This window comes from Saccopteryx bilineata, chromosome 4 (genome assembly GCF_036850765.1).
Source record: "Saccopteryx bilineata isolate mSacBil1 chromosome 4, mSacBil1_pri_phased_curated, whole genome shotgun sequence".
In the NCBI taxonomy this organism is placed as follows: Eukaryota; Metazoa; Chordata; class Mammalia; order Chiroptera; family Emballonuridae; genus Saccopteryx; species Saccopteryx bilineata.
The window spans coordinates 130,446,079-130,559,663 of NC_089493.1; the positions used below are offsets into that span (position 1 = coordinate 130,446,079).

Here is a 113,585-nt window from a genome sequence, read left to right on the forward strand (position 1 = left end):
CTATGGCTTTCAGGGGACCCCATGTTCCACCACTGTCCTGGGCCCACGCTGCAAACCGCAGCTATACTGAGCTGTTTACAGCTTCCAAAGCCACCAAGCTCTCTTGGTCTCTCCCTGCCTTTGTCCACACCATGCCACCAACACCTCTGCATGGAGTCCCAGCTCTATGAAATCTCCCTCCCCCTTTTTTTCTGCTTTCTTGTGGACCTGATACTCCACCTCCTCAGTACTATCCATTATTTCTCTGTGCTTGTCTGCTAGGCCATCCCGTCTTATTACTGAGATCTTCCTGACTGTCGTGAAGGGGTCCCACTGGTAGGCTCCATAGCGGGCTGTCACATCGCCAGCTCCATTGAATGTCTGGAAAGGTAAGAGTGAATGCTAACTGCTGCGACGGAGGCTCCCTCTGCACCCGCAGGTCAGAAAGGGGCCCCGGCCCAACTCAGTAGCTTCTACATCGGGGAGCTGCACCCAGAGGAGGCTGCAGGTGGCTCCCAGGCCGGACCCTCCTGAACCCGCAGCGCAGGCGGGCTGGTGGGGGCAGGGCGCGGACACACACACCCCTCAAGTGCGCCCCGGCGCCCGGCAGGGGGCGCCGACCGGCCAGCTCACGCCTCTGGCCCACGCCCCGCTGCACGCCCAGCAGGCCCCTCGCGCAGGCGCGCGCTGCCGCGGGCGGAGGATCCGGGCCGCGCTTCCTCCAGCCAGGCCTGCGAGCTTCCTCCCCGCGGAGCCCCAGGCGAGACGAGCTTAACCGCCGCCGCCCGCCCCGCGAGCTGCCCGGGGTCCAGCCGGGGTGGGGTCCCCGCGGGACGACTGCTTTCCGCGCCGCCGTCGGGGCCGTCCCCGTCCGGGGGTACCCCCGCCCAGCCAGTGCGCGGCCGCCGGGGCGTGGAGCGCGGGAGCCCGCCTCCCCGATCCGGCGTCCCTGTCGGTCCCCGGCAGCCGGCGCGGCGTCCCAGAGCCGGATCTTGGCGGCGGCAATCGGAAGCGGAACTCTGCCGGGGCCGCGCCGGCTACATTGTTTCCCCCCCCTGCTCCCTCCTTCCCTCCCTCCCGCCTCCCTGCCCCCGCCTTTCTTTCCCCCTGACCCCGGCCGCGCGCTGGCCCCTGCCTCCACCGGCCGCCCTCCTTCCCTCTGTGTACACCTACACCTCTTTGTACCGCACGCCTGGGGACCCCGCGCCCCTGCCCGCTCCCGTGGCTGCATGGACCTCCCCGCAGGCCGCTGATGCTCTCAGCGAGAGGGCTCGGACCGCAGTTTCCCGAGAGAGGTGAGTGCCCGGCAGGCCTGGAGGAGGTGGTGTCCGAGTGCTACCCCGGGGGAGGCGGGTAGAAGTCTCCCATTCTGCTTCTGTTGCAGCTGCCGTTGCGTCCGCTCCCATCCCCCACCTCCCTTTCCCCCTCCTTCTCGGGTTCGAATTCTCCTGGGAGTCACTGTCAGCCCGGCTGGGAGGGGAGCACAGGAGGGATACTGCCCTATAAGTTCCACAGACTGTTCTAGAGCCACCCAGAGTCTGTCCTCTTATTTCCCCCCATGTGGGGAAGCTGGCTGGAGCCCAGAGGTTGGCGGTCAGCCTGGGCCAGGGCCTCTCCGCAGGTTCTTTGACCTGCCAGGTCCTGACCCCTCCCTCATTCCCCCACTGAGGCCCTGCCTTCTCCAGGAAGCCCAGGCCCAGAGGTTGAGCTTGTCACCCTCAGCCTCCCAGAATATCAGGATTAAACCAAGGGACCTCTGGCCCCTGGGTGGGGACACTGGGCAGAGCCTCTGACCTAGGTGGAGGTAACACTGGGCACTAGGACTATGCCCCCACCTCCTGACAGTCTGGTCAGCCCATTCTCCAAGGTTTCTCAGGGTCCAGGCTAGGTGTCAGGAAAGGGCATGTCCAGCCACCAGATTCTTGAAGCTTAAGTAAGGGTTCACCTCCGCTCCCATTTTTGTACACCAGGGAACTGAGGCTCAAAGGGAGAAGTTGCTACCCCAGGCCTCTGACAGAGTTTTGCTGGCTATCCTTCCACCTTCCTATCCTATCCACTCCCCACCCTCTACAGGTGGAGGGCTTCTGTAGGTGACAGGCATCCAGGCTGCCACCTTCACCCACTAGGAACAGAGGCTTCTACCTGTCCCAAGAGACCCTGTGCTGTGAGCAAATGCTCCCCTACCCAGGGCTGGGGAGGAGGGAAAAGACTTCCGGCCCTAGGTCTACTGAGTATGGGTTCAGACAGTGTTTGCACTGCCTGTGGGTTTTCCCCCTGGTGCCTAAGGCTAGGTCCTACTGAAGGGGATGTCGTGAATGTGTGGGGGTTTGTCCTGTGTGGCCCTAGGCCGAGCTGAAATAGTCTGATGGTCAGTCTCGACCTAGCCCTCCCACACCTTTGTCTCAGCTAACATGGGAGTGGTCAAGTTCAGAATGTGAATGGGACCCAAATGGAGAAGGTAAGGTGAGAGCCGGTTTCCACAGGGAGCGCCCTACAGCCTTGGTATGGGAGCATTGCCAGGGGCCTGTTCCAAGCTCCCCACATTGGGGGGGTTCTAGTGTATTTCTTGGTGAGACCTCAGCAGGGACAGGGCAAAAGCAACAGAAGCGCAGGGTTCTTTTGCACATGAAAGGGGGCAGAGTCCTTTTCATCTGAAAGGGTACATGGTTCTCTGGAGGATGCCAAGTTATGTCTGGGGCCCTGCTCAGGCCTCTGCTCTTGATTTAAAGTTTCTTTCTGGTCACCCTGACACGTACAGTGGAGAGGATCTAGATATGGCGGGCCTGTGAGTCTCGCCTCACCTAGCCCTATAACTTCCTTTGCACCTGAGGGGCTGGGCTGGTGCCTCACATGGTTGAGCACTTCTATACCAACCAACTGTGACCTATACTGGTGAGGCCAGGGTCCTGACGCCTGAAGCGTAGGAAAGGGCCTGGCTACAGGCCAGCACGTGTGCGGGGATGTGTTTCTTTCCTGATGAGTATGGTGCCTTCCTCCCTCTCAGAAATGGCTCATTTTTATCTCTGCGTTGGGTCAGGGGTCAGGAGGGACCAGAAAATGGTCCCCAGCATCACTGCAGGGGACTCCAGATCCCAAGCAGTTGAGCCACTATAGTGTAGCCAAGAGTACAGGCAGGGGGGAGGGGCGATGCCCAGGATACACAGTGGTACTTGGCCACCCCAACAAACTGCCAGGTGGCCTGATCAGGTCTGGTTCTGGGTTTCATCTTTTGAAGCATTTCAAAGCCTTGACACGTAATCCCCAAAGAACAGAGGTGTTTGTCCTGGGAAAGATGCAGTCGGGAAAGACCTTAACGTGTCTAAGGGGCTGCCTCATAACGGAAAGGCCATCCAGTAGTAGAAGATGTCCCAGACACAAGGACCAGAGCTGGGGTAGAGGGCAGGTGGGGCCCAGGAAAGCAAGTCAGAACTCATTGTGAGAAAACTGTGTGTATTAGTTTCTTAATTTAGAAAGTAACAAAACAGCACTACAGGAAATTTAGAAAACAAAACAAAATCACCCACTATTTCTTTCCCAACACAGTGACACAGTGACTAGCATTTTGGAGTTCCCTGCCAGTCTTTCCTGGTTTTTATTCCCTTCAGTGCTGTTGTCATTTGAATGTGCAAGCCATGACACCTTTTTTCTTTTTTTTTCTTTCTTTTAATTGGATTTAAAGATAAGAGAGAAAGAGGGGAGATGCTGGAAGCATCAACTCAGTAGTAGTTGCTTCTCATATGTGCTTTGACTGGGCAAGCCTGGGGTTTTGAACCAGTGATCTCAGTGTTCCAGGTCAACACTTTATCCACTGCGCCACCACAGGTCAGGTACCTTTTGTCATATAATACTGTGTCTGTGGGCATTTTCTCATGTTGCTATACAGTCTGTGTAACTTTGCCTCTAAAAAGCTATAGAATTTTCTAACTAGATGCCCGAGCATTCTCACCCAGACCTTCTTACTAAGTATGTTGCACTGTTGTTGCCCAAATGTTGCTGTAGTGGTAGTTGGTACAGGCCCCGGAAGAAGCCAGGAGTATTGGAGAGAGAGCAGGCCACTTGGCACCCAGTTGACATGGGTTCCAGGCCCCGGTAGAGGGACCTTGAACAAGTCACTCTCTGAGCCAGAGTTCCTTTATGTACACACCAGGGATGATATGTGCTTCAGAGGGTAGTGTGTGGACAGTGTGAACTAACCAAGGTGCCAGAAAGTGCCTGGCACAGCCCCTGGTCCCCATAGGCACCCTGTCAGGAGAGGTTGGCTCTGTGATGGAGTGCCCATCACAGGATACCTCGACAGGTGGGGAAGACATCTGGGGCAGCTTTGGCTGATGGCTCACCTAGACAAGGGCATTGAGGAGCCTTCTGAAGCTCTCTGTCCCCGAGGGTTTGGACTTCCCTGGCCAGTGTCCACTCCTGCCTCCCTTAGCTTCCCCTCTCCATCTCCCTGTGGTTGGCCGTCCCAGATCATGGCCTGGCTCCGGCTGGTTTCTGGAACCTGACCCTACCTGTTCTTCTCTCCTGCCAGCACAGAGCTGAGTGGATGAGGCCTCTCCTGTGAGGCGCAGCTGCTTCCTAGGCTCGCCCTGTGCTTCCCAGTGGAGATGGAGGCCCACTTTCCCTGGGAAAATTGAGATTTGGGCAAGGAACCCAGGCATTCTGAGCCCCAACCCAGGGACAGGCATGCCAGCCTCATCTTCCCACTCTCTCTCCCAGTGGCCAGGGGAGGGAAGAAAGCTGTAGGGGAGGCAGGGATTCTTGAGCCTCCTGGCAGGGCTTGAAAAGGGAACCTAGATGGTCCACAAACCCCCGGGAAAGTCTTGTGCGTTAGTGCCCTACTCCTCGGCAGGCCTAACCGGAGTGTGTGCTGATGTTATGTTGCTTCCTTTTGTTCTGCTCTTGTAAGGACTGGAGAATTGGGAGTGCCCTCTTGGAGCCACCCTGTGGGCAGTGGGAAGAAATGAGATTCAGCTTGTCACTCCTGGGCCTAGGAGACCATCACCCCAGATGACCCTAGAATGGCCCAGGGCTATAACCTAAGCAGAGGGTCCTCCCCGAGGTGGTCTGTTCAATGCCAAGGTTCCCCAGGCATGTGGCCTTGGACTCTGGCTGCCAGACTTCTGCCTGTGCAGTGTCTCCCTCCTCCCTGGTCTGGGTGCAGGGAAAGTGGGAACTACAACTACCCTCCTGTCCCAAGCTTGGGCTGGGATGAGGTCACAGGGTGGGGTCCTCTCCAAGATGCTGGTCCAGCTGGGGTAAGCCCTTTAGGTGATTCTCAGTCTCTCCCTCCTTGGTTGGGCAGGATGGGTAGAGGAGTAGGCCACCCCACACACAGCAGGCAGGGAGCACTGCCTCCTCCCCTCTCCTCCTCTCCCTCTCTCCTCCACCTCCTCTCCCTCTCCACTCCTCCTCTCTGTCCCTCTATCCAAGGGCTAGAAATAGAATCTGCTAAGTAATGATTAAAGTCAAATTCAGACCTAAAAATAACGAGCTGGTGAAGGGAGAGCTAGCGTGCTCCCTATGTGGCTAGGGATAAACGGGGTGAGGTGAGGCTGACTTTGGGGGCCAAGCCCCTGCTTCCTGGAGGAGGGGGTGTCATGACTGTTCCACCAAGTGTAGGTCTCTTATCAAGCAGGGTGAGCCTGCACCACCTGGGGAAGACAGAAAGGACCAGGGAAGGAATCCCGTTCTTCCGTTGGAAAGGAAACTGAGGGCAAAGTTGTATGTCCAGCAGCCTTCCAGGAGCTCCTGTTGGCATGCCCCCAGGGACCCAAGGACCACACGCAGCCCATCTCACCCTTTCTGCTGCCAGTTTCTCTTCCTGGTTTTGAGGCACTGTGATGAGAGCAGCTTTTCTCATCACACTCGCTGTGTACGCCTCAGTGGGGCTGGGCCTCAGACCGCAGCTTCCCTCCGCCTCCCCTATCCCCACCCCCACCCTTTCCGTGGTCTGGACCCAGAGCTGCAGGAGCAAGCAGAAGAGGCTGCCTGATGCCTCCTCTGCCTGTCCTGCCCTCTGCACAGTCGGGAGCCTTGCTGGTGGGTGAAAACCTGGGGGTCATTCCCATGCCTACTCACCCTGGCCGTTGCTTCTCAGTCCTGTCCAGCATCTATCTGGTCCTCACCTCATACCCAGGCATCTGTGGCCTGTGCTGTCCATGCTTCAGGGAGACTGGAGGGAAGAGGGAAAAGGAACCCTGAGAGCTCCCCTGCTGGCCAGTAGGAGAGGCTCGAGTCAGAGAGGAGTCAATTAGGGGAGGCCTGTGGTTCCAACTTCCTGGCAGAACTGGGGGGAGCTCAGAAGCTGGGGATCTTCGTAGGCTGAAACAGCGGAGGGCTTCCTTAAGTGGAAGGGCGTGAAAATCAAGAAGCACTTGTGGAAGAGGCAGGGTTGGAACAGAGGTCCTTGCTGGGAGCCTGTGCCATCCCTGGGCTGCTGGCTTCTCTCATTGCACTATGACCTCTCTGTGCAAGGCAGAGTGTGGCAGATGGGCAAGAAGTGGGCACAGATGTCACTTATGCTCTCCAGAGTTGGGAGCCACACTCTGGGCAGACCTCCCCTTAACCGCCCTCCTCACCTGTCTGTCCATTTTCAGTGGATCATCTGTCCTGCCCAAGGAAAGGTGGGAGGCTTACCCCCCACACACCAAATTCAGGCAGATCCGAGCTCAACTGCCTTCTCTACGCGTCGGAACCCTGGGTGACCCTGCCCAGAGGTGGTCCTTCCTCTGTCAGACAGATCAGTGGTCCAGTCTCACGGGGTTCTTGGAGGATTAAGTGACTAACTCAAGGTGGGTTGGTAGGTTCTGTGCTTTCATTGTTACAGCCCATCTGGCTGGGGAAGGGCATCAAAACCCATTCCCCCTCACAAGAGCAGTAAGGCCGCCGTGTGCCCTGTGTCAGCCCCCATTGCTCTCCCTTCTGAGCTGTGTGTCCTGTGGGTCCCATCCTGAGATGTGGAGACCAGGCATCTGGAGCCAAAGTTCCAGAAAGCTCATGGGCCTCTGGGCCTCAGTCTCCCACCTGTAACATGACTAAGAGACTTTGAGTGAGGAATGAGGACATGCCATGATTGTTCAGGGCTTAGTGGAGGTCAGTGCTGAGAGGGTTGTAGGTAAGTACAGGCAAATAAAGATGCAAACACCATGACCACGCCCATACTGGGAAGGGCCTTGGGGAGGCCTGGTCCCTGCTGCCCAATGCATGTAGGTAATTAGGCCCCTGAATGGTAATTAGAAACCTTTCTGGGCCAGGAGTATCAGTCTCCAGCTTCAGGGGGCCTGGGGGATTGGCCTCCTCAATCCCAAACCGCTAGAGGAGACTCCCAGTCCCACTGAGCCAGCTGTTGGGGGCAGGAAAAAAAGCCTGTAAGTTACTGTAATTTTGTTTTTTAACATTTTTCAGCCATTAAACAGGTACCTCCCCTTAGGGAAGAGGCACTGAAGGCTGAGGGAGTCTGCGGTAGGGGTCAGGCAGTGCACACTAGAGCCATGGTGGGGCATACTTCCAGCTCTTCCCTGATCCCTGGTGAAGTGTAGGCATCTCTAAGGGTCTTGTGCCCAGTTCTGCTGCCCAGTCCTGAGACATCTGTGCAGTGGGGATGCTGAGGGCTCTGAGACCATTTGCCTGGTTCAGCCAAAACCTCTCATCCCCTTGGTCTGGTGTCTGGCTAGGGGTGCCCCAGTGCCCACAGCCTGGGTGTACTTGGCAGAACCAGGGGTAGGGTTGATTTGACTGCTGCCAAACCAGCCCGACTGCTGGCAGGGACCCACCCTCCTCAGGTGCACTGCCCTTTTAGAGGGGTGTGCCCACATAGAAATTTGGTTCTGCTGTGCCTGTCCCATGACCTGTCAGAAACCTCTGGGCTGGTTCCAGAGACTGTGCGCCCCCACCTGGAGCCTTCTCCAGCCTGATGAACTCCCTGTGGACCACAATTTGGAGTCTGAAGCCTGGCCCAATCTAGCACACCCTTTCCAGTCGCTAGTACCTACGGGCCTCCCTGTTCCAGTTCCCCTCCCCTTCTGAAACCCTTCCCAGGTTGCCCATGTCTATCCTGTCTGTTGAGGCACAGAGCACACCTGGCCATGACTGACCATCAGCAAAACAGGAGCAGGTCTGCACACTATTAGGGCGTTGAGTGGAGTTGTTAGGGCCCCAAGGGCTAGACCTCCTGAGCCCTTTCCTCTTCCTGCCCATTCCAACACAGCGAGCACAGGGTGGGCCAGTGCACAGAGAGGCTCCTGAAAAACTGACTCAAAGAATGAGAAGGCAAGGCAGGCCTGCCTGATGCTTCCAGTGGCTGCCAGGCCCCACCTCCCAGGCTCCAGCTGGGTCCTGTGGCAGAACCAGAGTCTCTGGGGCTGTGGCCCCCGAGTTCCCCCAGGTCTCTAGTGCACTTCCCCTTTCAGCGGGTATTTTTAGCTGGATATAAACAGTTACTGAAGGCTCCTATGCCCCATTAGGCAGTAGAGTTTTGGGGAGGGGGTAGGGGAGGAGCCCTTTCACCTACCCTGGCCCTCAGCACATGGTTGACTGTAGGGGTCTAAAACCACCCCCAGAGGAGGAAAATGGCAGCCCAGGAGTTTCTGGGCTCCCACCCCCACAGGCCTGGGCTCCCAAGAAAGGCCTGCCTTAGGCTGTGGCCACTGACCTCAGTACTTGGGCACAATGCCCAGCCTGTTCCCAGGACCCCAGCATAGGGACTGCTGGGAGCAGGGTTTGGGGCAGGAAGTCAGGGTGAAGTGTTTACTTCACAAAGTTACAGAGTTTCTTGTCCCCTCGTCCTGTGGGGGTGGGGGTGACAGCTGCTGTCTTTTGGGGTTAAATATAGTCCCTTGGGTTATGGGACTCCAGTGTAGTACAGATGGCCTAGCTTCCCCCTTCCCTCCCTTGGTTTGTCCATTCATTCATTCAGCACTCTGGGCCCAGCCTCCTCTCCTGAGAACTCCCAGGCCAGGACTAGTGAGGCCCTTACTGGAGCCCGGGATGCAGAGGCTGTGGAGGTCCTGGCCAGCCGGCACAGCTGGGGACCCTGGTAAGCCTCCAGCAGAGGTGGCTTTCAGAAAGTTATCTATTTTCACTCTTAATTTTTAGGGGGAAGGTGATAGATGCATATAGTTTTTTTTTTTTCATTTTTCTGAAGCTGGAAACAGGGAGAGACAGTCAGACAGACTCCCGCATGCGCCCGACGGGGATCCACCCGGCACACCCACCAGGGGCGAAGCTCTGCACACCAGGGGGCGATGCTCTGCCCATCCTGGGCGTCGCCATATTGCGACCAGAGCCACTCTAGCGCCTGAGGCAGAGGCCACAGAGCCATCCCCAGCACCCGGGCCACCTTTGCTCCAATGGAGCCTTGGCTGCGGGAGGGGAAGAGAGAGACAGAGAGGAAAGTGTGGCGGAGGGGTGGAGAAGCAAATGGGCGCTTCTCCTATGTGCCCTGGCCGGGAATCGAACTCGGGTCCTCCGCACGCTAGGCCGACGCTCTACCGCTGAGCCAACCGGCCAGGGCCCATATAGTTTTTTTAAAAAAAAGTCAAGGACAAAATAGCAAATATACAGTGAAAAGTAAATTTCCCTTGAACTTAGTCCTCACTACCCCTCTTCATCTCAGAAGCAGTTTATCTTACCAGTTTCTTCTATCTGTCAGAGATAATCTGCATATCTGAGTCTAGGGAGGAACTGTGTCACCTTGAAAAACCAGTTGTAATATACCATGGATGAAGTCCAGCACCTGGCTCTTCTTTTTATGACTTTGGAGTACTTCAGACTTCCAAAAAGCTGAACTCGCCTGACCAGGCAGTGGCGCAGTGGATAGAGCATTGGACTGGGATGTGGAAGGACCTAGGTTCGAGACCCCAAGGTTGCCAGCTTGAGTGCGGGCTCATCTGACTTGAGCAAAAGTTCACCAGCTTGGACCCAGGGTCACTGACTGGGGTTACTCGGTCTGCTGAAGGCCCGCAGTCAAGGCACATATGAGAAAGCAATCAATGAACAGCTAAGAAGTCGCAACGCACAGTGAAAAACTAATGATTGATGCTTTTCATGTGTCTCCATTCCTGTCTGTCTGTTCCTGTCTATCCCTCTCTCTGACTCTGTAAAAAATAAATAAATAAAAATTTAAAAAGTAAAAACTTTATTAAAAAAAAAAAGCTGAACTCATAGCATAACAAGTACATGTATACCTTTTTTACACAAACGTGTCTACGTATGTATTTGCTGATAGATTTCAGTATGAGTTGCAGGCATCCTACCTTCTACTCCTGAGTACTTTAGCGTGGATCTCTTACTTAATCAGAGGACTGTGGTCACACTTAATGTTATCCAGCAGTTCCATTTCCCCAACTGTCCCCAAATGATTTTTTATTTTTTATTATTTTTTATTTTTTTTTGTATCTTTCTGAAGCTGGAAAAAGGGAGGCAGTCAGACTCCCGCATGCGCCCGACCGGGATCCACCCAGCATGCCCACCAGGGGGTGATGCTCTGCCCCTCTGGAGCGTCTCTCTGTTGCAACCAGAGCCATTCTAGCGCCTGAGGCAGAGGCCACCGAGCCATTCTCAGCGCCCGGGCCAACTTTGCTCCAATGGAGCTTTGGCTGTGGGAGGGAAGAGAGAGACAGAGAGGAAAGAGAGGGGGAGGGGTGGAGAAGCAGATGGGCACTTCTCCTGTGTGCCCTGGCCGGGAATCGAACCCAGGACTCCCACATGCCAGTCTGACGCTCTACCACTGAGCCAACCGGCCAAGGCCTCCCAAATGATTTTTATAGTTAATTTTTTTCCCTCTGATCCAGAATCCAATTTAGAATCACCCACTAAATTTTATTGTCATGTCTCTTTTTTTCACCTCAGCTTTATCAACATGTAATTGCTGTGTAACAGTGTAAGTTTAAGATGTACAATGTAATGATTTGCTACTTGTACATATTACAAAAAAATTACCACAGCAGAGTCAGCTGGCATATCTATCACCTCAGATAATTATCATTTTGTTGTTGTGTTATATTTGTTTTTCCAGAGACCAGAGAGACAGGAAGGGAGACAGGTGAGAAGCATCCACTCATAGTTGCAGCACCTTAGTTGTTCACTGATTGCTTCTCATATGTGCCTTGCCTGGGGGCTCCAGCCAAGCTAATAACCCCGTGCTTAGCCTGTGACCCCACACTCAAGTTAGTGAACCTGTGCTCAAGCCAGCAACCTAGCAGTCTCAAGCCAGGGACCTCAGCGTCCCGGGTCGATGCTCTATCCAGTCAGGCATATTGTGTCATGTTTCTTTCATCTTAAGTAATCTAGAATGTTCCCCAGCCTTTGATTTGTTTATTTGTCTTTTATGACATTGGCCTGAAGAGTCTAGGCCAGTTGTTGGGCTCCATCTGGTTGTGCCTTCCTGAGAGAGTCAGGTTCAACAGCTCTGTGGAATGCCACACGAGAATCTGTGTCCTCCTCAGGGCATCATAGCAGAAGGCACTCGGTGTCCTCTTGTTGTTGGTGATGCTTAATCTGACCATTTGGTTAACGAGGTGTCTGCCACGTCTTTCTAATGGGAAGCTTTTTCCTCTTCTGATTAATCGGTAGGCAGCTGCTTGGAATCCTTTCTAGCAGCTTCTCCATCAGTGGTTTGAGCTGGCTTTTGCCGTTTCTTCTAACTCTGTCAGGAAGACTGTGTGCACCGTCGGCTAGAGATCTGTTCTGGCCCCATCAGCTAGAGTATGTGTTCCTTTTAATGATGGATATCTGGTCATTTATTTTCTTGGCCCCTTATTACTAGACACAAAGCCTGTCTCCAGTTTCACTGTTGCAGACAGCCCTGCATGGACTGTCCCCTGCATGTTTAGGCTCATGTTCAGCACTAGCATTTCTTCCATGTTGCCCTGGAGGTTGAGTGGAATTTCCTTGGATAGAGTGGGGGGGGGATGCCAAGGTGACAGGGGAGCAGCAGGTGGACAACAGGTGGAGCTGAGGTACTAGACAGCCACAGCCGGCCAGTCCTGGAGGCACTGGGTCCCCAAGCTGCAGCCCACAGAGCAAAGGGGAGAAGTTTGCTTCTCACTCTATAAGCCCAGCCCCCTGAGGAAACCCACCCAGGTGACTGCTGCCTGGGCTCTCCCCTTTCTCTGATCATCCTTGCTTCTTTCTCTGAGGCCAATGTGGTCCTGGCATGGGGGGGAGGGCAGGGAGACCCAGAGGTAGGTGACACCTGAGGGCTCAGGTGTCCGCAGTGCAAGATGGTCACTCAAAGTGTGACCTCAGGCAAGGTCCTGTGCCTTTTGACCTTGGCTTGGGGTTCCTATCTGTAAAATGGGGTTGCCTCTCTCAGTGGTGAGAGGACTTGAGCTGTAATGCACCAGAGACTGGGACTGGCACAGAGTAAGTACTCAGGAGATAGGGCCTGTTATTATTTTTATTATTATCATCAAGGTGGGCAGGCGGTGGCAGCTGCAGGCTGGGAAGGGAGTGTTTACAAACTGACACCTGGAAGGGTGACTAATGGTGCCACAACCTCCAGCCCCACAGCAGGGGCTCGTTGTGGGGGGCAGGGCAGCATGGGATGTGAAGTACAAGCAGGAGAAGACTGGAGGCCCCAGTTCAAGGTCTGGGCTGTCAACCTCACTAGCTGTGTGACCACAGACAAGTTGTTCAACCTTGTGAGCCTCAGTTTCTGCTTCCATAAAATGGGGGTAAGGAACTCACAGCTTCCTCAGTGCAAACCACGAGAGCCTGAGAGGTGGTTTCTGTACTCGAGGTGGCTCAGTTGTATAGATGGGGGGGGAGGACAAGGGTCATTCTTCTTGGCTTCAGTCTTCCTGTCAGATGGCAGAGGTTCATGGGCTAGCCTTAAGGGAAGGAAGTGGAGGTTTATACCAGACACTTCCAAGTACAGGGCCTCATCCCACTTCCCCCACAGCCAGCTTGCTGGGAAGCTTGTCCTTGACTTTCACGGTGAGGGGTCTGAGGCTTAGAGGGTTGAGTCATTCACCCACATTGCACACTCAATGGAGTCAGGTCTGCCCGAGTCTAGAACCAGAAGTGAGGCCTAGAAGTGGTGGTGGTCCACCCGGCTCCTGGTCTCCAAGACTACACGTCCTGCTGCTCAGGCCTCAGGCCCCATGACCCTCAGAAGTAAACCCCAGTTCCTGACATTGGCGTTTGAAGCCCCTGCACCCTGCAAGGTTGATGCCAGGCCCAGCTCCATGAGTTGCCATGGTGTGAGCCCACTCCTGAATGGGCTCAGACAGTCGCTTAAGCAGCACTCAGAAGCCCCCAGGTGCTCCCTCCTATCACTGCCTCCTCTCAGGGCAGTCGTTATTCTGCACTGCGGATGAGCCCGATTCTGAACTTTATACTCAAGGAATGGCATGGCACATGCTTGTCTGGGTCTGGCTTCTCAGGCAGCATCAGGTTTAGAAGTGTGTCACCACTGTGGCTTGTTGGCATGCACCGTGATAGTGACCCATGTGGTGGATGTACTAGTTTATCCATCTGGCCCTTGGGAGGCATCTGGGCAGCTTCCAGTATGAGGTTGATTGTGAGCCATGTTACAACAGCTACTCCTGTGCCTGCCTCAGTGGACGTCTGCCCTGATTTCTCTCAGATGTACACCCAGAAGTGGGAGAGCCAGGCCTCAGGGTCTGTATGCCATGACTGGGCAAGTTTTTATAGGCAAAGAAACAAAGAGGCCCATTAGGACAGTTGACTCTCCCAAGTCACACACCACCTTTCCCAGGTTCACAGAATGCCCTGCGCCCTCCTCCCCCAGGCACCAGTCAGCTAGCATCAGGCTTGGGGCTAGTGAGGCAGGTGGCACTGGTGTTGCTGGTGTTGTTCAACCCCTGACCCTTCTTTACCTCTAGGTTTGTAAGGCCTCCTGTGGGTTTAGGGTCAGTGCTCCTCTGTCCCTGGTGGTCCTCAGTGCCCTCATGCTCCTGCCACTCCCCGCATCAGTGCCTTCAGTCTGCCAAGTCTGGACGAGCTGTCCTCACTGCCATCCCCAGCCCTGGACTCCTCGGCACCTCTTCACATTGCTGTGGAGAAGGGGTGGGATCTCAGTGAGTGGGTGGAGCCATCTCCTCACACTCATCCTCAACCGTCCTTTCCTCTCCACAGCTCTCATGGTACCAAGTGACACGTCGGCCTTCCTGTGACACGGGAACGCCAGATCTTCTGAGAAGATGTCAGCAATACAGGTACCGTGGGGACAGGGTCTGGCGTGGTTGAGCATCCCCACCTCTCCTGTGGGGATGTGGAGCAGAAGAGAAGGCTCAGGTGAATTCTCTCCCTTTTTCCTAGTCCTGGCTTTCAACAAGTAGGATCCCAGGGTGCCCTGTCACACGGGGCCCTCAGAAAGGGAGCGCAGGTCTGGGGCGGTGGGGGAATGTCAGTCCGAAGGAACCCAAAGTTCTTGTGGGAGGTGGCACCTCACCAGGCTTGTGGTGGCCAGCCAAGAGCTGTGACCTCAAGGGTTTGTGGGCAGGTGGGTGGAGAGGGGCCCCCAGTGGCATCCACCCACTTGTTGCCTGTCCTGCAGGCTACCTGGCCTTCCGGTACAGAATGTATTGCCAAGTACAACTTCCATGGCACCGCTGAGCAGGACCTCCCGTTCTGCAAGGGAGACGTGCTCACCATTGTGGCTGTCACCAAGGTAATCAGAAATCTCACACATCCACCCCCACCCTCTCCCAGGCATTCCCTCTGGGTCCTGGCTCCTTGCCAGGGAGGATGGGCCTGAGAATGTGTCTGGGCCGCCCTCTCCCCAGGACCCCAACTGGTACAAAGCCAAGAATAAGGTGGGCCGTGAAGGCATCATCCCAGCCAACTATGTGCAGAAGCGGGAGGGTGTGAAGGCTGGCACCAAACTCAGCCTCATGCCGTGAGTACCATTAAGGGGTCCTCCCAGTTTGGGGGAGAGGGAGGATGAGGAGTCCTTGTTCCCTCAGAAGAGAGTCAGTCTGTTGAGACCAGAGGAAAGGGCTGAAATGTCCTAGGGCTTCTCGAGATAAGGGGAAGGGCGTGGGTGTCAGACTGAAGAGGAAGAGTGGGAGCAGAAGGAGGGCTTTCAGAAAGTGGAGCCTGGCAGATGTAGGACAAGGCTGGCAGGGGCATGAGGCTCCACATGCTTGGGCTACTGTGACCCCTGGCCTGATGTCCCCTAGCTGGTTCCATGGCAAGATCACACGGGAGCAGGCAGAGCGGCTCCTGTGCCCACCGGAGACGGGCCTGTTCCTGGTGCGGGAGAGCACCAACTACCCTGGTGACTATACACTGTGCGTGAGCTGCGATGGCAAGGTGGAGCACTACCGCATCATGTATCATGCCAGCAAGCTCAGCATCGACGAGGAGGTGTACTTCGAGAACCTCATGCAGTTGGTGGAGGTGAGCCCACTGCTCCCGACCATCCCATCTGGGGACTGGCACACAGCCTTGATGGCACCTCTTGTGTGCCAGGAGGATCTCTGATTCCACAGTGCCACTGCGCCACGAGGAGGATGGCTCTATCCCCATTTCATAGGACAGGAAACAAAAATTCAGAGCTGTTCCGAGGTTTGCCTGAGGTCACACAGCTGTAAATTGGAGATACCAGGACTTAAATTAATCTGAATCTGTATGACGCTGAAACTAGCTTCCTTCCTGCCACTGACAGAACTGCATGCCCAAGTGTGTGTATGTAAGCACGTCCTCCTGAGCTACACCTTCATGGCCAGGGTCCCCTGGGCTCCTGCTCCTGCAAGGATGTTCCTACGTGTCCCTGCAGTTCCTGAGGCCATCTCTGTCAGCCCTGGCTTGGCCTCTGGCAGGTGTAGGAGGGTCCTGGGCATGCCTGGCACCAGGCAGATATCTGGACTGAGTCCAGGCTTGCCTTCTGCCTGGGAATGCTGGTGAGGACTAGAGTGGCAGCAACAATGGGGGATCTGTCCAGCAACTGGGTGTGGAGTGGCCCTCCCTAACCCAAGCCTGGCCAGAAATAAGGAGCCCTCCCCATCCAAAGCTACTCCAGGCTGGGTGGGATGAGCCTCTGCCACCCTCTGGTGGTCAGATCTGGGCATTACATGTGAGTGGTGGTGATGGCCTGCCCTGTCCCTTGCAGCACTACACCTCTGATGCAGATGGACTCTGCACTCGCCTCATCAAGCCAAAGGTCATGGAGGGCACAGTGGCCGCCCAGGATGAGTTCTTCCGCAGTGAGTGCCATTCTCTCCCAGATGTTACTTTCCTACTTGCCTCCTGCTGCCCAGATTTCTTGGCATTGCCTTGTCCTACAGGGCCTCCAGAGGTTCCAGGGGACCCCCCACACTGTAGTCCATTCAGCCTCTGTCACCGCTGCTCTGAGCTTTGCTCTGGCCCCAACATTCCTCACTGGACCCCCTTTCCTTCCACCAGGCGGCTGGGCACTGAACATGAAGGACCTGAAGCTGCTGCAGACCATTGGGAAGGGAGAGTTTGGAGGTGAGCAAGAGGGGCTGGGAGTCCCCTGTGCTGGCAAGGGACCATGGGGAGTCTGGGAACAACCCCCAACTCTGTCCCCCCAGATGTGATGCTGGGCGATTACCGAGGGAACAAAGTCGCTGTCAAGTGCATTAAGAACGACGCCACTGCGCAGGCCTTCCTGGCTGAAGCCTCAGTCATGACGTGAGCTGGACCGGGGCTGGGTGGAGAAGTGACACCTCACGGGGACGGGAGGAGGGGGCCAGGCAGGCTCTGATCACTGCGTCCCGCCCCAGGCAACTTCGGCACAGCAACCTGGTACAGCTGCTGGGGGTGATCGTAGAGGAGAAAGGCGGGCTCTACATCGTCACCGAGTACATGGCCAAGGTGTGCGCCAGCCCAAGACCGGCCCTGTGCTAGAACTGAACACAGGGCTGTCCGCCCCGCTCTCAGCCCTTACCCTCTGGCTGGGCTTTCAAGTCCCTGGGGCATGGCTTTTGTCCCAGCTCACCGTTCATTAACTGTGACCTTGGACAAGTTGTATCACCTCCCTGAGCCTCAGTTTCCTCATTTGTGAAATGGAAACCCTAATAAGTTTACGTCACAGATGGTGCATGACAGTGGCTGAGCAGTCAGTGTCTAGCACGTAGAACCTAGTACCCATGCCACCTTCTCCATGCTCCTTCCTGTGCCTCACACCTCCCTAGGGTGCTACCTTTCACCCAGCCCCAGGTCCACTGTCCCCAAGGGCTGGAGGGCAAGTCTGACTTTTGGGCCATGATCTGTCTCTCCTGTCCCAGGGCAGCCTGGTGGACTACCTGCGGTCACGGGGTCGGTCAGTGCTGGGCGGAGACTGTCTTCTCAAGTTCTCCCTGTGAGTGAAGCAGCCTCTGGGGGGGGGGGCTCACCCACCACCCCACTCTGGGAGGCCCGTCTGACTGGACGTGTGGCTGGCTCACCCCCAGAGACGTCTGCGAGGCTATGGAGTACCTGGAAGGCAACAACTTTGTGCATCGGGACCTGGCCGCCCGGAACGTGCTGGTGTCGGAGGACAACGTGGCCAAGGTCAGCGACTTTGGCCTCACTAAGGAGGCCTCCAGCACCCAGGACACAGGCAAGCTGCCAGTCAAGTGGACGGCCCCTGAGGCCCTGAGAGAAAAGGTGGGTGGGCCTCTCTTTCCCCTGGTCCTGAGCAGCAGTGGACAGGGGTCCTGGGTCACCCCACACCCAAATTTCCAGGAGCTGACACAGCTTTTTCTGTCCACATGGTAGAAATTCTCCACAAAGTCTGATGTGTGGAGTTTCGGAATCCTTCTCTGGGAAATCTACTCCTTTGGGCGAGTGCCTTATCCAAGAATTGTGAGTGCGGGCCCAGGGTGGAGCGGTGCTGTGGCCATGGGAAGGGTGGGCAGGGTGGGGCCTCCCTGAGCCCTGCCTCCCTGGCCTGAGGCCCAGAGGCTTCAGGGGTGCTCCCAGGACCTACCCAGCTATGCCTTGGCCTGGATCTGAGCTGAAGGGGACCCCTAAAGAGGGTGCTGAGTTAGGGTCCCCTCCAGAGGTCAGGTCCTGCACAGACTCATACTGCACATCTGCCCACAGCCCCTGAAGGATGTCATCCCTCGGGTGGAGAAGGGCTACAAGATGGATGCCCCCGACAGCTGCCCGTCCGCGGTCTACGAGGTCATGAAGAACTGCTGGCAGCTGGATGCCGCCACACGGCCCTCCTTCCTACAGCTGCGTGAACAGCTCGAGCACATCAAAGCCCATGAGCTGCACCTGTGACGGCCGGCTCACCGGGCCCTGGGCTCGGGGACTGAATGTACAAGGACTGTGGGCCTCGCGCCCCACTCGCTGGGCCCAAATCCAAACTGAGCCCAGTGGGCCTCTTCCCTCTGTCCCAGTCTGTACTCCCTCCAGCTCCCCCTGGGACCCTACCTAGGCCTGGCACCTCTCTCATGGACCCACTGCTGGGGCTTGGGGAGCCCACTGAGAGGCCAAGAAGGGAGCAGGCTAAGGAGCAGGAGACGGATTCCCCACCACAGTCAGGCTTCCCTGGCCTCCCATCTCTCACCTTCCTAGAGTTTTATTCCTTTCCTTTTTTTGAGGTTTTTTTTCTATGTGCTTATTTTTTATTGTTTTTCAAGATAAGGAGAAAGAAAGTACCCAACAAATGGGCATTTTACAAGAAGTACGAATCTTACTTTTCCTGTCCTGCCCACAAGGGTTGGGGACACCAGGCCCCTCTCCAGGGACCCCTCACCCCAACCTTGTTACCCGTTTTGTGTTCCATGTCCCATGTCGCCTCGGTCGCCCCGTGTTTGCGCTTGACCATGTTGCACTGTTTGCATGCGCCCGAGGCAGATGTCTGTCAGGGGCTTGGAGCTTGTGTGTGCTGCCGCCGCCTGCCTTGTGAGATGGAATCGTAATAAAACCACTCCCTGAGGACAACGCTGCTCCGCCTCGGCGCTTACTCTGCCGAGCCTGCCTGTCCCCCATCCCCTGTCTCCTGTCCCCATGCCATCCTGTCCAAGTCCATCCTCTTGTCTCTGTGAGTGGGGCTGTGCTTGCCCTGTGAGTGGAGCGGGCAGGGAGCACGGCCGGAAGAGGTGGCTGCCGCTTTGTGTCAGCTGCACCAGCGAGAGTCCTGTGTCTGCCGTGGGCTCTCTCTCCACCTGCCCTCCCCTGCCATTCTGCTGTAGCCCAGGTTTGCCCTGAGACGTCTGGGCTCTGGGGCCCTGTCCACAGGATAGTGCCTGGGGTCCTGGCTACTTCTGGTAAGAAGCAAAATAGAGAAGATGCTGACCCTGGAGGGAGAGGAAGAGAGGCTCTGAGATGATGGTGGTCCTCACGGTTCCCCTGAGATGTAAGAGCACCTGCCCCGTCCCCACCCCAGCTGTGTGCCCACCCTGTATCTGAGGATGCAGACATGGCTGCCTCTGGGGGGCACAGGGAGAATAAGGACCAGTCATGGCATTTTCTTCCCCTCAGGTTTCTGGAGGGCAGCTGTCAGTGCAGAGGGTCGGGGGTTAGGGGAAGGCTCCCTTCCTTCACTGAGACAAGCAGCCGGAGGTCCCGTTGTCCACTAGGGCTGCAATCAGCAGGAGGTTGTGACTGCAGTGTGCCCTGTGCCGGTACTGAGGTCCCCCAGTATTTCCCACCCCCACCCTGGTTTCACATGGCTGCCTCCTTACCTCCCCCAACCTGTCCTGCACACTGCCGGAGTCATTTTTTCTAAAACTAGTTTATTCAACAACAAATACTTGAAAACCTGCCGTGAGCTAAGACTAGGGTTCAGCTGTGAACAAAGTAGACCCTGCAGAGCTCACAGGAAGACAGTCACCAAGACAGTTAACGGCAGAACCAGTCTGCTATAAAAGGAACATATACCCTGGGAATCAGATCTCGTCTTTGATTAGGAGGAAGAAGGTGGCAATCTTCCAGGAAGCGGCAGCTTGTAAACTGGGATAGGAAGAATGAGGAAGTGTGGAGAGCAGGTAGCATTCCAGGAAGAGATGCTGAGACTGGACTTGGGGCAGTTTGTTCCAGGCTCTGAGAAGATGGGTGATGGTGTTCAATGAGCCCAAAAAGTTTTCAGTGAAGCTGTGGTGAGGGCTTGGCTTCTTATCCCACTGAGAGCCATGGGGAGCCAGCAACAGGTTCTGAGCAGGATGGTGACTTATTAGATGTATATTTTTGAAACAATCACTCTCACTGCTGGTGAGGGTCTGAAGGAAGCACAGTAAGGACTAGTCCATGGGGGAGAACAGTGAGAAGTCACACTCCCCAAGTTTGGCGATGGACTTGGTGCAAGGGTGAAGGAGAAAAGAGCCAAGACCATGCCAATCCCAGCAAGATGGCGGTGGGAGGCAGGTGCACCTCTGCACCAGGGAACATCTTAAGTTCTCTTGAAGGCATGTTGAGGTTTGAGCATGCCTTTGAAACTGCTAAGAGGTGTTTGAGTAAGCTGGAACCTGGAGGGAGGCTGGGAAGTATGAGTGGTCAGCTCTGGCCGGAACCTGCATGAAGCATGGAGAAGAGGACAGCAGAAGAGAAGAGGTTCCAGGGCCCAGCCTGGGGCGCTGTCAACACCCAAAGGTCAAGAAGAGGAGGCAGACCAGGCCAGGCAGAGGTGACAAGAGAGTGCCCTGTCATAGAAGCCAGGGGAAGAGTTCATAGGAAGGAGCCAGCAGGTCCCTACTTCCTAGAAGATGTAGAAAGAAACAGTGCCCCTTGGAGGTCACTGGTAACCTCTGTAAGACCTGAGTTTGGTGGGAACAGACTCTATAAATTAAAATGGCTGGAGGAGAGTTTGGGCCATGGGGGACGGTGACCATCTTGAGAGATCTAACTGCAGTGGGTAGGATGAGAGGGAGAGGCTTTTTAAGATGGCAGAAGCTTGAGCAAATTTGACTGCCAAAGGCAAGAACAATGACCTTCAAGCCTGCTTGCTGAGAGGGAAGATGGCAGTGATGGAGGATGGGGCCTTCCTTAGAGCAAGGAAGGGTGAGCAGGTGCTGTGAGAGAAGAGAGACTGTCCTGAGAGGGAGTCATGCAGTTGGCACGGTGCTAAATGGGGAACTGATTACAGCTGCTGATACAGTGGTCCACTCCTCACTTCACTGAAGGCAGGGTTGGGGGAATTTTGACAATGGGACTTCACCAGCTATTCACCCCAGCTTGGTTTAGAAACAAACAGTGGTGCTAGTGGCCATGGGTCCTGAGAGGGGCCAGGCAGGCACCCTAACACGACTGGACCAGGTGTGACAGGAATGAGAGTCCCACGGTGGCCCTGTAGGGAGTGTAGCTGCAGGCAGTCCAGATGCTCCTAGTCTTTCCACCCTTTGGGTGGCGTGTGAGCTTCATTACTCCCCCCCTTCTCTCCCTTGGTTTATAGTTTCTTGTTTTCCGCTTTCTTTCCCTCTCATCCTTCCCTTTTGCTCTGTGCTGGCCACCGGCTTATCATGGATGAGCAAGATAGTTCTTACCCTCCAGGAGCTCATGATCTGCTGGGGACCCACTCAAGTCTCAGCTTAGGGTTCAGCACCTAGTGGGAGTTTCCTGCAGCCCATACCCACCATGAGATAGAGGAGGTGGGACAGGGGTGTGGGGCAGCTTCTCAGACCCTTGGAGGACAAGCAGGGACGCAGAACAAGAACCATCTGGCACAAGAAGGGCACTGTCTAGGGTGGTGATGTGCTCAAGTGTGGCTGGGGCAAAGGTGCGGGGGTGGGGGTGTTGGGAGCGAGAAAGGCTGAAGAAAGAGCAGAGCCCAGACCCAACTGGCTTTGCAGGCCCCACAAAGAGTTTACCTTTATGCCGAGATGACCAGGAGCAATTAAGGGGCTTAGGACAGAGGAGTGCCATGGTTAGATCTGCATTGTAGAATGATCCCTCTTATTGCAATCTAGCTTGGGGGGGGGGGGGTCCATGTACTGAGTGGAGGCAGGGAGATGGTGAGGATGTTGTGGTCAGCCAGACAGGTGATTGACAGTGTCCTGGGCTGGGAAAGCCCATTGGAGGAGGAGAGGAACATGAATACGGCTGGTATTTCACTGCCCTGAGCGTTGACTGTCTGCCAGGCCCCGCTCTTAGCACAGTGGGTAGGTGTACTGTACCACATGTGACCCTACAAACAACTCTCAGAGATAGACGCTATTATTATCTCTGTTTGCAAGTTAGGAATGTAGGCTCAGGGAGACTTGGGGAGAGTCGTGTGAGAGGGCCAAGACAGACGGGAGGGCTTGCTGGCAAATGCTGATGGAGGAAGCAGAGGGATCTGGGGGGTTCCAGCCCCGCGGCTCCACAAGGAGAGTACCCGCCACCCATAAGAAGATCATAGCCCTGGGAGAGGATGAGCTGGGGGTTGGAGGAGAGAAGTTTGGTTTGAACATGTCATCCAGGGGCTTATGTGACATCCAAGCAGGGCTGTCCTCTGCAGAGATGGATATTCATTTGGGCCTGTGGCTCCGGGGAGAAGATGAGCAGCAAACAGGGATGTGAGGGTCAGAGTCCAGCTTGGGCAGAGATGAGCTTGGCCAGGGAGCAGGTGGTAAGTGAGAGGGATGCCCCAGTAGAGCTGGGGAGACAGAGCAGGGGCAAAAGAAGCTCTTGGGCAGCCAGAGGGCTGGGGAGAGGCAAGCGGCCCTGGTAGGGGGGAGTGTGTCTCAGAACAGGGGGCCGGGTGGGGGTGGGGGATGGACAGCCATATAATTTCACACTGCAGGGACTGGATTGCAAAAGCACCCACTAGGCATGGAGAACAGGGGTCACCCACTGGAAGGCCCTGCTGGAGCAGTTTTTACCCAGCGGGAGGTGGGGTAGGAGCAGACCTAGGGCAGGATCCCCTTCCATGGTTCTGCTGGCCCTGAAAGTGTCCTAAAATGTTCCATGGACAGCCTTGATTGTAATTAATTTTCAGAGCTTCAGTAGCTGAATCCTACCAAGAACTTACAAAGTAGTCAAATCCATGACCCAGAGTTCTTGTCCAATGAGCTGCTCTGGAAAACTGACATTTATTTGAATGAAAATACTTGAAATATAGGATTACCTATTTTATTTATTTTTTATTTTTTTATTTTTTTTTAATTTTTTACAGAGACAGAGAGTGAGTCAGAGAGAGGGATAGACAGAAACAGACAGACAGGAATGGAGAGAAATGAGAAGCATCAATCACTAGTTTTTTGTTTGTTTGTTTGTTTTCTTCATTTTTCTGAAGCTGGAAACAGGGAGAGACAGTCAGACAGACTCCCACATGTGCCCGACCGGGATCCGCCCGGCACGCCCACCAGGGGGCGATGCTCTGCCCACCAGGGGGCGATGCTCTGCCCCTCCGGGGCGTCGCTCTGTTGCGACCAGAGCCACTCTAGCGCCTGGGGCAGAGGCCACAGAGCCATCCCCAGCACCTGGGCCATCTTTGCTCCAATGGAGCCTTGGCTGCAGGAGGGGAAGAGAGAGACAGAGAGGAAAGCCCGGCGGAGGGGTGGAGAAGCAAATGGGCGCTTCTCCTATGTGCCCTGGCCGGAATCGAATCACTAGTTTTTCATTGCGCGTTGCGACACCTTAGTTGTTCATTGATTGCTTTCTCACATGTGCCTTGACCGCGGGCCTTCAGCAGACCGAGTAGCCCCTTGCTGGAGTCAGCGACCTTGGGTTCAAGCTGGTGAGCTTTGCTCAAACCAGATGAGCCCGCGCTTAAGCTGGCGACCTAGGGGTCTCGAACCTGGGTCCTCCGCATCCCAGTCCGATGCTCTATCCACTGCGCCACCGCCTGATCAGGCGGATTACCTACTTAAAAAAAATGTTGCTTATTATGGAAATTATCAAACATATAAAAAGTAAAGGGAAGAACATGATGAATCCACCTTCCAACCTGAACAGTCATCAGTTCAAGGCCAAGTGCTGTGCTGCCCATGCCCATGGAGCTCAGGGGTGTTTGGAAGCAGATCCTAGACATTATATTGATTTCTCCAGAGAGCATTAGTACGTTTCTCCAAAAGACAAAAGGCTTCTTTATTATTATTATTTTTTAAGATTTTATTTATTGCCTGCCCGGTGGTGATGCAGTGGATAGTGTTGACCTGGGACACTAAGGTCCCAGGTTCAAAACCCCAAGGTTGCCTGACCTGTGGTGGTGCAGTGGATAAAGCGTTGACTTGGAATGCTGAGGTCACCGGTTCAAAACCCTGGGCTTGCCTGGTCAAGGCACATATGGGAGTTGATGCTTCCTTCTCCTCCCCCCTTTCTCTCTCTCTCACTCTAACTCTCCTCTCTAAAATGAATAAATAAATAAAAATTTAAAAAAAACCCCAAGGTTAACAGCTTGAGTGCGAGCTCATCTGGCTTGAGCACAGGCTTGCCAGCTTGAGCGTGCGATCATCAACATGACCCCATGGTCGCTGGCTTGAGCCCAAAAGTCGCTGGCTTGCCTGACCAGGTGGTGGCTCAGTGGATAAAGTGTTGGACTGGGACACGGAGGACCCAGGTTTGAAACCCCGAGGTTGCCAGCTTGAGTGCGGGCTCATCTGGCTTGAGCAAGGCTCACCAGCTTGAGCCCAAGGTTGCTGGCTTGAGCAAGGAGTCACTTGGTCTGCTGTAGCCCTACGGTCAAGGCACATATGAGAAAGCAATCAATGAACAACTAAGGTGCTGCAACAAAGAATTGATGCTTCTCATCTCTCTCTGTCTTCCTCTCTCTGTGTTTCTATCTGTCCCTCTCTCTGTCTCTCTCTGTCCCTGTCACCAAAAAAAAAAAAAAGTCGCTGGCTTGAGCCTAAGGTTGATGGCTTGAGCAAGGGGTCTCTGGCTAAGCTAGAGCCCTCAATCAAGACACATAAGAGAAACAGTCAATGAATAACTAAAGTGCTGCACCTACGAGTTGATGCTTCTCATCTTTCTCCCTTCCTATCTCTTCCTGTTTGTCTCTGTCTCTCTCTCTCCATTGCTAAAATATATTTTTTTTTTAAAGATTTTTTTTTCTTCTTAAAGACTTTATTCATTTTAGAGAGGAGAGAAAGAAAAAGAAGGGGAGGAGCAGGAAGCATCAACTCCCATATGTGCCTTGACCAGGCAAGCCCAGGGTTTTGAACCAGCAACCTCAGCGTTCCAGGTCGATGCTTTATTCACTGTGCCACCACAGGTCAGGCAAGCAAAAAAAAAATAAAAAATAAAAAAATTATTGATTAATTGTACAGAGAGAGGAGAGGGGGATGGAGCAAGAAGTATCAACTCCTGGTTGCTTTATCTTAGTTGTTCATTGCTTGCTTGTCGTATGTGCCTTTACCAGGCAAGCCCAGGGTTTTGAACTGGTGACCTCAGCATTCCAGGTCAAGGCTCTAGCTACTGTACCACCACAGGTCAGGTAAGACAAAGGACTTCTTAAAAATATAATCACAATATTGTTATTACTCCAGAAAAATTTTAACAATAATCCTTTAATTTAATTAACTGCTGTTTCATCCCCTGCACCCTAGTTGGCTGGTTAAAATGAGGCTTCAAACATGGCTGATGTGTAGCATGTGTTTTCTGTGTCTCTGTATCTTTTTCACCTAGTTCACCTGCTGGGGACACCTGGCTGCTCGGAGACAGGAGCCTTTGGGTAGAGAGCGGAGAATGGACCATGGAGAGCATAGGACAGGGAAGGCTGGAGTGTGGATGCTGGCCACGGGGTCAGGACAGCCATCTGCAGGTAGGAGGTCCCTCCTGAGCCAAGGAGAGAAACCAGGGTTACTGAAAGGTGGGCTTATCCCTATGATCCCTGAGGTCTCTCAGCTGAAGGAGCAGAGGGAAGGGGGAAAGATGGCCTGAACTCAGGAGCTAGGGCAGAGCTCAGACTGGCCAAGAGACAGAGGTCAGATGCTTCCTGTCAGACTGAGGTCAGGCCCAGAAGGAACAGAAAGTCTGTGTGGGGAGGGAGGGAGAGTACAGTACCCAAAATCAGCCACCAGCTAGTACCTGGCTTCTTCCCATTGGCTTGGCTCAGACCCTCTATGGCCTCCCAGCTAGGCATCCACTCTGGGCCCTGATGCCAGGTCTTTTTACAATGCCTATGGTCAGTGGCCCTGACCCCACATTCTGCCTTCTCCTCCTCCTGCTTCTGACCCCCCACAGCCCTGAGGTGGAGGCCACTCTCCTCAGCTAAATTTTGAGTACAAGCGCAGCTTCAAAGGACCTAGACTGGCATTGCCTGGGTCTGGACTACCATCCTGTGGCCATCCTGGAGGTGAGGACTTGGGTAGGGACCAGCCATGCTCAGGGCTCCTCTGAGTGCTGAAGTGGCTGATGGCTGATGATGTGGGGTGGCTGTGAGCTGGTGAGGAATAGGCCTGCCAGTACCAGCCTCTGCCTGAGATGGTCCTAAGCCTAGGGCAGGCAGTGCCAGGGGCCCAGGAACCCCCACCCCTCAGGCTTGTGTTCTGTTCCACCCACCACCCTATACCCCTGTCCACCAGCCTCAGTTTCTCCACTCTGCCTCTTTCCTTCTCTGCTCTAGAGCTTCTATCTTCTACCCCTTCTGCCTCTGCTTGAAGGATACTCCCCTGCCCCCACCCCTGCCTCTTAGACCCATGAACATGCACATGCACATGCTCACATGCTGAGTCCCAGACACAGAGATGCAAGGCAACTTGGACCAGCACAAATGTCTACTCTCCTGGCTCCATGTGGTCAGGCCTGTGGCCATGCCTTAGAACCGGGAGGGGGGGTGCTACCTGGAGAAGGCACCCTCATAGCCAGCTGTGCGGCCAGAGAGACACCAGCTGTATCTGCATGTGTGCTGGGTAGAAGCAGGAGAGGGTCTTGGTCCACAGGTCTGTGTTCAGGGCCTTCCAAACCCGGATCTACGAAGAGTCTGTCTTCTACCTCATCTTCTCCAAAGAGATGTTTGAGGATTTACAAGAACCTCTGCAATAAAAAGGAGCTTACATTAGAAGTGAGCAAGGCCTGACCAGGCAGTGACGCAGTGGATAGAGCATCGGACTGGGATGCAGAGGACCCAGGTTTGAAACGCGAGGTCACCAGCTTGAGTGCAGGCTCATCTGGTTTGAGCAAGGCTCACCAGCTTAAGCCTAAGGTCACTGGCTTGAGCAAGGGGTTACTCGGTCTGCTGAAGGCCCACGGTCAAGGCACATATGAGAAAGCAATCAATGAACAACTAAGGAGCCACAATGAAGAATTGATGTTTCTAATTTCTCCCTTCCTATCTGTCCCTTTCTCTGACTCTTTCTGTCTCTGCCACAAAAAGAAAGAAAGAAAGAAAGAAAGAAAGAAAGAAAGAAAGAAAGAAAGAAAGAAAGAAAGAAAGAAAGAAAGAAAGAAAGGAAGAGTCTTAGGGTTGAGGTTGAGGCACAAAATGAGTCCAGAACCATGGTTTGTTTCTAAAACATAGGTCTGCCCAGACCATGCCAAGGCCTGCCTACCCTTCATAGTGGAGCCATGGGTCTGGTGCACAGCCTCCTAGCAGACAAAGCAGACCCCATGCATCCATCTGTCTATGAGATGTAAGTTCTGAGACATGGCATTGTTCCTGAGACCAGACGAACATCCCTTTAAGAGGACAGGCCCTCTCTTGAGATCTTGGCCCAATCCTGCTCGCAGTCAACGAAGGGTTGTTTCTCATAACACCGCGCAAGGCTTGGCCTCAAGGCCAGGGTAACAGGCATACAGCACACTCCCTGCTTTGGAGTGGCTGGGGTGCCACAGACCATGTCAGGGAGCAGAGCGACAAGTGTATGCTTGTTGTCCACTCTTTCACTCATTGATCCTTCTAGCAGACTCCCTCCCCATGTCCTTCCGTGCCCAGCTCCAAGAAAAATGGCTGCATCAGGCTCCAGGGGTCCACAGTCTGGGGCGAGGTCCCATGAACAAGCCACAGGAGGCTGAAGGCATAAGTGTTGTGGACATTGGGCAGTCCTTGCCTCCTGCAATCACCTCAGAGGCAGTGCTGGCTTCCAAGGGCCCCCAGGACCTCTGCCCTGGCAGCCTCTGAGTCTCCCCACCCCCAGCCCTGGCCTTCACAGAGCAAACAGTCTCCAGAAAGTTCTAGCAGGGACTGGACCCTGGGCCAGGTTGAAGGCTGGCAGGATGAAGGGGTAAAGAGCCAGTTGGGGTGGGCTTTCTGATCTCCCTTCCCCTGGTTCCTGCCAACCCTGCCTCAGTTTCTCCCTGCTTTCCTCCTTCCTACAAAAGAGGGCTCCTTTGTTTGCCTCACCTCACCAATAATTCTCACACTCACTTTGTCCTCACCCTTTCCTCTCAGTCGCACAGGCTAGAGCCACCTTGGTGGTCACATTTTCCTCACTTTGAAGTGCACTCCCCCATCCCACCCTCCACCAGGAAGCCCCCACCTCATTTGGGCACCCTGCAGTCTTCCATATGGTTTTTTGTTGTTTTTTTTTTACAGAGTAAGAGCAAGAGTCAGAGAGAGGGATAGACAGACAGGAACGCAGAGAGATGAGAAGCATCAGTCATCAGTTTTTTGTTGTGGCACTTTAGTTGTTCATCGATTGCTTTCTCATATGTGCCTTGACCATGGGGCTACAGCAGACTGAGTAACCCCTTGCTCAAGCAAGTGACCTTGGGTCCAAGCTGGTGAGCTTTGCTCAAACCAGATGAGCCTGCAAGCTGGCGACCTTGGGGTCTCGAACCTGGGTCTTCCACATCCCAGTCCGACGCTCTATCCACTGCGCCACCGCCTGGTCAGGTGGTAATTTTTTTTTAAGTGAGACAAGGAGAGAGAGAGAGAGAGAGAGAGAGAGAGAGGGAGGGAGGGAGAGACAAGCTAGACCAAGGGACAGAGAGACAGGAAGGGAGAGAGATGAGAAGCATCAATTCTTCTTTGTAGCACCTTAGTTGTTCATTGATTGCTTTCTCATATGTGCCTTCACTGGGGGGGCTACAGCAGAGTGAGTGACCTTTTGTTCAAACCAATGACCTTGGGCTCAAGCCAGCAAACATGGGGCCATGTTTATAATTCCATGCTCAAACCAGTGACCCCGCGCTCAAGCCAGCGACCTTGGGGTTTCAAACCTGAGTCATCTGCATTCCAGGACAACACTCTATCCACTGCACCACCACCTGGTCAGGCGATGCCCAGCACTCTTGAGAGTCGGGGATTTATTTATTTTTTTATTTTTATTTTTTTTACAGAGACAGAGAGAGAGTCAGGGTGAGGGATAGACAGGGACAGACAGACAGGAACGGAGAGATGAGAAGCATCAATCATTAGTTTCTCGTTGCGCGTTGCGACTTCTTAGTTGTTCATTGATTGCTTTCTCATATGTGCTTTGACCACGGGCCTTCAGCAGACCAAGTGACCCCTTGCTGGAGCCAGCGACCTTGGGTCCAAGCTGGTGAGCTTTTCCTCAAGCCAGATGAGCCCGCGCTCAAGCTGGAGACCTCAGGGTCTCGAACCTGGGTCCTTCCACATCCCAGTCCGTCGCTCTATCCACTGCGCCATCACCTGGTCAGGCAAGAGAGAGTCGGGGATTTATTTGTCCCCAATTACAGGTGACGATGACTTGCCCAAAGGCACACAGTTGTGTACTGGCCTGAGATTTGAGGCCAGAAGTTTCTGTGGAGGGTCCACACCCTCACCCTCCACCAGCTGTCTGACTGCCAGCACCCCTCCCTTTCTCCAGATGACTGGCTTCTCCTCACTCCCCAGCCCACTGCCACCCCAGTAGCTGTGCCAGTTCAGCAGTCTCTCCGCAAACATCCCTCAGCTCATAACAATTAGAATAATTACTGACATTTATGGAGCGGAGCTTCCTATACCGGGAACAGTGCCAAGCACATCACAGTCCTTGTTTTAGTTAACCCTCGTAACAATGTTATGAGATAGTTTCAGTTATTATCCTCAGTTCAAAGATGGGGAAGTGGGAGTTCAGAAATGTGAGGTAACTGGCTCAAGGTCATAGCCAGGAGGCACACGCCAGTGGTGTGGCTGGGAGTTGGCTGCTCCCTGCACTGTGCCACCTCCCTCTGGGCTGAAGAGGGCAGTGATGGGGGCATGCCACTGTGAGCAGTGTCTGTGTCTGTGAGCCTGGAGAAACCCAGGACCTTGCCTAACTTCCCAGAGCCTTCTGCACAGCTCGTCCTTGCCCACTAGGATAGTGGTTCCCAACCTATTTTGGGCCAAGGACCAGTCTAATGTCAGAAAATATTTTCATGGACCAGCCTTTAGGGTGGGACAGATAAATGTATCATGTGACCGAGACAAGCGTCAAGAGTGAGTCTTAGATGAATGTAACAGAGGGAATCTGGTCATTTTTTAAAAATAAAACATCATTCAGATTTAAATATAAATAAAACGGAAATAATGTAAGTTATTTATTCTTTCTCTGCGGACCGGTACCAAATGGCCCACAGACTGGTACCGGTCCGCAGCCCGGGGGTTGGGGACCACTGCGCTAGGACACATCTCATGTTGTCTGTCCTGAGCCTGTCCTGCTCCAGTCCAAGCTTGGCAGAGGAACAGGAAGAACAGGCTTGACCCTGAGACACAGGGGGACTTGGAGTTTAAGGGAAGAGGAAGGAGGGAAGGACAGAGGGAGGAGGTGGTGGGCCTAGGGGATTGGAGGCGGAACCCCACTTTGGGTCCAGCCTCTGTTCCCCTAGGGAAGAGTCAGAAAGACCATCAGCCTCTTCTGTAAACTTGAAGTTCCCACACTCTGCTAGGAAGGGCTTGCTCTCCAGCCCCTCTCTCTTCTGCTAAGGTAGATTCAAGCTAGACCATGGAGACATGTCCTACTGAAGGCCTAGGCAAAATAGCCTCTGAGACCACCTCTACTGTGACCACTGAAAGGTATTGGGTCCTGTGTGGTCCTACTGGACTCCAAGTTCCCACAGAGATGGAGCTAGCTGGGTGCCGGGCTCTTGTTACCAGGACTTTGGGAACCAGCCACATCCCTTTAGAGCACAGACCACTGCTGGGAGCAGAGTATGTCCTACTCACACCTGCGTGCAGTCTCTTTAGCTTTGTGGGTCCTTCAAGTGAGTGGGGTGTGCAGATTACAGGGCTCAGAGCTGCAGAGATGCTGTACAACCTGTTACCCATGGCCTCAACAAACCCACGCCTGTGACACCACATACACAGGCAGCACATACATGAAATTCATGCCCATGACACTGCACACATGGCAGCACATACATGAAACCCACACCTGTGACACTGCACACACGGGTAACACACACATGAAACCCTCCCCCACAGAGAATCCTAATTGACCCAGAGAACACACCTGGGAGGGCTGGCATAGACCAGGTGTGTAGATGCCTCCATGCCACTTTGACACCCTGTGGCTGCTCGCCCCCTCTAGGGCCAGGCAAGCCAGAGACTTCAATTTGGGGACAATTCCCCCTACATGGGGCAGCGGGTGGGGAGCTCCCTCTGCAAGGTGCTCACTCCTTCGTGCCACTGAGATGTCCTTGAACAGCAGCTTCGCTCCCAGAGACCCAGATTTGGTCTGCACTGATGTGGGGCCTCTCCATGCTTTTGGTCCCTGGAAGTTTCTTTGGGGTCTCCACAGCTACCAGAACCTTGGCAAGTGAGGGCCTTCTGGGCAAGTAAGAACCAAGAAATGGCACCTAGTAAATCATCCTGAGCACATCTTCCATTTTTAGGGGAGACAGGTAGGAAGGGAAATGAGAAGCATCAATTCTTTGTTGTGGCACCTTAGTTGTTTATTGATTGCTTTCTCATACATGCCTTGACCAGTGACCCCCTGGCTCAAGCAAGCGACCATGGGGTCATGTCTATAATCCCATGCTCAAACCAGCGACCCCGTGCTCAAACCAGATGAGCCCATACTTAAGCTGGCAACCTTGGGGTTTTGAACCTGGGTCCTCTGTGTCCCAAGCCAATGCTCTATCCACTGCATCACCACCTGGTCAGGTCTGACCACACCTTCTGAGGGACCCTGGGTGTGGAGCCAGTCACTTCCTCCCTCCTGCCTGCCTTGAGAAGCTTTTATTCAAGTATTGGCCCCCTTAGTACTCCTATCTGGGAGCTGTGGGGCACGAGGAAAGGGGACAGCTATGAGGGACATTCAGGGAAAGGGAGCAAGGGGTATAAAGGAGAGTCCGTGGAGAGATCTGCGGTTGGTGCAATCAGTGAGGCTGTGTGATCGCCAAGTCTTCAGTCTTTAGACTCTGGGCACTTGGGGGAGTCATGGAAGGTTTCTGAGGGGAGTGACAGGGTCAGAGGCATGCTGAGGAAGTGGTCACTGTCTGGTCGCTTTTGTCAGTAGCACCCTGGGGACCTGTGGGTGTCGCTCTGCTTGCTTCCATGGCTCTAGCCCAGGATGATCTACTTTTCCTACTCACTGGAAGCCCACCTCTGGCTTGTGGGGGAGAGTCAGCCCTCACAGCCCACCCATCTGCTTGTCTGACCCTCCCACCTTTCTTTTTTTTTCCTTTTTTCTTTTTTTTAAATTTTTATTTTATTTATTCATTTTAGAGAGGAAAGAGAGAGAGAGAGAGAGAGAGAGAGAGAGAGGAGAGAGAGACGGGGGAGGAGCTGGAAGCATCAACTCCCATATGTGCCTTGACCAGGCAAGCCCAGGGTTTCGAACCGGTGACCTCAGCATTTCCAGGTCGACACTTTATCCACTGCGCCACCACAGGTCAGGCAAGCAAGACAAGGGGCAGAGCTGCCTAAGATCGTACAGCTCTCTTGCCCGCCTGAAACGTAACAAAGTGGGTGAGGGGGGGGAGGGCTGTGTGAGTGGGCTGCTGGGGCCAGAGGTCTTCCCTTCCCTTATCTAGCCCTCCTTCCAGACAACCAGGATTTATCTTCCTTCCTGATCTTCAGTCAGAGTCAGCCAGGTCCAAAAGAGATGTCAGACCCAGAAGGAGAGGCAGCCTGGGGACTCCTGCCCTCACCAGATGCTTCTGCTCATGTCATGGTGCCAGCAGACCTGCCATTCTGATCGTGACCTCTACCTGCTTTCTGAGCTTTGCTCAGCCAGGCCTCATGCTGGGCAATGCTGGGAGCAGAGGGGAACCAGAGCCAGGCCTGTCCTCAAGGAACCCCCTGGCTAGATGGAGGCTCTGTGCTCTGTGGAGCACAGAGACGGGGTCCTAAACAGCCAAGAATACTTACCTGAGTGGAGGAGAGGCGCAGACAGAAGCCAGAGAACTGAGGGATCTGCATGGCTCAGGGGCCCAGAAACTGCAGGGCCTAGAGGCTGAACCATGGAATAACCAGGATCTTCCCTGGCTCAGTGAACGTATAGTCAAGGAGGTCATTTGGGTTCATGGGAAGCCCTGCGGGAAGGCTTTCCTTGCCCCAGATCTCCCACTGGTTTCAGGCCCAAGTGTTTGTGTTCTTCCTCCAGGCTCATGACAGACCTTCCTGGAGATGGAGCAGCTCAGCCTGGAGAGGCAGCTGGAAGGGCTACGGGCTAGGCTGGCCCTGGGTACCAGGGCAGACATAGTTCCGAAGCTGAGCCCTGAAGACCAGGAAGAGAGCAGGGGCTCATTTCAGTATTATAGGATCCTCTGCCCTTCAAATCAGAAGTCCTTTACCCAATGGGGAGACGGAGGCTAAAGCTAAGCAGCCCTTGGAGCCCAAGTACTCTCCTGCCCCCACCCCATCCCCTACACACCTCTCCAGGGGAGAGTCTTAGTGGCAGGAGCCATGCCTTTCTGCCCCCTTTCCAAGAAGTCCCCCCATGGAGAGATCTGTTGCCCCATCCCAGCTGGCTGGCTGGCTGTCCCAGCTCTGCACCTGTCCCTGGGGGAAAGAACCTTTGACCTGGAGAACACATTGAACAGACACAACCAAATCCCACGGGGTCTCTCTGAGCAGCTTGGCTCAGGCCAAGAGGCAATGGAAGCAGCAGCTGGGATCCCCAGACCAGGTTGGCTCTGAAGGGCCTGGTCAGTGGCCCCTGGATCATCCATGCAGGCTGGAGAATCTGAGCTCCCTGGGCACTGGGCCCATGGTACCAGGGGGTTCCCTGTGTCCCAAGAGAGAGGAACAAGCACTATAGTTGGGAACTACTGTCCCCCAAAATCTGGAGGGAAAGGAGGGCAGGGGTGAGACACTGCAGGTCACATGATGAAGTGGACCTGCTAGGCAGAGGCTTATATGGGAGGATAGCTGTGCACAAGTGAATGCCTAAGGAGCTCGTAGCTGGGGCTGTGGAGAGGAGGTGCCAGGTACTCAGATGTGGATCTTCAGACAAGCGACAGAAATAGACTGAGTGCTGATTTGTATGTAGTTACACATGTGACTCGATTCACACATGGCTCGTTTTATGCTCAGATGCAGCCAAGTCCTTGTTTCACCTCCTCCACTGTCATCTGGCTTCTCCCCAGGGAGCCATGCCTCATGGCATGCCCAGCCTGAGAGGGGGCCTGAGAGATAAGCTCAGCCAAGATGTTTAGCACTGGGTAGAAGAGGCCGGTGACTCCTGTGGGGTTGCTGGGCTCTGGGAATCTGAGGTTTGAATCTTCAGTCCTCAGGCCAGAGCAACTGAGGCTGGGCTATGGGGGAGAAGGATGAGGGGAGGGGCACCACACTCCAAGGCTAGGCCTCTCAAATCCTACTTCCAACTCAGGGTCCTTCCTTCCAGATTCTATCCACCCCAGAGAGGCTCCCTCACCATGTCACCCAGCAAGACAGGAAGTTGACTGGCACTGGCCACAGCTTGGACTGTGCCCTGGGGGAAGTGGGGAAAAGAGGACTGAATTAGGCCTTGCCTCTTTCAGGGCAGAACCAGTTCTGGAAAGTGGAGGGGGGTTCTTTGGAACCTCAGGAGTAGCCACTGTCTGGGGGGAGGGAGGGACCACCCTCAGAGAGAGGGGTTTGAGAGGAGGGGGTATCCAGGAGCCGAGATGGACGGGGTCAGATACACTCAAAGTGTCTACAATGAGGAGGGCAGGTCATCTGGTAAGGCCTGTAGAAAGAAGAGGGCTGTAGAGCCCGGGGACAGTGGGCTCTGAGAACAGAGGGACTGTGCCCTGGGCCCTGGAGAAGGGGCTTGCTTTCCTGCAGGACTCTGCCCAGGTCAGCACCCTGGTCTGTGGACAGTGGACTCTGCTTGAGACCTGGAATGAGATGAGGTAAGGGCATAGGGCAGGAGGGGACAGGAAGTGGAGGGAAGAGAAGCCCCACTCCACCAACTTGCTTCTCTGCCTGGAGTTCCTCAATCAGCCCTGAGTCCTTCCATCCTTTCCTGAGCCCCCAGCCCTCAGCCCAGCACCTAGGGAGGGGCTGGAGCAGTGTTAGGTTTATCAAGTCAACCTGAATTTAACTGAATCAAGTTTAAAGTTCCGAAAGTCCTAGTTTAAAAGCAACTCTCCCTGGTAGAGCCCTCACCCAACATTCCCACCCTAGTCAGGGTTAGTGAATCTGAGCTCCTGGAAGGAGGGGACATTTTGATGGGGTTCTTGGAGGGGGGGCTGCATTTCTTTTGCCCCCTCCAGTCTCCTACTCTAGGACTGGTCTCTGAAGCTAGCCATAGAGCCCTGGGGGTGGGGGGCAGGGGGTCACCTTGCTGGCAGGGAGGAGGGAGGCTGTAGGCTCAACACTGTGCTGCAGCCCAGCCCTTGTACCCCCATCTAGATTGGGAGTGGGAAATGGGACGAAGGAGAAGAGTTTTCTTGGGGGATAGGGTTGGAAGGCAGAGCCCAGGAAGCCCGGGGTTGAGACAGATAGCTTTAGGGAGATCCTTCTCTGAATTATAGCTGTCTCAGGGTCCAGGAAGAGGGTTTGGGGTAAGAAGGATCCCCAAGATGGGGCCCTATGGATGGTGCCTGTTCCCCAGCCAAGTGCCGCCTCTGGGAATTATGAAACATGGTTAGTCAGTTTGGGTGTGACCAGAAGGGGTAATGAGTCCTCTCCCTTAGTTTTTACTTCCACCAGGGATACACCAACTCACATGGCTTCAAGAGCTCAGGTCTGCTACCTGCCTGTGGGCATCAAGCATCATTTCTTAAAGCTGGCCCAGAGCTTCGGCCTTCTGCAGAAGGACCTCTGGGGCCCAGCAGTAAAGGGGAAGGAAGGGACACCATGGGGGTTTCATCCCTGAGATCAAAGCTCAGCCCCTTCTTCCAATACTTCTGCAGCCCAGGCCCTCCTGTCTTGGCCCTCCGCTCCTGGGATCCTGGGAAGGCACGCCTGTCTTTTTTTTTTTTGTTTTTTTTTTTGTATTTTTCTGAAGCTGGAAACGGGGAGAGACAGTCAGACAGACTCCCGCATGCGCCCGACCGGGATCCAACCGGCACACCCACCAGGGGCGGTGCTCTGCCCACCAGGGGGCGATGCTCTGCCCCTCTGGGGCCTCGCTCTGCCGTAACCAGAGCCACTCTAGCGCCTGGGGCAGAGGCCAAGGAGCCATCCCCAGCAGCGCCCGGGCCATCTTTGCTCCAATGGAGCCTTGGCTGCGGGAGGGGAAGAGAGAGACAGAAAGGAAGGGGGGGGGGGTGGAGAAGTAAATGAGTGCTTCTCCTATGTGCCCTGGCCGGGAATCAAACCCGGGTCCCCCGCACGCCAGGCCAACGCTCTACCGCTGAGTCAACCGGCCAGGGCCGCAGGCCTGTCTTTATATCTGTGTGTGCAGGCACTCGTGCGTGCAAGGACACATCTCGTCTTCTTTCTGCCCTCTCTGCTCTCTGGAGAGTCCCGCAGACTCAGGGCCAGTAAGGCTCTGGAGATCATGTGGTCCAATGCCCTCAATGACTAGAAGAGGAATGTGGGTGAGCTATGCCCAGAATCACTTGGAGCCCATCACTCTGTCTTTTGCTCTCTATTTCTCTCTCTCTTCTTCTCATGTCAACAACTTTTGGCCCCATGATGAACCCAGGCCCCAGGCCTTACCAGCTGTTCCCACAGATGAAGATATAAAAGCTGGAGTGGGGGAGACATTTTGCACTCTGTCCCCTCTCCAAGTGCCCTGGATGGAAACCAGAGCACCCCAAGCCTGAGAGAGGGACATGGAGCCCACAATGGCCTAGGTTACAGGTCCCCTCCCTCCTTCTGGGTAAGAAGCTGATCCAGGACCTTAGAACTTCCCCCTTCAGAGCCACAGCCAAGGACTCCTGCCTGCTTGGCCAGCCCCTAGGGGCCTCCTCATGTCCACAGCCCACCACCTCCCTGTTCTTCCTCCTCATCCAAACTGTAGGTTTCTTCTTCAACATGCCCTTCAGGTAGGCCTTCCCATGGGCAGGACGTTTCACACCTACCTGGCTTGGTTCTGGGGCACAGCCATTTGATTTGAGAGATGGTGCTTTAGACCCAGGTCCACCTGCCTGGTCTACCAACTGGCAGTGAGTGGTGCCCATTTTTTCAATAGGCAACCACTTACCACCTATTTAACCACTGATTCCCCTCTGGATCCCGCAAACACAGAAATCACTCTCAAGTACCCAACAGTCACCCCTGTGTGGTCAGTGCCATGCTGACAGGAAGCTCAGAGGCTATAACAGTACAAGAAAAAGCACTTGACTTGGCTTGGGGAAATCAGGGAATCCACTGAGCAGGGGAATTTGATATGGGTCGTTGAAGTGACTGGTTTTCCAGCCTGACAAATGAAGACATCAATACAGAGGGAATGAGGGGGGGCACCATTTCTGCCTGGTGGGTGTTTGCTGAATGAATGAAACATTTAGGGATGCAAGATGTGCTGAGGAGTTCTGAAATGGGACTGATAGTTCTTGTTGGTGGAGTTTCAAGAAAAGACGAATCAGGGTAGGCACTGGTGGTCCTGGAGGAGCAGTGAAGTGTGCTGAGCTTTAAAAGCAGAGTTGAGGCCTGACCTATGGTGGCGCAGTGGATAAAGCGTCGACCTGGAACACTGAGGTCGCCGGTTCAAAACCTTGGGCTTGCCTGATCAAGGCACATATGGGAATTAATGCTTCCTGCTCCTCCTTCCCCCTTCTCTCTCTCTCTCTTCTCTCTCTCTCTCTCCTCTCTAAAAATTAATAAAAGAAAAAAAAAAGCAGAGTTGAGCCTGACCAGGTGGTAGCACAGTGGATAGAGTGTTGGCATGGGACTCTGAGGATCCAGGTTCAAAACCCCAAGGTTGCTGGCTTGAGCATGGGATTGCCAGCTTGAGTGTGGCATCATAGGCATGACTTCAAGGTCACTGGCTTGAGCCCAAAGGTTGCTGGTTTAAAGCTCAAGGTCACTGGCTCTGCTGGAGCCCCCTGATCAAGGCACATATGAGAAGCAATTAATGAACAACTGAGGTGCCACAACTATGAGTTGATGCTTCTCATGTCTCTCCTTTTTTAAAATTTTTTTTATAAAGATTTTATTTATTCATTATAGAGAGGGGGGAGAGAGAGAGAGAGAGAGAGAGAGAAGGGGGGAGGAGCAGAAAGCATCAACTCCCATATGTGCCTTGACCAGGCAAGCCCAGGGTTTTGAACCAGCAACCTCAGCATTTCCAGTTTGACACTTTATCCACTACGCCACCACAGGTCAGGCATCTCTCTCCTTTCTTGTTTGTCTCTCTCACTTAAAACAAACAAACAAAAACCAGCAGAGTTTAAGCCCTAGCTTGGTTGATTAGAGCACTGTCCTAAAGCACAGGGGTTGCCAGTTCAATTCCCAGTCAGGGCACATACAGGAACAGATTGACGTTTCTGTCTCTCCCTCTCTCTCCTTTCCTTTCTCTAAAATCAATAAAATAAATGAATAAAATAAAAAAGTTTTTTATTTGTTTTTAGTTCTTCATTTTAGAGGGGAGGGAGACAAGGAGAGAGGGTGAGAGAGAAAGAGAGAAGTCAGGGGAGCAGGAAGCATCAACTCCCAAATGTGCCTTGACCAGGTAAGCCCAGGGTTTTGAACCGGCGACATCAGCATTCCAGGTCAACGCTTTATCCACTGCATCACAGGTCAGGCAATAAAAGCAGAGTTGAAGAGGGGACTACCTCTAGGTGAAAACAGCAAAGGTGTGAGGTAGAAGGATGACACGTTTGTGTGTCATGTAGAAGTGCAATGGTGGCCATAGGGCTAGAGCCACCTGGACAGACCTTGAATGCCAGGGGTAAAGTGTGTTCCTGATGGGGCAGGCCAGAGGAGCCATACAAAGTCCCAGAGCAGGGAAGGCTGTGGTGTAGTTGAGTATAATAAGTATAGAAAGCCTGCTCTCAAAAGCCCAAAGGAAGAGGCCCAAGCAACCTCTTCTCCATTCTCTGGCAACAGGCAGGAGCTAGACAAGAGCCTTCAAGATGGTCTGCCCACGGGCAGCCTTCCCCTGGTCCTGCTCCATGCATCCTTAGGGCCCTGGGGGTTCTGAGGAGACAGCCTCCATCACCTAGCATGCCTGCATGGTCTGACTCAGAACCCTGAAGGAGTGTCCACATCTCATCACTGGGAGTGCACAGTATCTGAGGGTGAAGGGCTAGACCAGCATCTCCCCTCGAGATGCTCAGCTCCTACCTACCTCAGCTTCTGGTGAGCACCAACCTTAGGAAAGATGAATTCCTCTCCCTACACTTTGCTTCGCTCATTTATCTTCCAGGTTGCCTTTATCTCTCTGAAGGCTTCCGCATCCTCTGGAGAGGTAGCTGGGAAGGGGCCTCAAGCAGGCAAGGAGGCCAAGGGTCGGCTTGGTCACCAAAAGACTCGCTACCCCACAGACCTTGAGCCTCGGATTATGGAGGCAGAGAAAGTCACCATTGTGTATATTTCTGTCCCCAAATTCACCAGAACAAGGACAGGTATCTCCAGCTGCCCATCCTGGGACAACCCAGACAGCATCAGCATCACCATCGCTCTCCCAACTCCCTTCAGCTCCGGGGGTCAGAGGGGCAGGTGGGTGATTGAGAGATTTGTGAGGTCACCACTGGAGCCATAACTGGGATTCCCTGCTCCCTGGTCTCCCTCCCTCTCTTCCAGGGGGAAGCACTCTGAGCAGCTGCTGGGACAGCAGGTTGGGGAGAATGATGGGGTAGAGCCCAGGGCTGGATATTTGCCCTTCACTGCACTCTCTAGGGCAGGGGTCCCCAAACTTTTTACACAGGGGGCCAGTTCACTGTCCCTCAGACCATTGGAGGGCCGGACTATAAAAAAAACTATGAACAAATCCCTATGCACACTGCACATATCTTATTTTAAAGTAAAAAAACAAAACGGGAACAAATATAACATTTAAAATAAAGAACAAGTAAATTTAAATCAACAAACTGACCAGTATTTCAATGGGAACTATGCTCCTCTCACTGACCACCAATGAAAGAGGTGCCCCTTCCGGAAGTGCGGTGGGGGCCGGATAAATGGCCTCAGGGGGCCGCTTGTGGCCCACAGGCCGTAGTTTGGGGACCCCTGCTCTAGGGTGAGTAGGAAGCAGGGTTCTGGGGCACGTATCTGCACAGCCCATTCCCCCTGGGAGGGACCCCACCTCTCAAGGCCCTAATCCGTTGTCAGCAGTGCCTGGCAGAGCTTGGTATTGAAGGAAGCACGTGGGAGAGGCGGGAGTGCAGCGCGGGCACGTGGTTCAGCCTCCTCAGCCCCGTGCGTGCCCCCCGCCCCGGGTGAGGAAGGGTTCGCGAGATGGGGGCGGGGCCGGCCGGGCTGTAGAAGGGGGGATGGAGAGCGGGCGGCCGGCGGCGGGAGCTGTCCACAAGCCCCAGTGCTGAAACAGGCGCGGACGTGCCCAGTGCCCGCTGCCGGCGCGCGGTCCTCGGCGCCCAGTGCCCGCGCCAGAGAAGACCATGGCGTTCATGGTAAAGACCATGGTGGGCGGCCAGCTGAAGAATCTCACCGGGAGTCTGCGGGGCGGCGAAGACAAGGAGGATGGGGACAAGTCGGCGTCCGAAGCACAGGACATGAGCCGAGAGGAGTACGAGGAGTATCAGAAGCAACTGGTGGAAGAAAAGTGAGTGAGACCCCTTCCGGCTCCAAAGACCCTCTCCCCGACTCCAGCCCCCAGCCACCCGGCCCACTCCTGGAGCAGTCTCAGACCCCTTATACACACACGTACACACACACACACTTTTCTAGACTGCTAAGAGGCTGGCATGTGCACCTCTAAGCTGCCCCCCCCCCCGCACCTCCCTAACCCAACCACAACATTTAGACTAGAATCTGGGACCCTGCCACAGATTCTCATTGGTCCCAGAGGAAGTGGGGGCAGGGGAGATAGAGGCCTGGGACCCGTGAGGGCACGTGCATACCTGACGAAACAAATAATCCTTTAATCCGATCTGCGTCTTCCAAATGGAGCTCCTCTGAGCCTGAGGCTCTAAGAAACACCATGTTGGTGCCGCTCAGAGGGGCTCGGAGTCAGGGAGACAGGTCCTGAGATGGGGCACTCATAGATATTGAGGCCACTGGTATGAGGACAGTGCTGGGACAAAGAGGTAGCTGGAGTGGAGTTAAGGGCTGGACTCCCAGAGTGGCTTGGGTCAGATCTTGGCTTTGCTTCTTTTTAGCTGGGTGATTTTAGGCAAGTTACTTAACCTTTCTGGCCTTGTTTTTCTTTTTCTTCTTGTTTGTTGATTGAATTTTAGAGAGAGAAGAAAGGAGAATTTTAAAGAGAAAGACACTGATTTTTGGTTTCACTTATGTATGCACTCATTGATTCTTTTTTTTTTAACAATTATTATTTTTATTTTATTTATTCATTTTTAGAGAGGACAGAGAGAGAGAGAGAGAGAGAGAGAGAGAAGGGGGGAGGAGCTGGAAGCATCAACTCCCATATGTGCCTTGACCAGGCAAGCCCAGGGTTTCAAACCGGCAACCTCAGCATTTCCAGTTCGATGCTCCAACCACTGCACCACCACAGGTCAGGCCATTGGTTGATTCTTGTATGTGCCCTGTATGGAGATCAAACTCTCAACCATGGCGTATTGGGATGACACTCTAACCAATTGAACTACCCGGACAGATCTCTGTGCCTTGATTTCTCCTTCTGTAAAATAGGGATGGTAATGGTATAACATGCCTTCTACATTTATAAGGATTAAATTAGTTAATGCAAGTAAACTACTTAGCACAAGTAAACACTTTACCACACATGGTAAATCATTAAATGTTAGCTATAATTATTTCACTTCACTGATAACAGTTTTGTGAGTTGCAAAATCTTATTCCCAGTCTACAAAAGAGGAAGGTAAGTGACTTACTTACTCAAAGACACACCAAAAGTGGTAATGGAGCTGAACGGGAACACAAATCTGTTTTGAATGCCCCCTCCCATACACACACACTCCAAAACAACCTGTCAGGAATGAAAAGGACAGACCAAGTCAGAGGTACATATATTAGGGAGGCCAGACAGACTGACTCACTCCCCATAGCTCTGTCCAGATTTGGGTGTGAAGACTAGAATGAGTGCTGTGATGGAGGGACAGGCGGCGAAGACCAATGACAATTGCCAGGTCCCAGTACCCTCTTGACATACAGGCCCACAGGCACCTCTCCCCTTAGCTGGCAATGACTCCGCCCCTGGTGCCCCACCCCCCACCCTGCAGGATGGAGCGAGATGCACAGTTCACACAGAGGAAGGCAGAACGGGCCACGCTGCGGAGCCACTTCCGAGACAAATACCGGCTGCCCAAGGTAAGCTTGGAGCCAGGACTGCAAGCAACATCTGCCCTGGAACTCCTTTGCCTCACCCCCCAGAGGGACTTGTGACACTCAGCTCCTAACAGCTCCTAAGGCTCACACAGAACTTGGTCACAGTTAACTGGAGCCTGCCTAGGACTAGGGCTTGGTGAGGAAGGGCAGCCCAGTCCCCTGGAGAATGACAAGTTTGTGTTTTTGGACCCACTCTGGGCCCTTTCTGTCCTCCAACCCACACTCCCCCAGAAGAGTCGTGCCCAGGCAGATGAAGAGTTGGAAAGCAACACATTTTACCCTGGGGTGAGGAGGGCCATTGGGGCTTCAGAACACCAAGGGAGGGCGGGATGGGGAAGAGAAGGCAGCACCCTCTGTATGCCAGGCACCTGACCCTCACATCCTTGCCTAACCCTTCTGTAATTCTGCCAGGTAACTATCACCCACATCTATAAATAAGAAAAAGGATATTCAGATAGATTAAGGGGCTTGGCTGAGATCATTCAGCCAGTGAGTGATGGAGCTCAAGCTTGTGAGAGCTGAGCCTGCCCTAGGGCCCTGGGCTGATTTCCAGGGTTTGAGTCTGTCTGCAGAGAGCAAAGCATCTCCTTGGTTGGCCAAGCAACCAGAAGGACTGTCTCCCTAGCACTGCACCACTAGTGAGCTGTCAGTGCTCTTACTCCTGTCGTCTAAGGAGAGGACTGAGGCAGAAGCCACTCTTAGTGCCCCAGCTATGCTAGACTCTGAGGAGAAACAGAAATACAGTGCAATAGTATACTGCCCTTAACCTTCCACTTAAATTGGAAGATCAGATATGTGACTGTCACACCCATTCATTCAATAAATATTTCCTGAGCTCCTGGCTGCCCTGATACCCCATAAGGCACCATTTTTTTGTTTTGTTATTTATTTATTTTTTTATTGATTATAAAGAAAGAGGAAGGGAGAGAGAGAAGAGAGGGACAGAAACATCAATCTGTTCCTGTATGTACCCTGACCTGGACGTAGAACTGGCAACTTTTGTGTATCTGCACAATGCTCTAAACAACGGAGCTATCTGGCCAGGGTGGGGCACCAGTCTTTTGTCATCTCTCAGAGGGAGAACAGGTCCAGAAAGCTTGCCCTTTTGGGCAGTAACTGGGTTAAACACAGCTAGGAATGGAGTCATCCCTCGAACGCCTGTGTTAACATGAGACACAACTCCTGCCATCAGGGAATGCTGCGTCCAGTGGAAGAGGGAAGATTTGGCTGTAACTGAGGAGGACATAAAGTGGAAAGACCGAGGGTCCCCAAAGGGATAGGGAAATGCGATGACCATCAGGTGCCTTGCAAAGAGAGCACGAGTGTTGGTATCAGTGACATAGGTTTAAATCTAGCTCTCCCACTTCCAGGTTGTATGATTGTGGGCATATTATTTACTGAAATGATCTGAACCTGTTTCCTTATTTGTCAAATTGAGAAAACACCACCTACCTCACAGGGTCACTGTGAGAATTAGAAGCACTCAGCTTAATAATGTTTTAATAGGTGTTTGACGGATAGTACCCATCACTATTATTGGTAATGTCCTTCTGTGTAGTTAACAACAGTCAACTATGACAGACTAGAATGGGTTGACTCCTAGGTATTCCCATTTTATCCTTACTCACTATGCTAATGTCATACCTTCAGTATCTCAGACTGAAGTAAGGTGGTATAAAAGTCCAAGTGTCCAAAGCTTGATCCTGGGATGTGGTGGTGGGGGCTAAACTTACTGGAATTTGGGGTTGAAGATTCTAGGAGCCTGGAACCCTATCCAGGCCTCTTCCATACCCCATCGCCTTGGGGTCCCCACCTCCAACGCCCCTTCTCTTCAGAACGAGACAGATGAGAGCCAGATCCAGATGGCAGGTGGAGAAGTGGAGCTACCCCGGGACCTGGCCAAGATGATCGAGGAAGACACAGAGGAGGAGGAGGAGAGGGCTTCGGTTCTTGGGCAGCTGGCCAGCCTTCCTGGTTTAGACCTTGGTTCACTCAAGGACAAAGCCCAGGCCACACTGGGGGACCTGAAGCAATCAGCTGAGAAGTGCCATGTCATGTGACTAATTCCCCTGAAGTTGACCCCTGGGTGACCAGAGGGCTGGGCCCACATGAGTACTAAGCATGTTCCAACTTCCACGTACCCACACCCCAGCTTGGCTTTGCTTCCCCTTTACCAAGCTAGCCCCAGGACCTTTCTCTGCCCCAGCCTTCCTTCTGGTCTCTCTACCTCTCCTCTGGGAGCAAAGTCCCCATTCCTCCCCCTCCCCTCAGGATTCACCCTCTCTACTCAGCCTAGGAAAGCCTCCCAAGACTATAGGAATAGGCCCAACCTCCTCCAGCCATGGCCCCCCAAGTCTTGCACACAAGTGCATGCAGAGAGACAGAGGGACACAGAGACCTTGGCATATGCAGAGGCACACGCCAGATGCATCCTGGTACACACACAGAAGTCGGGCCCCTGGTGCCTAGCCCCTCTAGACACCAGCACTCAGCTATGCTTAGCGGGGGCTTTAGGCAGACACCCTCAGCAGACAGGAGGCCTGAGCTTGATTGAGTCTCTACATTTATTCTTGAAATCAACTGGTCTTTCTGGGCCTCATTTCACCACCTATAAAATGGGGATGAACTGGGTGTTTTTTAAGGTTCTTTTTAGGTTGACCTCTTGGGCCCCACATAATCACCCCACCTCTCCTTGGGCAGGGTGGCAGCTGAGCTGCAGTGTCACTGTGGGCTCTAGCTCCCAGTTGCTGATGCTGCGTGAAACACCAAGAGCCAAGGATGGAGCTGGTGTTGCCCCATGGCCTGGCAGCTCCAGGCCTCCCCTGAGCCAGGCCCAGGCCCAGCCAATTCTTGTTCTGTCCCTGCTACTATCTCTGGTTCCGTAGCTGGATTTCCTCTCTCAGTTTGAAAAAAATGAAAAATTCCAAATGACCTGCCAATCTTCCCACACTTCCCACTGACTTCAAAGGGTCTTGGGGTTCATAGGTCACTCAACCCCACCCTGGAGGGGTATCTTCTACCTCTGCACCACAGTTTCATAGGAGTTTCAGTCCCCATACAATGTTCATACTATATCCTCTCAGGGCCATGGGCAAGTGCAGGGTCACCCCACATTGACCCAGCACTGAGCTCAGCCTCAGGGTTTTGAGAAAGATGTAGCAGACAGCTGGATGGGCAGGGCCTCTGGGGCATTATCTGAAACCGTAAGAGGGGCCACAGTTCAACCACAGCTCTCTCTGGCTCCATGCCTCTCTGACTCCCTCCTCACCTTGGAGATGGAAAGTGTGATAAAAAGAAAGCAGGGCACTTGCATTCTGGCCCTGGCATTGTTGTGTGACTTTGAACAGGTCCCTTTCCCTCTCTGAGCCTGTTTTCTCCCCCGTGGGATGAAGAGCCTCTCATCAGAAAATACATGTTCTCAAAGGGTGACTGTTTGTAAAGCACTTGGCACATGATAGGCTGTATCAATAAATGGTAACTCTCCTCCTGCTTACCTGTGGGGTGTCCAGGGGACCAGCTGGGAGGCTCCACAAGTAGGTAATCCCAGGGGCCAGAGCAGGAGCAAGGTATCATTGCCACCCCTCAGCCCACCCTGGCACTGGCTTGTGGAGGTTTACAGGCAGCACGGCTATCTGAATGTTTGATTTCAAGGGCAAAGTTTCCATCAGGCCCTCTTTGCAAAAGAACAAGGAACATACAGCCTGTTCAGTAGGTGATGTTGTGTGTGTGGGGGGAGGTGGACAAGGGAAGAGAGGATGAGAGTTTGGGAGGGTGAGGGCAGGAAAGGACATAGGCCAAGACGGAGGCAGTACCACTGTGGCTGTCACGTTGGTCCTTCTTGAGCATCTCCTAGGCTATCCCCAGGGTGTCACTGGACAAAAACCCTTCCTGACCTTTCTGAAGCTGGAGAATACACAAGTTGGGCACTAGGCTGTGTTCATTGGTGGTGGTGGTGGTGGTGGTAGGGGGGGCTGGGCCTCCTCACAGCGTCAGCAGCAAGGCCCACTCTACCTTCCAGGGACCTCTTGCCTAATGGGATCAGATAGACCCTTTTACCCTCAGTGGCATACAGGACCAAGAGTAGGAGAGGTGGGGAGACAGGGCTGTGGGGAGGCCAGGGTTGGCACTTGCTGAACCCTCACAACATGGGGTGGGTGGGGTCAGGAAGCCTGAGAGTCTGAGCCCCTGCACCGATCTCCTCCTTGCAGCCTGGAGAGGGGCTCCAGGTAGCAGGAACCCACTCCAGCTTCTCTGTGAACCGGCATCCCTCCCACCCATGTCCCCCTACTCGCTGTCTGATTCCTTGCTCACACCTAATCCTACACCCATGCCCTCAGCTGGAGGTTAACTGCCCTACTCCCAAGCTCTTGGGGCCTGTCTAAGGACTACTCTCTTTATATCCTGCTCTACTTCCACTGATTTAGATAACCACTTGCTCCATGTCTAGCCCACCCACCTGGTATTATGTGAGGACAACAAAGCAAGCCACTTGCCACCAGAACTCTTTGCAGAGTAATTAAAATCCCCACTGTTGGCCCTGGCCGGTTGGCTCAGCGGTAGAGCGTCGGCCTAGCGTGCGGAGAACCCGGGTTCGATTCCCGGCCAGGGCACACAGGAGAAGCGCCCATTTGCTTGTCCACCCCTCCGCCGCGCTTTCCTCTCTGTCTCTCTCTTCCCCTCCCGCAGCCGAGGCTCCATTGGAGCAAAGACGGCCCGGGCGCTGGGGATGGCTCTGTGGCCTCTGCCTCAGGCGCTAGAGTGGCTCTGGTCGCAACATGGCGACGCCCAGGATGGGCAGAGCATTGCCCCCTGGTGGGCAGAGCGTCGCCCCTGGTGGGCGTGCCGGGTGGATCCCGGTCGGGCGCATGCGGGAGTCTGTCTGACTGTCTCTCCCCGTTTCCAGCTTCAGAAAAATGAAAAAAAAAAAAAAAAAATCCCCACTGTTAAGGCCCCATAGTTTAGATTAGGCATTTACCTACCCAGGCTCTCCCCTTCTCCCTCCTGTTCTTTGTCCCTTTCGTTCTTCTCGCCCTTGCCCTTAAGGATACAGATGTTGAAGGAGATCAGACAGCCCCTTGGGCCCCCCCCCACTCTTTCAGGAAGAGACAGCAAAGATGGCCAGCTTGCTCCCCCTCACCCTCATCACCCTTGGTTCTCAAGCTCCATACGGGTGATTGCAGGGAGACTGGTGACGAGTCCTGGTCCCTGCCCCCACTCAGGTCTCCTTCCACCTGTGCAGACAGCTCTGGCCTTGTTCCCAGAGGGAGAGGGCTACAGGTCTCAAGTGACTCTCCAAAGGCCAGTTGGTCCCCAGGGTGGAGATGGGGAAGATGGGGACAGGGTTTGGAGTAAAGAGGTCCCCCCCTCGCCTCAGTAGCCAGCTGGCCCCTCCGCAGACACTGGAGGCTCCCAGCAGCTGGGAACAGCTGGGGCAACACTGGCTGAGCCAGGACTGCTGGGCAGTGCCTACTGCTCAACCAATGCCTGAGGCTGCTTGGGGGTGGGAGCCACACTGGAAGCGAGCCACACAGCCTGTAGCCTGCCTCTAGCCCAATACCTATCAAGCATCACTCTTCCCAGAATCTATGTGAGGCTCCAAGAGAGAAGAGGGTGGGCTGGGTCATGGGGAGCAGGGCACCGGGGCTACCTCAGCCTTGCTCAGCAAGGCCCATGCCTGCTTGTGAGAGCGTGAGAAGTCTGTGTGAGCTCTGCATGGCCTGTGAGCCTGGATGTGGCTTTGGGTATTTTGGGGTGTCTGAGGGCTGTGGCCTGTTAGTGTTTGTGTATCTATGGGGTTTTGAGTGGACAGGTGTGGGGATGAGCTGCTTGCTCTGGGAGAAGTGGTCACAGACATACCTCCTTCCCTTGTGCTGCAGCCTCAGGGTTGGGCCATCTCCCTCTGGAGGGGGTGCTGGAGCAGCAGTGGTCTCTGGGGAAGAGCCCTCCTAGATGACCTGCCAGAATCCACCTTCCAAATCTCCCGTTAGCCAAAGAAGGGAAAGGTTGGGAGAGGGACACCTGGGTCCCTCAGTCTGTTCCAGAGGACCATCTACTAGCCCAGGCCGGTCCCTTGGGAGACAGAGTTCCAGGCCCAGGTGCTCCCCCAGCTTGGCCCAGTGACAGCTTTGAGCTTGGGAAATTGAGTAGAGGTGGGAGGACAGGGCAGGGTCAGGCACCTTGATGCTGGGAAGGTGTCTGCCCTGTTCTGGGCACATGCAGAGTATTAAAGATAAAAGGGAGAAACAACTCTAACCCTAAGAAGAAAATTTTATTTTAAAAAGCCAATTAGCTTATTTCCCATAGGCCTCTGCCATTCTAAGGGAGCCCTAGAGAGCGAATCCCACCTCCTCCCCTGAGGAGGAGGTGGCTCAAACACAGGACCACCTTGGAGGCCATCTAAACACTCTGCCCAGGGAGGGTCCAATCCCCTCAGTGATCCCACCTGCCTGGTCTCCTGTTGTCAGGGCCTGTGGGCCAAGACCTCCAACCCATCATCCTAGTTGGCCAGTCTCCTCTTCCCATTCAGTCTTCTCCATTCACCCCCACAAACAACTCCACTCACTCCCCTTTCAGCCTTTCACCCTTTCACTTACTGAGGCCTTTTTTTATCCAGCCCATGTCCAAGGTAACCTGAAGTACCATCCTGTCCCTAACTCTGAAAACATGTCCCTGAATCACTGGGTGCCAGGCTCGTGTGCAGTAACTCATCAGACCCTTACAGGCTCCCAGGACACTTCATTTCTGCCCGGTTTCACTGAGGGAAATGGGTCAGTCCAGAGATTTACAACTGGTATGCCACCAGAACTTTGAATTTATTTTTTAAAATTCATTTTGAGAGAGAGAGAGGAGGGGGAGGAGCAGGAAGCATCAACTCCCATATGTGCCTTGACCAGGCAAGCCCCGGGGTTTGAACCGGTGACATCAGTGTTCCAGGTCAATGCTTTATCCACTGCGCCACCTCAGGTCAGGCGTCACCAGAACTTTGAAAACATGCAATACCTGACTACTTATCAGACACTGACCTCTTTTCTCTTAGATTGTCAAATTTAAAAATGACAAAGCCTGACCTTGATCTGTCTTGGCACAATGAATAGGGTGTCGATGTGGAACACTGAGGTCCCTGGTTTGAGACTCTGGGATTGCCCACTCAAAGCACATATGAGAAGCAACTACGAGTTGATGCTTCCCACTCCTCCCACCTTCTTTCTCTAAAATCAATAAACTCTAAAAAAAAAAAAGTAGCCAACACAACAGCAGCAGTCCTGTGTGAATGAATCAAAATTTTATCTACTTTGTCAGATCAGCCAAAAAATAACTTTTTTTGGTGTGCCACAGAGCTCTAGTGATTAATGTGCCACAAGATGAAAAAGGTTGAAAATCACTGGACTAGATAATGGGTCTCTTGGCCAAATGGCAGAGCCAGGACTTGGGCCTTATCTTCAGGACCACTGTTCTGCATTGCCCTGACCTCCAGGCCAGGGTCTTCAGGGAAAATACATAGTTCCCTGCCTTTAACATTGGCTAGACGGCTGTCCTGGTGGTTGGTATGTGATCATCTATAGATCTGCTTCCTGGGTGCTTCTCCAGGGTGGTAGGCTGCTTATTCCCTACATCCCCAAAGATGCTTCCAAGTGCTGTTCAGACCAAAACCTTGGGGTGGAAGGCGGTTAAGAACTGCTGGAAATGACTCCAGTTTAGGGGGGATCCTGGAGGACTAAGTATGAGCATGGGACACCCTAGAGCAGTGGTTCTCAACCTTTCTAATGCCGTGACCCCAAACCAAAAAATAATTTTGGTGGCTACTTCATAACTGTAATTTTACTAGTTATGATTTGGAATGTAAATACCTGATATGCATTATGTATTTTCTGATGGCTTTAGGCGACCCCGTTGGGGTCGCGACCCACAGGTTGAGAACTGCTGCCCTACAGGATGCCCTTGTCTCAACCTGGCTCCCTAATCACTCACCTGCCCAAGAGGGGTGGGAGGCCAGGAATCCTGTCTGGTGCAGGGAAGTGTGCTGTGCAGTGCACAGAGGTTTTACAGTACTACACCCCAGCCATGGAGTTCACCCTTTCCCAGGTGCACCTTGGGAAGGCCCTTGCCTGGCACCCAGGCCTGTGCTTGTCCCCTCCCCACTAGTCCCTTAGGTGGTGAGCAGGAATGGCAGATAGTCAGCCTGACTCTTCGCTCCCCTGGGACCTGAAAGCAGGAGGCAGATGTGACTCACTCCCCCCTCTATCCCATGGCCTCCCCCAGCCCTCCCTCAGGTTACCCAGGAAAATGGGGCTGCCAACCTCGACCTGCTCCTTCTCCTTTTCCAGGGTAAGAGAAGAATCACAAATTCAGAAAATAATTTAATAGGGAGACAATGAACAATAGTCTTCACATGACTTCCAGCAGGCTAGAGATGATCCCTGTCCCAAGGAGGCACTGAAGGGTGGAGGGTTAGAAATCACTGAAAGCCTCTCAAGAGTTTTTAAAACAAACCCCCAAATAACTCCAGGTGTGTGCCTTCTTCCCCAAATTAAAGTCACATTGTCCTCGCAGAAGCCCATGTGTGGGGGGGGGCTCAGAAGGTACCAGAAATGCCATTAAAGAGATGGGGAGACCCAGGCAGGCCCAGAAGGGCAAGGTTCTTGCCCAGGACATATATTGGGATAGCAGCCATGTCAGACCTGGAAGGTCTCCTGGGCCCCCAAAACCTGAGGGGTCAGGAAGCCCCCATGCATTCCCATGCCAAGCCAGGAGTAGTTCTTCTGAAAGTAGGAGGGTGTTCCCCAAAAAGGGATTGAGGACCCCTCCCAATACCACCCCAGGCCAGGGCAGGAACATGGCATGAGTTTCTCTGGTCTGCCCCACCCTACTAAGTATATAGTATTTTCATGGCTTGAAGGATTAACTTAAAATGCTGAGAAGGTTTGGGCAGACACCAGTTTCCAAGGAGACTGGTGAGTTCTATGGGGCTGAGTACAGACCATGGAGGGTGGGGGTGGCCCCTGAGCAGTCTTAGAGAGCCCTGGTCCGGTGCATGTCCTTCGCTCCCAGGAAGGACAGCGGTGGGCACAGGGCCCCCTGCCTTTTCCTCAGAGCAAACACAGAGCCTCAATGCCACAGACTGACAGGCTCAGGGTCCGGCAGCCACCAGTTAACCAGTCACATGAAACACTCTTCTCCCAGAGGCCTGCTCCCCACTGCCCAGGGCCAGGCTTACTGCTCCAGGCACACAAAGGACAAGGCCGTCAGAGCTTCCATGGGATGGAGAGTATCCTGAGGGGTGCTGGGGACCCTGGGAGGCAATGCTCGCAAAGCTGCCCATCAGGGATGGCTGCTCTACCAGGCTGCAGAATTCTGGGCATCAGACTGGGTGAGTGTGTCCCCCAAGTCTAGGTGGCCCATGATCTGTCCAGTCATCCTTTTGTGGTCACTGCAGGGTGCAAGCTGTGGAGGGGCAAGGAGGAAGGTCAGTGTCAGGGCTGCCATCAGTCCTCACTGCTCCTTGCGTGGAGGGTGGGACCCCAGGGCAGGACTCACAGCTGCGAACAGACTCAGAGAGCCCCTCCTTATCCATGGTCTCGGCTTCCCAGCGACATTCCCTCATCTGTGGGAGACAAAGCCAGCACCATGGGTGAGAGGCAGCCAGGGCAGGCACAGGAGCTGCATGGACAGCTGCTGTGCAACCCAGGGTGAAGGGAAGAGAGTGACAGAGAGGTTTTTGGATGGAGACAGGAAAGAGACACACACGGGTGAGCAGAGCAGGGAACAGACACCCACACGCAGGAGGAGCAGAGCCCTACATGTGCCCACCTTGACCTGCTCTTTCACGTACTCAGCTCGAGCCATGAGGTTCTGAACCTGCCCAGGGAAGACAGATGTGTCCATGGGTGGGGGGAGGGGCCTCCAGACCCTCTGCCCCTCAGGACAACTCCCCCAGGCCCCTCTCTGCTCCGTCCTCCAGAAAGCCTTCTTGACTGAAGCAACCCAGCCCTTGCCTGTTCCACTGCTGCTCTGAGCTCCAGAGCCCCCACAGAGCACACGGGATCACCAAGTGATGGGGCCTGTGAGGTCTGACTCCCTGACTTGACACTCCCCCCCAAGGCAACCCCAGGAGGCCCTCCCAAATGGGAGGAGGGTCAAAGGGGAAGATGAAGCACCCCAATCCTCTCAAACCTAGTGGGCACCTCAGTGTGAAGCAGCTCTCGCCTCCGGCCTGGGGGCTCCCCTGCAAAGAGAGGGGCATGGTAAGGGCAGGGAAGCAGGGCACAGGCAGGGTGGCAGCAGGGGGCCTCACCTGCTAGCAGCAGCAGCAGTTCCCCCAGGCTGTGCTGGTATAGGTCCAGGGCATCCTGATCCTCACCAGCCTCCTCCTGCAGCCAAACATACCAGGTCATGTCAGATCATGACCTAGGCTCCTTCCGCCCTACCCAGGCCCTCCCACTGGGTACAAACCTTGGCCCTGGCAGCAGAAGCCACTTCCAGGGCAGCCAGGAGGCGTGGCTTGTCCCGGGCCATCTCTGGGAGGAGGGAAGGGGCAAAGGCTATGGGTGAGGGAGCAGCCTGTTTTCCCCTCAGGGAATCTTCCCCTCCAGCATCTGCCTCTCCCTCAGGCTGGAAGGAAGCTGCCGGGGGGCCTGGGGGTCAATCAGGAGCTGGGCCTACCTCTGAGCAGATCCTGGGCAGAGGCCCCCTGCCTTAGCAGGGCTCTACTGGAGGAGGACACGATGGCCTTGAGCTCCTCAGCACGGGACACATACTGCCTCACCTACAGGAGCACAAGGGACTGAGGGGCTGTGGTGAGGCTGTCCCACCCTGCCTCCCTCACCAGCACCTCCAAATTCTCCATCTAGGTCCTCAGTCACTGTCCCAACCTGTAATACCAGGGGCTGGCCTGACCCTTTCCCACAACAGGAAGTCCCAGTTCTAAGAGAGCCAGTCATCTGGTGGCCCCCACACCCTTCACCCATTTCTTCCAGGGAACTCACTCACCCACCTTTGCCTTAATTGCCTCCTTCCGCTGGGCATCCACTTCGTCTGCAGAATGTGGTGGTTTATGTGAGGACTGCTGCCCCACACCAAACCCTCTAGAACCCCCAAACCACTTGTCTCCCATAAAACTCTGGATGGGGAAAGGTGTCTGGGAGCCACCCACTGCAGCTCTGGGAGCCACACCCACTGCTCTGGGCCTCCAGACACTCACAGTGCAATGCGGGCACGAAGAAGTCTAGTGCCTTGCAGTACAGAGCTAAGGCGGCTGCGGCATCCCCATCCTCATCCTTCTTCACAGCCTGCACCACCAGCGCGGTCTGGGGGACGGGCAGGCCAGGAGTCATGCCCACCCCTCTGCTCTCCATGAAGTGGGAAGAGCAGGTCCATGGAGCCCATCCTCTGCCCCCTGTGGGGCAAGTTACCTGTTTACCACCAAAAGGGGTAGACGAGACCCCCCAATCTACACTCTCTCCATTCCTAGTGGCCCACTCACTGCTTGTGCCAGGCTCTCCCCACTGGGCATGTGCTCCAGGTCCACCCAGGGGTGGGCAAAGAAGTCCTGGAAGGAGATGCGGCGGCCAGGGTCCCGCTCCAGGAGCCGCTGTAGCAGGTCCCGGCAGTCTTGGGAGAGTGGGGGCCGCAGGGGGAGCTGAGGGGAGGACAGTGACAGGTCACATGGGGCTCCAGAACCTCCCCCACCCTGTCCTGGTGTGTCCCTGAGGTACACAGGTGGGGAGGGACAGGTGGAGAATCTGAGAGCCAGGAAAACAGTGATAAACCTGGTGTGGGGCAGTGGAGCCAAGCCTCCCACCCAGGCCACCCTGGAACCCCAAGCTGTCACAGAGTCCAAATTCAGGTTCTGCTCCCCAACCTGGTCTATGCTCTTGGGGAAGCTGGGCCTGCTTTTACACAGCAGTCTGTGAGCTGACCTGGGCCCGCAGAACTGAACAGAGCTCCAAGCATGCCCAGTACCACAAGCAGCCGGAGCCCACAACCCAGTCTGTGCAGGGGCAGTGAGGTCTCCAACCTGAGGGCTCTGACTCCCTCCACCCTCTGACAGACAGGTTGCTAGGGTCCTGCAGGGCCCACCTTGACAACCCGGTTACTCCGTATCTTCTCTTCCAACTCCGTGAACGACCTGGAGGCAAAGGGGGGTTGCCCAAACAGGGCTTCTGTGGAGGGAGGCAGAAGGCAGGCTGGTAGGAAGCAGGGTCCAGCCTGCCTGGCCCACCCCTCAGAGCAGGTGCCCCAGGGCCATTAAGAGTCAGTCTCCTCATTCAAGTCCTTCAGGAATGGCCAGAGATGGCTTGCCCAAGGACACAGTGCAGGCCTCACTGGTGGGGGGCAAGGGACAGAGCTCTCACCGTACAGGATGACCCCCACGGACCAGAGATCCACACGGGCATCATACTGCTGCTGACACACCATCTCAGGGGCCATGTAGAGTGGGGAGCCACGGAGCACATGCTTCTCATCCCACGGGGACATGTGCTGCGCGAAGCCGAAGTCTGCAAGCAAGGGGCTAGGCAGTGGGGCTCATAGTCCAGCTGCCTCTGCTCTCAGCCTTTGAAACCTCACCCGAACTCCAGCACAGGACTCCTTCCCCTTCCAGATGCACCAGGATCAATCCGACTTCCCAGCCTTGCCTCATTATTTAGTTATTTAAAAAATTTTTATTTGAATTTGTTGGAGTGACATTGGTTAATAAAGTGGTATCATTTTCAGGTATATAATTCTATAATACATCATCCATATACTGTATTGTGTGTTCACCACCCCAAGTCAAGCCTTTGATCATTATTGATCTCAAACACCCTCCTACATCTTCTCGTAGTGACATAAGTCCTCCACATCCTACGTAGTCCCCTCAGGCACCCTTTTTCAAGAAGCCCACCCTGCTTACACCAGCTATGACGATAATGGTCCAAGAGGGGTCAAAAGCCTCCCTCACGCCTGACCTGTGGTGGCGCAGTGTGTAAAGTGTCGACCTGGAAATGTTGAGGTCGCCGGTTCGAAACCCTGGGCTTGCCTGGTCAAGGCACATATGGGAGTTGATGCTTCCAGCTCCTCCCCCGTTCTCTCTCTCTGTCTCTCCTGTCTCTCTCTCTCTCTCTCTCTCCCCCCCCTCCTCTCTAAAATGAATAAATAAAAAATTTTTTTAAAAAAACAAAAAAAAACAAAAACTTCATTAAAAAAAAAAAAAAAGCCTCCCTCACTGTCCCACCAAGCTCAGGTTACACCCTGCTCCCTGGCCTCCGCCTCCGCCTCAAGTCGGTTCTACAAATCCTATCAGGGACCACAACCACCCCGTCCCTACTTCACACTCCTCAGCACTGCCACAGGTTGGGTCAATTTAAGCCCCAAGCCTGGTGACACACCAAGTCCTGACCCTGGTCACACATTGACTCTTGACCCTGACCCCAACCACTATACTGCTGGGTCAAGTGTGAGTAGCCTGAGAAAGGTCCCATTTTTTTCTTTCTTTCTTTTTTTTTTTTTTTTGAATATTTCTGAAGTGAGAAGCAGGGAGGCAGAGAGATAAGACTCCCACATGCACCTGACTGGGATCACCTGGCATGCCCACCAGGGGGCGATGCTCTGCCCATCTGGGGCATTGCTCCGTTGCAACCAGAGCCATTCTAGCGCCTGAGGCAGAGGACATGGAGCCATCCTCAGCGCCCAGGCCAACTTTGCTTCAATGGAGCCTTGGCTGCGGGAGGGGAAGAGAAAGATAGAGAGAAGGGAGAGGGGAGGGGTGGAGAAGCAGATGGGTGCTTCTCCTGTGTGCCCTGGCCAGGAATCAAACCTGAGGCTTCCACATGCCGGGCTGATGCTCTATCACTGAGCCAACCGGCCAGGGCCAAAAGGTCCCACTTTTTTTTTTTTTTAATTATTTATTTATTCATTTTTAGAGAGGAGAGGGGAGAGACAGAGAGAGAGAAGGGGAGAGGAGCTGGAAGCATCAACTCCCATATGTGCCTTGACCAGGCAAGCCCAGGGTTTCGAACCGGCGACCTCAGCATTTCCAGGTCGACGCTTTATCCACTGTGCCACCACAGGTCAGGCAGGTCCCACTTTTTTTTTTTTTTTTTTTTTCATTTTTCTGAAGCTGGAAACAGGGAGAGACAGTCAGACAGACTCCCGCATGCGCCCGACCGGGATCCACCCGGCACGCCCACCAGGGGCGGTGCTCTGCCCCCCAGGGGGCGATGCTCTGCCCATCCTGGGCGTCGCCATATTGCGACCAGAGCCACTCTAGCGCCTGAGGCAGAGGCCACAGAGCCATGCCCAGAGCCCGGGCCATCTTTGCTCCAATGGAGCCTTGGCTGCGGGAGGGGAAGAGAGAGACAGAGAGGAAAGCGCGGCGGAGGGGTGGAGAAGCAAACGGGCGCTTCTCCTATGTGCCCTGGCTGGGAATCGAACCCGGGTCCTCCGCACGCTAGGCCGACGCTCTACCGCTGAGCCAACCGGCCAGGGCCAGGTCCCACTTTCTGATGATGAGGCCCATACTTGGACCTCCCAGCCTGTTGCTCTTTTTTTTTTTTTTTTTTAATTATTTTTATTTATTTATTCATTTTAGAGAAGAGAGAGAGAGAGAGATGAGGCGGGGGAGGAGCAGAAAGCATCAACTCCCATACGTGCCTTGACCAGGCAAGCCCAGGGTTTTGAACCTGTGACCTCAGCGTTCCAGGTCACTGCTTGATCCACTGCGCCACCACAGGTCAGGCGCCTGTTGCTCTTTGATGACTCAACTGAGGGCTCCATGAGAACCCAGGCTGCTGAGGGCACACCCACCCTCCAAACCTTGAAGCTCCATTCAGAGCCAGAGACCCAGATCAACCCACAGATTGCTGTGTGAACCCAGGCCCCGCCTTCCCCTGCTGTTCCCAACTCACACCTGCCAGTTTGAGGTGAGGCTTCTCCAAGGTGCTCAGCAGAATGTTCTGTGGCTTCAGATCCAGGTGAGATATATTCCGTTCATGCAGAAACTGCAGAGCACTTGCTGGGGAGGGCACATGCAGAGAAACAGATCAGAAGGGCCCATCTCCCACCTGCCTCTTGCCTCCCCTTGCTTACATATCTGCCTCTTCAAGCCTTATGACCCCAGTTCTAGCCAGGCTGGTCTTCTGAATGCTTTACATACATACAAGTACCAGCTTCCTGACACTTCTAACAACACTCCCACCACCAGTGCCCGCTTTCCTCCACTGGCCCCTTCACAAGTTCCTCCACTACGATAAGCCTCCCTGGATGCCCCCGCCCTTTAGGCTCTTGCATTTTCTCTTGAGAAAGCACTCAAGTACTACCCACTGGGCCCTGGAGTGTCCTACAAAGCCCTTTTGTTATGTTCCACAGGTGGGAAATCTGGACTTCTCCCAGATTAGGGTTCCTGCCTCTATGTGTTATAATATACTTAAGCCAGTTGTGGACACAAGGCAGAGTTGGGGCCTTAAAAATCCAAGCTGTTAAAGGAGGTAACTGCTAAGAGTGCAGGGGATCTAAGCTTGGGTAGAGGTGTGTGTAGGAGAGGACAGAGGTCATGGGAAGTCTACAGTCAGAGGCTTTTACCCAACTGCTGCATGAAGACACGAGCCACCTTCTCAGTAAGAATCCGGCGGGTATGAATGAAGCGAGACAAGTCACCTCCTGCGCAGAACTCCATGACGAGGTAGATGTTGTCACTGTCCCACTGTGGGGAGAGGCAAAGGGGCAGCTTGAAGAGCGGTCTCTTCTCCCACCACTTTGCAGGTGGCCCCGCCCCAGGCCCACACCTGGAAGTCTTTCAGCTGCACGATGTTGGGGTGTCGGATGCCCTTGAGGATCTCAATCTCCGTCAGGAGGTTTTCCACGGACGCCTTGTTCAAACTCTTCTTGGCCACACACTTTATGGCTACCACCTCCCGCGTGTCCTTCTGCGGTAACAGGAGACTGGAGGGTTCTGCCTTGAGGCGCAGGGCTCACGCCCAGCCAGAGAGGCTCTGGTCCCCTACACCCCACCTGTCGATTCCTCCATGGGCTACTCACTACTGAATTCAGGTGCCCCAGCTTCCCCTCCCCAGGCCAGTGAGCCCCCTTACTCCGGAGTGCTGGCTCTCCAACCCTCGGCGCCCCGAGTCCCACAGCCCTTCTGCAGCGCCCGCTGAGGCCTGCCGCTCGGGGTTCTAGCATTGGCCACTCCCCCTAAGCGGCTCCAGCCTTGCAGACCTTTACCCAAGCCCCCTGCCAGCCCACTAACCATCCTCCTGTTCCGAGCCTGTTCTTCAGCCACGGACACGAGGCTGCATCCAGATCTCACCTGCATCTCCGGACAAAACACGAGCGTGTACACGTGTTTGTTGTTAAGAGCTAAGGGGATGGTCAGCTCCCCAAAGGTCAGTCCGGGCCGCGGGCACCGTCCCCAACCTCCCCTGGCTCTCGGCCGCTCTCGCTCGGGCCCGCACCCACCTTGGCGTAGGCCTTGTACACCGTGGCGTACGTGCCACTGCCCAGGCGCTCGGTGAGGATGAAGCCGTCCACCCGCGGGGGTCCCCAACCGGACACCGCCATCCCGACCGGGTGCTTCCTGCTTTCCCGCGCGGTTCCGGCCGAGTGGAACGCTAGCAGCGCGCAGCGGGGCTAGCAGACTCCACACCGCCCCCGGTGGCGCCCTCCGGAAGTGCAGCCGGGGGACCGGCCGGCGCCCCACCCACTGCCCCCGCCCCGCCCCGGAACAGCTGCTCCGGTGGGTACTGCACACACCTGTCGGCCTCCACGCGCCCCGGAGATCACGTGATCCATAAGCTCCGGCCGAGGATACTAAGGCCTAAAAGTACTACAGACCAGCGGACGGAGTCCTCGGCAATCCCATCGGACTCGGAGAGCATCCTAGAGATCACCGACTCCAAGAGCGAGAAGGGTGCGTTGTGGGGGAGGAAAGGGGATTCAGAGCGGTCCCTCCCCCCTAGACCAGCAGGTCTGAGAGTGGAATTACTGGCTCAAGAAAATACTACGGAAGAGGCCAGTAGTTGTCTCAGGACGGGGCTCTCCCCAGCGGTGAGGGGCTTGCCCCGTAGGGACCAGTGGGGCAGTAGGACGGCCATAGCAGCAACTTGACTGACTCCTTACAGCTGTAGGTAGTGCCTCAACCCCAACTCCGGTTGGCCTCTCTCCTCCTCCCAAGTCCAGCAGACAATTGGATCCCTGTTATCTGAAAATGTCTTTTTATTTAAGCACAAAATTGAGACATAACATATACATTTGTACATGGAAAAAAGATACCAGAAAGAAATTTACAAAAACTTGGTCATTGCCATTAAATTATCACTCAGTGGCTTGGGAGTGGAGTGGGCTGGCAGGCTGGGGACTGCTTCTGGGCTGGCTAGCTCTTTGAGAAGTCCCTGCAGTCCACACACTCATTCCGATAGCCTCTGGAGGAAAGAGTGAACGTGTTAACTGTGGACTCCTGGGTGCCCATCACAGTGACTCACCTCCTGGGGAACCCCCAGGCCAAGTGGAAGGTGATGGGAGAATCCTGGAGCAGGAGTCTGGAACCCTGGTTCAGGAGTCCAGCTAAAGGATACAGTTCTAGAATGACTCACCCCACCCTTCCTAAGAGTCACACAAGCTAGATATTGCTGACATGGGGGGAAGAGTGCAACTGTCCCCCAGGAGAAGAGGAAATCAGAACAATCGGACAAACAACCCACACCAGGACAGGAATACCTCTCTCCCCCTCCTAGAAGACAGCTAAAGTTTGGGCAGGACAACTTGGGGTTGTCTTCTGTCCCTCCCCATTCCCAGACCCCAGTCAACCCCGATGCACATTCAGTAAGTCTAAAGAGGGGAGGCCTCAGGGAGGGTCCCAGATGACATGGAGCTCTGCCCACACCAGGAAGGTGCAGAGGGCTGCAAGGGCTATGAATCTGTGAGAAACACGAGGCAGGGAAGAGGCTGAGGAACCAGGGCAGAGGCTGGAAGCCTGTAGAACTGGCCAGAGTGATACGGAGACAGAGCTGCCCACCAGCCCAGATCGCAGCTCATCTACAGGGGAGCCCTTGGGACATCATCCCAGCCCAGCAGGAAGGGCAGGTGGGACTGTGTAAGCCACAGGCTGGGTTTGTGAAGCCAGATTCAGGCCAGGCTGCTGGGGGAGGAGTGAGGCCCAGGCTTCAGGCAGAAATATGACTTCAGCTGGAGTGGGCCCAGGTCAGCAGGGGATTCCAAGTGTGTACATGTGTGCATGCGTGTGTGAGTGTGGGTGTAGGGGGAAGAGAACTTCAGTCCCACTGCTTCCAGAGAGACAAAAGAATCCTACCAAACCACTCCCAGAAAAGAAAAGACAGCTTTGTTTTTTCCCTTTTCTCTTCTGTAAAAAAAGCCCTTGCCCCGCCCTGCCCTGCCCTTGGGTAGAAGGGAGAGCTGGTTGCTGAGGAAGGAAAAGGAGCCACAGCTAGACCATCCCTGGCTTGTGCCAGGCACAAGCACCGCATAAGGCATCCACAGAAAGTGCAGCTCAGAAGGCAGGCACGAGAAAAGGCTGGGCTAGAGGGAGGACAGCCAGGACTAATTCCCCTGGAAGGCTCCTTGGGCAGCAGATGAGGCAGCACTGCGGAAGGTCCTGCTGCTGAAGATGCCCTGGGAGAATTCCTCTTGGGCCTGCTGGAAGCTGGCCCCTGTCCGGCGGTACAGGGAGTGCACCTGTGGGAAAAGGCTGAGTGAGAGGGGCCCATCCTGTGGGCCAGCAGGGAACCCAAGCCTGCCTGACCTACCACTGCCCCTGGGCCTCTGGGGACTCAGGAAGCCCAACAGCTATAGTGATGAACATACCCAGGGTGAAGGCAGGAGAAAGGAGCCTGCTTTCCCCAGCTTGCTGTTGGCCCAGCACCCACCACTCACCCGCTTCAGGAGGAAGAGGGAGAGCACGGCACAGAGGGTGAAAAAGCCAGCCACTACCATCATGATGATCGACACAGCCAAGTTCTTTTCCAGTGTAGACAGGGCTGCAATCCAACCGCTACAAAGGGAAGAGAAGGCCTGAGAGGGTGTAGTGGGGAGTGGGCCCCAGAGGTCCCCCATGAGGGGTTTTCCAAGTATCTGCTGTTGTGCTGACCACCACCTAGGCTGGTAAGCACCCCCACTGCTCACATGGAATCTTTGGGTCATGTGAGGTCTGGGGGGATGTGGCTGCTGCCCTCACAGTCGGGAGTAGCACTGGATAGGGCCTTTTCCTGCTGCTTTGGGAGTTGGAAAGACATGGAAAGCCTGCTACTCACTCCTGAGGGCCCACTATCTAGAAAGGAGAACTACTGGCCAGCCCACTGCACTCAGCTCCTCCCAGTGGCGCCAGGACAGCCCCCTCTGCCTCCAGTCAGTCAGTCATGTCTCCTGAGCCCCAGCTTCATCATCTATAAAAGGAGATATCCTCACACTTTATGAGTTAAAAACTTACTAGAAAACTACAGTTATCAAAACAGTGTGGCTCTTGCAGGAAGACAGACATATGCGAAATATAAATCAATGGAAGAGAATTAAGAGTCCAGAAACAAACCCACACAACTGTTGTCAACAGGTTTTTACAAGTGTGCCAAGACCACTGAATGGGGAAAGAATGGTCTCCTCAACAAATGGTGGTGGGACAGCTGGAGAGCCACATGCAAAACAATTAAGTCCAACATGTATTTCAACCATACACAAAAATTAATTCAAAATGTATCAACGACCTAATAATACAAACTCAAACTATAAAAGTCTTAGTAACTCTCCATGACCTTGGATTGGTAATAGTTCTTAAATAGGACACCCAAAGCACAACAAAAAAAGATAAATTGGACCTCATTAAAATTAAAAACTTTTGTACATCAAAGGGCACTATCGAGAATGACAAAACAGAATAGAAAAAATTTTGTAAATTACATTTGATAAGAATCTAGTACCCAGCCTAACCAGGCGGTGGTGCAGTGGATAGAGTGTTGGACTGGGAGGCGGAGGACCCAAGTTTGAAACCCCAAGGTCGCAGGCTTGAGCGTGGGCTCATCTGGCTTGAGCATGGGCTGACCAGCTTAAGCGAGGGATCAAATACATGACTCCATGGTTGCTGGCTTCAGCAAGGCTCTGCTGTTGCCCCCCAGTCAAGGCACATATGAGAAAGCCGTCAATGAACAACTAAGGAGCTGCAACAAAGAATTGATGCTTCTCTTCTCTCTCCCTTCCTGTCTGTCTGTCCCCTCTCTGACTCGCTCTCTGTCTAAAAAAAAAAAAGAATCTAGTACCCAGAATATATAAAGAACTCAACAACAAAAAGAGCACCCAATTACTGAGTTAGCAAAGGACTTGAATAAACATTTCTCCAAATAACATATACAAATGGCCAACAAACACACAGGAGATGACCAATCAAGAAATGACAGCCAAAAACCACAATGAGATACACCTCTAGGTTGGTTACAATAGAAAGAAGAAAGAGGTGGACAATAACAAATGGTGGCACGGTTATGAAGAAACTGGACCCCATACACACTGCTACTGGGAATGTAAAACAGCCACTATGGGAAACAAGTTGGCAGTTCCTCAATAAATTACACAGAGAATTACCATGTGACCCAGCAGTTCCACTCTTAGATACAAACCCCAAATAACTGAAAACTGGTAGTCAAAAACTTGTACACAAATGTTTGCAGCAGCACTATTCACAACAGCAAAAAGATGGAAACAACCCCAGTCCCTATCAAATGATAGGTGGATAGACAAAATGCAGTACATCCAAACAATGGAATACTAGTTAGCCATAAAAAGGAATGGGGTACTGATCCATACCACATGAACCACGAAAATATGTTCAGTTAAAGAAGCCAGACACAAGTCCAGAGAAACAGAAAGCAGTTGAATAAGGTTGCTAGGGGCTCAGGGAAGGAGGGAGTAAGGAGTTACTGCTGAATGCCTGACTAGTGGTGGCACAGTGGATAGAGCACCAACCCAGAGCACTGAAGTTCCTGGTTCAAAACCTCAAGGTCGCCAGCTTAAGTGCGGGGTCGCCACCTTAAGTGTGGGGTCATCAACATGATCCCAAGGTCACTGGTTTGAGCAAGGGGTCACTGCTCAGGTGGAGCCCCCGGTCAAGGTATGTATGACAAGCAATCAATGAACAACTAAAGTGCCTGACAAGGCAGTGGTGCAGTGGATAGAGCATTGGACTGGGACACGGAGGACCCAGGTTTGAAACCCCGAGGTCACCAACTTGAGAGCAGGTTCATCTGGTTTGAGCAAGGCTCACTAGATTGAGCCCAAGGTCACTGGCTTGAACAAGGGGTCGCTTGGTCTGCTGTAGCCCCCGCCCCCATCAAGGCACATATGAGAAAGCAATCAATGAACAACTAAGGTGCCTCAACAAAGAGTTGATGATTGATGTTTCTCATCTCTCTCCCTTCCTGTCTGTCTGTCCCTATCTGTCCCTCTCTCTGTCTCTGTTACAAAAAAAAAAACAATAAAAACTAAAGTGACTCAACTATGAGTTGATGCTTTTCATAAAAAAATAGAATTTCCTTTTGGGGTGATAAAATGTGCTGGAACTAGACAGTGGTAATGACTGTACAACACTGAAAATTTACTACATGCCATCGAAGTGTACACTTTTTTAATTTGAACTGTACACTTTAAAATGATTTCAGTGATACACAAAATGCTTTATGTTGTGTGCATTTTACAGTCAAAAGGGGGTGTGATGAGAGGAGAAAGGCGCTGAGAGGCTGAAGGCTGCAGAGCTCAGCAAGGCAATTCTCCGCAGGGCGGTGGGGGCGGGGCCACCCAGGACATCAAGCCTCTGACTCTGCCGTCCAGGGTGCAAACAGCAGTTAATCACAGCCTTCCTACCAGCATCTCATTTAAGGTAATAAGTAATGAAACTGGGTCACCAAACAGAGAAAAGGGGCCAAATTATAAACAAGATGAGAAGGAAGAGGGATGGTGGGAGGGCAGCACACACTTGGCTCTGAGGTGGAAGTCACTCAGCGCCCCCCCGCCCAGCTCCACTAGAGATGGGACCAAAATAGTTCAGCCCTTGCAGGCTCAGGCTTCAAGCCAAGCCTGCCTGACCTTTCTGTAGTGTTCCCTGTGCACTGAGGCAGAAAGGAAAACATCGACCATCAGCTTTTCTTTCTGTGATTATTTTGAGTGGAGACTGCGGCACCCAGGAAGCCATGCCAGCTGGGTGCTCAAAGACAGCAGAGGAGCTGTCCAGAGAGGCGGGGGCTCCATCTCCCGAGGTCACAGGGCCTCTGCAAACAGTCACCACTCAGGGTTGCAAAGACCAGGCAGCCATCAGCAGCTGCCCTAAGCCAGGGGCTTGTCTGGAACCTGTGCTGGCAGCACCAACTTCTAGGAGGGTGTGGCAGGAAGAGGCTGCAGTCAATGCAGGACACAGCCCAGGTGCGTAAGAATTCAAGCCAAGTTCACCCACAACACCCCAGAAAGTGGTGAGCAAGGAAGACAGCAACTAGCTCCTGGCGAAGAGCTAAAGAAGGGCGAAGGCAGACCCAGGCTGGCTGTTACCACTCCCTCTGCTGTGGTGAAAAGGAGTCACCTGCAGGGCTCTTGGTCTGGCAATCAAGGTGAGAGGCTGAGCTGAGCCTCCAAAGCATCATTCTCTCGGTACTGCCCCACATCTCACCTGTCCCCCAGGCTAGGGATGCCGATCAACTGGATGACATAGATCCCTATTTGACAAAAAAATACAAGGAAGAACACGAAGAAGCTGAAAGAGTTGTCGGACCTGTGGAGAGAGGGAAACCAGGAGTCATAGAGGGCTTTGGATTTGTTTCTCAGAGTTCTCACATGGGGTGATGTTTCCTCCTCACTGGAGCCAGAGGCAGGAGAGCAGTCAGAGCTATCTGGACACACACAGACACCCACCATAATCAAAGGGTTTGTCTTTCACTGCCTTCCAATTTAAGAGGTCAATGCTTGACCCCTTCTTCAAAGAGCTATTAATGTTGCTTACCCAAAGGACAATATAAGGAGTTTAATAGTCCAATTTCTGGAGTATATATCTGCATTTCATAACAGGAAAAAAAACTAAGCTAACAGTATAACTCCTAATAACAAAACTGTCGACCTCACTGGCAGAAAAGGTTTTTGGGGAGTAGAAAATTCTAGACAGGCCTGACCTGTGGTGGTGCAGTGGATAAAGCACCGACCTGGAAATGCTGAGGTCGTTGGTTCGAAACCCTGGGCTTGCCTGGTCAAGGCACATATGGGAGTTGATGCTTCCTGCTCCTCCCTCCCTTCTCTCTCTCCTCTCTCTCTCTCTCCCCCCTCTCTCCTTTCTAAAATGAATAAATAAAAATATTAAAAAAAAAAAAGAAAATTCTAGACAAAACTGGTGTTTCGAGTACCCCCATTTCCATGTCCTTGAGGGCTAGAGTACAGTGAGGGTTCAGGTCCCACCTGCTGAGTGCATTGGGGGTTCAGCCCCTGCCCCACTCTGCTCCCAGCCCTGACAGTGTCAGCTCTGTGAAGTGGACCTACTGAAGTCCACAGTATATGCTCTATGTCACCCAGTCAGCAATGCTTGACAGTTACAGGGGGAAAGGGGTGTGAGTAAGCATGGACACAAGCCAGTAAGAGTGTATCTCAGAGTCTGACTCTATTATAGAAGCACACCCCAGTTTTTTGTTTTGTTTTTAACATTTATTTATTGATATCAAAAAGAGAAAGGCAGAGAGAGACAGAAATGCTGACCCATCCATGCGCCCACTGCTGACTCCTGTGTGTGTGCCCTGACTGGGGATCAAACCGGCAGCCTTGGTGCATCAGGACGATGCCCCAGCCAACCAAGCCACCCAGCCAGGGCATAAAGCAGAGAGTTCAACATTTTTCATCTCATGGCATACATACACTAATGACTAAAATTCTGCAGCACACCAAAAAATATATTTTTTGCTGATCTGACAAAAAAAGGTGTAATTTTGACTCATTCACATCAGACAGCTGTTGTGATTTTTTTTATTTGAAAGTCTAAGGAAAAAGAGATCAGTGTCCCTGACTAAATAGTAAGATATTGTATGTTTTAAAAGTCCTTGTGGCACAGGGTTGAAAATTGGTGCCCCAGAGCCTTGGAAGGGAGCTACAGAAGCCCCCTTCCTCTGCCGGATGCCCAATGACTGCAGTCCTCCTGTGCCAACAGATTGGAGCAGAAGGGCCAGCAATCTCCCATTCCCTTCCCTCAATCTCCTGTCTGAAGGACAGGGCCCAGAGCAGACCTCAGGTACCACTGAGGAAACAGCTCCAGATCCCTGCCAACTCTGGCTGTGGGTGGGAAGGGGAAGTGAATTTCCATTTTATTCTGCTTGGACTGAAATGGGGCCCTAGGGTTCATGGCTCTTGGCCTGCTACCTGGGATGCCAGCTGTACACTTCCCCCTTGCCCCATCCTCACCCACCTGAAGGCTTTATAGATGGGTCGGTACCAACAGAGGAAGGCACAGGGGGTGAAGATCACGAACCACAGGATCGAGAGACCAAAGTCTACTCCTTTGCCGCTGTCGATTAAGAACCAGGCCAGGCAGGCAAGCAGGTTCAGAAACAGAGTCACTGAATGCACTACAGAGGAGAAGATAAACATGGGCTGGTGCCAAGGTGGCTAAAGGACTTCTGGACAGGGCAAACCACACCCTGGAAAAGACATGAATGAGGTCCATGCTGTCAAGACCTGTACCCAGGCAGGGCTATCCTTGACTTTTTAGGACCTCCAAACCAGGGACCAAACCAAGTTTGTAAGAGGTGATGGGACAGCCTGGGTATCTGAGGGGTGGCGGTGGAGAAGAATAGACCCTAGACCTGATCCTTGGGAAATGGAGTATTTTTCTAAACAACTCTTTCCCTGGCCCTGGATGGCCCACAGGGAGCAACAGGGAGTCTCATCCACACTCCAGGAGCCCAGGGGTCTGTGACGAGGGGAGGCCTTCACCTATGAAGGACTGTTCATGCAGTGACCACAGGAACTCAGAAGCCCGCAGCCAGTCCCACTCCACTGATGCATGGTCTAGACTGGCCTTGAGGGGAGGTTCCCAGGACAGGAAGTGACTTTGGAGGGCCAATTATGTGGACAGACGGCCCCCCACGAAGCCCGACCAGCACCAATGAAGGTCGATGAAGGCTGGACTGTGCCAGGGAGGAGTTGCCAGAGCACCCATAAGGTTCTCAAGACACAGCCCATTGCAGTCTTGAGCTCAGAGGGGCGGAGGCTGGACTCACACATCCAGAGATAGTAGAGCATCTTGCATATCCGCTGGTAGTCAGCAGGGATCTCTGTGGAGAAGTCCTGGTAGAAGCAGGGCTTGACAGGGCACCAGAAGGGCAGGGGCGGCCAATTGTTCTCTCTCACTGTGCAGAAAGAGATGGTGAGGTGAGGCCCAGCTCTGGCAGCAGCACAGAGTAGGGGTAGGGGCCACACCAGGGTTCCCAGAGGGGCTCCAGCAAGCGGGCTCAGGATCCTCATGGGTGTAGAGTGGGGACAAAAAAAGGACAATGGATGCCTGACCTGTGGTGGCGCAGTGGATAAAGCGTCAACCTAGAAACACTGAGGTTGCCGGTTCAAAACCCTGGGCTTGCCTGGTCAAGGCACATATGGGAGTTGATGCTTCCTGCTCCTCCCCCTTCTCTCTCTCTCAATCTCTCTCTCTCTCTATCTATCTCCCCCCCTCCTCTCTAAAATGAATAAATAAAAATTAAAAAAAAAAAAAAAAAAAAAAGGACAATGGGACATAAGTGCCCACAAACTCAGTCCCAGACAACAGACCTCAGATGCACTGGGAAACACAGAGCTAAACAGCTTAAGTGATTATTATTATTATTATTTTATTTATTTATTTATTCATTTTTAGAGAGGAGAGAGAGGGAGAGAGACAGAGAGGGAGAGAGAGAGACAGAGAGAGAGAGAAGGGGGGAGGAGCTGGAAGCATCAACTCCCATATGTGCCTTGACCAGGCAAGCCCAGGGTTTCGAACCAGCGACCTCAGCATTTCCAGGTTGACGCTTTATCCACTGCGTCCCCACAGGTCAGGCCTTTTTTTTTTTTTTTTACAGAGACAGAGAGAGAGAGTCAGAGAGGAGAGATAGGGACAGACAGACAGGAACACAGAGAGATGAGAAGCATCAGTCATCAGTTTTTCGTTGCAACACCTTAGTTGTTCATTGATTGCTTTCTCATATGTGCCTTGACTGTGGGGCTACAGCAGACTGAGTAACCCCTTGCTCAAGCAAGTGACCTTGGGTCCCAGCTGGTGAGCTTTGCTCAAACCAGATGAGCCCGCGCTCAAGCTGGCGACCTCAGGGTCTCGAATCTGGGGCCTCCGTATCCCAGTCCAACGCTCTATCCACTGCACCACCGCCTGGTAAGGCACTGAAGTGATTTTTTTTTAAACTGCCCATAAGCAAGGAATTGTAGACCAGTGCCCCCACTCTATCAAATACACTTAGAGTTGAGAAGAACACAGAAATAATGTCCACCCATTAAGGTTACACTACAGGTCTCCTGACTTGCACCCTACTTCCCTCCCCAGGACAGCCCATTCTAAGGTGACCTAAGCAAAGGCCAGAGACTGCCCAGGAACAAGCAGGCAGAGGCAGCTCCCTGCACCAGGCTGGGCAGCCCAGGGCCCCGCGTGGCCTCTCACTGTGTAAGTTGGCCGCAGTGTTCTGCAGCTCCCGCTCCTTGCGTTCCAGCTCGGCTGCTTTCCTGTCCAGCTCTTCCTGCTGCCGGAGCAGGCTGGCCTGAGCTGCAGAGGCCACCGCCTGGAGCAAAAAGGAAAGTGAGAGAGAGGGACAGTGCTGGCCTGACAGGAAGTCACAGGGCTTGTGCCCCACACAAGGAGAGCCAGCTGGGAATCCCAGAGGCCATCCCACCCCCAGTATATTGTGTACCTTAGACCATCACCGGGAGGCCAAGGTTACCTGTCCCCTACTGCCCTTGCAATACCTTTGGCCCCTTCACCATTATCAGGTCTCTCCTCTCCCCTTCATTCTGAAGCTTGAGATAGAGAAACACCCCCCATACTTCAGGCCAAGTTCAGTGATGCTGACCTTTGGGGCGACAGCAAAGGGTGAAAGGCCTCACAAGAGGCTGCCCTACAGCCAGAAACCCAGAGACCCCAGTCTTACTTGAATAGCCTGGATGTGTCTGTAGGCACACAGTGCAAACATGCTAGAGTGCGTGGGCAGGGAAGGCGCTTGGGCCATCCTGTGTATACCTGGAGCCTGAGTGATGCACATTCAAGCACCTCCCCCTGTTCCACTCCCAGGAACTGCCCCTGAGGTCCACCTGAGCTGTGACTGGCTATACTCCAGATAGCTTCTTTGGGTGTGGTCCTGCTCTACCTGGCTTTCATGGAGTCCAAGCTTTAGCCCCTGTCCAGGGAGAGCAGGGCCTCTGAGTGAAGCAGCTAGGAGATTCCACATGAGGCTGAGCAGAGCTGGACCCAGAGCTCCAGCTCACAGCCCTGCTACTGCTGGTGCCGCTGCTGCCGGGCCCAGTCCCGCCTGAAGTCCATAGTCCTTCTCAGGGAGCCAATACCAAACCTGTCATAGCACAGTATGACACGTACATAGATGTATGTTCTCTCTCCCCAAAAATGAGGTCTCTAAAAAGCTAAGGTATCTTCAGAAGGTAAATTTTGGGTATTAGAGGTAGAAGCATGACCAGACTTGACCACAGGGAGAGTCTGAGCCTATTTCCCGAAGTCTGTGACTTCAAATGAGCAGGTCCCAGGACCCACCACCCAGCTGAACAAGAAGTCTACTGGCCTCAGGGTATTGGCTCATAGGATCCCAGAGCCGTGGCTGGGCCCAGGGGCCCAGGGTTTCATGCAGGGACAGCACTTTCAGAGTAAGTACGCCAGATGGGAGCAGCATGGGGCCCACTAGAGTCCAAAGTCTAACGTGGGCAGGTTCCAGCCAACATGCTCTCACTCACGCTCACCTATACTTGGCCTACCTTTGGAAGCTTTGGCATGTAGCTGTCTCTGAGAATACTATCTCCTCCTAGGAGCATCTGCCTCTCTGAGAGCTCACTCACTGCCAGGAATCTGGTAGGCAGGAACTTGCTGGCCTGTCTAAGCAGGAACTGCAACATACAACTCCATTGTGGGTCATGCTCAGCAGGAGCAGTGAGGAGTGAGGGGTTGGAGAGCTGGGCACTAAGCAGACAAGACTCACAGTGTTTGGTGAAGAGACAAAGGAAAACAGGAAGGAAGACAGGAATAAATGAGGTTAGGAAAAAAAGATCTGGCCCCCAAGTCAGAGAGAACACACTCAAGGCCCCAGGAGCATCTGGAACGGGACGACAGGCAATGCTGCCTAGTGAGTGGGGCAGCATTTGGTGCTGGCAGTGGGGCAGGGGGTGAGGACATAGGAGAGTAGACCCTCTACACGGAAGTGACCAACTCCAAAGAGGTGATCAACAGGTCCCCTGAGAAGAAGCCAGGAATGAGGCCCCACAGCCTTGATCTCAGGACTTGCCCTTTCTGAAAAAGAAGCAGAAGGATCCTCTGTCAGCTGTTACCTGGGGGGTTGGCTGGGTTGGCTCCACTGAGGGCTGGAGAACCGCCGGCTGTGAGGGCCCAGGGAACTGGGTGACAGGAACTGTTGTGGCTGCATTTGTCTGCATGGGACAGATCAGGAGTGAGATGAATGGGACTCCACTCATTGGGGAGCAAACTTGCAGCAGGATAAGCAGTGCCCCTGCCTTTGAGGAGTGCTCCCTCCAGGCTGCCTTCCGCACCTTCTCAGCAAGCCTCAGGCTCTGGACAGTGTGAGGCCTAGTCCAGTACCTGACCTTTCGGGATCCTCGCACTGCCCTGACCTCTTCAGGGTGTGCCCAGATGAGGGACCCCAAGGGGAGAACTGGTGGCTTTCTCATCTTCCCCCCACCCTCAAACTCCCATTAAGATGGTTCCTTTGAGGAATGCAGCTGGTCACAGCACCCTGTTTGCCAAGGGTCCTTGCCCCAGAGACCCCAGCAACATGCCTAGGACCCAGGGGCTCAGAAAGAGGACATAATCACCAACCTCTGAGAAGGGGTTGAATTCAGCCAGGCCACTTTGTGGGGCATTGGTCAGCTGGGTCACAGAGGGATCCTGAGGAGAAAAAGAGCCATGAGATGCTGAGAAGAGAATAACTTGGTGAGGTGGCGGGGAGGGGAGGATGGGGACAGCACCCCCTCAGGGCTAGCAGACAATCCCCACGATACTCAGCTAAAGTGAGGCTGTGGTGCCCAGCCCCTGCCACACAGAGCTGCAATACTTTTCCCTTTCTGGAGAAGGAGGGGTACAGCCCGGGTGACTTCCCACAAGATATACAAAGCAAGCTTTACATGCTGAGGCCAGAGAACAGCACTGCACGTGGTCAGTGTCCCTTATCAATGTGCGACGATTCCCAGCACTCACTTCCAGAGTGGGTTCTGTGGTGAGGGGGGAGGTGAATGGACAGTATGGGTGGAGACTTGACCTTTCTGTACTGTTTTATGTACTACTTTATTACTCTTAATTTTTAAAGGACAGCTCAAGGTTCTAGAACAAAAACACGCTGCTGGCGCCAGTGCTGGTTTGAATATATCAGGCGTACTTACTAGGAACGAAGAGACAAACAGGCTCAGATAAAAAGCCAGGAAAATGTTCTTGGTTCTTTTTTTCCTAGATTCTTTTTTTTTTTTAAAGTGAGAGGAGGGGAGATAGTGGGACAGACTTTACACATGTACCCTGACCGGGATCTACCCAGCAACCTCTCTCTGGGGCCATGATTTGCTCATGCTCAAATCAACCAAGCTATTTTTTAGCACCTGAGGCTGATGCTCCAATGAGCTATCCTCAACACTTGGGGCCAACACTCCTTAACCAATTAAGTCACTGGCTGCAGGAGGGGAAGAGAGAGAGAGAGGAAGAGAGAAGCAGATGGTCACTTCTCACATGTGCCCTGACCAGAAATTGAACCAGGGACATCCACATGCCAGGTCAATGCTCCATCTACTAAGCCAACCAGCCACGGTCTCTAGATTCTTTTAAGATATAAACATGTCCTCAGAACATAGCTTATCCTAAGTATTTTATTTTATTTTATTTTATTTTATTGCGAGAGAGACAGGAAGAGAGATGAGACGCATCAACTCGTAGTTGCGTTACTTTAGTTGTTCACTGATTGCTTCTCATTTGTGCCTTGCAGGGGGCTTGAGCCAAGTCAGTGACCCCCCTGCTCAAGTCAGTGACCTTGGGCTTTAAGCCAGCGACCTTTGGGCTCAAGCCAATGACCATGGGGTCATGCCTATGATACCATGCTCAAGCCAGTGGCCCCACACTCAAGCTGGTGAGCCTGCACTCAAATCGGATGAGCCTGTGCTCAAACCAGTGACCTTGAGGTTTCAAACCTAGGACCTCAGCTTCCCAGGTTGATGCTCTATCCACTGCACCACCACCGGTCAGGCCTTGTCCTAAGTTTTTTAATCTTCCTTTTCCCATCTGATCTCTGCTGAGGCCAGCCCTTTCAGGCCTAGGGCCTGCACAAGGCTCCCCACAGCCCTCCTCACCCAAGCAGCCTCCCTACCGGCCTGAAGCCAACCTGTCATCGTGCTGTTGCCCAGCAGAGCTCCTATCCACCTCTCCCTAGACATACAGACAGGATCAGGTCTAGTACACCGGCAGTGGCCCGGCTCTGGGGGAACAGCTGTGGGAGCAGCAGACTGCCACTGGACCCGCCAAGGCCCCGTGACAAGCCTCACTGAGGCTCACTGCCCGCACACCTAACCCTCCCCGCCACTATTCATTCAGATGCACCTGTCCTCTGGCACAGCCTCATCTCCACCAGGAAGCCTCCATAGGTTGTTTTTTTAAACACAGTGTTAACACTAACTAGATTCACTTTTTTCTATATGGGAAATGGACACTCACCATGGTGCAGTACCTTTCCTAGGTCTCAAGATGGAAGCTAGCTCCCTATTCTAGACATTTATAGACCTCCGGGTCACACGGAAGGTGTTCTCTAACCTTCTCACAGGTAACAGTGTGTGATACCCCCTTTGACCCCTCCCCCCCAATGCCTTCCCACCTGAGCTACTAGTTCCTAGAAGGCAAGGCTGTGTCCAACCTGCCCCAGGCCTAATCCAGAGCTGGGCACTCTGCCCCAGCTCCCTCCTTGTCTCTGGTGGGACCTCACCCTCTGTCTCCACGTGACCTCTTCTGTAAAGACACAGTGTAGCCATGTCTTTTCTGCTGGACACCGTCCCTGCCTGGTACAACTTGGACAATGTGACAAGGTAAGGTTCAGGAGGCCACATGGAGCTGGAGGAATTGGCCTTGAGGATACTTTTTTGGCTGAATAACTAGCAGATTTCTCTCTGAATTATTAGGCTGGCTTCCCTCAGGAAAGATTCAGGGCTCAGCATCGGTTCCCCTTTGACAGCAGAAACCAAGCCACAGCGCAGTGAGGAAGCTAAAGTCACTGAAATTGTACCCACCATCCAAGGAACTGGTTCCTCAAGTCTGACCCACTATAGGACAGAGAACAGGACAGGGACTCGGCTCTGGTGGCAGTTTCAGGTACTGGCATACACAACTGCCAGAGGTCCCTGTGTTTAGTATGCAGCTTCAGTCTCATGAAGAGATGTTATCTCCCTCACCAAGGTTAGCCAAAAGAGGATTCTGGGGGGATGGGGGCTGACTGCACTGTCCACACTGGTCCCCCTCTCCCCTTTTAAAAATTTTTTTTATTGATTTTAACTTATTGTGCTTACATAGATTCAGGTGTCCCACCGAATATATCTACCTCCCCCCCCATGTTCCTCTTGATACCCCCTTTGACCCTTCCCCCCAATGCCCTCCCCCCTTCCCTTCAGGATTTGCTGTCCTGCTTTGTATAACGCTGTATTATGTATATATAATTTCACTAATCTCTTTCCCTTCTCTGATCCCATTCTCTCCTCCCCTTTCCTTCTGACCGCTTAAACTCTGGTCCCTTTGATCCCACCTCTATCTCTATTCCATTTCTCAGTTCACACTGTTCATTAGATTCCTCGTATGAGTGAGGTTATATGGTATTTTTCTTTCTCTGCCTGGCTTATTTCACTTAGCATAATAGTTTCCATGTCCATCCATGTTGTTGCAAAAGGTCAGATTTCCTTCTTTTTCATGGCCACATAGTATTCCATTGTGTATATGTACTGCAGCTTTTTAATCCACTCGTCTACTGACAGACACTTGGGCTGTTTCCAGATCTTGGCTATTGTAAACAATGCTGCAATAAACATGGGGGTGCATTTCTTGTTTTGAATCAGTGATTTGGTATTCTTAGGATAAAATAAAAGCCCTCTCCCTTTTTCTAAAACCTTAGAGACACCAGGCTCACCGTAACAAGTCCTGTCTCCACTAATAGGCAGTCAAGTCTGCAGCCAGGTGTCTAGTTCACACTCTGGCTCCCTAGCACTGGGGCAGAGCCTGTGTGGAGCAGCAGCTCAGGTAATGTCTGGGGTACATGCTGCATGCTGTGGGCCCAGTGCTTTCTCCAAGAGGCACCACTCATTGGCCAGGGCACAGAGGAGACTCTTCCATCACAGTGGCAGCCCCAGGCTCTGAAGCACCTTGCCTGGGAAAAGGAGCCTGGAACACTCTGGTAGACATGGATACTTCCCATGTGAGGAGACTTGGGCTCCTTCTGAAATGTGGGCAGATTCAAGAAAAGCTGAGTCCTGGCGACAGAGGTAGAGATGACAGGGGCTGAGGAAGGCAGCTGGTGTTTCCTGAGTGTCTGCTGTGTGCCAGACTTATACACCAGGATGCTACTAGGGAGGCCTAGTCACCCCAGAACTGGCCACTGTGTCAAACCATCAGAAAAGAAGGTCGCACCAATCTTTCTCAACCTGGTTCATTGAAAGAATTAATCCACCTGACCTGTGGTGGCGCAGTGGGATAAAGCGTCGACCTGGAACACAGAGGTTAACAGTTAGAAACCTTGGGCTTGCCTGGTCAAGGCACATATGGGAGTTGATGCTTACTGCTCCTCCCCCTTCTCTCTCTCTCTCTCTCTCTTTCTCTCTCACTCCTCTCTCTCTAAAAATCAATAAATAAAAAATAAAAAGAAAGAATCCCCACTACCCTAAGGCATCGCTGTCGGGAATGCCTCCTGTGCATCCTGAAACCGCCCTGGTTATATTCCCTTTTTTTTTTTAAGATTTTTTTTTTAATTTATTTTTTCGTGACAGAGACAGAGAGAGACAGATAGGGACAGACAGACAGGAAGGGAGAGAGAAGAGAAGCATCCGTTCTTCTTTGGGGCACCTTACTTGTTCATTGACTGCTCTCTCACATGTGCCTTGACTGGGGGGCTACAGCAGACCGAGCGACCCCTTGCTCAAGCCAGTGACCTTGGGTCCAAGCTGGTGAGCCTTACTCAAACCAGATGAGCCCGCGCTTAAGCTGGTGACCTCGGAGTTTCAAACCTGGGTCTTCCGCATCCCAGTCCGATGCTCCATCCACTGCGCCACCGCCTGGTCAGGCTATATTCCATTCTTGAGAGAACGGAGAAACAGCCACTCCAATCAGTACCTATGTCCTGTGGCTCAGCTGAGGAGGCCTGGCTACAGAGGCCACACCTCCTCCTCCTTCTACCTCATGACTGCCTGCTTAGGACGTAAGTCGCACCAGGAGAAAGCCTCTGCTTAGAGGGGAAGCAGCCTGCCCAAGATCTCAGGGGCAGTGGCTGAGCTCCACTCTGAGTCCAGGTCTGTCTGTCTGCAAAAACATGCGGGGTGAACTTGAGAGGGAAAGGGCAGGTCTGCTGTTTTCAGCAGTGGCAAAGCGCCTGACAAACAGAAGGTGTGCATCAGTGTGCCGCTGAACGCATGAGCCTTGCTCCGGAAGGACACAGACAGGGGCACCATAAAGGACTAGGACAACTGCTTCTGCTCATGTCTTTATTCCGGGGCTTCAGAGAGGTCGTTCTTGGGGAATGCCCTTTGTAGGATACATGCAGAGTCTTGCGACAAAGGACCATACCTACGGGCCTGAACGAGAACCCTTGGCTTTTACTCTGTCATAAATAAGGCATCTACAGCGGCAACCTTCTATTCCACTCACCACACATCCCTGAACTTATAAGTGGGTCAGGTCGTTATTTAAAAGGACAGTGAGAGGCCCTGGCCGGTTGGCTCAGTGGTAGAGCGTCGGCCTGGCGTGCAGAGGTCCCGGGTTCGATTCCCGGCCAGGGCACACAGGAGAAGCGCCCATCTGCTTCTCCACCCCTCCCCCTCTCCTTCCTCTCTGTCTCTCTCTTCCCCTCCCGCAGCCGAGGCTCCATTGGAGCAAAGATGGCCCGGGCACTGGGGATGGCTCCTTGGCCTCTACCCCAAAGCGCTAGAGTGGCTCTGGTCGCAACAGAGCGATGCCCCGGAGGGGCAGAGTGTCGCCCCCTGGTGGGCGTGCCGGGTGGATCCTGGTCGGGCGCATGCGGGGAGTCTGTCTGACTGTCTCTCCCCACTTCCAGCTTCAGAAAAATACAAAAAAAATCTAAAAGGACAGTGAGAGCGAAGTTTCACCTACCGAAAAGTAACCTAAAACCCCATCAATGCCAAAGGCCCCAGACTGAGCTGATGCTCTTTACTGAATTCATAGCTGTAATGCCAGTAGCCGTGGCCATCATCACAGCCACCTGGCCCGTGCAGGTTCCCATTTAATTCAGACAGATGACAACAGAGCCAAGAACTGGTGGGCCATTTTCATTCCTGCTTGCAACCAGTGGGTGAGAAAATACACACGGCTGGAAAACATTTCCCTTTCCATTCAGGGCTCCCAAAGCCACTGACTTTCTGTTTTTTTCCTAGAATCAAGGGCCCAAAAGTCTCACTCAGTCCCCTCTGTGCACCTCCATTTTGGCTGCCTCTTCCCCTGCAACCACATGGGCTCTCTCCTCTGCAACAACGTGGTCTCTTTTTTAAAAATTTTCCAGCGAAAAGTCCCTCCTCCAGCATACATTAACATAAACAAGCCCCTTCCCAAGCATGAAGGCTGCCCCACATGGGCAGCACCACTTCTAATAAAAGTGAACAAAACCAAACAACACAAATTCCACAAACGTATTTGCCCAACAATAATAAAACATTCCTGAACCCAGTTATGTCATTCAGTTAACAGTCACAAACAGTGTGACCGACACACAAAGATGAACAAGGCAGCAGAGATACATATACAGGAACCCTGGGTAGGGTGAAGACAGAAGACAGGAGAGGGGAGAAGGGAGGCTGAGCTGGGCTCTGAGGAAGGCAGAGTTTCAAGAGGAGGGGGAGAAGGTGAGCAAAGGACCAGTGAGTAAGGCCCAACCCAGCTCTGGGGCAGGGGAGTACTTCGTTGTTACTGGGTGCAAGGGACCTGAGAGAAAAAAGGCAGAGTCAGGCTGGAGCTCTGCCAAGAGGGTGTTGGGGACTGCAAGCTGACAGGGTCCTTGCGGTTTAGATTTTTGGGGGACTGAGGTGTAGAGGACTGGCAGTAAGCTGACGTGCTGCCCAACCCCCCACCTCATTTGCTTGCTTAAGTTGCTAAAGGCTAAGTTTTTCCCCACACCTCCACATTAGCTGTGATGCTGGAGTGTTTCTATTCCTCCCATCCCCACTTGTTTGATTAAGCTGCTAGAGGCAATTTACATGCCCTTCCTCTCACCCTTTGTTTTTTTTTTTGTTTTTTTTTAATTCATTTTAGAAAGGGGGGGGGGAGAGGAGAGAGATAAGGGGGAGAAGAGCAGGAAGCATCAACTCCCATATGTGCCTTGACCAGGCAAGCCCAAGGTTTCAAACAGGCGACCTCAGCATTTCCAGGTCGACCCTTTATGCACTCTGCAACCAGAGGTCAGGCCCCTTTGTTTGTTTTGATGTTGGTTGATTTCAGTTATGGGGTGGGGGTTCTGCACTTGGGAAAATTCTTTAGTTGCCTTGGAGATGTGTGACTTTCTATCTGAGACTTCCTTATTTGCATATGGCTGTGCACTATATTTTTGGGGGTTTTTTTTGTTGTTGTTGTTTTTACAGAGACAGAGAGGGATAGATAGGGACAGACAGGAACAGAGAGAGATGAGAAGCATTCATCATCAGTTTTTCATTGCAACACCTTAGTTGTTCATTGATTGCTTTCTCATATGTGCCTTGACTGTGGGGCTACAGCAGACCAAGTAAGCCCTTGCTCAACCCAGCGACCTTGAGTCTAAGCTGGTGAGCTTTGCTCAAACTAGATGAGCCCGCGCTCAAACTGGCGACCTCAGTGTCTGGTACCTGGGTCTTCTGCATTCCAGTCTGACGCTCTATCCACTGCGCCACCGTCTGGTCAGGCTGGCTCTGCACTATATATAATAAAGCAGACCCGGGGCTTTGCTTTTGCTCTTGCAAGCTAGCTACCTGCGTTGCAGAGAGACCTTCCGATCCCATCCTTTTTCTTCTCTGAGTTTATTTCTTCATCCTGCACCGTTTTCACTCAGGACCTGGACAATTACTAGCTGCACTGGTCCGAGGCAGGGAGGGGACCTGAAGGACACACTGGTTCTCACTGGTTTCGCAATGATTTTTCTTTTTTAAATTTAATTTATTGGGGTGACACTGGTTGACATAATCATACAGGTTTCAGGTACCCAATTCTACAACACATCTCTGTATACCTTATTGTGTGTTCTCCCCTTCAAGTCAAGTCTCTGTCCATCCCCACTTATCACCCTTCCCCCCACCCCACAATGCCTGGCTCCCAGATCCTGCTGGCTGTAGCTCTCTGGGACTTGTCCTTGCTGTCTCATCCTGCACTCCACCCAAGCTCCCAGTGTGGCGTTTATTTCTGGCTCCAAATAGACATTAAATAAATACCTCATGGGTTAAAAACCTTAGCCATTCTCTCTGGGAGGCATGGAGTCACCAGTACGTTAGAAGCTCTGTGAAGTCCTACTTTCTCTGGAGAATGTGTCCACACAAGAATGGATGACCACTCCTGAACAGGCTGGCTGTCCCAAGTGCACACGAGCCACAGTTAACCTTGGTACTCTCTGATCCAGAATTTAAGAATTCATCCTAAGGAAATATGCTGAAAACACATGAACATCTATCTGTGTCTGCAAAGATATTATTGCTCCAGGATTTACAATAGAAGAAGAAAAGCAGAAAATAACTGTAATATCCAATGAAAGTGAGCACAAATGTGTTTTGGGGCACACTCTCTCAATGGCCTGAATGGCCATTCAGAATCACAGCTATGAACACAGGGCAGCAATGCAGAAAGGGCATTGTGACATGAACACATTTTGTCCAAAGTGCTCATGAAAAAAGACTGGCAGGAAAACACATAAAAATAACAATAGTTGCAAAAGACTGGTAGAAATATGAGTGACATTTTTTTGAAATTTTCTATAATGTGATTGTTATTTTTACTTTAAAAACACATATTTTAAAAAAGAGCCTGAGTACCCACCCAATGAGCCAAGCGCACTCTCAGGCCTCCCTGCTGCCACAATGACCTGAGCCGCCCGGCCCAGCCTCAAGCCCCCAGGACCTGGCACAGCATCCCTCTCAGCACAGTCCATTCTCAGTCAGACAGAGCCACTCACCATTGCCTGCCCCCTCTGTTGACCCCTGTATAAACCATCACAGGGTGAAGGACCTGGGAAAAGCACTGGCTCCTGCCCTCAAGCAGCACATAATACAGAGCACCAAACAGAAATCAGGGCACACAGAGACAGCATGGGGTCAGTGCTGCAACAAGGAGCGGGCAGGCGCGAGGGCATCACAGGTCAAGGAGGGACTAAGCTATCTGGAAGAGTTAAGAAAGGCTTCACAGGGTGGCACCTCAGTTGGATCTTGAGAGATGAAAAATAATTTAGTTAGCACTACAGGGGAAGGCAAAAATAGCATTTACAAAGGCTCAGTACTTTTATTTTTTTGTTTTGTTTTCTTTTTTGTATTTCTCTGAAGTTGGAAACAGGGCAGGCAGTCAGACAGACTCCCGCATGCGCCCGACCGGGATCCACCTGGCACGCCCACCAGGGGGCGATGCTCTGCCCATCTTGGGGCATCGCTCTGCCACAATCAGAGCCATTCTAGCGCCTGAGGCAGAGGCCACAGAGCCATCCTCAGTGCCTGGGCAAACGCTGCTCCAATGGAGCCTTGGCTGCGGGAGGGGAAGAGAGAGAAAGAGAGGAAGGAGAGGGGGAGGGGTGGAGAAGCAGATGGGAGCTTCTCCTGTGTGCCCTGGCTGGGAATCAAAACTGGGATTCCCGCACGCCAGGCTGACGCTCTACCACTGAGCAAACCGGCCAGAGCAAGGCTCAGTACTTTTAAAAACAGCTTTCATGTGTTCCAAGAACAGAAGAAGGTTCTGGGATCTGTGGAGCATCAGGGAGCCTACCTAAAGAAGGGGCAGGGCCAAGTGTGGGGAAAACAGCTGTGTTAGGCTTGCTTGCAGGGTTACCAGCTGCAAGCACTTTGCCTGATAGGTACATAAGTGCGTGGCTGCGCCACCTGTGTATGGCCTAGATAAGGCTACAGGGGTTTGTGCTTGAAAGAGATGAGGGATTATGGATGTGCAGATTGCCTGCCCACAAGTGTGAGGGGCCATTTTGAGGTCTGTTTGCCTTAGAGGCTGTCCCAGTAGAGCCCGAGCTCTATGTCAATCAGGTGTCCCTTGATTCAACTTCCCTGTGCAGTGGGACACTCCTGCTTGTCAGCAGGGCTGGCAGCCTCTTCGAGACTACTCTTGAGGCAGCTATGAAGATTCTACTTATCAGTGCCGACACTAACTGCCACCGGAGAAAAGACATGACCGACGCACAAGTTAGTTGCAAGAATCACACAGGCAACTAGTTTTTTTTTTTTTGCTTTTTTTTTTTTTTTGTATTTTTCTGAAGCTAGAAACCGGGAGAGACAGTCAGACAGACTCCCGCATGCGCCCGACCGGGATCCACCCGGTACGTCCACCAGGGGGCGATGCTCTGCCGTGACCAGAGCCACTCTAGCGCCTGGGGCAGAGGCCAAGGAGCCATGCCCAGCGCCCGGGCCATCTTTGCTTCAATGAAGCCTCGGCTGTGGGAGGGGAAGAGAGAGACAGAGAGGAAGGAGAGGGGGAGGGGTGGAGAAGCAAATGGGCGCTTCTCCTGTGTGCCCTGGCCGGGAATCGAACCCGGGACTTCTACACGCCAGGCCGACGCTCTACCACTGAGCCAACCGGCCAGGGCCAGGCAACTAGTTTATTACTCACAAATCCTTTTGGTGTGCCTGGGTACAGCTTAAGGGGGCCCTGTCGCATGCTCCTCTCGGCTGTTCCTGGTCACAGTGGCGTGGAGACAAGACCATGTTCACATTGGAGTCTGGGTGACTACTGACTACCGCAGCAGGGGGGGCCCTTAGCTTTAGTACCTTTTCTGGCCAATGCCTTCTACCAGGTGTCAATCTACAGGATTATCACCTCAAACCCCCTTTTTGGGAGTTCCTCACAGGGAGCCCTTTTTATGTTAATCTACTGAAACATTATATAAAGCCACTTTTAAAATGTTCCTAGGGAAGCCTCCTGTCTACTACATCAAAGCACAGAGTTATGACATCAAGCCACTTATCTATATGTGGTAACTTCACACACACACTAACTGCGCCCTGCACAAAAGGCAGAGTCTGTTTATCATATCTGTACACATATTTATTCCTATCCAAAAGATATTACTTTATTTCCTTAATTGCTTTTAATATTTAATTGCTTTTATATAGCTTCCATATTTTTCTATATTTCTATATATTTAATTACTATAGCCTTATATTACTGCAACAGAGGTGGTTTTTCCCTGCCTGTGTGCTTTGTCCACCCTTGTGAGACTTTATTAAACGGAATAGCCCAAGCCTTTCTGGCTCTGCAGTTTTTCTACCATCTGCCAGAATCCAATGTGGACCTGCCTGGCCTTGGCCACCAGCATTATAGCCAGACTGCAGGGGTTCGGACTATACTGTGGGGGCAATGGAGGACAAGGAGAGACTGAGCAGGGACTGCCATGATCATGTCCACTAGCAGTGGAGGGTGCAGCGCTCGGGGAAGAAGGATGCCAGAGAAACCTGGCTGGGACACAACAGTCCATGTGGGTGACAATGCGGACTGAACTAAGGTATGACAGCTGGAGAGATAAAAGAAGGTATAGACTCCAGAGACCCTTTTCAGGTGGATGCCACAGGCTTAGCCACTCTCTAGGATGGGGAAAGTGTGGCATTACTGCAGGGCAAGAAGGGGTGCAGCAGGGAAGGGAGAGGAAAGAGTTGAGTTGCCAGTTTGGGTAACTGGGGACCAGGGCTGCCACTGATCATAAGTGATCATGGAACAAGAGGAACAGGTTTTTCAGGATTGGGTGTAGGGTATGTGGGAGCAGGGAGAGGATCTGAGAAGATACAGGGTCAGACTGGAGATACATAAGGAAAGTATCTGGTTGGAATTGCTGGAAAGGTCCAGGGGAGAGCTGAACAGCAGCTTGAAGCTCAGGAGAGGGATGAGGATTAGAGTGCTAGATCTGGATCACTGCTATGTGGATGCTATTCTGAAGCCACATAAATGGAAGAACTTATTCAGAGAGGTATGCAGTGAAAACAGAGTCGAGCACAGAAAGGACACGCCTAAGTGTATGACACAGATTTCTTGAGACAATGCTCCCATTCCACAGGGAAGTTCTAACAGGTCCATTTGGAGATTTTTAGAATTCCCAAAGTCTGACCTGGGTGGCACAGTGGATAAAGTGTCAACCTGGAATGCTGAGGTTACCAGTTCAAAACCCTGGGCTTGCCCGGTCAAGGCACATACAGGAGTTGATGCGTCCTGCTCCTCCCACCTTCTCTCTATTTCCCTCTCTTTCTCTCCCCTCTCTAAAAAAAATGAATAAAAAGAAAAAAAAAAGAATGCCCAAAGTTAGAATCAAGCTGGAGCCCGCCCTCTCAAAGAAGTGGCAACACCATTGGTGTCTGTGCACTGAAACTCCTGTAACTGCTCACATTCAAATCACATTTCTGCTACCACTTTCTCCTCCCACAGGAGAGAAATGTTTCAAATTCTCTGGGAAGCAGGCACACCACTAAAATGATCTGTTTTTATTATTTATTTTTTAATTTTTCTGAAGTGAGAAGCAGGGAGGCAAAGAGACAGACTCCCGCATGCACCCGACCGGGATCCACCTGGCAAGCCCACTAGGGGGCGATGCTCTGCCCATCTGGGGCCTTGTTCTGCTATAATCAGAGCCATTCTCAGTGCCTGGGCCAACTTTGCTCCAGTGGAGCCTTGGCTGCAGGAGGGGAAAAGAGAGAGACAGAGAGAAAAGAGAGGGGGAAGGGTGGAGAAGCAGATGGGTGTCTCTCCTGTGTGCCCTGACCAGGAATCGAACCCAGATTTCCAGACGCCGGGCCGACGCTCTACTGCTGAGTCAGCCGGCCTGGGCCTGAGTTTATCTTTTAACTGCAAAGAGGCAACATGTGAAAGTGATACTGTGTGATTTTGGAAACTCACAAGACCTAAAAGCTTTCTCTGTTCAGCACCACCAGCTGGATCAATGCAGGGTGCTGGGGTAACCCCGCAGGGATGCTGAGGAAGAGAGCAACCTTGGTGTTTATCTGGGTGACCTAGTTGTTAGTGGACTGCTGAAAAATCAAAGGAACAGTACCATGCCTACCTTTTCAACTCTCTAGCTCCCCATCACCTGAGACTAAGAACCTTTAGGACCGTGATGGCAAACCTATAACATGCATGTCAGCACTGACACATGTAGCCATTTTCGATGACACGCGACCGCATACGGCACATACCAGAGAAGTATGGGGCCGCATGCCAAGAAGGACATTTCATCCTTGGCTCCTACATGGCCAGGTGCAGTAGCCAAGGATAAAACATTTGCTGTAATATACACACTCTGTGCCGGAGGTCTGTAGGCCAAAACAACAGAACTCCAGTACAGAGTGTCTAGTTCTGGGACTTCGGTTAGGCTGTTAGGGGATCTTTGACCTCACTTCTGGCCGGCGGAGCAGCAGAATGCCACAGGGGACGCATCTCTGGGGCCCTGTGATCACCATTACCAGCAACCACATAACCACAGCAACCATCATCCAATCTACTGTTCTGGGGTGTCGTGGACTTCTAATTGGCCATCACTACTGAGATAAGTGAGGGGGAGGCTGGGAGAAGTGAGGGTCTGTTCTATGGGTGCCATTTCCCGCCATTAGAAAAAGCAGCAGCATGGCCTGACCTGTGGTGGCGCAGTGGATAAAGCGTCGACCTGGAAATGCTGAGGTCGCCGGTTCAAAACCCTGGGCTTGCCTGGTCAAGGCACATATGGGAGTTGATGCTTCCAACTCCTCCCCCCTGTCTCTCTTCTCTCTCTCTCTGTCTCTCTCTCTCTCTCTCTCTCCCTCTCTCTCTTCTCTAAAATGAATAAATAAAAATAAAAAAAAATAAAAAAAAAAAAGGCCTGACCTGTGGTGGCGCAGTGGATAAAGCGTTGACCTGGAATGCTGAGGTCACCGGAAAAAAAAAAAAAAAAAGAAAAAGAAAAAGCAGCAGCCACCTTAATTTACATTGAATGCAACTTGCAGAATTTCAAGACAGCATCTGGGCTCAGGTGTTTGTCGACTTGAGGTCAAAGCTTGAGAATCTGGAAAGGTGCTGCTTAAGAGAATCTAGAGGAGTGCCACTACGAACAGGAAATTTGGAGTGCCTGGAACTGATTACCAGACACGTTTAGCACCCTGAAAAATATAGCAATGGTTTTACTCACAATTTTTCCCTCTACTTATTTTTGTGAGACCTTATTCTCAGCATTACATAATATCAAAACCAACAAAAGAAACAGATTGACAGATGAAGTTAGTAGCGCTTGCTTGGGCTTGAAGTGCACAAACTACCAACCTTCAATTGAAGATTTAGCCAATGAAATTCAGCAACAAAAAAGTCACTAATAAGCAGGTTAAAGAATTCCCCCTCACTTATCTTACTTCACAGCACCCCACACAAGTTAAATAATATCAAGGCCAACAAAAGAAACCGACTGACAGATGAACAAAGAAGTCACTAAGCAGGTAAGTTAAATAATTAGTTTTTGGTTTATTAAATACAGTTCTATATTACAATTATACACTTGTTATTTAAACTATAAATATCACGAAATTATGGGGTTTTTTTCTCGAAATGACACACCACCGAGTTATGCTCAGTTTTTTGGCAATTTTTTTTTTCTTTTTTGGCAAATTTTGACACACTAAGCTCAAAAGATTTCCCATCACTGCTTTAGGAGCAGACACTCAGGAATCAATCCAAAGCAGGACCCACATCCCCACAGGGGTACAAAGCAGATGCACTATCATTAAGTGAGGGTTAGGGAGCCTGACCAGGCAGTGGCACAGTGGACAGAGCATCGGAGTGGGACACAAAGGACCTAGGTTCGAAACCCCGAGGTTGCCGGCTTGAGTACAGGCTCATCCGGCTTGAGCATGGGATCACAGACATGGCCCCATGGTTGCTGGCTTTAGCCCAAAGGTGCTGGCTTGAGCAAGGGGTTACTTGGTCTGCTGGAGCCCGCCTGGTCAAGGCACATGTGAGAAAGCAATCAATGAACTAAGGAGCTGCAACAAAGAATTGATGCTTCTCATCTCTCTCCCTTCCTGTCTGTCTGTCCCCCTTATCTGTCACAAAAAGAGAGAGAGAGAGAGAGGGTTAGGGAGTACCAGTGGAGGTTGTGAAATCTCCTGTTGGCTTGCAGTTTCCTGTTTCTTCCTACGAGTTTGGTAAAACCTCTGCTGCACTCTTGTGACAATTCTTACTTTGCAGGAAGTTTTCTAACAATCTCAATTATTACTATATGCTAGCAAGAGATCATAAAAACTCACGCCCACAGGTGGGGCAGGGGTGGGAGCTGAAGGTAGATAAAGAACATGGGTAATGAAGAAGAGAAGAAAATAAGGAAAAAAAGAAAAAAAAAAGAACATGGGTAAGGAAGTCAACTTAAAGGCACACCAAGAATTTCATGGGATGTTACAAAAGATAGAAGAATTCCATGGTTTAATAACTTTGAGAGCCTGACCTGTGGTGGCACAGTGGATAAAGCGTCGACCTAGAAATGCTGAGGTCGCCGGTTCGAAACCCTGGGCTTGCCTGGTCAAGGCACATATGGGAGTCGATGCTTCCAGCTCCTCCCCCCTGTCTCTCTCTCTCTCTCTCTCTCTCTCTCTCTCTCTGACTCCTCTCTCCTCTCTAAAATGAATAAAAAAAAAAATTAAAAAAAAAATAATAACTTTGAGAAATGCTGGGTCAAATAAAGTTGAGTAAATGTCTTTACTGTAGGATTTCTCAGAGCCTTTAACAAATTAACAAGCCTTATCAATCTTCAGGAAAAATAGAACAAGTAGTGATTCCCTAACTTACTTGACCACAGACCCTGAGCACCTTTCAGGACTGGTACAGTATTATTCAGAACATATGCTGCTTTGAAATACGGTCTAAGGCCTGACCTGTGGTGTTACAGTGGATAAAGCATTGACCTCGAATGCTGAGGTTGCCTATTTGAAACCCTGGACTTGCCCAGTCTAGGCACATACAGGGAAACAACTACTAGAAGTTGATGCTTCCTGCTCAACCCCTTCCTTTCTCTCTCTCTCCTCTCTCTAAAATCAATTTTTAAAAATACTGTCTTAGCATAAAACAATCTGTATTATTCCTATTCCAATGCCACACATTGGGGGAAAAAGAACTTAACTAATTTGTTACTTTCACCCCTACAGTACTCCTATTTCTTAAATGTATGTATTTATTTTTTATTATTTATTTATTTTTTTATTCATTTTAGAAAGGAGAGAGAGAGAGAGAAGAGAGAGAGAAGGGGGGAGGAGCAGGAAGCATCAACTCCCATATGTGCCTTGACCAGGCAAGCCCAGGGTTTTGAACCGGCGACCTCAGCGTTCCAGGTCAATGCTTTATTCACTGCGCCACCACAGGTCAGGCTGTATGTATGTATTTAGAGAGGAAGATGGAAAGAGAGAGAAACATTGATTTGTTGTTCCATTTATTTATGCGTTCACTAGTTGACTTGTATGTACCCTAACCAGGGATCAAACCTGCTACCTTGGTGTATTGTGACAGCACTCTAATGGACTGAGCTACCTGGCCAGGGCCTAACCAGTACTCTCTCATTTTAAGAATGGTGGCAGTGGTGACGGTGTAACATTCTTTCCTTAGATGGCCTAAATAATCCCAGGGCAGGATTTTGGTTTTTTTTTTTTTTTTTTTCTTTTTCATTTTTCTGAAGCTGGAAACGGGGAGAGACAGTCAGACAGATTCCCGCATGCGCCCGACCGGGATCCACCCGGCACGCCCACCAGGGGCGACGCTCTGCCCACCAGGGGGCGATGCTCTGCCCATCCTGGGTGTCGCCATGTTGCGACCAGAGCCACTCTAGCGCCTGGGGCAGAGGCCACAGAGCCATCCCCAGCGCCCGGGCCTTCTTTGCTCCAATGGAGCCTCGGCTGCGGGAGGGGAAGAGAGAGACAGAGAGGAAAGCGCGGCGGAGGGGTGGAGAAGCAAATGGGCGCTTCTCCTGTGTGCCCTGGCCGGGAATCGAACCCGGGTCCTCCGCACGCTAGGCCGACGCTCTACCGCTGAGCCAACCGGCCAGGGCGGATTTTGGTTTTTTTAATGATTATTTTATTGATTTAGAGAGAGAGAAAGGGAGAGAAAGACAGGAACAATGATCTGTTTCTGTATGTGCCCCAACCTGTGATCAAAGACTAAGGATCAAACCCTCTGTGTTTCGGGACGATGCTAACCAACTGAGCTATCTGGCCAGGGCACCCCAGGGCAGTTTAAGACCAACATCTGAGCTTGAGAAACTTTTAAAATAGCACTGTTCTGGGAATGAGACCCAGGCCTGGGCCCCTTCCTGCTGCAAATTAGCTGGTGTGTCCCATCCTCGTTGGGTTCTTGGTTTTCTCATCTCTGAACTAAAGGGGTTAGATGAGATTTGCGAGGACGTTCCCAGATCTGATAGTCTAGCATGGACTCTGAATGCTAAGTATATTTTCATAACCCACCATCAAGTGATGGAAAAAAAGAACTGTTCTGAAGGCTGTCTAAGAGGGACAGTTTCTGAGCCTGTGGCCTCTCTCCTCAGTTCTGTGCCAACACCCTGAGTAAACGGAGCTGGGCTCACACCCAGTCACCCAAGGGCTGCACCCTCCCAATGTTCCAGCCCTGGCAGTCAGGAAACCAGATATGATCATCACAAGGAGAGAGAGGGCAGGTCTCCAGGAGGAGTGTGGGGGCCTCACTTCCACAGCTCCTTGTACCTACACAATGGTGTGCCAAGAGGAAAAACCCAGCCCAGAGTAAGGAGCGGAGTCAGCCCCCACTCATCTTCCTACACCAGTCCCCACCAGATGTTGCTCTGAACAGACCGCAGCTGCTTCCTGTCCTGCCTTATCCTCGGACTGCCTGATGGGCAGCCTATCTTGCCTGAATGCAGAAGTTACTTCTAAGAGTTTGCACAATCATTTCTGAGGCTGAAGATGTAGTTTTAAGACCTTCAAGCTACTATTCATATAGGACTGAACTCAGGCCAACTATCCTGCCCACTGATTGCACTGGGGACAAGCTCTTCACATCTTGGGACAGCTGACCACCTCTGTCAGATAGCAGAGACATTTTATTTCTAACTCTAATAGAACAAAAGAAAAAAAGAAAAGCAAATGATTACACAGCACACACCAAAAGGCCAAACTCAAACTCCAGTATTATACAACAGTTTTGTAATTAAAGCAAAAACAGTTACCAGAAGATCCTCGCAGACAAATGCAAATGCTCTTTCTTTACTAATAGAGAGATGACTAGATTACATAAGAGAGAGGAGGTCCTTCCAAAGGACCAGTCAGAAAGCATTAAGCTACAGAATTTCCTGATGTTACAGAGAAAAGTTACCAAAATTTGCCTTGAGGGCTCCCATTGGCTAAGTCACCTTGAGACCAAGGGAGAAGCATAAAAATGTCACTATTCTGACAGCGCACAGTAATTTTGGTCTAGTGTCCTTTTGTCTTTGAAGGTTGAGGTGGTTCAAAGTGGGGAAGCCCATGCTGGGATCTGCAGGAAGGACCCCCTCCAAGGACTTCCCCTCCACCTGCAGGAAACTTGGAAGCTGCCAAGGACCAAGTCCAAGCAGGATGAGCTATTGTGCCTGGTGACATCCCAACAGAGCAGAAACCTCGGGGCCCATGAATTACTAGCCAGCACGAACCAGCTCCCCAGAACCGGTTTTAAACAGACCTGAAACCAGAGGCCCAGGAGGTGGGGTGCCAATCCCAGCCTTTCATCGTTCATCTCAGACAAAAAATATCCCTGGGGCCTTAGCTCCCAAGCAGGAAGCTTTGGCTTTAAGCAGGAAGACTGGTTCTTCCTCCATCATTTGCTGAAAAGATGAGGCCACCTCATAGGTCAGCGCATCTCAGCAACTCTCCATTAGACCGACATTCCTTGTGCTTCGAGACCCTCAGAGCCCCTCCCCCCAACCTGGGCTCTCTTATCTAGCCAGTCCAGTTCAAACTAGCCCAAGGCCAAAGTGTGGAGTTCTTATCAAGGCCGTATTTTCCACATCTCACCCCACCCCAGCCTGCGCTTCCTGACAAATCTCGGATACTCTATACGCTAGCTCGGTTGTTGAGGGTGGGGGAGATAAGGTATCTTGGGATCTCCACTTCTCTCCATCCCATTAAGACTTCCATCTCTTCCTTACTGCTGCTGTCACCCCCTCTCCTAACGCAACTCAAGCCAAAACTGCAGGATTGTGGCAGCCACACTTCCCCCCAGGTGGAATCACTTCTATCCCTAACGTTAGGGGAACCTCCAGTCCGCGTCTCGAGCGGCACTGATTCGAAGGCCTTCGTCCGAGAAGCTAGGGCCTGGTCCTGCTTCTTCCCGGGCTTCAGCGTCCAGCCCCTCGCCCAATTCACCTGCCGCTAGTCCCGCCCCCAGGAGCTACGATAGGCCCACCCTCAGAGCCCGCTCCCTCATTGGGCCATCTGCCCGTCCCTCCTACGCCACGTCTCCCGGCTCGGGTGAAAGAGGCCCGGGCAGCGGCCTAAGGCACTCGAGAGAGCTGTGAGTCGAAACCTCTACCTGGAAGGGATTTACGTCCACCGGGTCCGCGAAGGGGTTGGTGTCGAAGGCTGACATGGCGGTCGGAGGCCGACAGGCGAGCTCCGCGAACGCTCCTCCTCCGGGCACCGAGACCCAGCGGCTCTCTCCGGGTAGACACGCCACTTCCGGGAGCGAGACAACCGTTCTGGCGCAGGCGCAGCGACCTCCCCAGGGGACGTAGTCCATACGTCACAGACGCCCTGTTACCACTGCCCCCCCCCCCCCCCCCCCCCCCCCCCCCCCCCCGCGGAACCTTAGGTGATACTCCTCTTCCAGTGGCTTGTCTCGGTACCTGGGCTTCCGGGGTTCCCGGGCGTCGCGGGACCAGGGAGCCAGATGCGGGGTCGGAGCTGTTGCCAGATGCCTCTTGGTCTGACAGCGTCCATGTCTGTGTTGGAAACTCCTCAAAGCAGAGTCAGGATTTGAACTCCTTTTCTTTCCCTGGAGGCCAAGTGGGGACGCCCCACTGGTCCAGGCGGGGACGGCAGTGTCCCGGTGACAGGGGCCAGGCAGAGGGGTGCTTTCCTGAGAAACTGACCCCACCGCTGTCCCCCACACTAGCAGAGCTCTGCTGCTTTCAGGCTTTGCCCCCTGATGCCCAGACACAAGATTAGGGCTTGCGCTGGGATTTGAACGTGTGCGTCAAGCATTTGCAGTGACTGTACTCCCACAAACGACTTTATTTATTCATCTTTCTGGCTTTGTTCATCGCTGCCACCACTGAATCCACCTGCCGCTTCCATTCCTTACCCTGGAGTAGTACAGGTCTGCTAAGTGGTCTGTTCATGTTGTAACCAGAGATCTATTTAAAGGGGGCAAAATTATTATGGAACTTTATGTTTAAAATCCTTCATTTATTTGACATAAGGGTCCAAATTCACCTGATCTGTGGTAGCACAGTGGATAGAGCATCTACCTGAAATGCTGAGGTCCCTGGTTCAAAACCCTGGGCTTGCCACATCAAGGCACATACAAAAAGCAATCAATGAGGCCTGACTTGTGGTGGCACAGTGGATAAAGCGTCGACCTGGAATGCTGGGGTTGCCGGTTCAAAACCCTGGGCTTGCCTGGTCAAGGCACATATGGGAGTTGATGCTTCCTGCTCCTCCCCCTGTTCTCTCTCTATCTCTCCCGCTCTCTCTCTCTCTCTAATAAAAATGAATAAATAAAATCTAAAAAAAATGAAAAAAAAAGCAATCAACGAACAACTAATCAATGAAGCAACTATGAATCGATACTTCTCATTCCTCCCCTTCTCTCTCTGTAAAGTCATTAAATCTTTTTTTTTAAGGCTCAAATTCTAAACAGGCAGTGACACAGTGGATAGAGCATCAGCCTGGGATGGAGAGCATCCAGGTTTGAAACCCCAAGGTTGCCAGCTTGAGCGCAGACTCATCCAGCTTGAGCACAGGTCGCTGGCTTGAGCAAGGGGTCACTGGCTGGGCTGCTAAAAAACAAACAAAACCTCAAGTTCTTTAAAAAAAATTTTTTAATGTAGTCATTTTAGAGAGAGAAATTAATTTATTATTTTTTAGCGAGAGAGGGACAGAGACAGGAAGGGAGAGTGTCGGGAGCGGATCCACTAGTGCTGGCTAACAAGGTCACAGCAGAAGAAGATCCACAACTGCTGGTTGACAAAGTCACAGCAGAAGAAGACCAATGGCAGCTGGTTAATAAAGTCACCGCAGTGAAGACTAACAGCTGCGGGTTGACATAATCACCACAAAGGAAAGGCACAATGATACTTCCCCCTTTAGACCTTTTTGAATTAATCTGGCCTTATATCCCCCCTTTTCTGGGTGTGTGCTATCATTTATGGCACAGGGATAATAGTACCGTACTTTCCCTGTAGATTCGTAGTAATATCTTTGGAAATGAGACAGAGGGTGTGAGTTCCACAGAAAAGCCTATAAGCCCCTTGAACTGGGCTCATAGACATAAGAGGCTGGCTATGATATCCCTCATAAAGGGTTAAGTTGGTAGGAGAACTTCTTCTTATTAATCATGTTAGAAAGAATAGATTGTAACTTATGAATAGGTAGGAAACAGTAACTATACACAGAGCACCTTTCAGCCTTCACTTAATTCTTCACTTTTCCTCCCTAGCCTTCTCATGTGGTAAAGAAACTTTCCATTCTTCTTGCATACCTGACCTGCAGGTGGTGGAACACTCTGAGAAAAGTAAAGTTAGAACTTAATTAGTATATGAATATAATAATAAATAAAATTTGACTAGCCTGACCAGGTGGTGGCGCAGTGGATAGAGCGTCGGACTGGGATGCGGAAGGACCCAGGTTCGAGACCCCAAGGTCACCGGCTTGAGCATGGGCTCATCTAGTTTGAGCAAAGCTCACCAGCTTGGACCCAAGGTCACTGGCTCGAGTGGGGGGGGGGGTTACTCAGTCTGCTGAAGGCCTGTGGTCATGGCACATATGAGAAAGCAATCAATGAACAACTAGGGTGTCGCAACGAAAAACTGATGATTGATGCTTCTCATCTCTCTCCGTTCCTGTCTGTCTGTCCCTATCTATCCCTCTATCTGACTCTCTCTCTGTCCCTGTAAAAAAAAAATTTTTTTAAAAAAAAAAAGAAAAAAAAAATTTGACTAGACAATAGAATCCTAGACAAAGTAGAGTTATTAATCAGTACTGACCTTTTGGAAGTTTGTATCAATATTGTTATTGCTGTTCAAGTTACTGTATAATTGTACTTTGAATGACTTATCACCTGATTTATAGTTTATAGAAATGAATTAACTGTTACCTAGAAAATGTAACCATAGTGAAACAAAAACAATGACTAATCAATGTATTCTGAATATCATGTGATTGTAACTTAGTGTATGTGCATAAAAGGAAAGCTAGACCAGCAATAGAGAGAGATGCCTGGCAGTAAATGCTAACTAGAGAATAAAGAGAAAGAAAAGAATTCGGCTCTCTCACTCGATTCGTGCCGACGCCATCTCTTCCTGTGGGACCCCTGGATTCCCCCCGGGGCTGGACCCCGGCAGGAGAGAGATGAGAAGCATGAATTCTTTGTTATGGCACCTTAGTTGTTCATTGACTGCTTTCTCATATGTGCCTTAACCGGGGGCTCCAACAGAGTGAGTGACCCCTTGCTCGAGCCAGTGACCTTGGGCTCAAGCTAGCAACCACAGGATCATGCCTATAAACCCACACTCAAGCTAGTGACCCCATACTCAAGCTGGTGAGTCTGCTCAAGCTGGTGATCTCAGTGACTAAACCTTGGGTCCTCTGCATCCCAGTCTGATGCTCTATTCACTGTGCCACTGCCTGGTCAGGCAGAAATCCACTTATTTATTAATTCATTGGTTGATTCCTGTATGTGCCCTGACTGGGGATTGAACCCGTAACCTTGATGTATCAGAATGATGCACTAACCAATTGAGCTACCTGGCCAGGGCCAGAAGGCCCATATTCTTTTCTTTCTTTAAAAATTTTATTTATTGATATTTAGAGAGAGAGGAGAGAGAAAGAGAGAAACAGAGAAGTGGGTAGTGAGTGGGAAGCATCAACATCTATGTGCCTTGATCAGCAAGCTCAGGATTTCAAACCAGCAGCCTTAGCATTTCAAGTTGACACTTTATCCACTGTGCCACCACAAGTCAGGCCAAAATTCTTTTTTTTGTGTGTGTGTGTGTGTGTGAGAGAGGGACAGATAGGGACAGACAGACAGGAAGGGAGAGAAATGAGAAGCATCAATTCTTTGTTGTGGCACCTTAGTTGTTCATTGATTGCTTTCTCATATGTGCCTTGCGGGGGGGGGGGGCACTACAGCAGAGCAAGTGACTCCTTGCTCAAGCCAGCGACCTTGGGCTCAAGCTGGTGAGTCTTACTCAAACCAGATAAGCCCACGCTCAAGCTGGCACACCTTGGGGTTTCAAACCTGGGTCCTCGGCATTCCAGTCCGACGCTCTATCCACTGTGCCACAGCCTGGTGAGACCAGGCCCAAATTCTTAACTTGGCCTCTTGGTCCTGCAGTATGTGCCCCCACTTAATCTATCCACACTCTTCTTTTGTCCACCCCACCTCATACATTCCAGCCCTCCTAATGGTTTTTTGGTTCTTCAAACTTTCCTTGTTCCCTCCTGTCTCAGGGCCTTTGCACTTGATGATCCTTCTTCCTCATGTGCTCTTAGCCCATGCCCTCATCATCATCTAGTTAACTCCTAATATCCTTCAAATTCAAGCTTAGATGCCCCTTCGGAGTGGCTGCTCTTCATTCTATAGGTTAGATCAGTCCTCTAACCTACCCCTAAACTCATTGTTACCTGTACTTTTTTTTTTTTTAATTTTAATTTTTTCGATTCCCGGCCAGGGCACACTTGAGAAGTGTGAAGCGCCCATTTGCTTCTCCACCCCTCCGCCGCGCTTTCCTCTCTGTCTCTCTCTTCCCCTCCCGCAGCCAAGGCTCCATTGGAGCAAAGATGGCCCGGGCGCTGGGGATGGCTCTGTGGCCTCTGCCCCAGGCGCTAGAGTGGCTCTGGTCGCAACATGGCGACGCCCAGGATGGGCAGAGCATCGCCCCCTGGTGGGCAGAGCATCGCCCCTGGTGGGCGTGCCGGGTGGATCCCGGTCGGGCGCATGCGGGAGTCTGTCTGACTGTCTCTCCCTGTTTCCAGCGTCAGAAAAATGAAAAAAAAAAAAAAAATATATATATATATATATAATTTTAATTTTTTAGTTTATTCATTTTAGAGAAGAGAGAGAGAGAGAGAGAGAGAGAAGAGGGGGAGGAGCAGGAGCATCAACTCCCATATGTGCCTGGACCAGGCAAGCCCGGGGTTTTGAACCGGTGACCTCAGTGTTCTAGGTCGACGGTTTACCCACTGCGCCACCACAGGTCAGGCTGTACTTTTTTTTTTTTTTTAATTTTAATTTTTAATTTATTCATTTTAGAAAGGAGAGAGAGAGGGAGAGGAGAGAGAGACAGAGAGAGAGAAGGGGGAGGAGCAGGAAGCATCAACTCCCATATGTGCCCTGACCAGACAAGCCCAGGGTTTCAAACCGGCGACCTCAGCATTTCCAGGTCGACGCTTTATCCACTGTGCCACCACAGGTCTGTCCTTTTTTTTTCATAATACCTATTGCAGATTGTAAGTACACATGTGTATGGACAGTATTTACTTATGTCTGTCTCTCCCACTAGAGTGTAAGCTCCACAAGGGCAGGAGTAGAATCTGTTTTGCTCACTGTTGTATTTCTGGTGCTAACATAGTACCAGCACATGATAGGCAGTCAGTTAAGTATGTATTTACTATTTCCTTCATCCACTTCTGTTACCTTCCTTGCTCCTGTCTAAATCCCAACTATCCTTTAGGGTCCAGCTCAACTTATCTCCAGGGAATGTCCTCAAGTGGAAGAATGTTTGTGTCCCCTTAGAAATGACCCACCCCTAAACCCTCCACAGCCAGTCCTCCCAAGTAGAGTGTAAAGAAAGAATTGTGTTTCTCCTTTACTACTCACACAGAATACCTCTGTGACCAGACACAGGTTTTATTTGTTTTTTTCCACACTAACTAGTTCTCTGACACCAGCTGGGTGCCATTCAGTTCTGAATGCTAGCTGGAGTTAGCATCAGATCCCACAAGTTAAGGACTCAGTTCCACGTGAGTGCCCCCACTTCAGATGGCAATCGCGTCTCAGATTGTCAACTGTACTTCTATTAATTAGGGCTCCTACCACCCCATTAGGTTCAATAATTTGCTAGAACAGCTTCCAGAACTCAGGGAAACATGTTTACTGGTTTTTATATAATAAGAGATGTTATCAAGAATACAGGTGAGCCTAACCGGGTGGTTGCGCAGTGGATAGAGCATTGGACTGGGATGCGGAGGACCCAGAGACGAGACCCCGAGGTCTCCAGCTTGAGCGCGGGCTCATCTGGCTCACCTTGGACCCAAGGTCACTGGCTCGAGCAAGGGGTCACTTGGTCTGCTGCCGCCCCCACGGTCAGGACACATATGAGAAGGCAATCAATGAACAACTAAGGTGTCGCAACAAAGGACTAATGATTGATGCTTCTCATCTCTCTCCGTTTCTGTCTGTCCCTATCTGATTCTCTCTCTGTAAAAAAAAAAAAAAAATACAGGTGAACAGCTAGTCAAACAGATACATGGGGCAAGGTCTGGGTCCCAAGGGCAGGAACTCCTGTGCCCGTGGAGTTGGAATGCATCACCCTTCTGGCATACGGATATTCACCAATGTGGAAACTTTCCAAAGAGACTTCATAGGCATGGTCATGATTGATAGTTAACTCAGTCTCCCTTTATCCCTCCCTGGGTGATGGAAGGTGGGGCTGAGAGGTCCAAGCTTCCAATCAAGGCTTGGCATTTCTGGTGACCAGCCACATCCTGAGGCTATCTAGGAGCCCACCATGAGTTCTCATTAGGACAGAAAATGTTCCTATCACCCAGGAAATTCCAAGGGATTTAGGTTCCTGTGTCAGAAACCATGGTCCTAGACTAAATAATAGAACCATAATAATAATAATGCCCCTAGCACCTTTATTGCTGAGGAAATTACAAAGGTTTTAGGAGTTCAGACCAGGAGCTGGTTATTATATCACACTATCACCGGCAGCATACAGAGATCTTTGCTGTCTGCAGCCTGAGAGAAAGGTCCTATATAACAAAAGTCCTTGTCTGGCCAACCTACTATCATGGTGAACTGGTGAAGAATGGAACTTGATATCTCCAAAGTAGAGCTGGCCCACCCATCTGTCTCTGAAGACTTCTGTGTTCTGTTCACTTTCTTGTGAGAGAGAGAGACATCATGCATTAATTTACTCATTTACATACTCAACAAGGGAGGAAGTGGAATAGATTGGAACTCTATGCCCTCCGACCAATTACTTAATCTCTGCAAGGCCCATTTTTCTCATCTCTGAAAAAGGGGCTTATGACAGTACCTATCCCATAGGGTTGTTTTGAGAATGAAGTGAGGGAATTCTTGAAGGGGACTTAGCACATGATTTAGTACAAAACAAATAAATGTTAGCCGCGATTATAGCTTGAGCCCTCAGCTGGGCACTGGCAGAAATGTGACATTGAATGAGACACATGATCTGTTAGAGAGAGAGAGGAAAGCAGATCATCACTGGATATAAAGTGTGATCAGTTTTGCTAGAGATAGACAAGCAAGAGGTAAGGGTGAAAGGTTGAAAGGTTCTAGGTTCTCTAAACACCCTAGTTTCTCTTATAGATATATTTTTGTGTGTAGGGAGGGTGGCATGGTATGGAGGCTCTGCTCCAACAATCTTAAATTCTTTCCTTTCTGTGCAGATACTGTGAGGAAGTGAGTGGAACTGGCTTCAATAGTGGTGGTAAGTGGGAGGTGCTCTAAGAACTCTGTGTCTAAACTAATCCTTCATTCTTCTAGAGGTTCATATGGTTGGGAGAGTGGAGATGAGGGGAAGGAAACTTTCAAGGTTGGATGTATGTGAGATGTGCTGTTTGTATGATTCTTGTGTTTTCCATTTTATTTTATTTATTTATTTATTTTTTTGTATGTGTGTTTTCCATTTTAGAAGCTTCCTTTTTTTGTGAGAGATTGGAGGACAGACAGGGTCAGACAGGAACAGACAGGAAGAGACAGAGATGAAAAGCATCAACTCTTTGTTGTGGCACCTTAGTTGTTCAATTGATTGCTTTCTCATATGTGCCTTGACGGGGTGGGGGTGGGGCTCCAACTGAGCCAGTGACCCCTTTTTCAAGCCAGCGACCTTGGGCTCAAGCCAGTGACCTTGGACTTTAAGCTGGTGCCCGTGGGGTTATGTCTATGATCCCACACTCAAGCTGGGGAGCCTACACTCAAGCCCTCAATGTCTGGGTTTTGAACCTGGGTCCTCAGCATCTCAGGCTGATGCTTTATCCACTGCGCCACCACTTGGTCAGGCTTAGAAGCTTCTGTTTTTGTTTTTTATAATTTATTTTATTTTTTAAATTTTTCTGAGGTTGGAAACGGGGAGGCAGTCAGACAGACTCCTGCATGCGCCCGACCGGGATCCACCCGGCATGCCCACCAGGGCGCAATGCTCTGCCCATCTGGGGTATCTCTCTGCTGCAATCAGAGCCATTCTAGCGCCTGAGGCAGAGGCCACAGAGCCATCCTCAGCGCCCGGGCCAACTTTGCTCCAATGGAGCCTTGGCTGCGGGAAGGGAAGAGAGAGACAGAGAGGAAGGAGAGGGGGAGGGGTGGAAAAGCAGATGGGCACTTCTCCTGTGTGCCCTGGCCGGGAATCGAACCTGGGACTCCTGCACACCAACACTCTACCACTGAGCCAACCGGCCAGGGCCAGAAGCTTCCTTTGAAATGCAGGCTGATTTATCTGAGCCAGGGGACTCCAAGGGAGGTTGATGTTCACAGCTGGGCATAACAGAGAAAACATCATCCCCTCTTTTCCCTGGCATGTGTGGTAGAGGCTGTGGGAATCAGTGTAGGGGAAAGAGAAGGGGAGGCAAAGTGTGGACTGGAGCACCTCACTCCAGGTTCACTGGAACTTTGGGTGCTGTGTTTTTGGGCACCTCCAGCTGGCTGCCCTCCTCCTGAGCTATAGACTAGAGGCAGTCTGGATGTCAGAGCCTTTCTCCACAGGATATAGCACGATTGCTCCATATCCAAGGCCCAGCCCAGCCTTTGTCATGTGGTACTCCTAGTGACTCTCCTTGACTTCTGTGTGTTGTGACTTGTGACCAGCTCAGCCTGTGGGAGGAGCTAGTGTTAAGTCCTGCAGTACTCAGGTCAGGGAGGATAAGAGGAGCACCCCGCAATGACTGCTCTGACATCCTACATCACCCTATCTGACCCTCCAGAAAGCCTGTCAGGCCAACATTATTATCCCATTTTACAGAGGAAGAAAGTGAGGCTCAGACAGATTAAGAGTTGTGCATGTGACATTTGCCATCATGATCCAGCCATCAGTGAATCCCTGCTTAGATCATAGCAATTCTCTGTTCAAACCTGCTAATGACTGTGATACTTGGAGTAAAACACAAAGTCTTCAAAACTGCCTTCAAAGTTCTACTCATTGCCTTTCTCTTTCTTTTCTTTTTTTAATATTTATTTGACTTTAAAGAGAGAAAGGGAGAGAGAGAGAGAGAGAGAGAGAGAGAGAGAGAGAGAGAAAGACAGGAACATGGTTCCTGTATGTGCCCTGACCAGGGGTTGAGCCAGCAACCTCTGTGCTTTGGGAGAGTGCTCTAGCTATCTGGCCAGGGCTCATCACCTTTCTTCTCTGACCACCCGATTGGCTCACTGAGCTCCAGCCACACACGCCTCTGTGTTCTTTACTCCACCACATGACTGGCACATTCTCAGGTCCCACCACCTTAGGGCTGGCTGTTTCTTCTGCTGAGAACACTCTCTCCTCCTCATCTCCAAGTCTGTGCTTTAATGTCAGCTTCTCGATGAGGCTCCGAGACATTTTATTTATTTTTATTATTGTTTTTTAAAAATTTTATTTATTCACTTGAGAGAGGAGAGAGAGAGAGAAAGAGGAGACACAAGGGAAGAGGAGCAGGAAGCATCAATTCCCATATGTGCCTTGACCAGGTAAGGCTAGGTAATTTGAACTGGCGACCTCTGCATTCCAGATCTATGCTTTATCCACTGCTCCACCACAGGTCAGGCCCGAGACAGCATTTTAAATTACGCAGACCAGGGGTCCCCAAACTTTTTACACAGGGGGCCAGTTCACTGTCCCATAGACAGTTGGAGGGCCAGACTATAAAAAAAAACAACTATGAACAAATCCCTATGCACACTGCACATATCTTATTTTAAAGTAAAAAACCAAAACAGGAACAAATACAATATTTAAAGAACAAGTAAATTTAAATAAACAAACTGACCAGTATTTCAATGGGAACTATGCTCCTCTCACTGACCACCAACGAAAGAGGTGCCCCTTCCGGAAGTGTGGCAGGGCCAGATAAATGGCCTCAGGGGGTCGCGTGCAGCCCGCGGGCCGTAGTTTGGGGACCTCTGACGCAGACCACCACCCACTCCTTTTTTTGGGGGGGGGGTATCGCTTATTTTTCAACCCACTCTAAGGTCTTATTGCTGTATTATAAGCTCTCTGGTCCTTCGAACAGTCCATGGCATTCATCAGATTCTCGATAAATGTGTCCGGTGGAGGGACAAATTAATGGATACTGAGATCTGAGATTGCCGGTCGGAAACGTCCGAGCCAGAATCCCCTTGGTTGCTCTGGGGTGGGGGAGGGATTCAGGAGTGTGTGGCCTGATCGCAAGGGGTGTGGCCGCAAGAGGAGGCATCTAGGGAACTACATTTCCTATGAAGCTCTGGGCGCAGTGGGCGCGGGTGCTGCCGGGAAGGGTCTACGTGCGGGGAAACCTAGTAGGTGCTATCAGGATGGCGGTTCCACGAGGTGGGCTGTGTGTGGGTGCAGGCGCGCGAGGGGGTGTGTTGCTCCCTGGGCGGGAGGACCCTTCCGACTCGATGGGCCAGGTCGTGCCCCCCCTTGGGCCCTTCGCGGCTGGCCGCGGGCGGAGGTGGGGCTCCTGTGATGGGGTGCTGCAGCACTGCCGACGAAGGTCTGGAGGGAAGACCCGCACCACAGACACTTCGAGAAGGCGTGTGCCGCAAAATATCCCTCCCACTCCCTGCTGTCCCCTCGGCGCAGCTGTCTGCCTCGTCTCTGCACGAAACCCTTACTGCCCGTTTTACAAGTGGGAACACTGAGGTCCGCAGGGGAGAAGGGTTCTCAGCTCACAGCCAACAGAGCCCTTATTTGACTTGATCCCTCAGATACAACCCTCAGCTCAGCTCGTGCCAGGTTTCCCGGGGATAGTGGAGCGGGGCCTCCGGGGCGGGGCGGGAGTTGACCCTCTGTGCCCGCAGTGTTCCCGCTTTCCTGTGTGGTGCAGCAGTATGCCTGGGGGAAGAAGGGTTCCAGCAGCGAGGTGGCTCGGCTACTGGCCAGCAGCGACCCACTGGCCCGGATTTCCGAGGACAAGCCCTATGCAGAGGTAAGAGCTGGGCATATGCAGCCCACTTGACCAGCAGGTGAGACCCAGGGGCTACTCCACTCAACTGGTCTGAGGCAGTCACGTGGGTCACCTGGGAGGGGTGGTGGTACAAAAGTAGCAGGCCTTGCTATTCGGATCAGTGCACGCTGAGGAACCCAGATGGTGGCACCAAAAGAAAGGTTTTCTTATAATAGGCTGGGATTTCCAGATCCTCCTTCCTCAAAGAATTCTTAGCACTTACTGAATTTCTTTTTTTAAAGTTGATTTTAGGGAGAGAAAGGAAGGTGGGGTGGGCCGGAGAGAAACATCAATTTGTTGCTCCACTTATTTATGCATTCATTGGTTGATTCTTGTATGTGCCCTGACCTGGGATCGAGCCCACAACCTTGGAGTATCTGGAGGATGCTCCAAACCAATTGAGCTACCTGGCCAGTGCAGCACTTACTGAATTTTAATTGTTAAAGTGTACTTTGACTAACTCTTTGCTTTTTTTAAACCTAAAATACTCTATATTTTTCCTGCCCATTTAGTAGTGAAACAGTAGGGAGGCTTTAGCATAGGAAGACTGGTATAAGTGAATGCTGATACCTCACAGAGCCATTTGAAAGTCAGAGATTTTCAACGACCTTGACATTACAGGTGTTATTCTCTTTGTTGAGAAGATAAGGAAACTGAGACCCAGAGACAGAAGTAACTAGTCCAACCTTCCCCAGCTGGTTAGAGTCAGACCTAGACTAGAGCCTGGGTGTCTTGACTCCTGGTGTTCTGTGGTCTGCTGCTGCTTCCCTTTATGTCTCTGGTGGCATGAGCATTTATTTTATTTTATTTTTTTAAATATTTTATTTTATTTTTATTTTTTTTGTATTTTTCTGAAGCTGGAAACGGGGAGAGACAGACTCCCGCATGTGCCCGACCGGGATCCACCTGGCACGCTCACCAGGGGGCGTTGCTCCTTGTGACCAGAGCCACTCTAGCGCCTGGGGCAGAGGTCAAGGAGCCATCCCCAATGCCCGGGCCATCTTTGCTCCAATGGAGCCTCGGCTGTGGGAGGGGAAGAGAGAGACAGAGAGGAAGGAGAGGGGGAGGGGTGGAGAAGCAGATGGGCGCTTCTCCTATGTGCCCTGGCCGGGAATCGAACCCAGGACTTCCACACACCAGGCCAACGCTCTACCACTGAGCCAACCGGCCAGGGCCATGAGCATTCATTTATATCTACTCCTGTGAAGCGTGCTTGGGGTTCAGCTGTCCTATAGGGAACAAAGGGTAACTGGGATTAAGGTAGGCAAACCGGTGGTGGTGCTAGATTCTTCCCCCTTTCCTCCCAAATTTCCTGTTTTTGCAGCTATGGATGGGGACCCACCCCCTGGGAGATGCCAAGATTCTTGACAGTCACGTCTTGCAGAAGACCTTAGGCCAGTGGATCACTGAGAACCAGGACTGCTTGGGCTCAAAGGTCAAGGAAACCTTTAATGGCAAGCTGCCCTTCCTCTTCAAAGTGCTCTCAATTGAAATGGCCCTGTCCATCCAGGCACATCCTAACAAGGTATAGAACCAGAGCCAAGCACAATCAGAGTAGAGAAGAGCTTATTATGTTAAGGTGCTCTTATGACTGTTGCTGCTACTTTTACCCCACCCATGCCAGGCTTCAGCTCAGACCTTAATCCAGGCCTGATACTCCTGGTTGAGCTTGGCAAGGCCAGATGCTGGTGACACATACTGGCAGCCAAGCCTATGGGAAACAGACTAGCCTGTGCCAGGGGAGTTTCTCCAAGCTTCTTCCTAAGCTCCCTTCACCCAGCACAGGACTATTCATATCTGACATTTTCCCGCTTGGCCCTCTGGGAAAGTTCACCCTCTGGGGCAGGGCAGGTACCCTAGCTGTTCCTTCAGCTCCAACCCCTAGGGAATCTTTCTGCAACAAGCCCCTGAGTCACATTATGAGCATTTGTCTAAACTCCCCATTTCTAGATGGGCAAAGTAAGACCAGAGAAGTGAGGGATTTGCCCAGTCATACAGCTTTGCTGCAAACCAGCATGGCTAGTAATTCTAGGTCCTGAGTGGGAACGGCACAGAATTAAGAAAATAGGCTTAAAGAGAAAAAAGCTGGGCTTGGGAGTACTCTTTGCAACGCAAAAGATAGCTTACAAAATAGCCCTGGCCGGTTGGCTCAGTAGTAGAGCGTCAGCCTGGCGTGCAGAAGTCCCGTGTTCGATTCCCGGCCATGGCACACAGGAGAAGTGCCCATCTGCTTCTCCACCCCTCTCCCTCTCCTTCCTCTCTCTCTCTCTTCCCCTCCTGCAGCCAAGGCTCCATTGGAGCAAAGATGGCCCATGCTGGGGATGGCTCTGTGGCCTCTGCCTCAGGCGCTAGAATGGCTCTGGTTGCAGCAGAGCGCTGCCCAGGATGGGCAGAGCATCGCCCCCTGGTGGGCAGAGCGTCGCCCCCTGGTGGGCGTGCCGGGTGGATCCTGGTTGGGCGGGCGCATGCGGGAGTCTGTCTGACTGTCTCTCCCCGTTTCCAGCTTCAGAAATATACAAAAAAAAAAAAAAAAAAAGATAGCTTACAAAAAAGGCAAGTCTCAGCCTGACCTTTGGTGGCGCAGTGGATAAAGCATCGACCTAGACGCTGGTTTGAAACCCTGCACTTGTCTGATCAAGGCACACGTGGGAGTTGATGCTTCCTCTCCCCCCTTCTCTCTCTCTTTCTCTCTCTCTCTCTCAAAAAAATGAATAAAAAGAAAGAAAAAGATTTAAAAAAAAAGGCAAGTCTCCACCCCCCTACCTACTTTATTTATAGGGCAAAGTGAAGTCATTAGCAAATCAAAGAGATCATTAAAACAAGTCACATTTCTAAGGCAACCCAAAAATTCTCCCAGGTGTAGAAAACCCTCACCATATTAACATTTTAACTTCACAAAACAAAGGATAAAAAGAAAACAGCCTTCAGTCTCTCTAAGGGAGTTGGAGGATAGGACTAATACAAACAATCCAGCATCACAGCTAACTTGGATGTGTGGAGAAAAACCTAGCCTTTAGCGACTTAATTAAACAAGTGAAGTGGGGGATAGGGATGAATGCAAATACTCAGCTTCATTGCCAATATGGAGGAGTTGGGGGGAGAACTTAACCTTTTGCTAAGCCTTGAACTACAAGAGCTTTTTTTTTTTTTTTTTTTTTTTTTTTTCTTCTTCGTATTTTTTCTGAAGCTGGAAACGGGGAGAGACAGTCAGACAGACTCCCGCATGCACCCTACCGGGATCCACCCGGCACACCCACCAGGGGCGATGCTCTGCCCCTCTGGGGCGTCACTCTGTTGCGACCAGAGCCACTCTAGCGCCTGGGTCAGAGGCCAAGGAGCCATCCCCAGCGCCCGAGCCATCTTTGCTCCAATGGAGCCTTGGCTGCGGGAGGGGAAGAGAGAGACAGAGAGGAAGGAGAGGGGAGGGGTGGAGAAGCAGATGGGCGCTTCTCCTGTGTGCCCTGGCCGGAAATCGAACCCGGGACTTCTGCACGCCAGGCCGACGCTCTACCACTGAGCCAGCCGGCCAGGGCCTACAAGAGCTTTGCTACTTGTAGTCTCCCACACAGCTTGTTTGTGTCAGAGCATGGCCTGGTGTTTGGGTTTCCTGATTTGTAGTCAAGGCCTCTTAAAGTCTACCCCAGCTCTTGCCCATATTTGGACCATGCCTCTGCCCTGGGTCAGCTGAACCTGGAGTTTCTGCATTATGCCTTGACTGGACTTGTTACGAGAAGTAGGAAGCTGTTGCATTCTGGTGACTGGGGAGGGTAGGGAACAAGGCCTGGGTGGGGCTTGTGTCCTACTAGGTGATAGCTATACCTTGACCATTCTCTTCTTCCCCTGGTCATTCCACAGGAGCTAGCAGAGAAGCTGCACCTCCAGTCTCCACAACACTACCCTGATGCCAATCATAAGCCAGAAATGGCCATTGCCCTCACCTCTTTTCAGGCCCTGTGTGGCTTCCGACCAGTTGAGGAAATTGTGACTTTTCTGACAAGTAAGGTTGGGCAAGATGCTGAGAGCATGCATATTGGGCCTACGATGCTTGGTCAACCCAGGGCAGAGCTGGAACAGTGGCCAGGAACAGAGAGGTAGAATGTCACAGGAACTGAAGGACTGGTTGGCCTCATGAATTGTAGTTTTTCTTTTTTAAAATTTTATTTACTGATTTTTTAGAGAGACAGAAAAAGGGGCTTGGGGGAGGAGCAGGAAGCATCAGCTCCTAGCAGCTCCTAGTAGTTGCTTCTCGAATGTGCCTTGACTGGGCAAGCCCTGGGTTTTGAACCAGTGACCTCAGCATTCCATGTTGATGCTTTATCCACTGCACCACCACAGGTCAGACTGGCTTCATGAATTCTTGAAGCCACTGAGATAATCCTATGAAACCAGGCTTAGGTGCGGTCTTGCTGAGGTCTGGTGGTGAGTGATCAGTTTTCACTGCCTGACTCCTTAGTTGGGGCTGAGATTGGGTAGGCCTCCTGCAACTACCCACTTCCTTGTGTTCCATCTTACCATTCCTGATACGGGCCCTGGCCTGTCCTTCCTGCAGAGGTGCCTGAGTTCCAGTTTCTAATTGGAGACGATGCAACAGTGCAGCTGAAGCAGAGCCTGAGCCAGAGCTCCCAGGCCATGGCTACTGCCCTGCAGACCTGTTTCTCCCACCTGATGAAGAGTGAGAAGAAGGTGGTGGTGGAGCAGCTCAACTTGCTAGTAAAGCAGATCTCACAGCAAGGTGAGTGTCATCGGAGGCCTGGGGGCAATGTCCTGTCCTGGGTCCCTGGCATAGGCACAGCTGTGTGCACAGGGTTCTCAACCTACCTTTTTACTCAAATGGAACACTAAAATAGGCCCAACTTAGATGGCTGTTGGTGATTTAGCTTTTTTTTTTTTTAAGTTTTGATTCTAGAGAGAAAGAAACATTAACTTCCTATTCTACCCATTTATGTTTCCAATGGTTGATTCTTATATATGTGCCCTAAGTGGGGGTCGAACCCACAACCTTGTGTGTCAGGATGATAACGCTCTGACTGAGCAAATAGGCCAGGGCCCAGCATTTCTTTCTTAGTCTTTGTGGAGCAGGGTCATAGATTGAATAATGCTTCCTAACTGGCTGGAGACAGACTGGCCTGGAAGACAATTAGGATGTCTTTACCTAGGCATTCTGAGATTCCCCCAGCCCTGCAGCTGCCTCCAGTGGATGGATTTGTACTTTTGGGCTAGATAGTAGGAAGAGGGAAGGGGATCCTTTCTCTCCTCTGTAGTCCTGATGCCCAGAGCTCTGAATTAGTAAATCTTAAATATGTGCTTTGTGCCCAGTCTTTACTAAGGAGTGTTCAGGAAGTGATTGTGGTAGGTGTGGTCACCTTTGGATTGGAAAAACTACAGGATAGTGGAAAACAAGGCAGAATGGACTCTAAGCTGTGAGCTTATGTGGCACATGTGATGAGTCCCTGGCTCCTCCAGATGAACCCAGAACTTTTATGGTTCTGTCCCTGAACATTTTCCTTGCTGCCTTTGAGCCACAAGGAACTATTTTGCCCAAGCCTACCTATGTTTTGTTGTCTGCTTGCATGCCTATCCCTTTAGGGATTCTTGCCCTCACAGCAGAACTGATTCCTCCTGCCTAGAGATTCTGTAGCACCCTGTTCCTATGTCAGATACAGCCCTTAGCACCTGTGAGCCTATGTCGTGTGCATACACAGGCTGTGGACCTGTCTCCTTGACCTTTACGTGTCCCCAGTGCTAAGCACAGAGTAGGCATTCAGCTGTCTGTATGAACTCAGAACCCTCCGATCCAGACCATCTGTTTTCTTCATTGTGGCACTGAACACCCAGCTTTACTTACAAATATCCTCCCTCCAAAGCATTCAAGACAACTCATCCCCGACCCCCCCCCCCCCCCCCCCACACACACACACACACTCCCTGCCCATTACCAAGAAGCCTTCCCTCACCACTCTAGCCCAAGCTAAGCTCAGCCTGCCCTGGTCAGTCTGCAGGACACATTTTGGCCCTTGGTGCATTCATTTTGCCTCATGCTATCTGAGGTGGGTGCCCAGCCTTCTTGGTTTTCCCGTAACAGTAATTTTCTGAGATACAGTACTCTTTCTTTTTAATTATTGATTTTAGAGAGAGGAGAGAGAAAGGGGGGGAGGAGTGGGAGGTATCAATTTGCAGTTGCTTGTTGTATAGGTTTCAAACCCATACAAGGTTTCAAGCTCAGGGTTTGAAACCGGAAACCTCAGCATTCCAGATACACTTTATCCACTGCGCCACCACAGCAGTACTTTTCAGTGCTGAGAAAGGGAAAGGCCTGAGTCGGGATGCCTGGAACTCTTGAGTTACATCTGAACTAGATTTTGAGCTCCTAGAGCAGTGGTTCTCAACTAAGGGACATTGGCCACTGTCTGGAGACAGTTTTGGTTGTCAGAACCTGGGTTGCAATGAAAGTGGTATCTTGTGATGGAACCCAGGGATGGTACTAAATATCCCACAATGCATAGGACAGCAGCCACAACAAAGGATTATCTGGCCCAACATGTCCGTAGTGCTGAGGTTGAGAAATACTTTCCTAGAAACGCCACTCTAGTTCTTTTCATGCTTAGTATAGTGCTAGGCACATAGATGGTCAAAATGGGAAACATGGCATCTCTGCAGGCTGGAATATCAAGAAAGGCTGGTCCCCAAGAGGCTGGGCAACCATGTCCACCATTTTCTAGATTCCTTTGGGCAGGGACTTGCTCAGGACTCCCTGGCTAAGGTGAGGCTGTGAAGTCTAAATGACCTTGGGGTGCTCTGTGACCTTCAGTGACTGCTGGAAACAACGTGGAAGACATCTGTGGGGAGCTCTTGCTGCAGCTGCACCAGCAGTATCCAGGTGACATTGGATGCTTTGCCATCTATTTCCTGAACCTGCTTACCCTGAAGCCAGGCGAGGCCATATTTCTGGAGGCCAATGTGCCCCATGCCTACCTGAAAGGAGGTAAGCCGCAATGAAGCAGGGAGCCTCACTGCCACATCCCGGTTTAGGCCATGTTTCCCCATCCAGGTGAATGGGGAGGACTTACGGTCCTATCCAGCTTAGCAGGGAAGAGGCGAGTAACTAATGTCAGGTGATGTCAGACACTGCTTTAATCCTCACACTAACTCCATGAGGTTGTGCATTCTCACATTAAACCCTGTCTACATATGGGAACCACAATTTGAACCTAGGCTGCATGGGACCAAGGCTGTTCTCTCACTTGCATCATACTGCCTTCATGTTTGTTCTGTCATTCCAGAGATTTTACATTAAAATACACGTTTTCAGAGGGTGCTGGCCATACATCTATTTGTGGATAGGATTTTGTGGGAGAACTAGTCTGAGGAGGGCTGAGGCTCCGCCAAGGGTGAATGTGACTATCCCTGATAATAGCAGGTGACCTGTCTCGTTTTTGGTGTGATATTCTCCCAGAGAATGCAATTCCCACATTTTTACCTAACATCAAGGGGTTCATGGTGCTCAAGTTATGACTAGACATCCTTCATCAGCTTAGCACATGACAATTCTGTCTCCAGACTGTGTGGAGTGCATGGCATCTTCAGACAATACAGTACGTGCTGGCCTAACACTCAAGTTCATTGATGTGCCAACTTTGTGCGAAATGCTCAACTACACCTCCAGCCCCAGCAAGGACAGGCTCTTTGCTCCAACACGGAGTCAGGAAGACCCCTACCTTTCTCTCTATAACCCCCCTGTACCAGACTTCACTGTTATGAAGATGGAGGTGAGTTGGGGGCCATGGTGGGAGGAAATCTGGCAAGGGCCACATTACGTCCTCTACCTGGGTTGGGTTTCCTTTCTGTGAAGTTCATTTGGTGAGAGATGTCCAGGGGCCTGCCCACTCCTCTCTGTACTAGGGACCAGGTGTAGGCCTCTGTGCTTGACAAGAGCCTGAGCAGTGGGAGAGAAGGTGGCAGAGCTATCCCTCACTGCTCTTGGAGTGGTCCTGTGCTGTAGAAAGTGTGAGGTCCGCCATTCTTGTTTCTTCACACCTAGGTGCCTGGATCAGTCACCGAGTATAAGATCTTGGCACTGGACTCCGCCAGCATTCTCCTGATGGTGCAGGGCACAGCAACAGCCAGCACGTCCACAGCCCAGGAAGTTATCCCCCTGCATCGTGGTAGAGTGCTCTTCATTGGAGCCAATGAGACTGTCTCACTGAAGCTCACTGTGCTGGAGGACTTGTTGATGTTCCGTGCCTGCTGTGTGCTGTAGAGGCCACAGCCATCCTGTCTCTGCTGCCCAGTCACCCCAAATCCTGTCTAGCCTTACCTCCTCAGGCCCAGCCCAGACTCCTTTCCTGCTGTGGACTCTGAGTATTCCCTGGAAGAGCTGGTGTAGAGCAGTGAGCTCAAAGGTGGTGACTCCCATGCAGGCCTGAGCTGTACTTTCTTCCTGTGAGGACAAAGGCCAACACTCCACTTGTGTCCTCTTTACACCTGAGTCAGATTCGGTGCAGGAGAGCAGCTGTTTCACCTACTGTATTAGGCTGGTGAAATCTGTGATTAGCTCACCATCAGTTCCAGCAAAAGGGTATGTGTCTGATTTCTAGGAATGGGGTTCTGGCCCTGGGGTGCCCATTTCCTCACAGCAGAGCAGTGAAAGGATAGGCCTTTGGTCCAGTGTTGGTCCTTATCACCCTGTTGCTTTGTGAAAGCAATTAAAGATTGCTGTGTTAAGGCTGTGGGGTGAAAGGCACTGAGCCTTTGGTGGTCATCTCTGAAATAGATAGGCTAGACATAAGAGCCCTTTTCTAGGAAGGCATAGGAGAAGCAGCTAGCTAGCTTCAGCCTCTGGTGCACAGTTTGCAGACAGGCTTTGGGCTCTCTGGCCCTGCAGACACTGGAATGCTGGCTTAAAGAGCAAGAATCTTCTTCAGTATTTGAGCTGACTTTTGGCAGAGGTCAGCCTGTGAAGGCCAGCAGGCTGAGCCTGGCCACACCCACTCATCTGCATACTGTCTGATTGCTCTGGGGTTATACAGCTGAGTACATGTCCCAGACTATATGGCCTGGCCCTTCACAGAAGAACATTTTTCAGTCACTTCTGTGGAGCACATTGAGCCATTGCAGATAGAGGGACAGGACAATCCAATTTGTATTGTGAAAAGCAACCTATCTTTTCCAAACTGGCAGAAGTGCCTAGGAAGGCATGCCCTTGCACCTCCCCTCTGAGGTGAGACACTTCTACAGGAGGCTGCAGTTGTCCGCTTGCCACTGAAGAGTCTAAGCAACAGTCTGATCTTATTGCCCCAAACTAAGCAGAGACCCAACTGTTGGTTTCCTCCTGTGGAGTAAGGGTTTAGACTCACAAAAGGATCTTCCTGGGCTGTAGTCGGGCCCACACTAGACTTCCGGTACAACTGAATTCTAGAAAACTCCCCTCAAAAAAAGTTTGGCCTTTGGATTTTGGGGGCTTAGAAAAAGACCTGGGGAAAAAGGATCTGCTAAAGGAGCTCATTGTAAAGAGAGGGGATGTGCAGAGGCTGATTCCATCTGTGGCTGCCAGTGGTGAGGAGGCCAGAAAGTGATGCCCACTGGGAACAGCGGAGAGGAGGTCCTAGGAGGAACAGTTGCAGTTGGGGCCATTAGGCTGTTTCTTTGTTCCAGAACTCAGAAGAGACAATGTCTGCAGTCTAGGCCTTGCATAAAAACCCTATTGCCACAGAGACAGCTCAACTAGCATGACTGTATTTATTATTAACTTAGATAGCTGTAGAGGCCTAAGCCAAGAATTCTGTAGAATACTTTAAACATATAAAGGACCACTCCCACTGGTGAGATAAGCCTGCATACATCCCTGTCCCCAGAGTACAGAACACCCAGCACTCTCAGTTAAGGCAGTCTGGCTCTGGGAACTTGACTGCTTTCTGGTGACCGACATTAACCTCTGGCCCCAAACAACAGACTTCCTATCCTGCCTCACTGCACATTTCAGGTTCCTACAACTTTTTCCACAAAGGTAATGCCCCACTCACAACCAGCTCTGGAACATTGTTTCAGAACATCTGCAGGCCCTCTGCAATGGCAGATTATCTCCTTAGGGGCGCTGGGAGTTGGCACCACTTCCTCTCCCCATCCTGTCTGTGAGCCTTAGTCAATGTCAGAGCCCACATAGCTTAGCCAGTGTACTTCGCACCCATGGCTACTTTCAGATTTAAAAAAAGCTGAATAAGAAGGGACCTGATGCTCCCTGCCTCCTGCTGGTAACCAAAATCTGCTGGCTTTTGGGCCAACCTTGAGCTCAAAGACTGGATGCAGAACCTAGCGAACCATGGTGTTGATGAGTAGCAACAGTTAACCAGAGGTCCTTGGTCTTGGGTTCCTGTTGTCACCCTTAACCCCAAGCAGCTGCCAAATGATTGGGCTATTCTGCCCAGTCCTAACCAACTCGCCCAAAGAACTGCTCCACACTTGGCTGCCACAGCCACTTTCTGGCATCCACTGGGTTTCCCATTACAGTGTATTCCTTTACACTGTCCTATATCTGTGCCCTCTGCAGAAACCAGAAAGGCCTGGATATAGTCTCTGGATGGGCAAGGGTTCAGAATGGAGACATCATTCCCATTGAGCATTTGCAAAGTGCACCTGTGTAGAGCTGCAGAGCCCCATTCCAGAATGGAATAACCACCCCGCTCCCCTATCCCAGACCCCAACGTGAGATGCCTCTAGTCCCTGTCCCATCTTCCTCTTGCTGTGACACTTAAAGACTCTAGAATACAAGTCAGCCACAGTACTCTGGATACAGTACTCTCAGCTTTCTAAGATTGGAGAAAAGCATTGAGATAGGTGCGTTAAGCACTTACCGGTTACTCTTGGGAGGCTAGCTGTCTGGCAGATACGGCTTTTTTTTTTTTTTTTTTAAGATTTTATTGATTTTACAGAGATAAGGGATGGGGGGAGTGAGTATCACTCATAGTTGCTCCACTTTAGTTGTTCATTGGTTGCTTGTTGTATGTGCCTTGACCAGGCAAGCCCAGGGTTTCGAACCAGCAACCTTAGCATTCCAGGTTGGTGCTTTATCCACTGCACCACCACAGGTCAGGCAAATGATATGGCCTTTTTATCTGACACTTAGTCTTCAGTCAGCTCATGTAGTGGCAGAGGATGTCAATACCTTCCCTCCTATGAGTCAGCAGACCAGGTACTGTCCCACATGGGGCCACCCTCTACTGACTACCATGCCCCTTTGGGAACCCTGTCCACTCCCACTTAGTCTTCACCATGTTTCTAAGTAAAGCAAAACAAAACATTGTCAAACTAAATTCTAGGGAAAGGCGTGCTTTAGCAAGAGATGCTAATAGGGGTCATAGGGGGGGGATTATGCCATCTTTGCTGTGTTCACATTGGGGGCTGAGAGAGGGCATGTTATACCCGGAGGTTTATTGTAAAAAGTCCAATCCTGAGTATCCACTGTGAGGCCCATGCTATAGTCAGAATCTGGAGAGCTGGACACAATGGTCCACAATGGGGCAAAGAAGACCCTCTGCAATGGCAGATTATCTCATCAGGCAGGGCACTGGGAGGTTGCACCACTTCCTCTCCCCATCCTGTCTGTGAGCCTTAGTCAATGTCAGAGCCCACACAGTTTAGCCAGTGTACTTCGCACCCATAGCTACTTCATGTTTTAAAAAGCCGAATAGGCCTGACCAGGCGGTGGCACAGTGGATAGAGCGTAGGACTGGGATGCAGAAGGACCCAGGTTCGAGACCCCAAGGTTGCCAGCTAGAGCGCAGGCTCATCTGGCTTGAGCAAAAAGCTCACTAGCATAGACCCAAGGTCACTGGCTTGGGCAAGGGGTTACTCGGTCTGCTGAAGGCCCACGGTCAAGGCATATGAGAAAGCAATTAATGAACAACTAAGGTGTCGCAACGAAAAACTGATGATTGATGCTTCTCGTCTCTCTGTTCCTGTCTGTCTGTCCCTATCTATCCCTCTCTCTGACTCTGTC

At 52.0% G+C, this 113,585-nt stretch overlaps 6 protein-coding genes across 11 annotated transcripts; 4 read left to right on the forward strand and 2 right to left on the reverse strand.

The window, feature by feature from the left end:
* Positions 1 to 659: 659 nt before the first annotated feature.
* On the forward strand, positions 660 to 18,840 carry CSK (C-terminal Src kinase). 2 transcript variants are annotated; one of them, XM_066278179.1, is made up of 13 exons: positions 660 to 1,274; positions 14,077 to 14,156; positions 14,498 to 14,611; positions 14,727 to 14,839; positions 15,123 to 15,342; positions 16,055 to 16,148; positions 16,348 to 16,413; positions 16,497 to 16,596; positions 16,689 to 16,779; positions 17,193 to 17,266; positions 17,358 to 17,553; positions 17,665 to 17,751; positions 17,992 to 18,840. In XM_066278179.1, exons 2-13 carry the CDS (start codon positions 14,142 to 14,144, stop codon positions 18,172 to 18,174), a joined length of 1,353 nt encoding a protein of 450 aa, XP_066134276.1. In that variant the 5' UTR covers positions 660 to 1,274; positions 14,077 to 14,141; the 3' UTR covers positions 18,175 to 18,840. The 2 variants fall into 2 exon arrangements, with proteins under 2 accessions (XP_066134276.1, XP_066134277.1); XM_066278180.1 differs by lacking the exon at positions 660 to 1,274 and adding an exon at positions 6,748 to 6,767.
* Positions 18,841 to 25,795: 6,955 nt separating this feature from the next.
* Positions 25,796 to 39,190, forward strand: LMAN1L (lectin, mannose binding 1 like). The gene is given in 16 exon segments (XM_066276730.1): positions 25,796 to 26,008; positions 26,011 to 26,110; positions 27,868 to 27,977; positions 30,692 to 30,826; positions 31,309 to 31,374; positions 31,376 to 31,433; positions 32,665 to 32,792; positions 33,236 to 33,354; positions 33,625 to 33,697; positions 33,699 to 33,763; positions 33,874 to 33,880; positions 34,889 to 34,956; positions 35,759 to 35,882; positions 36,881 to 37,041; positions 39,044 to 39,093; positions 39,096 to 39,190. Coding segments are annotated over 16 exon segments (1,455 nt in total). The 5' UTR covers positions 25,796 to 25,912.
* A 1,122-nt stretch (positions 39,191 to 40,312) lies between these two features.
* Positions 40,313 to 45,905, forward strand: CPLX3 (complexin 3). The gene is made up of 3 exons (XM_066276334.1): positions 40,313 to 40,718; positions 42,316 to 42,403; positions 44,257 to 45,905. The coding sequence occupies exons 1-3, from the start codon at positions 40,555 to 40,557 to the stop codon at positions 44,479 to 44,481; spliced, it is 477 nt and encodes a 158-aa protein (XP_066132431.1). The 5' UTR covers positions 40,313 to 40,554; the 3' UTR covers positions 44,482 to 45,905.
* A 4,860-nt stretch (positions 45,906 to 50,765) lies between these two features.
* Positions 50,766 to 59,046, reverse strand: ULK3 (unc-51 like kinase 3). Of its 2 annotated transcripts, XM_066278181.1 has the most exons (17): positions 58,853 to 59,046; positions 58,644 to 58,703; positions 58,180 to 58,320; positions 57,977 to 58,097; positions 57,306 to 57,410; positions 54,772 to 54,915; positions 54,497 to 54,579; positions 53,901 to 54,056; positions 53,619 to 53,724; positions 53,412 to 53,452; positions 53,081 to 53,183; positions 52,871 to 52,935; positions 52,713 to 52,788; positions 52,603 to 52,643; positions 52,229 to 52,276; positions 51,956 to 52,022; positions 50,766 to 51,862 (listed from the first exon to the last, which is right to left on the reverse strand). In XM_066278181.1, exons 1-17 carry the CDS (start codon positions 58,952 to 58,954, stop codon positions 51,846 to 51,848), a joined length of 1,476 nt encoding a protein of 491 aa, XP_066134278.1. In that variant the 5' UTR covers positions 58,955 to 59,046; the 3' UTR covers positions 50,766 to 51,845. The 2 variants fall into 2 exon arrangements, with proteins under 2 accessions (XP_066134278.1, XP_066134279.1); XM_066278182.1 differs by lacking the exon at positions 58,644 to 58,703 and having other exon boundaries at positions 58,853 to 59,042.
* Positions 59,047 to 59,590: 544 nt separating this feature from the next.
* On the reverse strand, positions 59,591 to 90,723 carry SCAMP2 (secretory carrier membrane protein 2). 2 transcript variants are annotated; one of them, XM_066278189.1, is made up of 10 exons: positions 90,543 to 90,723; positions 71,442 to 71,510; positions 70,937 to 71,035; positions 70,370 to 70,498; positions 69,054 to 69,171; positions 67,633 to 67,761; positions 66,819 to 66,978; positions 65,049 to 65,150; positions 61,283 to 61,400; positions 59,591 to 61,084 (listed from the first exon to the last, which is right to left on the reverse strand). In XM_066278189.1, exons 1-10 carry the CDS (start codon positions 90,597 to 90,599, stop codon positions 60,950 to 60,952), a joined length of 1,116 nt encoding a protein of 371 aa, XP_066134286.1. In that variant the 5' UTR covers positions 90,600 to 90,723; the 3' UTR covers positions 59,591 to 60,949. The 2 variants fall into 2 exon arrangements, with proteins under 2 accessions (XP_066134286.1, XP_066134285.1); XM_066278188.1 differs by lacking the exon at positions 70,370 to 70,498 and having other exon boundaries at positions 90,543 to 90,722.
* Positions 90,724 to 100,869: 10,146 nt separating this feature from the next.
* MPI (mannose phosphate isomerase) lies at positions 100,870 to 110,152 on the forward strand. Of its 3 annotated transcripts, none has more exons than XM_066278191.1 (8): positions 100,870 to 100,943; positions 101,448 to 101,575; positions 102,918 to 103,118; positions 105,449 to 105,590; positions 106,143 to 106,325; positions 108,402 to 108,575; positions 109,151 to 109,359; positions 109,632 to 110,152. In XM_066278191.1, coding segments are annotated over exons 1-8 (1,257 nt in total). In that variant the 5' UTR covers positions 100,870 to 100,942; the 3' UTR covers positions 109,851 to 110,152. The 3 variants fall into 3 exon arrangements, with proteins under 3 accessions (XP_066134288.1, XP_066134287.1, XP_066134289.1); XM_066278190.1 differs by having other exon boundaries at positions 100,895 to 100,974; XM_066278192.1 differs by lacking the exon at positions 102,918 to 103,118 and having other exon boundaries at positions 100,895 to 100,974.
* Positions 110,153 to 113,585: the final 3,433 nt, after the last annotated feature.

Bases quoted from the DNA above. Each gene is read 5' to 3' on its own strand.
- ULK3 (XM_066278181.1), bottom strand. From the start codon at position 58,954: ATGGCGGTGTCCGGTTGGGGACCCCCGCGGGTGGACGGCTTCATCCTC. The intron at 58,098-58,179 runs GTGTGGGCCTGG...CTCTCCCCACAG, and splicing joins TGCAGCTGAAAGACTTCCAG to TGGGACAGTGACAACATCTA. The intron at 53,453-53,618 runs GTGAGTGTCTGG...CACATTCTGCAG, and splicing joins CTTCGTGCCCGCATTGCACT to ACGAAGTGGATGCCCAGCGG.
- CSK (XM_066278179.1), top strand. The intron at 14,840-15,122 runs GTGAGTACCATT...GATGTCCCCTAG, and splicing joins ACCAAACTCAGCCTCATGCC to CTGGTTCCATGGCAAGATCA. The intron at 17,554-17,664 runs GTGGGTGGGCCT...TCCACATGGTAG, and splicing joins CTGAGGCCCTGAGAGAAAAG to AAATTCTCCACAAAGTCTGA.
- SCAMP2 (XM_066278189.1), bottom strand. From the start codon at position 90,599: ATGTCAGCCTTCGACACCAACCCCTTCGCGGACCCGGTGGACGTAAAT. The intron at 71,511-90,542 runs GTAGAGGTTTCG...TTTTCTCCTCAG, and splicing joins TGGACGTAAATCCCTTCCAG to GATCCCTCTGTGACCCAGCT. The intron at 67,762-69,053 runs GTGAGAGGCCAC...CTTTCTGCACAG, and splicing joins CACTGCGGCCAACTTACACA to TGAGAGAGAACAATTGGCCG.
- MPI (XM_066278190.1), top strand. The intron at 103,119-105,448 runs GTATAGAACCAG...GTCATTCCACAG, and splicing joins TCCAGGCACATCCTAACAAG to GAGCTAGCAGAGAAGCTGCA. The intron at 109,360-109,631 runs GTGAGTTGGGGG...CTTCACACCTAG, and splicing joins TCACTGTTATGAAGATGGAG to GTGCCTGGATCAGTCACCGA.
- CPLX3 (XM_066276334.1), top strand. From the start codon at position 40,555: ATGGCGTTCATGGTAAAGACCATGGTGGGCGGCCAGCTGAAGAATCTC. The intron at 40,719-42,315 runs GTGAGTGAGACC...CCCACCCTGCAG, and splicing joins AAGCAACTGGTGGAAGAAAA to GATGGAGCGAGATGCACAGT. The intron at 42,404-44,256 runs GTAAGCTTGGAG...CCTTCTCTTCAG, and splicing joins ACAAATACCGGCTGCCCAAG to AACGAGACAGATGAGAGCCA.